This window comes from Phocoena phocoena, chromosome 3 (assembly GCF_963924675.1).
Source record: "Phocoena phocoena chromosome 3, mPhoPho1.1, whole genome shotgun sequence".
NCBI lineage: Eukaryota > Metazoa > Chordata > Mammalia > Artiodactyla > Phocoenidae > Phocoena > Phocoena phocoena.
In genome coordinates this window covers 135,343,237-135,487,415 of record NC_089221.1, presented here as the reverse complement: position 1 = coordinate 135,487,415, position 144,179 = coordinate 135,343,237, and the positions used below count along the sequence as shown (strand labels likewise).

At 42.4% G+C, this 144,179-nt stretch overlaps 1 pseudogene; it reads right to left on the bottom strand.

The window, feature by feature from the left end:
* Positions 1-47,035: 47,035 nt before the first annotated feature.
* LOC136120305 (AP-2 complex subunit beta-like) lies at positions 47,036-138,057 on the bottom strand (annotated as a pseudogene).
* Between the last annotated feature and the right edge of the window lie 6,122 nt (positions 138,058-144,179).

The following is a 144,179-nucleotide window of genomic DNA, read 5'->3' as shown; positions in this document are numbered from 1 at the left end:
CAATGTGGGCTATGTGCAAGGTTCCTGTGTGCCCAGCCCTGCCACGGTACCTGCAAGGGCAGCTCTGTATCCTGGGAGGGGCCTGACCACGAGAGCCCCATGGGCTGCCGGGTACCTGCCCAGGGCACCCCATACCCTGGGATTGGCCTGACCTCGGGAGTCCCATGGGCTTCTGGAGACATGGTAAAGGATGTCAGGACAGTCAGTGAAGCCACTGAGGATATACCTCCTGTAGTTCCTAGTTCCTACACCCTGCTGGTCATTCTACCAACCACCAGGACTTGGTATTCTGTATTAGTCTTCAATGATGCCTTCTTTTGTATTCCATTAGTCCCAGAGTCACAGGAAATTTTGGCTTGTGAGTGGCAGGACTCAACATACAACTAAAACAATACTTCCGGGCCGTCTTGCCCCAAGGGTTCAAAAATTCCCACACCATCTTTGGGGAAAGCTCAGCTAAAGACCTAAAAGTTCTGCCTCTGGAAAAGGAAACACGCCTTCAATATGCAGACGACATTCTGATCGCCAGCCCTACTAAGGAGGCCTCTGAACTACCAAGCCAATAAAGGATAGAAGTTGTCCAAGAAGAAGCTCAGATAGCACAGACTACAGTGACCTGCCTAGGCTCCATTCTCACAGAAGGTTGGAGAAGCCCATCCCAGGAAAGGGAAGAAACAATTTACAGCCTTACCCCTTTCTAAAACTAGAAGATAGCTTAGGGGTTCCTGGGGAGGCCAGGGTTTGCTGCTTCTGGATCCCTAATTACAGTCTACAAGCTGGGCCTCTATATGAAACACTGAAAGGAAAAGATGATGATCCTTTTGAATATAATCCAGAAATGGCCTTTCAAGAATGGAAAGAGCAGTCAATTCAGACCCTTGCCCTGGAACTCTCTAATTTAGCTAAACCCTTTGACCTTTACATACCTGGTGAAACGTGAATCGCCATTGGAGTGTTAGTGCAAAAACTGGGACCACTTGAAATGGAACAATGCAAGAATGCCATCCAGGTAGGATAAACTTCAGTCACCAAGGGGCTTGGCCCACCACCACATCTGGGCAAGATACTGGCGGTATCTAAACACCTGGAAATCAGCAGCCCAAAAGGCCACCTACCTCCTACAAGAAAAGGACCCCACGTGGTGATCCTAACCCCCAACCATGCCCTGAAGTTACACGGTTTGCTCTGTGGGCACACTGACATCGAGTGAGGAGGCTCTCCAACTCCAACCTCCAGAGAGATAACCAGGGGTTACGGGGCACCATGATGACTCGTGTGACCATTACTTGACCTGGAGTTTCTCCTATAAAACAGCAAGAGTGTGTCCCAAAACAGTAGACTACTGCTTGTAGGACTTACTGCACCCAGAAGGGAGCTAATAATCTTGGTGGGGAACCGTATATCACGCTGTCACCATAGAAAAGCCTACAGACACCGTGATGATGGTGGCCAATAAGACCGGCTGGACTCCTGTTTACTTCAAAAGGCTGTTGACTCAGTGGTCATCATGGTCCTTGATCACCACTGACCCTGGGCTGTCTGGGAGTAGAGCGGGCATGGTCCTGACACCTGGTGCTGTTTTTTCTTTAATTCAGGTGCCGAACTGAAGAAAGCGCAGACTACTGGTCAGAGCATCTAGGCTGGCAGAAACGGTCAGCGTAAGGTGGCCGAACAAATGTGGGGCAGGGTGAAACTGGACCCCACAGCATCACTGCACATTTCCTTCCTGGACCCTTAAAGGTCATTAGAATCTATAACACTTCCAATGCTGGTGCTCAGGCGGACGAGCAGGGAGGCAGGAGACCTGACAACAATCAATGTCACCTGGAGGCTGCTGTGGAGAGGTTCTGATCCTCGCCCCCGGTATGAGGGCTCCTAACTCAGCACTCAGCAGTTACAAAAGAAGGGTCTGCACCCTCAGCACTCCAAGAATTAGGAACCGAACAAAAGGCAGAAGAGGGCTTTGTCCCAGGCAAAGCCCCTTAAAAATCCCTGGGAGATAAAAATAGAATCTGGGCAATAAAATAAAGTCTAACCTTTTTTATCCTTTGTGCTTTGTCTAATTTCACGTGCTGCTAGTGTCCCGCATGCAGAGGTTCCATACCCGGCACTTCAGACCAGATATCCTAGTGCAGAATGGCTGGGTCGACACATCAGCTCCTGGGGCCCAGTGCAGACTCCGCGATATAGAGCCTGAGCTGCAGCCAACCGGGCCCTCGAGAGTTCCACCGCTTCCCTCCCACTGACTCTGAAAGGATCTCTACACAGCAGCCCAGTCCACAGCCCGCTGGGTAGCACATGCTCTCACCTCTCCATTCTCTGATCAAAATGTAAATTTTCCTTTGCTTCTGAACCAAACTCAGTCTCGATCTGTTGGCTCCAATGACACTGGGCAGGGGGACACTTGTTGGGTTCCACTCTGGAGTATCAGTAACAGAAATTGAGAACATTGTAACTTCAATGAACAGATGTGTGACCAAACCTGTAATTAACATAGAACAGTATATAAGGCTTGGGTAAAATAAGATGTTTCTAACATTTCCATTTGATATTTCCGTCACTTTATTATAAGCAAGTTCAGTGAAAAGGTTTGTCTTCTTTGTCAGGTCAATATTAGAGAAACGAAGTGATTTCTTTCCAAGGATGTACATCTAATAATCTTGGTTAAATCTTCAATCTTGTTTTAAATGCTTTGCCATTGAAAATGATACCTCTCTTTCAGCTCCCCCATTTCTGAGAAGTATAAAATCTTATAATTTATTATTACCAAAGGGGAAAGGTGGGAGGAGGGATAAATTAACAGTTTGGGATTAACACATACACACTGCTATGTATAAAATCGATCATCAACAAGGAACTACTGTATAGCACAGGGAACTACACTCAATATTTTGCAATAACCTATAAGGGGAAATAATCTGAGAAACCATAGGTGTTTTTATTGACATCATCTATCAATGACAGTTAAAATCGAACCTAAGGGAAGCTGGTGGTGAGTGCTTCTGACCCTGAAGACTTCAATCATCTAAAGTTTGGACTCTGCCTACTTCCCAAGACCCTTAATGAACATATGTGTAGCCGTAACTTAAAAAATCCCCCAGTTTGGGTTTCGGGGAGACACTGATTTTGAAAGAGCCCTGGTGTTCTCCTCAAATGAATGGGACCCTTCCTACAGCTAAAACATGCCTGTCACACCCAGAGGATGGTATACCGTCTGATTGGGAAGAGATCGGAAAAGGCATCTCATCTCCTCATCTCCTCATCTCCTCATCTCCTGATGCTCGGGTTCACCCCTCCAGTGTCTTTACTAACAGTCTCCCCACTTGGAGATGTCAGCACTGTCAACATCCTGTTGTGCACAGTTTGGAATTTGTCCAGAGGATGAAGTGGAAGGAGGAGGAACAATGAGAGACAAGTCCTAGGTTTTCAGACAGGCACATGTCACTCTAATTTCCAATCAGGAAGACGAATTGACCAAAGGCCAGGGTTGCCCATGGAAACAGAATAGGGATTGAGGAAATCCCGCTGCTTTGTGGCCAGTTCCCATAAACACAAGTGGAAAAATGGAACTCAGGGGCAATAAAATTCACGAAACTGCAGAGTTGAAAATATCTATCACTAAAAAGTGTCTTGAGGAAAGTCAGATAAAAGGAGTTGTAAGCAACGGAGAATGGCAGGAAAGGGATTGGAAGAGGTAGAAAGGACTCACCATTAAGCAGAAGAAAAGGGGCTGAACATTGCCAACATTGCAGTTGGCCAAAAAGGGTGTATGCATCTTTTTCTGTATATATTCAAGAAAACGGCATACACTTTTTTAGCCAACCAAACATGTGGGCACTGGAAATCAATACTACCAAAGATATCACTTCGCATCAGTCAGAAGAGCCGTCCTCATAAAGTGTAAACACCAGAAATGCAGGACAGGGCAAGGAGAAAAGGGAGCCCTGTGAGGCTTATAGTGGAAATGTATATTGCCAACGGTCACTCTGGAGAAGTGTACTGTGTTTACCAAAGCATCTAAAAAATGAGCTACAGAGCATAGGGCACTTACACTCATTGGCGTATATCTTAGGAAAAACAGAAATTGAGAGCACACAGGCACCCCAATGTATACTGCCTCTCTGTTTAAAAGATCCTCGACTAGGATATAACTTAAATGTCTCTGGAGGGAAAAAATGGATAGAGATGTGGTGCTTATGTAGAGTGGAATAATACTCAGCCTGGAAATCAATGAAATATGGCCACTTGTAACAACTCCAGAGGAGTTACGTATGATCATTCTAAGTCACATAATTCAAAAAGAAAAAGACATATATCATAAGATATCACTTAAAGGTGGAATCCAAAATGGCTACACATGAAGTAAATTACAAAACTAAAACATAGTCAAATATGTAGAAAACACACATAAGGCTGCTAAACGGGAAAGGTGGGGAGTGGTGAGGCATTATCCAGGATGTTGAAATTAGCAAAGAGACCATTCCAAATTGATAATCAACAAGTCCTACACGGTAGCTAAAAGAACTGCACTCAGCACACTCAAGTCACCGGAAAAGAATATATACGACTACTAAGAATCTGCAAAAGAATTTATTGATGTCTCTCTGTAGGTGAATCAAGTGGATATACAGCAGCAAGAAACAGAGCTTTGAAAATCAACTGTAACCAATATAATAATAAATTGAAAAAATTTAAACAAAGAGACAGAGTAAACCTCTTACAACTTTTCCTCAGGGACGGTGATGCAACATGGATTGAACACATCTAGACCCACAGCAGGATGAGACAAGGCTGGAAACTGTTCATGCTAAGAGAAATGTGAGGTTGGATGAGGAAATGCACACCCTTTAAAGTAATACTACCGGGTACCCATTCAATGGGTCCCAAATCTGCAGGTTCAAGGGATCTTCCTACAGCTAAAACATGCATGGAAAACCCAGAGGACTGTAAACCACGTGATCGGGAGATGTGTCTAAAATGCACCTCATTTATCCTCTCCTGGTGCTCCTGTTCACCATTCCAGCCACGTTACTTAGAATCTCCCCACTTGGAGAATCAGCACATTTAAACTTCTGTTTCGCACATTTTGCAAATTGTGAGGAGGATGAACGGGAAGAGGGGAAACCAATGAGAGAATAGTTGTTGGGGTTTGGACGGGCACATGTCACTCTAATTTCCCATTAAGAATAAGAATTTTAAAAAAGGCTCAGCCGCCCTCGCCAGAGCCAAAATAGGGCCTGAAGCAATCCTGTGGTTTTGAGGCCAGCTCACAAAAGAGCAACTTAAAAAATGAAGCTCAGGGTCACTGTAATTCACAAACCTGCAGAGTTATAAATGAAAACTAACGTCCAAAAATATGTTGAGGTGAGGCAAAGAAGAGAATCTGAATGCAAGACAGAATTGCAAGAAACAGGTTTCAAGAGATAGGACTCGTCTTTAAAGCACATGAAAAGTGGCAGAATTTCGACAATGATGCAGTTGGCTAAATAGGGTGTATGGGTTGTTTCCTGAATACATTCAGGAAACAATGCAAACGCACGTTATGGGCAACCAAGCAAGCAAGCAATGCAAATGCGCACAACAAAGAAGTCTCATTTTCCACCGGTCAAAAGGGCCATCCGAAACTATTGTGAAAACCAGAAATGCAGGACAGGCCATGGAGAACTGGGAGCTTTTATACGCTGATGGGCGGTGTGTGAACTGCCTAGAGCCACTCTGGAGAAGTGTATGGTGGTTCCTAAATCATCTAAAAAACAGAGCTACAAAGCATAGGGCACTTCCAATCACAGGAGTGTATCTAGGGAAGTCTAAAAATCAACAAGACACAAGCACACCACAGTTTAGGGCTGCTCTGTTTACAAGAACCTCGACTTCAGTACACCTTAAATATCCCAGGAAAGAGAACAATGGATAAAGAAGATGTGGCACTTATGTACAATGGAATATCTCTTCACCATGAATTCAATGTAATAAGGCTAGTAGAAGCATAAAGAGTGGATTTAGGTCCGATAATACTACTTGAAATAAGTCAAACAGAAAAAGAAACATATCACAAGACATCACTTATAGAGAGAATGTAAATATGGCTGCACAACAAATGAATTACAAAACAGAACAGTGTCTCACATTTAGAAAACACACTTATGTCAGCTTAAGGGGAAAGGAGAGGTGGGGTGATGCCTAAAACCAGAGTTTGAAATTAGCATAGATACCATTCAATAAACCAAATAAGCATTAGACAAGATCTACACCTTGCTCAATGAACAAGCCACAACACCCCCTATACACTGCAGAGGAATATATCTGAGTAATAAGAATCTTAAAACCTATGTATTGATATATCTCCATAAGGGAATCAAGTGTGTGCAGAGCGGCACACACACAGCAGTGAAAATGAGTTAAACCCCATTATAGAAATAAATTTTAAAAACAAAACACAGAAACAATGAAAGAGAGAAAAATTCTTACAAAATTCGTTCAGGGGCTGTGATGCAACCTGGATTGACCACATATAAACCCACAGCTGGATAAGACATAAGGCTGGACACTTGGGGCTGAAAGCATTGATGAGCTTTGGTGAGCAACTGCCGAACCTTTAATGCAATACTTCATGCTTCTAACTCCAAGGCTCCCAACACTCCAGGTTGAAGGAAATGTTCCTACAGCTAAATCATGCATGGATAACCCAGCGAATGTTATACCATGTGATTGGGAAAGGTTTCTAAAACGCACCTCATTTTTCCTCTCCTGGGGCTCCGGATTGACATTCCAGCTGCTTTACTAACAATATTCCCTCCTGCAGAGTCAAAGTATTTAAGTTCCTGTATCGCACAGTCTGCAGTTAGTGCGGAGGATGAATGGGAAGAGGGGGAACCAGCAAGAAACTAGCTGTAGGTGTTGTGATGGGCACATGTCACTCTAAATTCACATCTAGAAAAAGAATTCACCAAAGGCACAGCAAGGCGCCCCAGAACAAGAATAGGTCCTGAAGCAATCCTGTGGTTATGAGGCCAGATCACAAAAATAAGAGCTGAAAAATGGATCTCAGGGGCACTGTAATTCACAAACCTGCAGAGTTATAAAGGCCAACTATTTTCCAAAAGTATATTGAGGTAAGGCTATGAAGAGGCCTTCAAAGCAAGGCAGAATTGCAGGAAACTAATTTCAAGAGGTAGATGGCATTTGCCTTTAAAGCATAGGAAAAGAGGCAGAACGTCGACAAAGATGCGCTTGGCCAAAAAGGGCGTATGCGTTTTTTCCTGAATATATTCAGGAAAAAACGCATACGCCCTTTTTGGCCAAGTGCATCATTGTCGACGTTCTGCCTCTTTTCCTATGCTTTAAATGCAATTCCAGTCTACCTCCTGAAATCGATTTCCTGCAATTCTGCACTGCTTTCAAGTCCTCTTCACAGCTTAACTTCAATATATTTTCGGATGATAGCTGTCATTTATAACTCTGCAGGTTTGTGAATTATAGTGCCCCTGAGCTCCTTTCTTCAACTAGCTTTCTTGTGAGCTGCCCACAAAACTGCGGGATTGCTTCAGGCCCTAATCTGCATCTGACACGGCACACTGAGCCTTTCGTTAATTCCTCTTCCTGGTGGGAAATTAGAGTTAAATGTGCCCGTCCAGACATCTAAGCTAGTCTCTCATAGGTTCTCCCTATTCCTGTACATCTTCCATAGAAATTACAAACTGTGCCAAACAGGAGGTTAAAGGCACTGACTCTCCAAGTGGGGAGAGTTTTAGTAAAGCGTCTGGAATGGCGAACCCGAGTACCAGGGGACGAAAACTGAGATGCATTTAAAAACGTTTCCCAATCACATGGTGGACCATACTCTGGCTTCCCCATGCATACTTTAGCTGAAGGAAGAATCCCTAAAACCTAGAGAGTTGGGACCCATGGAATGGGTACCATGCAGTATGACTTCAAAGGGTCTGCATTTGCTCACCGAACCTCACCAATGCTATCAGCCCGAAGTGTCCAGCCTTATGTCTCACCCAGCTCTGGGTGTAGATGTGGTAAATCCAGGTTGCATCACAAGCCCTGAATGAATTATTTAAGAATTGCTCTCTATTTCACTGTCATTGTGTTTTGTTTTTGAAATATATTTTGATAATGGTATTTAGCTGGTTTTCACTGCTGCGTTTATGATGCTGTACACAAGCTTGATTCTCTTACGGAGACATATAAATCCATAGGTTTTAAGATTCTTACTATTCAGGTATATACCTAGGCATGAATATGGGGTGTTGAGTCCATTTCGTTGAGCAAGGAGTAGGTCTTGTCTATTACATATTCGGCTTACAGAAAGGTATCTGTGGTAATTTCAATCTCTGGTTTTATGCAGCACTCCAACTCACCTTTCCCCTAAAGCAAGCATAAGTTGGTTTTCTAAATTTGACACCCTGTTCTGTTTTGTAATTCAGTTCATGTGTAGCCAAGTTTACTTTCCGTGTATTAGTGATATCTTATGATGTTTCTTTTTCTGTGTGACTTATTTCACGTAGAATCATCGTACCTGAATCCATTCATTATTCTGCCATGTGCCTGATGACATAGATTTCATTGCTGAGTGATATTCCATAGTACATAAGTACCACAACTTCTTTATCCATTTTTCACTTTCTGGGATATTTAACTTGTATCGTACGTGTTAGGGTACTGGTTAGTGTTAGCGTACGGATTAGGATTAGGGGACGGGTTAGAGTAAGGCTTCGGGTAAGTGTTAGGGTTAGGGTAAGGCTTAGGGTTACAGGACAGGGACGGTTTAGGTACAGGTTAGGGTGCGCCAGCGGTTTAGTGTGGTCATACGTGTTAGGTTACAGGTTACTGTTAGCGTACGGTTTAGAATTAGGGGACGGTTTACGGTAAGCCTTCGGGTAAGGGTTAGCTTTAGGGTTTGGGGATGGGGACGATTTAGGGTAAGTTAGGGTATGACAACGGTTAAGGGTGAGCGTACGTGTTAGGGTATGGGTTAGTGTTAGGTTATGGTTTAGGATTACGGGATGGGTTAGTGTAAGTCTCCGGGTAAGGGTTAGGGTGACGGTTAGGGGACGGGGACGGTTTAGGGTACAGGTTAGTGTACCACAGTGGTTTACGGTGAGCATACATGTTAGGGTATGGGTTAGTGTTAGCGTACAGGTTAGGATTAGGGGACGGGTTAGGGTAAGGCTCTGGGTAAGGGTTAGGGATACGGTTAGGGTTAGGGTTAGGGGATGGTTTAGGGTACAGGTTAGGGTATGACAACAGTTTAGGGTGAGCATATGTGTTAGGGTACGTGTTAGTGTTAGCGTACGGGTTGGGATTAAGTGACGTGTTAGGGTAAGGCTTCGGTTAAGGGTTAGTTTTACCATTAGGTTTAGGGGACAGGGACGGTTTAGGGTACAGGTTAGTGTACGACAGCAGTTTACACTGAGCGTATGTGTTAGGGTATGGGTTAGTGCTAGCGTACGGGTTAGGATTAGGGGACGGATTAGGGTTAGGGGACGGGGACGTTTTAGGGTACAGGATAGAGTTACAACAACGGTATAGGGTGAGCGTACATGTTAGGGTATGGTTTCGTGTTAGCGTACGGGTTAGGATTAGGGGACGGCTTAGGGTAAGGCTTCGGGTAAGGGTTAGGTTTAGGGTTAGGGTTAGGGGACGGAGACGGTTTAGGGTACAAGTTAGGGTACGACAACGGTTTAGGTTGAGCATACGTGTTAGGGTACAGGTTAGTGTTAGTGTTCAGGTTAGGATTAGGGGAAGGGTTAGGTTTAGGTTTAGGGTTATGGTAAGGGAACGGGGACGGTTTAGGGAACAGATTAGGGTACGACAACGGTTTAGGGTTAGCGTGCGTGTTAGTGTATGGTTTAGGATTAGGGTACGGTTTATGATAAGGCTTCGGGTAAGGGTCAGGGTTAGTGTTAGAGAACGGGGACCGTTTAGCGTAGTTTAGGGTACGACAAAGTTTTAGTGTTAGCATACATGTTAGGGTACGAGTTATTGTTAGTGTAAGGGTTAGGATTAAGGTACGGGTTAGGGTAAGGCTTCAGGTAAGGGTTAGGGTTAGGGCTAGTGTTAGGGCATGGGGATGGTTTAGGGTACAGCTCAGGGAACGACAAGGTTTTAGGTTTAGCGTCCGTGTTAGGATATGGGTGAGTGTTAGTGTACGGGTTAGGATTAGGGTATGGTTTAGGGTTAGGGTTAGGATTAGGGTTAGTGTCAGGGTTAGTTTTAGAGAAGGGGGACGTTTTCAGATACAGGTTAGGGTACGATAACGTTTTAGGGTTAGCATACGTGTTAGGGTATGTGCTAGTGTTAGTGTATGGGTTAGGATTAGGGTACGGTTTAGTGTAAGACTTGGAGTAAGGGTTAGGGTTAGGGAATGGGGACGGTTTAGGGTAAAGTTAGGGTACGACAATGGTTTAGGTTTAGTGTACGTGTTAGGGTATGTGTTAGTGTTTGTGTACGGGTTAGGTTTAGGGTATGATTTAGGGTAAGGCTTCGGGTAAGGTTTAGGGTTAGGGTTAGGGTTAGGGAATGGGGACGGTTTAGGATACGACAACGGTTTAGGTTTAGCGTACGTGTTAGGGTATGGGTTAGTGTTAGTGTACGGTTTAGGACTATGGTACGGGTTAGGGTAAGGCTTCAGGTAAGTGTTAGGTTTGGGTTAGGGTTAGGGAACGGGGACAGTTTAGGGTAAAGTTTAGGGTACGACAACGGTTTAGGGTTAGTGTACGTGTAAGGTTAGCAGTTAGTATTAGTGTACGGGTTAGGATTAGGGTACGGATTTGTGTAAGGCTTCCACTTAGGGTTAGTGTTCGGGAACATGGACGGTTTAGGGTACAGGTTAGGGTATGACAACGGTTTACGGTTAGCACATGTGTTAGGGTACAGGTTAAGATTAGGATACGGGTTAGGGTAAGACTTCGGGTAAGGGTTAGGGTTAGTGTTAGGGAACGTGGACGGTTTAGGGTACAGGTTAGGGTATGGCAATGGTTTAGGGTTAGCGTGTGTGTTAGGGTACGAGTTAGTGTTAGTGTACTAGTTAGGATTAGGGTACGGGTTCGGGTAAGGCTTCAGGTAAGGTTTAGTGTTAGGGTTTGGGTTACAGTTAAGGTTAGGGAATGGGGACAGTTTAGGGTACAGGTAAGGGTACGACAACAGTTTAGGGTTAGCATACGTGTTAGGTTATGGGATAGTGTTAGTGTACGGGTTAGGATTGGGGTACAGTTAGGGTAAGGCTTCGGATAAGGTTTAGGGCTGGCTTAAGGTTAGGGTTAGTGTTAGAGAATGGGGACGATTTAGGGTACAGTTGAGGGTACGACAATGGTTTAGGGTTAACGTACGTGTTAGGATATATGTTACTGTTAGTGTATGGGTTAGGAGTAGGGTACGGGTTAGGAGAAGGCTTTTGGTAAAGGTTAGGTTTAGGGTTAGGGTTAGGTATCGGAGACGGTTTGGGGTACAGTTTAAGGTACAATATTTTAGGGTTATCGTACGTGTTAGGATACGGGTTAGTGTTAGTGTACAGGTTAGGATTATGGTACGGGTTAGGGTAAGGCTTCGGGTAAGGTTTAGGGTTAGGGTAAGGGTTAGGGTTAGGGTTAGGGAATGGTGACGACTTAGGGTACAGGTTAGGGTACGACAACGGTTTAGGGTTAGCGTACGTGTTAGCGTAGCGGTTAGTGTTGTTGTAAGCGTTAGGATTAGGGTACGGGTTAGTGTGAGGCTTCGGGTAAGTGTTAGGTTTAGGGTTAGGATTAGGGACCTGGGACTGTTTAGGGTACAGGTTAGGATATGACAAATGTTTAGCGTACCTGTTAGGGTACAGGTTAGTGTTAGTGTACGGGTTAGGATTAGGTTGCAGGTTAGGTTAAGGCTTCAGGTAAAGGTTAGGGTTAGGGTTAGGATTAGGGAATGGGGACAGTTTAGGGTACAGGTTAGGCTACGACAACATTTTAGGGTTAATGTACATGTTAGGGTATGGGAGAGTGTTAGTGTACAGGTTAGGATTAGGGTACGGTTTAGGGTAAGGCTTCGGGTAAGGGTTAGGATTAGGGTTAGGGTTAGGGAACGGGGAGGGTTTAGGGTACATGTTAGGGTATGACAACGTTTTAGGGTTAGCATACGTGTTAGGGTACGGGTTAGTGTTAGTGTATGGGTTAGGCTTAGGGGACAATTTAGGGTAAGTCTTCGGGTAAGGGTTAGGTTTAGGGTTAGGGTTAGGTTGAGTTTTAGTGAATGGGAATTGTTTAGGGTACAGGTTAGGCTACAACAGTTTAGGGTGAGCGTACGTGTTATGGTACGGGTTAGTGTTAGCGTACGGGTTAGAATTAGGGAACGGGTTAGGGTAAGGCTTCGGGTAAGGGTTAGGGTTAGGGTTAAGGGACTGGGATGGTTTAGGGTACAGGTTAGGGTAAGACAGCCATTTACGGTGAGTGTACGTGTTAGCGTACGGGTTAGTGTTAGTGTACGGGTTAGGAGTAGGGCATGGGTTAGGATAAGGCTTTGGGTTAGGGTTAGGGGACGGGGACGGAGATGGTTTAGGGTACAGATTAGGCTACGACAACTGTTTAGGGTGAGCGTACTTGTTATGGTACGGGTTAGTGTTAGCGTACAGGTTAGGATTAGGGGACGGGTTAGGGTAAGCTTCGGGTAAGGGTTAGGGTTAGGGTTAGGGTTAGGGGATGGGGACGGTTTAGGGTACAGGTTAGGGTACGACAAAAATTTAGGGTTAGCGTACGTGTTAGGGTACAGGTTAGTGTTAGCATACGGGTTAGGATTAGGGTACGGATTAGGGTAAGGCTTCAGGTAAGGGTTAGGGTTAGGGTTACGGTTAGGGGACAGGGACGGTTTAGGGTACAGTTCAGGGTACAAAAACGGTTTAGGGTGAGCGTACATGTTAGGGTACAGGTTAGTGTTAGCGTACGGTTTGGGATTAGGTTACGGGTTATGGTAAGGCTTCAGGTAAGTGTTAGGTTTAGTGTTAGGATTAGGGTTAGGGGGTGGGGACAGGGACAGTTTAGGGTACAGTTTAGGGTATGACAATGGTTTAGGGTGAGCATACGTGTTAGGGTACAGGTTAGTGTTAGTGTATGGGTTAGGATTAGGGGACGGTTTAGGGTAAGGCTTCGGGTAAGGGTTAGGGTTAGGATTAGGGAATGGGGACGGTTTAGGGTACAGGTTAGGCTACAACAACATTTTAGGGTTAGTGTACGTGTTAGGGTATGGGTGAGTGTTAGTGTACGGGTTAGGATTAGGGTACGGTTTAGGGTAAGGTTTTGGGTAAGGGTTAGGGTTAGGGAACAGGGACAGCTTAGGATACAGGTTAGGGTACGACAATGGTTTAGGGTTTGCGTACGTGTTAGGGTACGGGTTAGTGTTAGTGTATGGGTTAGGATTAGGGTACGGATTAGTGTAAGGCTTTGGGTAAGGGTAAGGGTTAGGGTTAGGGTTAGGGAACGGGGAGGGTTTCGGGTACACATTAGGGTACGACAATGGTTTAGGGTTAGCGTACGTGTTAGGGTACGGATTAGTGTTAGTGTATGGGTTAGGCTTACGGGACGGTTTAGGGTAAGCCTTCGGGTAAGGGTTATGTTTAGGGTTAGGGTTAGGGTTAGGGTTAGTTAATGGGAATTGTTTAGGGTACAGTTTAGGGTACAACAATGGTTTTGTTTTAGCGTATGCGTTAGGGTACCTGTTAGTGTTAGTGTACGGGTTACGATTATGGAACATGTTAGGGTAAGGCTTCAGGTAAGGGTTAGGGTTAGGGATAGAGTTAGTGAATGGGAATGGTTTAGGGTACCGGTTAGGGTACGAAAACGGTTTAGGGTTAGTATACGTGTGAGGGTGTCAGTGTTAGTGTATGGGTTAAGGTTAGGGTTAGGGTTAGGGGAGGGTTTAGGGTACACGTTAGTGTTCAACAACGGTTTAGAGTTAGCATACGTGTTAGGGTATGGGTTAGTGTTAGTGTACGGGTTACGATTAGGGGACGGGTTAGGGTAAGGCTTCGGGTAAGGGTTAGGTTTACAGTTAGGGTTACGAAACGGGGATGGTTTAGGGTACAGGTTAGCGTACGAAATTGGTTTAGGGTTAGTGTACGTTTTAGGGTACGGTTTAGTGTTAGTGTACGGGTTAGGATAAGGGTACGGGTTAGGGTAAGGTTTCGGGTAAAGGTTAGGTTTACTATTAGGATTAGGGTTAGGGAACGGAGACGGTTTAGTGTACAGGTTAGGGTACGACAACAGTTTAGTGTTAGCGTACGTGTTAGGGTATGGCTTAGTGTTAGTGTACGGGCTAGGATTAGGGTATGGGTTAGGGTAAGGCTTCGGGTAAGGGTTAGGGTTATGGTTATGGTTAGGGTACAGGTATGGTTTAGTGTACAGGTTAGGGTATGACCACGGTTTAGGTTTAGCGTACATGTTAGGGTATGGGTTAGTGTTAGTGTACGGGTTTGGATTGGGGTACGGGTTAGGGTAAGGCTTCGGGTAAGTGTTAGTGTTAGGGTTATGGAACGGGTTTGGTTTAGGGTACAAGGTACGACAACAGTTTAGAGTTAGCATATGTGTTAGGGTACAGGTTAGTGGTAGTGTACGGTTTAGGATTAAGGTACGTGTTAGGGTAAGCCTTCGGGGAATGGTTAGGGTTTGGTTTAGAGTTAGGTCCTGGGTTAGGTAACAGGTACAGTTTATGGTACATTTTATGGTATGACAAAGGTTTTGGGTTAGCATACGTGTTAGGGTACGGGTTAGTGTTAGTGTACGGGTTAGGATTAGTGTACAGGTTAGCGTAAGGTTTCAGCTAAGGGTTAGTGTTAGGGTTAGGGAGCAGGTACGGGTTAGGGTACAATGGTTTAGGTTTAGCTTATGTGTTAGGGTACGGTTTAGTGTTAGTGTATGGGTTAGGATTAAGGTATGGATTAGCGTAAGGCTTCAGGTAAGGGTTAGGGTTAGGGAATAGATACTTTTTAGGGTACCCATTAAGGTACGATAACGGTTTAGGTTAGCGTACGTGTTAGGGTATGGGTTAGTGTTAGTGTACGGGTTAGGATTAGGGTACAGTGTAGGGTAAGGTTTCGCGTAAGGGTTAGGGTTATGGTTAGGATTAGGGAATTGGTACGTTTTAGGGTACAGGTTAGGGTACAATGGTTTAGTGTTGGCATACGTGTTAGGGTATGGGTTAGTGTTAGTGTACGGACTAGTATTAGTGTATGGGTTAGGGTAAGGCTTTGGGTAAGCGTTTGGGTTAGGGTTAGGGAACGGTTACAGTTTAGGATTAGGGTTAGGGTTAGTGTAAGAGTAAGGGTTAGGGTTATGGTTAGGGAACAGGTACGATTTAGGTTACAGTTTAGTGTACGACAACATCAGCCTTTGGGCGTTTATCCGGGCACATTCAGCTCTAGTGTATAAACGAGGAACGCCAGTGGCAGGAAGGTCTGTTTCCCTAGTTACCAGAATGGGGAAAGCAGAAATGCTGCCATCCTATGGCCGTTACCTGCAACAGCAGCTTTAAAACCTGTGCTAATCATCACTTCATATGCACAAGTACTGGAGGGCTGTAAATGTAAAGTGTCCTCAAAATGTCTACAGGGAGGTAATGGCCAAAATATTTCAAAATGTGGCACATACTTCAAGAAAACCATTTGAAGAGGTAAGCTGTACTCACAGTTTGAAGAAAAAAAGGACATGCCTGAAAACTCAATTTCAAGGGTTTATGAGACGCATGCAAATCCAACCACAAAGAGCTATCAGCTCACAGCAGTCACAATAAAAATTAGCAGAAAAACTACAAACAATAAATGCTGAAGGGGTTATGGTGAAGTGCATACCCTCAACTTTAAATGGGACGTAACCTGGTAAAAGCCACTAATGGAACAGAATGGAGGTGCCTTTACAAGGGAAACATTTGGCTACCATATTATCCAGCAGGCCCACTCCTGGGCCTATAACCGAAGAAGACAGAATTGGAAAGACACAGGCAGGCAAATGTGCCTTGCAGCAGTATTACAGTAGCCAAGACATGGAAGCAACCAAAAGTCCATCAACAGATGAGTGGACAAAGAAGAACTTGTACATGTACAGATGGAATACTAGCCAAAGAAAATAATGACGCAATGCCATTTGCAACACCATAGATGAGTCTAGAAGTAATCACGCAACCGTAGTAAGTCAGAAAGTGAAATACACATATCCTATGATATCACTTATAGGTGTTACCTAAAAACAGACACCAGTGAAGATATTTTCACAGAGAAAGGCAATCACAGATTTAATAAACAAACTTATGGTTCACCAACGGAAAGGTGTGCGGATTGGATACATTAGGATATCGGGGTTCGCAGAGATATACAAACACAGGGGACGTCTATAATCACCAAAGACCTACAGAATACCAAGAGAAGACTACTCAACATTTTGTCATAACCTACGTGGGAAAAGCGCCCAAAGAACAATAGATATATGTATATGTGTAAAACAACCACATCCTGCAAACGTAGAACAATCAAAACATTGTAATCACACTTGCTGTGATAAAAAATTAAATTAAATTTAAAAAACGAACAAGAAGTAATGAGATATAAACTTAAGGGGCTTTTTCCTGGCACATTCCATTCTAATTTACAACCTAGAACACGACTTGCATTGAGCCTCTGTTGCCGATAACCAGATTTGGTAAAGGAGAACTGCTGCCGCCTTGTGGCTGTTTCACACAACAGCAGCTCTAAACCCAGCGCTAATGGTTACTTGATATTCAAAATAATTGCAGGCCTGTAAATGACACCTGCCCTCTAAACAAATCCTTGAGTCCTAAATCGAGCAAAAATCTCAAAAGACGTGCATATTTCAAAACGACAATTTCAAGAGGCATATTTTACGCACATTTTGTATTCTCTTTTTCTTTCTTTCTTTTTTTTATTAAAAAAAGGGCAAGGATAAATGCTCAACATCAGGAATTAATAAAGCCATGCAAATCCAGTCTACAAAAAGGTTCACCTCACAGCTGTCAGAATGATCATCAGCAAAAAATGTCTACAAAGTATAAATGCTGAAGGGGTTTTAGAGAACTGTGTACTCTCTAGCTGCTGGTGGGTTGTAACCTGGTAACAGCCAGTGTTGAGAACACAATGGAGGTGTGTTTAAAGGTCAAAATTGAGCTACCATGTGATCTGGTAGGCCCACTGATGGGCCTATCATCTGAGAAGACCAGAATAAAAAAGACACAGGCTGGCAATCCTGCACTGCAGCAACATGTACCACAGCCAAGACCTCGAAGAAACCAAAATGTCCATCCACAGAAAAATGCACAATTAATAACTGGTCCACGTACACATGGAATATTAGCCATGGAAAAGCATGGAACAGTGCTGTTGGCACCACCATAGAAGGATCTAGATATAATCACCCAAATTGAAGAAAGAAAACGAAAGACAGATATCCTATGACATCAATTATAGGTGTTACCTAAAAATTGATACCTATGAAATACTGTCCAAGAGAAGGACACGCATAGATTCAGAAAACAAAATTATGTTTAACCAAATGGAAAGGTGTAAGGAAGGTATGAATTAGGTTATGGGGATTAACAGACATGTAGTAATACATATGAGATATATAATCACAAAATACCTAGGGAATACCAAGAGAGGTCTACTCGACACTCTGTAATAACCTACATGGGAAAGGATCCAAAGATGAATAAATCTATACATACATATAATGAACCAGATTCTGTACACCTAGAACACACACAACATTTTTATCAAATTTATTCTGATACTAAATAAAAATTAAATTTAAAAAACAAACAAGGAGTAAGGAGATATAAGCTCTTAGGGGTTTACCCTGGCACATTCCACCCTAATTTGCAGCCTACTAACAGGATTTCCAGGAAGGCTCTGTTGCTGAAAAACCCCGAGTTGGAAATGGAGAAATGCTGCCGCCTTGTGGCCGTTTGCGGCAAGAGCGGCTTAAACCCACTACTAATGGTCACTTAACATTCACAAAGACTCAGGGCTTTAAAGGACACGTGCCCTCAAAAAATGTCCTGAGCTAGGGAATGACCAAAAAAATTCAAGACATGCAAATGTTTAAAGGAGATAGTATGAAGAGATAAGTTTACACACTCTTCTTCAAAAGAAAGGAAAATGGATAAAAGCTCAACATCAGGAATTATTAGACTCATGCAAATCTAATCTACAAAAAGGTTTCAACTCACACAAGTCAACTACCACCAGCAAAAAGACTACAAACAATACATGCTGAAAGAGTTTTAGATAACTGTGCTCCTTAACGGGAGAGGCCGCAACAGTGCGAGGCCCTCATATCACAAAAAAAAGAAAAACCGAGCCACCATTCCATCCAGCATGCCCAACGCTGAACCTCTCAACTGAGAAGACGAGAATAGAGAAGACAGAGGCTGCAACAGCCGTACTGCAGCCATTTTCACAATAGCCAAAATACAAAAAGCAACCAAAATGTCCATTAACAGATGAATGGATAAAGAAGAAGTGGTCCATGTACACAATGGAATATTAGCCTTGGAAAACAATGAAACACTGCTCTTTGAGGCGCCATAGATGAGCCTACAGATAGTCACAAAACATGAGGTAAGTCGGAAAGCAAAAGACGTATCCTATGATATCACTTATAGGTGTTATCTAACAACTGACCCAAATGAACATATTTCCACAGAGAAACACACTCACAGACTTAGAAAACAAATTATGCTCATCTAAAAGGAAAGGTGGAGCGAATGGATAAATTAAGATCAGGTTTATCATACGTGTACAAATGCGTGTTAAATACATATGTCAAAAAGACTGACCATATAGAAACGGAGGTCTACGGGACACTCTTCAATAATTTACATGGGAGGAGGATCTGTACATCTACATCTATATCTATATATCTATCTATATAGATAGATATATCTACATATATATAAATATAATGTACAAATGAACCAGATTGTGTACACCTAGGACAAACAATATTCTAATCATTACCCTGATTTAAAAAATTAAAACAATGAACAAGAAGTAATGTGACATAAACTTATGGGGGTTTTTCCTGGCACCTTCCATTCTAATTTACAACCTGGGAACATGACTTCCAGAAAGGCTCTGCTGCCCTAGTAACCGGATTTGGGGATGGAGAAATGCTGCCCCCTTGTGGCCGTTTCCCACAACAGCAGCTTTAAAACCAGTGCTAAGGGTCACTAAATATTCACACTCATTGCAGGCCTGTAGATGACACCTGCCTTCAAAAAAAATCCTGGCGTCGAACATCGACCAAAAAAATCAAAAGACGGCAACTTCCAAGAAGACAATTTCAAGAGGTTTATTGTACTTACAGTTTTTTTCTGTTTTTGTTTAACAGAATTTTAAAAGGCGTGGGAAAAAGCTGAACATTAGGAATTATTAAGGACATGCATATCCAAATTACAAAAACCTATCCGCTCACACCAGTCAGAATAGTCATCAGCAAAAGTTCTTCAAACAATAAATGCTGAAGGGATTGTGGAGAAATACGTACCCTCGGTTCTAAGTGGGACGTGGTAAGAGCCACTAATGAAAACACAATGGAGGTGCCTCGAAAGGGTAAACATTGAGCTACCATTCAGTCAAGCATACCCACTGCTGGGCCTATCGCCTGAGAGGATGAGAATAAAAAAGACACAGGCTGGGAATCCTGCACTCCAGCAATATTTACCATTGCCAACACTTGGAAGCAACGAAAATGTCCATCAACAGAGGAATGCACAAAGAAGAAGTGGTCCATATACACGATGGACTATTACTCCAATAAAAAATATAAATTCAATTTAAAAAACAAACATAAGTAAGCAGACATCAGCTTTTGGGGGTTTATCCAGGGACACTCCACTTTAAGTTATAACCAAGGAACACCACTGGCAGGAGGGACTGTTTCCCTAGTTACCAGACTGGGGAAAGCAGAAATGCTGCTGCCCTCTGGCCGTTACCTGCAACAGCAGCTTTAAAACCTGTACTAATGGTCATTTCATATGCACAAGTACTGGAGGGCTGTAAATGAAACCTGCCCTCGAAATGTCTTGAGGGGTGTAATGACCAAAATACTTCAAAATGTGGCACATACTTCAAGAAAACCATTTGAAGAGGTAAGCTGTACTCACAGTTTGAAGAGAAAAAGGACATGCCTGAAAGTTCAATTTCAGGGGATTATGAGATGCATCCAAGTCCAACCACAAAGAGGTATCAGCTCACACCAGTCAGAATAACCATCAGCAAAAAAACTACAAACAATAAATGTTGAAGTGGTTGTGGAGAAGTGCATACCCTCAACTTGAAGTGGGGCTTAACCTGGTAAGAGCCACTAATGAGAACAGAATGGAGGTGCCATTACAACGTAAACATTGAGCTACGATATGATCCAGGAGGCCCACTCCTAGGCCTATAAACTAAGAAGACAGAATTGGAAAGACACAGGTGGGCAAATACTGCATTGCAGCAGTATTACAGTAGCCAAGACATGGAAGCAACCAAAAAGTCCATCAACAGAAGAGTGGACAAAGAAGAACTGGTACATGTACAGATGGAATATTAGCCAAGGAAAAAAATAGCACAATGCCATTTGCAGCACCATACATGAGTCTAGAAGTAATTACGCAACTTGTAGTGAGTGAGAAAGGGAAAGACACATATCCTATCATATCACTTATAGGTGTTACCTAAAAATTGATACTAGTGAAGATATTTCCACAGAGAAAGGCAATCACAGATTCATTAAACAAACTTATGTTTCACCAATGTAAAAGTGTGAGAATTGGATACATTAGGATATTGGTGTTAACAGAGATATACAAACACAGGTGAAATATATAATCACCAAAGATCTATGGAATACCAAGAGAAGACTACTCAATATTGTATCACAACATACATGGGAAAAGGATCCAAGGAAGAATAGATATGTGTATGTGCAAAGGACCACATCTTGCACAGGCGGAACAAAGAAACCATTGTAATCAAACATGCTGTGATAAAAAATAAAAATTAAATTAATAAAACGAACAAGAAGTAGTGAGACATAAACTTAAAAGCCTTTTTCCTGGCACATTCCATTCTTTTTTACAACCTAGAACACGACTTCCCTTAAGGCTCTGTTGCCCTAATAAGCAAATTTTTTAAGGAGAAATGCTGCCGCCTTGTGGCCATTTCACACAACAGAAGCTTTAAATCCAGCACTAATGGTCACTTAATATTCAAAACAATTGCAGGCCTGTAAATGACACCTGCCCTCAAAACAAATCTGGGGTTGTAAATCGAACAAGAATTTCAAAAGACCTCCATATTTCAAGAACACAATTTCAAGAGGCACATTTTATGCACAGTTTGTCTTTTCCTTCTTTTTATTTTTTTAAAAAAAGAGGGTATGAAAAAATGCTGAGCATCAGGAATTAATAAAGCCACGCAAATCCAATCTACAGAAACGTTCAGCTCACAGCCGTCAGAATGATCAGCAGGAAAAAGTCTACAAAGAATAAATGCTGAAGGGGTTTTAGTGAACTGTGTACCCTCTAGCTTCTGGAGGGATGTAAACTGGTAACAGCCAGTAGTGAGAACATAATGAAGGTGCGTTTAAATAGTAAAAATTGAGCTACGATGTGATCTGGTAGGCCCTTTGATGCGCCTATGACCTGAGCAGACCAGAATCAAAAAGACACAGGCTGGTAATCCTGCTCTGCAGCAACATTTAACATAGCCAAGACTTGGAAGAAACCAAAATGTCCATCAACAGAAAAATGCACCACGAATAACTGGTCCATGTACACATGGAATATTAGCCATGGAAAAGAATGAAACAGTGCCGTGTGCACCACCATAGAAGGACCTAAAGATAAACACCCAATTTGAAGTAAGGAAGAAACCGAAAAACAGATATCCTATGATATCACTTATAGGTGTTACCTAAAAATTGATACCCATGAAATTATTTCCAAGAGAAGGACACGCATGGATTAAGAAAACAAAATTATGTTTAATCACATGGAAAAGTGTAAGGAATGGATGAATTAGGATATGGGGGTTAACAGACATGTACTAATACATATGAAATACATATCACAAAATACCTATGGAATACCAAGAGAGGTGTACTCAACACTGTAATAACCTACACGGGAAAGGATCCAAAGATAAATATTTAGATACATAGATATAATGAATCAGATTCTGTACACATAAAACAAACAACATTTTTATCAAATTTGCTGTGATAATAAATAAAAATTAAATTAAAAAAACAAACAAGTAAGGAGATATAAGCTCTTTGGTGTTTGTCCTGGCACGTTCCACTCTAACTTGCAGCCTACTAACACGATTTCCAGGAAGGCTCTTTGCCCAAAAACCCAGAGTTGGAAAGGTAGAAATGCTGCCACCTTGTGGCCATTTCCCGCAAGAGCAGCTTTAAACCCACAGGTAACGGTCACTTAACATTCACAGGGGCTGTAACGCACACCTGCCCTCAAAAAATGTCCTGAGGTAGGGAATGGCCCAAAAAATTCACAACTGGCAAATTTTTCAAAAAGATAGTATGAAGAGGTAAGTTTTACACCCCCTTTTTTTCAAAAAAGGAAAATGGGTAAAAGCTCAACATCAGGGATTATTAGACTCATGCAAATCTAATCTACGAAAAATTTTCAAGTCACATCCGTCGAATTACCATCAGCAAAATGTCTACAAACAATAAATTCTGAAAGGGTTTTAGAGAACTGTGTACCCTCTAGCTGCTGCTGAGATGTAAAGTGGTAAGAGTCAGTAATGAGAACAGAAAGGAGATGCATTTAAAAGTAAAAATTGAGATGCCATTTGATCCAGCACGCGCACCACTGGGCCTGTCACCTAAGAGCCGAATCAAGACACAGGCTGACAAAGCTGTCCTGCAGCAATATTCAAAATAGGCAAGACATGGAAGCAGCCAAAATGTCAATCAACGGATGAATGGACAAAGAATAAGTGGTACATGTACCTAATGGAAGATTAGCTTTTGAAAAAAATGAACAACGCCGTTTTCATGACTACAGTTGAGTCTAGAAATAATCATATTACGTTAAGTCAAAAGTGTATGATATATATCCTATAATATAATTTATAGATGTTATCTTAAGATTCGTACCAATGAACATATTTCCAAAGGAAAAGACACTCAGAGACATATAAGACAAACTAATGGTTAACCAAAATGAAAGGTGGGAGGGTGGATAAATTAGGATTATGGGGTTAACATACATACACTAATGTATGTTATATGTAGATAAACTTATAATATATATAAATTATATAATCACTAATACATAATCACCAAACACCTACCAAATACAAAGGGAGGTCTACTCAACACTCTGTAATAACCTACCTGGTAACAGGATCCAAAGATGAACAGATATATGTATGAAAAATTGATCAGAATTGGTACACCAAGAGAATCACAACACTCTAATAAAATTTACTCCGATAGGGGCTTCCCTGGTGGCCCAGTGGTTGAGAATCTGCCTGCCAATACAGGGGACACGGGTTCCAGCCCTGGTCTGGGAGGATCTCACATGCTGCAGAGCAACTAGGTCCGTGAGCCACAACTACTGAGCCTGCGCGTCTGGAGCCTGTACTCCACAGCAAGAGAGGCCGCGATAGTGAGAGGCCAGTGCGCTACAAGGAAGAGTGGCCCCTGCTTGCCGCAACTAGAGAAAGCCCTCGCACAGAAACGAAGACCCAACACAGCCATAAATAAATAAATAAGTGAATAAATAAATATTAAAGGCAAAGAAGAAAGGGGAAATTGTACATAGAGTAAGGATCTAGTTTAAAAAAACATTACTCCAATGAAAAACATAAAATAAATTTAAAAAACAAACTAAGTAGGCGACATAAGCTTTTGGGAGTTTGTCCTGGAACATTCCACTACAATTTGCAACCTAGGAACACAACTTCCAGGAAGGCTCTCCTGCCCTTGTAACCAAAGCTGGGAGTGTAGAAATCTGCTGCCTTGTGACCAATTCCCTCAACAGCAGCTTTAATCCCAGTGCTATTGATCACTTAATATTCACAAGGACTGCAGGGCTTTAAATGACACCTGCCCTCAAAAAATATCCTGCGGTCAGGAGTGGACATTAATATGCAAAACAGTAGAAAATCTGGAGAAGACAATTCAAGAGGTAAATTTCCTCACGGTGTTTTTTTTTTAAAGGACATGAAAAAATGTTCAACATCAAGAATTATTAGGGAAATGCAAATTTAAACTACAAAAAGGCATCACCTCACAATAGTCTGAATGACCATCAGAAAAAAATGTCTTCAAACAATAAATGCTGAATGGGTTTCCGAGAATGGATACACCCTATGCTGTTGCTAGGATGTAAACTGGTAACAGCCACTAATCAGAACAGAATGAAGGTGCCTTTAAAAGTTAACAATTGAGCTACTATGTGATCCTGCCAAACCACTAATGGGCCTGTAACCCGAGAACACCAGAATTCAGAAAGACACAGGTAACCAAAAGTGCTCTTCAGCGATACTTACAATAGCCAGATACGGATGCAAGCAAAATGTCCAAGTACAGATGAATGGACAAAGAAGTGGTACATGTACACAATCGAATATTAGCCATGGAAAAGATGAAACAATGCCTTTTACAGCACCACTGATGAACCTAGGGGTAATCATACTACGTAAAGTAAGTCACAAAAAGAAAGACAAATATCTGATGATATCATTTACTAGTGTTATCTAAAAATTGATACCCATGAACATATTTCCACTGAGAAAGACCCATACAGACTTTGAAAAAGATGAAAGGAATGGAAAAATTAGGATGTTGGGGTTAACATACATTTAATAATTCACATAAAATATATAATCAAGAAGAACCTACTGGATGCCAAGGGAGGTCTACTCAACTCTCTCTAATAACCAACATGGGAAATAATCTAAACCTGTCTAGATATATGTATACATATGAATGAACCAGATTCTGTACACCTAGAACAAATATAACATTGTAATCAAATTTACTCTGATAAGAAATAAAAAGTAAATTCAACAAGAAGTAATGTGACACAAGATTTTGGGTATTTGTCCTGGCACTTTACACTCCAATTTACAACCTAGGAAGAGGAATTCCACTAAGCCTCTCTTTTCCCTAGCAATCAAATTGAGTATGAATAAGTCCCACTACCTTGTTGCCCTTTACTGCAACTGCAACTTTAAAAACGATGCTTATGGGTACTTAATATTCACAAGGACTATTGGGCTTTAAATGACACACGCAATCAGGAAATGTCCAGGGATAGGTAAGCAAAATAAATTCCAAAGGAACAGACTTTCAAGATCCTATTTCAATAGGTAAATTTTACACTGTTTAAAAGAAAAGCACTTGAAAAGATGCTCTAATTCCTGTATTATTAGCATCATGGAAATCAAAACTACAATGAGGGATCACTTCACATGAGTAAGAATAGCCATCATCGAAAAGTCTACAAACAATAAATGCTTGAGAGGTTGTAGAAAAAAGGGAACCCTCCTATGCTGCTGTTGGGATCTAACGTGGTAACAGCCACTATAAATAACAGTATGAAAGTGCCTTTACAAGGTAAAATTAGAGGTATCCTATGATCCAGCAGTCCCACTCCCAGGCATATAACAGGAGAAAACCAGAATTGGAAAACACACATGCACCCATATGTGTACTGCAGCACAATTTACAATGTCTAAGACATGGAAGCAACCCAAATATCCATCAGCAGATGGATGGATAAAGAAGTGGTACATGTTCACAGTGAAATATTACTTAGAAATGAAAAAGAATGAAGGAATGCTATTTGCAGCATCATGGATAGAATTAGAGATAATCATACTAAGTGAAGTAAGTCAGAAAGAGAAAGTCAAATATCATATGATACTACTTATAGCTGAAATTTAAAAATTGATACCAATGAACTAATTCACAAGAGAGAAACAGGGACTTTCTAGGTTGTCCAATGGTTAAGAATCCGAGCTTCCACTTCAGGGGGCATGCGTTCGATCCCTGGTGTTGGGAAAACTAATATCACGCATGCCTCGCAGTACAGCCAAACAAATAAAATAAAAGAGAGAGAAACAGACTCACAGATGTAGAAAACAAACTTATGGTTACCCAGTGAGAAAGGTGGGCAGAAGGAATAAATCAGGAGGCTGGGAAAAATATTTACACACTAATACATATAAAATAGATTATCAACAAGGACCTACTGTATAACAAAGGGAAGTCTATTCAACACTCTCTAATAACCTATATGGAAAAAAATCTGAAGATGAATAGACATATGAATATACATAACTGAACAAGATTCTGTATGCCTACCACAAACAGAATATTTTAAATCAAATTTACTTCAATAAAAAAGAAAAATTAGGGCTTCCCTGGTGGCGCAGTGGTTGAGAACCTGCCTGCCAATGCAGGGAACACGGGTTCGAGCCCTGGTCTGGGAGGATCCCACATGCCGCAGAGCGACTGGGCCCGTGAGCCACAACTACTGAGCCTGCACGTCTGGAGCCTGTGCTCCACAACAAGAGAGGTTGAGACAGTGAAAGACCCGCGCACCGCGATGAAGAGTGGCCCCTGCTCGCCGCAACTAGAGAAGGCCCTTGTGCAGAAACGATGACCCAACACTGCCAAAAATAAATAAATAAATTTATTTTAAAAAAAGAAAAGAAAAATTAAAACAAAAACAAGAAGTAACAAAACAGAAGATGTTGGGTGTTTGTTCTGCCACAGCCCACACTAATTTACAATCCAGGAGCCCATCTTCCACAGTGGGTCTGGTTACCCAAGTAACCAGAGAGGGGCATGAAGGAAATCCTACCGCCTGTGCCCATTTCCTCAACAGCAACTTAAAAACATGTGCTTATGGGCACTTAATATTCACAAGGACTGCCAGGGTGTAAATGACACCTGCCCTTTAACAAATGTCCTGTGGTAGCTATTGAACAAAAATTCAAAATAGTCAGACTTTCAAAAAGCCATTGTCAACTGTAACTTTTTCCCACAATGTCTAAAAAAAACACATGCAAAGATGCTCAGCATCTCGAATTATTAGACACATGCAAATCAAAACCACAACGAGGTATCACCTTGCACAGTCAGAATGGCCATCATCAAAAGGTTTACAAACCATAAATGCTGGAGAGGACATGGAGAAAACGGAACCCTCCTGTGCTGTTGGTGAGATGTAAGCTGGTAACAGCCACTATAAAGCACAGTATGGAGATGCCTTTAAAATGTAAAAATAGAGCTACCATATCATCCAGCAGTCCTACTTCTGGGCATACATCTTCAGAAAGCCAGAATTCAAAATGACAAATGCACCCAAACCCAAACATGCACTGCAGCACTATTTACAATAGCCAAGACATGGAGGCAACCAAAATGTCCATCAACAGATGAATGGATAATGAAAAAGTGGTACATGTACACAATCAAATATTACTCAGAAATGAAAAAGCATGATCATCTCTAGGTCCATTCCAGTTGCTGCAAATGGCATTATTTCATTCTAAGTGAAGTAAGTCAGATAGAAAAAGACAAATATCATATGATAACACTTATAGTGGAGTCGAAAAAGTGATAGAAATGAACAAATTTATGAAACAGAAACAAACCAACAGACTTCAGATATCCTTCAGGGAGAAAAAATTTTAAATCTGTTACCAATCATTAAATGTCAACCTGAAAAATGTAAGCAATAAATAACATTGTAAAGGTATTAATTCTCCCCAAATTAACCTATACCAGGCATTGGCAAACTAAACCTGGAGATCACATGCAGCATATCACCTTCTTTTGTAAATTAAATTTAATGAATGACCCACAATAAAACCCATAATGAGAAGTCATGTCACAACTCTCAACGTGGCTATTATTCCAAAGTCTACAAATATGAAATGTTGTTCATGACATGGAAAAGGGAGCACTAGTACACTGTTGGTGGTATTGTAAATTGGTACACCCACTATGAAAAGAATATGGAGGTCCTGAGAAAAGCTAAAAGTAGAACTATCATATTAGCCAGCAATTCCACTGCTTGGTATATGTCCAAAGAAAATGAAGACACCAATTTGACAAGATACATGCATCCCAATGTTCATAGCAGCATTATTTACAATTGCCAACATATGGAAGCAAACTAAATGTCCATCAACAGATGAGTGGATAAAGAAGATGTGGTATGTATACACAATAGACTATTACTCAGCCATTAAAAATGATCAAATTCTGCCACTTGCAACCATGTGGATAGGCCTAGAATATTTATACTTACTTAAATAAGTTAGAGAAAGACAAATACTCTATGTTCTCACTTCTCTGTAGAATCTAACATGCAAGAAAGGAATGTATATAACAAAACAGAAATAGAGAACAAATTAGTGGTTACTGGTGAGGCGAGTGAAGGGTGGAGGGAAATACAGTAGTAGTTTGTTTCTCTAAATCCAATACCCCTATGTATGAAATAAACAAACAAGGATATATAGTACAACACAGGGAAATACAGCCATTATTTTATAATCACTTTAGTGGAGCATGATCTATAAAAATATTCAATCCATATGTTGTACCCCTGAGACCAATGTAATATTGTAAATCAACTATACTTCAATTTAAATAATCCATAGGGTGGCTGAATGGATTAAAGAAAGTTCAATTATATACTGTGTATAAGAGATTCATGTTAAATTTAAATCCATATATACCATAAAATTGAATGATTGGAAAAAAGATACTCCATGAAAATGATACTTGCCCGACTAGTCTATTGTCAGGCAAAAAAGACTTGAAGTTAAACCTCTCAATGGAAAGAAGGTTATCATATAATGATAAAGGGATTAATTCATCAGGAATTTATGACAATTATAAATATGTACATGTCCAGCATTGGAGCCTCTAAACATATAAAGAAAATATTAACACAAATGAAGGGGAAAATGTGCAGAAATAAAATAATGGTAAGAAATGTCAATACCCAAATTTCAACACTGTATAGATCATCTGGACAGAATATCAATCAGGAAACACTGAACTTGAACACACACTTGATATCAAATGAACCTACCAGACATATACAGTACATTCCACTCAACAGCAGCAAAATTTCCATTCTTCTTAAGTACACGTAGAACATTTCCTAGGGTAGATCCTATGTTAAGCCACAAAACAAGTCTTCAAAAATCCAAGAATATTGAAATCATATCAAGTATCATTTCCAACCACAATGGTATAAAACTGAAGTTCAACATTAAAAAGAATAATTGAAAATTCAAGAACATGTAGAAATTAAACAATAAGCTCCTGAATAGCCAATGCATACAGGAATAAATCAAAAGGGAAATTTTAAAAAATTCTTAAACAAAATTGGAAACACAAATTACCTAAATTTATGGAATACAGGAAAAACAATGCAATTCAAAGAGTTATGTTTACAGTAATAAATGGATGTATTTTTTAAAATTCTTGAGAGAGGATCAAGATTATAGAGTAGGAAGATACTGAGTTCCACTCCTGCCATGGACACAGCCAAATTACAACTTACACGGAAATTATCTCTGACAATGACCTGAAGACTAGCAGGGAAAGTTTTCTGCAACTAAAGATATAAGGAAGGAGAAACCACAAGGCAGGTAGGAGGACTGGAAACAATCTAGTTGGAATGCACACCTCGAGCACAGTGACCCACAGCTGGAAGATATCACAATTTCATAGGTCCTCCACATGGAAGGAAGGGTCCTAGCCCTACATCAGGCTGCTCAGCCCAGGGATCCTGCACTGGGAAGAAAAGAACACAGCAGGTCTGGCTCTGAAAACCTGCAGGGCTTACTTTCAGGAAAGCTGGAGGCTAAACAAAACAGAGACTTTGCTCTCATTGGGCACACACAAATCTCACACATTCTCAGTCCCTGTGCAGAGCCAGTAGTGTGAAAGACACCTGGGTCAGACCCACTTGCTAATCTTGGAGAGCTTCTTGGAAAGGCAAGAGGCAGCTGGGACTCCTGCTAGGAACTAAGACATTGGCAAGCAACATTTTAGAGTCTTCCCTGGAACTGATTAGAATCAGGGGCCTGCCCCATCTACCACCATGACCATAGCACTCCTGCACCACAAGGCCTCACAACCAGACAAACTGGGGGCCTACCCTGTCTACGTGTGCACCCAGAGCACCACACAGCCACCCATAATGGAGGGCTGCCTTAGCTACCAGCACCCCCATGGTAATCACATACTGCAGGGCCTCACAGCCATTCAGGCCAGAGTCCAACACTGCCTACCAGCTTGTCCACAGTAGGTGGTCCTGCCGTAAGAGAAAGATGTGTGCAGCCCACACAGGGGACATCCCTGGAGCATGTGGCTCTGCTGGCCAGAGGACAATGTGCTGCTGGGCCCTATCAGTCATCTCCTATATAAGGCCACTTCTCTGAGACCCGGGAATGTAACAACCTGAACCTAATGAATAGAAATGCACAGAGAATTAGGAAACAGAAGGAAATAGAGGAATATGTTACAAATGAAGTAACAAGACACAACATCAGAAAAAGAACTAAATAAAACAGGGATAAGCATTCTACCCGGAAAAAAAAAAAGTGTTCACACTAATGATTATAAAGATGCTCACCCAAGTCAGGAGAAGAATACATGGACATAGTGAGAATTTCAACAAAGAGTAATAAAATGTCAGAAAGAACCAAACAGCTGAAAAATACAATAAATGATATTAAAACACACACACACACACACACACACGAGGGGAGCAACATTCTATTATATGATACAGAAGAACAGATCAGTGAAATGGGAAAGAGAGTAGTGAAAATCACCCAAGCTGAATAGCACAAAGAAAAAAGAATTAAGACTATAGGTAAAGGGACCTCTGAGACAACATCAAGAATATTCACATGAGCATTACAGGGGTCCCAGAAAGAGGAGACGAGAGAAGGGGGCAGAGAACTTATTAGAGAATATAGTAACTGATAACTTTCCTAACCTGGGGAAGGAAACACACATCCAGGTCCAGGGAACACAGAGTCCCAAAAAAATGAAGATAAACAGGTCCACACCAAGACATATTATAAAGTGCCAAAAATTTAAGGTAAAGTGGGATCATAGAAGCAGTGAAATAAAAGCATCTAGTTATGTTCAAGGTATTCCCATAAGGCTGTCAGTTGACTTATCAGCAGACTTTGCAGACTAGGAAGGAATGACGGGATATATTCAAAGGGCTAAAAGGAAAAAGGCTACAACAAGAATACTCTACCAGCAAGATTATGATTCAGAATTGAAGGAGAGGGCTTCCCTGGTGGCACAGTTGTTGAGAATCCACCTGCCAATTCAGGGTACACAGGTTCGAGCCCTGGTCTGGGAAGATCCCACATGCTGCGAAGCAGCTACGCCTGTGAGCCACAACTACTGAGTCTGTGCTCTAGAGCTCATGAGCCACAGCTACTGAGCCCACGAGCCACAACTACTGAAGCCTGCGCACCTAGAGCCCATGCTCTGCAACAAGAGAAGCCACCACAATGAGAAGCCTGCATGCAGCAACGAAGACCCAATGCAGCCAAAAATAAATAAATAAATTTATGGAAAAAAAAGAATTGAAGGAGAGATCAAGAGTTTCCCAGACTAGCAAAAGCTAGAAGAGTTCATCACTAAGAAAACAGCCTTATAAGCAATGTTTCAAGAATTTACTTAAGCTTAAAAGAAGTCTCACTAATTATTGATAGTAATCAGAAAACAAACAAAAGTAAAAATCTCACTGCAAAAAGTATACATAGAGTAAGGGTAGTAGATCAAACACTTATTAAGCTTCTGTAAAGAATAAGAGACAATAGTAGTATGTTTTTTTAAAAAAGAGAGGGACCAAATAAATCAGAAATGAAAGAGATGAAGTTACAACAGACATCACAGAAATAGAAAGTATCCTAAGAGATCATGACAAACAATTATACACTAACAAATGGGACAACCTAGAAGAAGTGGATAAATTCCTAAAAACATAAATCTTCTAAGATTGAGTTAGCAATCAATAAAAAATCTAAACAGATCTATTACTGACAATGAAATCAATCAATAATCAAAAAAACCCATAAATAAATGTCCAGCACCAGGTGGCTTTACTAATAAATTCTACCAAACATTTAAAGGACAGCTAACATCTGTCCGTCTCAAGCTATTCCAAACAATTGATGAAGGAGTGTTTCCAAACTTATTTTCTGAGGCTACCATCACCCATATATGAAAACCAGATAAACATACTACCAAAAAAGGTAAATTACAGGCCAATATCCCTGGTGAACATAGATGCAAAAAACCTCAACAAAATACTGGTAAACTGAATTCAACAATACACTAAAAGAACCATACACCATGATCAAATGGATCATCTCAGCAATGCAGGAATGACTCAGTCTATGCATATCAATTAAGTGACACACCAGATTACCAGAACAAAGGATAAAATAATATGATCATCTTCATATCTCCAGCAAATGATTTGGCAAAATTCCACAAAATTCAACATCTGAATTATGATAAAAACTCTCAACAAGGTGGGTATAGAGGCAACATACCCACTTCCATGGCAGTCCAGTGGTTGGAAATTCACAATTCCACTGACGGCAGTGTGGGTTCAATCCCTGGTCAGGGAACTAGGGTCCCCCATGCTGTGCGGTGCAGCCTGAATGAATGAATTAATAAATAAATATAAAGGGCATATATGACAAAAGCAGACCTAACATCATACTTAATGGTGAAAAGCTGAAAGCATCTCCTCTAAGAATAGGAACAAGACAAGGATGCCCACTCTCACCACTTTTACTCAACACAGGATTAATAGCTCTAGCCACAGCCAAAGACAAAAATACAAAATAGGATCTAACTTGTAAAGGAAGTAAAACTGTCACTCTTTGCAGATGACATGATAGTATGTAGAGAAAACCCTAAAGATCTCACCAACAAATTATTAGCATAAATAAAGTCAGTAAATTTGAAGTATACACAATTTGTTCCTTTTTTTTTTAATTAACTTTTTTGGAGTATAGTTGCTTTTCAATGTTGTGTTAGTTTCTACTATACAGCAAAGTGAAGCACCTATACGTATACATATATCCCCTTTTTTTGGATTTCCTTCCCATTTAGGTCACCACAGAGCACTGAGCAGAGTTCCCTGTGTTATACAGTAGGTTCTCATTAGTTATCTATTTCATACATAGTATCAATAGTGTTTATCTGTCAATCCCAATCTCCCAGTTTCTCCCATCCCCCTTTTCCCCCCTTGGTGTCCATACGTTTCTTCTCTACATCTGTGTCTCTATTTCTGATTTGCAAATGAGATCATCTATACCATTTTTCCAGATTCCACATATATGTGTTAATACACGATATTTGTTTTTCTCTTTCTGACTTACCTCACTCTGTAGGACTCTCTCTATGTCCATCCGCATCTTTACAAATAACCCAATTTCGTTCCTTTTTACAGTTGAGTAATACTCCATTGTATATATGTACCACATCTTCTTTATCCATTACTCTGTTGATGGAAATTTAGGTTGCTTCCATGTCCTGGCTATTGTAAATAGTGTCACAGTGAATATTGGGGTGCACTTTTTTTTGCAATTATGGTTTTCTCTGGGTATATGCCCAGTAGTGGGATTGCTGTATCATAACGTAGCTCTACTCTTAGTTTTTTAAGGAACTTCCATACTGTTCTCCATAGCAGCTGTATCAATTTACATTCCCACCAACAGTGCAAAAGGGCTCTCTTTTCTCTACACCCTCTCCAGCATTTACTGTTTGTAGATTTTTTGATGATGGCCATTCTGACTGGTGTGAGGTGATACCTCATTGTAGTTTTGATTTGCATTTCCCTAATAATTAATGGTGTTGAGCATCTTTTCATGCACCTGTTGGCCATCTGTATGTCTTCTTTGGAAAAATGCCTATTTAGGTCTTCCACCCATTTTTTGATTGAGTTGTTTTTTTAATATTGAGCTACATGAGCTGTTTTTATATTTTCGAGATTAATCCTTTGTCAGTTACTTCATTTGCAAATATTTTCTCCCATTGTGAGTGTTGTCTTTTCATCTTGTTTATGGTTTCCTTTTCTGTGCAAAACTTTTAAGTTTAATTAGGTCCCATTTGTTAATTTTTGTTTTTATTTTCATTGAAATATATGCAATTAATATACAGAAATCTGTTATTTTTCTCGGCACTAATAACAAACTAGCAGAGAAATTAAGAAAAAAATTTACAATTGTACCAAAAATAATAAAATATCTGCGAATAAATTTAACCATGGAGGTGAAAGATTTATATATTAAAAATTATAAGACATTGATGAAGGAAATTGAAGATGATGCAAACAAATGAAAAGATATCCCATGCTCTTGGATCAGAAGAATTAATCTTTTTTAAAATAGTCCTATTACTCAAAGCGACCTACAGATTTAAAGCAATCCCTATCAAAATACCCATGACAATGTTCACACACAGAACAAATAATCCCCAAATAAATATAGAGCTACAAAACACCCACACTGCCAAAGCAATCCTAAGAAAAAAAGACCAAAGCTGGAGATAGCATGCTCCCTGACTACAAAGCTACAATAATAATCACAAAAACAGACACATATATCAAGGGAATAGAATAGAGAGCCCAGAAAGGATCTCACACACTTATGGTGAGTAAGTCTTCCACCAAGGTAGCAAGAATATACAATGGAGAAAGACAGTTTCTTCAATAAGTGGTGTTGGGAAAAGTGGAGGGCTACATGTAAAATAAGGAATTTAGAACAATTCCTCACACCAGACACAAAATTCAAAATGGATTAAGGACCTAAAGGTAATACACCAAACCATAAAACTCCTAGGAGAGGACATAGGCAGAACATTCTTTGACATAAATTGTAGCAATAGTTTTGGGGATCTGGCCTCTAAGTCAAAAGAAATAAAAGCAAAAATAAACAAGTGGAAGCTAAATAAAGTGTAAGAGCTTTTGCACAGCCATGAAAACCAGCAACAAAATCAAAATTCACAGTGCAAAGTGTAAGAAAATATTTGCAAATGATATGACTGACAAAAGGTTAATATCCAAAATATATAAATGGTTCATACAACTCAATAACACACACATATGAAATGAACAAACAACACAATCAATAACGGTCAGGAGACATGAATAGACATCTTTCCAAAGAAGATACAGATGGCTAAAAGGCAGATGAAAACATGCTCAACATCACTAATTATTAGAGAAGTTCAATTAAAAGCAACAATGAGATATCAACCCCCACCTGTCAAAATAGCTCTCATCAAAATGTCTACAAATACAAAATTTTCGAGAGGATATGGAGAAAAGTGAACCTTTGTACACTGTGGGTAGGATTGTAAATTGTTGCAGGCACTATGGAAAATAGGATGGAGGTTTCTCAAAAAAGTAAAAGTAGAACTACCATATGATCCATCAATAACTCTCCTGGGTACCTATCTAGGAAAAAAATGAAAACACTAATTCAAAAAGATACATAAACCCCAATATGCATAACAGCACTATTGACAATGGCCAAGATATGAAAGCAACCGAAATGCCCATGAACAGACAAATGGATAAAGAAGATATGGTATATATGTACGGTGGAATATTACACAGCCATAAAAAATGAAATTCTGCCATTTGCAGCATCGTGGATGGACCTCGAGAATATTATGCTTAATGAAGTAAGTCAGAGAAAGACAAATACTGTGTGATATCATTTATATGTGGAATCTAAAAATAATACAAATGAATGTATATGCAAAACAGAAACAGGCTCACAGATCTATAAACAAACTAGTGGTTACCATTGGGGACAGGTAAGGGGGGAGGGGCAAATTAGGGGTATGGGCTTAAGAGGTACAAACTACTTTGTATAAAACAGATAAGCAACAAAGATATATTGTATAAGACAGGGAATTATAGCCATTCTCTTGTAAAATCATTTAATCAAGTGTAATCTGTAAAAACTCCCAGATCACCTGAAACTCATATAATATTGTAAATAAATTATACTTTTAAAAAATAAATAAAGTAAAACCAATTGGGTAGAGGATCTGAGTACACATTTTGCCAAAAAAAAAAGATGCTAAAAATCACATGGAAACATGCTCAACATCCCTAATCATCGGGAGGGAAATGCAAATCAAAACCACTAAAAGAGATCACCTTACAGGTGTCAGAATGGCTATAATCAAAATGACAACAATTAATAAGTGTTGCTGAGGATGTGGAGAAAAGAGCACTCACCTGCACTGTTGCTAAGAATGTAAATCAGTGCAGCCAGCTATTGAAAACATTACGGAGGGTTCTTAAAACATAAAAAACAACTACCATATGAGTTAGCAATTCCACATTTGGTTATTTATCCAAAGAAAACAAAACAAAGCAAAAAACGAATTTAAAGATATACATGCACCCCTGTGTTAATTGCAACATAACTTACAATAGCCAATATATGGTAGAAACCTAAATGTTCAATGACAGACAAATGGATAAGTGATTTATATATATATACACACACACACATACTATATACACATACACACATATGAATATACACAATGCACATACACATATACACACATACATATACACATGTATACATATATACACGTATCTATACATATATGTAGATATATTCATATATATGTATATACAAATGTACATATACAGTTATATATTACTCAGCCATAAAAAGATAAAATCTTGACATTTTGACAACATGGATGGACCTAGAGAGTATTATGCTCAGTGAAGTAAGTCACATAGAGAAAGACAAATACCACATGATCTCGCTTACATGTGTAATCTAAAAAAAAAATAAACACAACAAAACAAATCTTACAGAAACAGTGAAAAAATTGGTGGTTGCAAAAGAGGAGGGGAGTGGGTCATGGACAAGACAAGTGAAAGGGTATAAGAAGTACAAAATTCCAGTTATATGATAAAAATTGAAAAGAATTTAATATACAGAATAAAGAATATGGTTCATGATATTGCAGTAACTGTGGATGGGGACAGATGTTTACTAGACTCATCAAGGTGATCATTTTGTAATATACTCAAATGCTGAATCATTATGTTGTACATCTGAAACTAATGTAATATTATAAGCCAACAATTCTTCAATTAAAAAAAACAAAAGAAACAAAGAAAAAGAATGTATACCCTGACAGCATTTCACCTGAGTCATTTCTTGGGAGTGTGTTTGTAATGAACAGCCTTGAGGAATAAGCTAATGTCTCTCCCTCAGACAAACAGGAACCTGCTAACCTCTCATTTTAAAAGCAGTGGAGGGGAATCTCGGAAGATGGTGGAAGAGTAAGATGCAGAGATCACCTTCCTCCTCACAGACACATCAGAAATACATCTACGCGTGGAACTGCTCCTACAGAACACCCACTAAATGTTGGCAGAAGACCTCAGACTTCCCAAAAGGCAAGAAACTCCCCACGTACATGGGTAGGGTAAAAGAAAGAAGAAAAACCAGAGACAAAAGAATAGGGATGGGACTTGCATCAGTAGGAGGGAGCCGTGAAGGAGGAAAGGTTTCCACACACTAGGAAGCCCCTTCGTGGGCAGAGACTGCGGGTAGCAGAGGGGGGAAGCTTCAGAGCCACGGAGGAGAGTGCAGCTACAGGGGTGCGGAGGGCAAAGAGGAGAGATTCCTGCACAGAGTATCGGTGCCGACCAGCATTCACCAGCCTGAGAGGCTTGTCTGCTTACCCACCGGGGCGGGCAGGGGCTGGGAGCTGAGGCTCAGGCTTTGGTCGGATCGCAGGGAGAGGACTGGTGTTGGTGGCGTGAACACAGCCTGAAGGAGGCTAGTGTGCCACGGCTAGCCAGGAGGGAGTCCGGGAAAAGGGCTGGAGCTGCCAAAGAGAAAAGAGACGTTTTCTTGCCTCTTTGTTACCTGGTGCGCGAGGAGAGGGGATTCAGAGTGCCGCTTAAAGAGCTCCAGAGACGGGCGAGCTGCGGCTATCAGCACAGACACCAGAGATGGGCATGAGACGCTAAGGCTGCTGCCGCAGCCACCAAGAAGCCTGTGTGCGAGCACAGGTTACTATCCACACCTCCCCTCTCAGGAGCCTGTGCAGCCCACCACTGCCAGGGTCCCGTGATCCAGGGACAACTTCCCCAGAAGAATGCACAGCGTGCATCAGGCTGGTGCAACGTCATGCTGGGCTCTGCTGCCACAGGCTCATGGCGCATTCGTACCCCTCCCTCCCCGTGGCATGAGTGAGTCAGAGCCACCAAATCAGCTGCTCGTTTAACCCCGTCCTGTCTGAGTGAAGAACAGACGCCCTCAGGCGAGCTACACGCAGAGGCGGGGCCAAATCCAAACCTGAAACCCTTGAGCTGTGCTAACAAAGAAGAGAAAGCGAAATTTCTCACAGCAGCCTGAGGAGCAGCAAATTAAATCTCCACAATCAACTTGATGTACCCTGCATCTGTGGAATACCTGAATAGATGACGAATCACCCCAAATTGAGGAGGTGGACCTTGGGGGCGAGATGTATTATGTTTTCCCCTTTTCCTCTTTTTGTGAGTGTGTATATGTATGCTTCTATGTGAGGTTTTGTCTGTATAGCTTTGCTTTCACCATTTGTCCTAGGGTTCTGTTTGTCCGGTTTTTTTTTCTATTTTTTCCTTTTACTGTTTAAAATATTTTTCTTAATTATTTTTTATGTTAATAACTTTACTTAATTTTACCTTACTTTATTTTATTTTATCTTCTTTCTCTTTCTTTCTCTCTCTCTCTCCCTCCCTCCCTCCCTCTCTCTCTCTTTCTTTCTTTCTTTCTTATTTTTTCTCCCTTTTATTCTGAGCTGTGTGGACGAAAGGCTCTTGGTGCTCCAGCCAGGCATCAGTGCTGTGTCTCTGAGGTGGGAAAGCCAACTTCAGGACACTGGTCCACAAGAGACCTCCCAGCTCCACGTAATATCAAACAGTGAAAATCTCCTAGAGATCTCCATCTCAACACCAAGACCCAGCTTCACTCAATAATCAGCAAGATACAGTGCTGGACACCCTATGCCAAACAAATAGCAAGACAGGAACACAGACCCATCCATTAGCAGAGAGACTGACTAAAATCATAATAAGGCCACAGACACCCCAAAACACACCACCAGACATACACCTGCCCACCAGAAAGACTAGATCCAGCCTCATCTACCAGAACACAGGCACGAGTCCCTTCCACCAGGAGGCCTACACAACCCACCGAACCAACCTTAGCCACTGGGGCCAGACAGCAAAAACAATGGGAACTACGAACCAGCAGCCTACGAAAAGAAGACCCCAAACACAGTAAGATAAGCTAAATGAGAAGACAGAGAAACACACAGCAGATGAAGGAGCAAGGTAAAAACCCACCAGACCTAACAAATGAAGAGGAAATAGGCAGTCTACCTGAAAAAGAATTCAGAATAATGATAGTAAAGATGGTCCTAAATCTTGGAAATAGAATAGAGAAAATGCAAGAAACATTTAACAAGGACCTAGAAGAACTAAAGAGGAAACAAGCAATGATTAACAACACAATAAATGAAATTAAAAATACTCTAGAAGGGATCAATAGCAGAATAACTGAGGCAGAAGAATGGAGAACTGACCTGGAAGATAAAATAGTGGAAATAACTACTGCAGAGCAGAATAAAGAAAAAAGAATGAAAAGAACTGAGGACAGTCTCAGAGAACTCTGGGAAAACATTAAATGCACCAACATTCGAATTATAGGGGTTCCAGAAGAAGAAGAGAAAAAGAAAGTGATTGAGAAAATATTTGAAGAGATTATAGTTGAAAACTTCCCTAATATGGGAAAGGAAATAGTTAATCAAGTCCAGGAAGCACAGAGAGGCCCATACAGGGTAAATCCAAGGAGGAAAATGCCAAGACACATATTAATTAAACTATCAAAAATTAAATACAAAGAAAACATATTAAAAGCAGTAAGGGAAAAACACACAAGGGAATCCCCATAAGGTTAACAGCTGATCTTTCAGCAGAAACTCTGCAAGCCAGAAGGAAAAGGCAGGATATATTTAAAGTGATAAAGGAGAAAAACCTACAACCAAGATTACTCTACCCAGCAAGGATCTCATTCAGATTTGATGGAGAAATTAAAACCTTTACAGACAAGCAAAAGCTGAGAGAGTTCAGCACCACCAAACCAGCTTTACAACAAATGCTAAAGGAACTTCTCTAGGCAAGAAACACAAGAGAAGGAAAAGACCTACAATAACAAACCCAAAACAATATAGAAAATGGGAATAGGAACATACATATTGATAATTACCTTAAATGTAAATTTTTTTAGTGCTCCCACCAAAAGACACAGGCTGGCTGAATGGATACAAAGACAAGACCCGTATATATGGTGTCTACAACAGACCCACTGCAGACCTAAGGACACATAAAGACTGAAAGTAAGGGGATGGAAAAAGATATTCCATGGAAATGGAAATCAAAAGAAAGCTGCAGTAGCAATTCTCATATCAGACAAAATAGACTTTAAATACTATTAAAGAGACAAAGAAGGACACTACATAATGATCAAGGGATTGATCCAAGAAGATATAACAATTGTAAATATTTATGCACCCAATATAGGAGCACCTCAATACATAAGGCAAATACTAACAGCCATAAAAGGGGAGATCAACAGTAACACATTCATAGTAGGGGACTTTAACACCCCACTTTCACCCATGGACAGATCATCCAAAATGAAAATAAATAAGGAAACACAAGCTTTAAATGATACATTAATCAAGATGGACTTAATTGATATTTATGGGACATTCCATCACAAACCAACAGAATACACATTTCTCTCAAGTGCTCATAGAACATTCTCCAGGATAGAACATATCTTGGGTCACAAATCAAGCCTTGATAAATTTAAGGAAATTGAAATTGTATCAAGTATCTTTTCCAATCACAACGCTTTGAGATTAGGTATCAATTACAGGAAATGATCTGTAAAAAATACAAACATATGGAGACTAAACAATACACTACTTAATAAGCAAGTGATCACTGAAGAAATCAAAGAGGAAATAAAAAAATACCTAGAAACAAATGACAATGGAGACATAATGACCCAAAACCTATGGGATGCAGCAAAAGCAGTTCTGGGAGGGAAGTTTATAGCAATACAATCCTACCTTAAGAAACAGGAAACATCTCAAATAAAGAACCTAACCTTGTACCTAAAGCAATTAGAGAAGGAAGAACAAAAAAACCCCTAAGTTAGCAGAAGGAAAGAAATCATAAAGATCAGATCAGAAATAAGTGAAAAAGAAATGTAGGAAATGATAGTAAAGATCAATAAAACTAAAAGCTGGTTCTTTGAGAAGATAAACAAAATAGATAAACCACTAGCCAGACTCATCAAGAAAAAAAGGGAGAAAACTCAAATCAATAGAATTAGGAATGAAAAAGGAGAAGTAACAACTGACACTGCAGAAATACAAAGGATCATGAGAGATTAGTACAAGCAACTTTATGCCAATAAAATGGACAACCTGGAAGAAATGGACACACTCTGAGAAATGCACAACCTTCCGAGACTGAACCAGGAAGAAAGAGAAAATATAAACAGACCAATCACAGGCACTGAAATTGAAACTGTGATTAAAATTCTTCCAACAAACAAAAGCCCAGGACCAGATGGCTTCACAGCAGAATTCTATCAAACATTTAGAGAAGAGCTAACACCCATCCTTCTTAAACTCTTCCAAAATATAGCAGAGGGAGGAACACTCCCAAATTCCTTCTACGAGGCCACCATCACCCTGATACCAAAACCAGAAAAATATATCACAAAGAAAACTACAGGCCAATATCACTGATGAACATAGATGCAAAAATATTCAATAAAATACTAGCAAACAGAATCCAACAGCACATTACAAGGATCATACACCATGATCAAGTGGGGTTTATCCCAGGAATGCAAGGATTCTTCAATATATGCAAATCAATCAACGTGATACACCATATTAACAAATTGAAGGAGAAAAACCATTTGATCATCTCAATAGATGCAGAGAAAGCTTTTGACAAAATTCAGCACCCATTTATGATAAAAGCCCTGCATAAAGTAGGCATAGAGGGAAATTTCCTCAACATGACAAAGGTCATATATGACAACACGACAGTCAACATCATCCTCGATGGTGAAAAACTGAAACCATTTCCACTAATATCAGGAACAAGACAAGGTTGCCCATTCTCACCACTATTTTTCAACATAGTTTTGGAAGTTTTAGCCACAGCAATCAGATAAAAAAAAGAAATAAAAAGAATCCAAATTGAAAAAGAAGTAAATGTGTCACTGTTTGCAGATGACATGATACAATACATAGAAAATCCTAAATATGCTACCAGAAAACTACTAGAGCTAATCAATGAATTTGGTAAAATATCAGGATACAAAATTAATGCACAGAAATCTCTGGCATTCCTATACACTAATGATGAAAAATCTGAAAGTGAAATTAAGAAAACACTCCCATTTACCATTGCAACAAAAAGAATAAAATATCTAGGAATAAACGTACCTAATGAGACAAAAGACCTGTATGCAGAAACTTATAAGACACTGATGAAAGAAATTAAAGATGATACAAATACATGGAGAGATATACCATGTTCGTGGGTTGGAAGAATCAACATTGTGAAAAATGACTCCAGTACCCAAAGCAATCTACAGACTCAATGCAATCTCTATCAAACTACCACTGGCATTTCTCACAGAACTAGAACAAAAAATTTCACAATTTGTATGGAAACACACAAGACCCCAAATAGCCAAAGCAATCTTGAGAATAAAAAATGGAGCTGGAGGAATCAGGCTCCCTGACTTCAGACTATACTACAAAGCTACAGTAATCAGGACAGTATGGTACTGGGGCAAAAAGAGATATAGATCAATGGAACAGGATAGAAAGCCAGAGGTAAACCCATGCACATATGGTCACCTTATCCTTGATGAAGGAGGCAAGAATATACAGTAGAGAAAAGACGTGCTCTTCAATAAGTGGTGCTGGGAAATCTGGACAGGTACATGTAAAAGTATGAAATTAGAACACTCCCTAACATCATACACAAAAATAAACTCAAAATGAATTAAAGACCTAAATGTAAGGCCAGAAGCTGTCAAACTCTTAGAGGAAAACATAGGCAGAACACTCTATGACATAAATCACAGCAAAATACTTTTTGACCCACCTCCTAGATAAATGGAAATAAAAACAAAAATAAACAAATGGGACCTAATGAAACTTACCAGCTTTTGCACAGTAAAGGAAACCATAAGCAAGACCAAAAGACATCCCTCAGAATGAGAGAAAATATTAGCAAATGAAGCAACTGACAAAGGATTAATCTCCAAAATTTACAAGCAGCTCACGCAGCTCAATAACAAAAAACAAGCAACCCAATCCAAAAATATGCAGAAGACCTAAATAGACATTTCTCCAAGGAAGATATACAGATTGCCAACAAACACATGAACGAATGCTCAACATCATTAATCATTAGAGAAATGCAAATCAAACCTACAATGAGATATCATCTCACACCAGTCAGAATGGCCATCATCAAAAAATCTAGAAACAGTAAACGCTGGAGAAGGTGTGGAGAAAATGGAACACTCTTGGTGTTGGCGGGAATATAAATTGATACAGCCAGTATGGAGAACAAACTACCATACATACGACCCAGCAACCCCACAACTGGGCATATACCCTGAGAAAACCATAATTCAAAAAGAATCATGTACGATAATATTCATTGCAGCTCTATTTAAAATAGCCAGGACATGGAAGCAACCTAAGTGTCCATCAACAGATGAATGCATAAAGAAGATGTGGCACATATATACAATGGAATATTATTCAACCATAAAAAGAAGCAAAATTGAATTATTTGTAGTGAGGTGGACGGACTTAGAGTCTGTCATACAGAGTGAAGTCAGAAAGAGAAAGACAAATACCACATGCTAACATATATATATGGAATCAAAGGGGGAAAAAAAGGTCATGAAGAACCTAGGGGTAAGACGGGAATAAAGACACAGACCTACTAGAGAATGGACTTGAGGATATGGGGAGGGGGAAGGGTTAGCTACAAAAACAGTAGAAGGATAAATAATATTGGAGGGTGTTTTTGAAAAGATAAAATTGACAAACTGTTAGCAAGAATAACTAAGAAAAAGAGAGACTGAATGAAAGATGAATGAATGAACAAATAAATAAACACACACACACATGCATATAAAGGCATTACAATGATGCCACAGAAATACAAATGACAAGCAGAGACTACTATTGACAATCATATGCAAACAACTTGGATTACTTAGAAAAAGATGGACAAACTCATAGAAATGTACATCCTACCAAGAAATAGAACACCTGAACAGACCAGTAATGAGTAAAGAGAATGAAACAGCATTGAGAAACCTCTCAATAAATAAAATTTCAGGACCAGATGGGTTTTTTCGTGAATTATGCCAAATAATTAAAGAGAAATTAAAACCAAGACTACTCAAATACTTCCAAAAATTTAAAGAGGAGGGAACGCTTTCAACCCATCTTATGAGGCATTACCCCAGACAAGGGTAATGCCAAATCCAGACAAGGGGGCCTTCCCTGGTGGTTCAGTGGTTAAGAATCCTCCTGCCAATGCAGGGGACACGGGTTCAATCCCTGGTCTGGGAACATCCCACATGCCGTGGTGCAACTAAGCCTGTGCACCACAACTACTAAGCCCTCGTGCCTAGAGCCTGTGCTCTGCAACAAGAGAAGCCACCACAATGAGTAACCTGCGCACCACAATGAAGAGCAGCCCCCACTCGCAGCAACTGGAGAAAAGCCTGCGTGCAGCAACGAAGACCCAACACAGCTAAAAATAAATAAATAAATAATAAATTAATTTTAAAAAAACAGAGAAGGGCACGATGAGAAAAGTACAGATCAACATTCCTGAATAACATAGCTGAAATACACTCAAAATACTGGCAAACTGAATTCAGCAGCACATTGAAGGGATTCATTCACCATGATTAAGTGGGATTTATGCCTGGATGCAAGGATGGCACAATGTATGCAAATCGATAAATGTGACACATTACATTATGAGAATAAAGGGAAAATATCATAATAGATAAATAAAATTTTTTGACAAAATACAACTTCCTTTCATGATAAAGATTGTCAAGAAATTAGTTATAGAAGGAATATACCTCAACACATTAAAAGTCATATGACAGGCCCAAAGCTAACAGTCCCAAAACTGTTTCTCCTAAGTTTCAACCAAGACAAGGTTACCAATTCTTGACCCTTCTATTCAACATAGTATGGGAATTCCTAACCAGAGCAAGTAGGCAAGAAAAATAAATAAAATAAATCCAAATCATAAAGGTAAACCTAAATTTTCTGTTTGCAGATGACATGATTTTATATATACAAAAACCTAAAAGTGCCACTTCCAATAAACTGTTCAAACTGATAAATAAATCCAGTAAGTGGCATGACACAAAATCAACATATAAAAATCACTTGTGGTTCTGTATACTAACAACAGAAACTATCAGAAAAGGTTAAAAAACGTCGCATTTACAATAGAATAAAAGAATAAAATATTTAGGAATAAAGTTAACTAAGAATGTAAAAGAGCCATACCCTGCAAACTATAAAATATTGATGAAAGAATTTCAAGAAGAAACAAATAAATGGAATGATCGCCTATATTACTAGATTGAATAAATGAACATTGTTTAAAATGCCCATACTATCCAAAGCAATCTATAGAGTCCATGCAACCCATGTCAAAATCTGAAGGCAGTTTCCACAGAAAATAGAAAAAGAAATATTAAAATTCATATGGAACCATAAAAGGCCCCAGTTGTCCAAAGCAATCTTTAGCACAAAGAGCAAAACTGAAGGCATCACTCTTCATAATTTCAAACTATACTACAAAGCATAGTAATCAAAGCAGTATGGTCACAGTACAAAAACAGACATACAGAACAATGCAACGAAATAAAGACCTCAGAAATAAATCCACATATTTACAATCAATTGATCTTTGACAAAAGTGCCAGGAATATACAATGAGAAAAGGATCTCTTCAGTAAATTCGTGGGAAACTGAATATTCACGAGCATAAGGAAGAAATTAGACCTGTATATCACACTGTATACAAAAATTAATTCAAACTGGTTTAGAGAATTAAATATAAGATCAGAAACTGTAAAGTTACTAGAAGAAGATATAGGGGGGAAAAAATTCTTGACAGTGCTATGGGCAATGTATTTTTAGATGTGACCACAAAAGCATAGGCAGCAAAACCAAACAAAAAAAGAAAGAAAAAGAAAAAAATTTGAAAACAGATTGCATTAAACTATAAAGCTTTGAACAGCAAAGGAAACAATTTACAGAGAGCAGAGTGTACCTACAAAATGTCAAAAATATTTGAAAAACCTCTCTAATATGTATAATATGCTCAAACAACTGAGTAGAAAACACACAACAAATAAACTTATTTTTCTTTCAGGGACACTTTTCCTTGTTTTAATATATTTTGTCTTTTGCTGCTTTTGAAGCGAACTCTCAATTACAAAATATCAAACTACACTAAAAAACGCCAGCCACTGGCACAGGATGGAGAAGCTCACAAGTAAGGATAGACAGAAGCAGGTGGCAAGAGGTGGGAAGTGATTGAAGCTGTGGTTACAAATGCTCAAGTGTCAGATAGCTAAAACTATCCAAAAGGTTTTGCCCTAATATTAGCACAGGTCAGACCTGTCACTACCTTGGCGGGTGGCCTCGGAGTGGTCTCGGTGTGTTTGGGTTCAGATTCCACACGGCAATACAATTCTTCCAGTTAAGAGTTCTTGGCTTGCACCAATCACAGGATGGCCTGAGGGCACCAGACCAGTCTATTAGTTTTTCAAAATGCTGTCGTAGACCTGATAGATGTACTGGGATGCTTCAGGAGCTAGCTCTACACTTTGGTAACAGTGTGTAATTGGGGTTTTCTGGCTGGCTGTGGAGCTGGGCCAAAACCCAAATGCCATTAGTGAGTCAGGGATTGGTACAGAATCTCCTGCCCTTCCACATTCCTCTTGGCAATAGTATAAACGTTGTTGTTTTGCAACTTTCTGGAAACAGTGTCAGCATTTAAATGACTTTCCTTAATCTGAAACTGAAGTTCATTTTCATTGGGAATATCCTTCCATGTTGCAAGGAAGACCAGGCACTTCATTTTGCCGTCTTCTACAAAAAGCACATTGAGTGGGATGAGGCAGCTGAAGTAGAAGGTATCACGATTGTTTCTCACAGCCACCTGCAGGTTGTTCAGAGGTTCTATCTTCATGACTGGGTCCGAGGTGTGGAGATGCATGGAGACATCAATGCTCTGGTTTGGCATCAGTGGTGTAGGGATGGCCAGAGGAATGCTGTGGATGACACCAAAGCTATTCTTGTTAAACTGAATTGCCAAGTCTGTCATGTGCTACAGAGCTTTCTTCATGAAGTTCATTTCCATATAGATGTGCCCTTGGAGGTGAGTAAATGTTCCTGAAATCTACAAGACTTTAGCCTTTACTCCAGTCAGCCAGACAGCTTTAGGAGCCCCATATCCACCAGGTGCCCTGACTATCCCCATAGAGATTTCAAGTTGGTTATTCAGACCACTGCTGACCACAGCAGGAGTAGGTGAAGGAGCAAAGGTTGCAGGCACTGATGATGGGGTGAAGGACTGTCCCACCAGACTATGTAGCCCTCCCTCCCCAAGAGGTCCACCTTTTTGGGTTATAATTTTGTCTGGATATAAGCCCAGGAGAGGGGTTGCTGGATCCTATGGCCACTCTATTTTTTTTTTTTTTTTTTGAGGAACCTCCATATTGTTTTCTATAACGGCTGCACCAATTTACATTCCCACCAACAGTGTAGAAGTGTTCCCTTTTCTCCACCCCCTTTCCAGCATTTATTTGTAGAATTTTAAATAATAGCCATTCTGACCAGTTTAAGGTGATACCTCACTGTAGTTTTGATTTTCATTTCTCTAATAATTAGCAATGGTGAGTATCTTTTCATGTGCTTATTGGCCATCTGTATGTCTTTTTTGGAGAAATGTCTATTTCAGTCTTCTGCCCATTTTTTTCATTGGGTTGTTTTTTTTGTGATTCAGTTGTATGAGCTGTTTGTATATTTTGGAAATTAAGCCCTTGTAGGTTGCATCATTTGAAAATAGTTGCTCCCATTCCACAGGTTTTCTTTCCATTTCCTTTATGGTTTCCTTTGCTGTGGCAAAGCTTGTAAGTTTGTATAGGTCCCATCTGTTTATTTTTCCTTTTATTTCCATTGCCTTGGGAGAATGATCTACAAAAACACTGGTACAGCTTATGTCAGAGAACATTTTGCCTATGTTCTCTTCTAAAAGTTTTATGGTGTCATGTGTTTATATTTAACTGTTTCAGCCATTTTGAGTTTATTTTTGTGCATGGTGTGAGGGTGTGTTCTAACTTCAATGGTTTACCTGTGGCTGTCCAACATTCCCAACACCAAGTGCTGAAGAGACTGTCTTTTTTCCCATTGTATATTCTTGCCTGCTTTGTCGAAGATTAATTGACCATTGGTGTGTGGGTTTTTTTCTGGGCTCTCTAGTCTCTTTCATTGACCCATATGTCTGTTTTTGTGCCAATATCATGCTGTTTTGATTACTGTCACTTTGTAGTATTCTCTGAAGTCCGGAAGCATTATGTCTCCTGCTTTGTTCTTTTTCCCCACAATTGCTTTGGCAATTCTGTGTTGTTTATGGTTCCATATAAATGTTAGGATTCTTTGTTCTAGTTCTGTGAAAAATATCATGGGTGATTTGATAGGGATGTCATTAAATCTGTAGATTGCTTTGGGTCCAATGGCCATTTTAATAATATTTCTTCCAATCCAAGGGCATAGGATATCTTTCCACTTCTTTGAATCCTCTTCACTTTCCTTTATTAATATTTTATAGTTCTCAGCTTATAAGTCTCTCACAACCTTGGTCAGGTTTATTCACAAGTATTTTATTTTTTTTGGATGCAATTTTAAAAGGGATTTTTTTCCATTCCCTGTCTACTATTTCATTGTTAATATAAAGACATGCAACCAATTTCTGTATTTTAATCTTGTATCCTGCTGTGTTGCTGAATCTGTTTATCAGTTCTAGTAGTTTGTGTGTGGAGTCTTTAGGTTCTATATATTGTATCATGTCATCTGCCTATAATGAAAATTTTACCTATTCCCTTCCAATTTGGATACATTTTCTTTCTTTTTCTTGTCTGATTGCCGTGGGTAGACTTCTAGTATTATGTTGAATAGAAGTGGTGAGACTGGGCATCCTTGTCTTGTTCCAGATTTTAGTGAGAAGGCTAAGTGCTTTTCACCATTAAGTATCATATTAGCTGTGGGTTTGTCATAAATAGCTTTTAGTATGTTGAGATATGTTCCCTCTATACCCACTTTCATAAGAGTTTTTATCATGAATTGGTGTTGAAATTTATCAAACGCTCTTTCTGAATCTATTGAGATGATCATGTCATTTCTGTCCTTTTTGTTGATGTGGTGTATCACACATGGATTGATGTGCGTATGTTGAAAGATCCCTATGACCCTAGGATAATTCAACACGTTCATGGCATATCATTTTTGTGTGTTGTTTGGTTCGGTTTGCCAACATTTTGTTGAGAATTTTAGGTTCTATATTCATCAAAGGTATTGGCCTGTCATTTTCTTTTTTGGTGGTGTCTTTGTCTGGTTTTGGTATCAGGGTGATAGTGGCTTCATAGAATGTCTCTGGGAGGCTCCCTTTTTCTTCAGTCTTTTTTGGAAGACTATCATAAGGAGTATGTGGTGACCAGAGCTTGCACTATATGTTGAATGGGGCCTCCTCGTTGCTCTGTGGTTGACACAGCCCTGTCGGGGGCAGGGTCTGCTCCCTAGTTGTTGGAATAGAATCCTCCAGGTCTGTTTCTATGCTGGATTAGACAGTGTAATGAGGTAGGCTGGATTGGAGCACTCCCAATGGGAAGGGAGTCACTGAGCATTCCTCTTCTGGAGCTGTCCACCAGGAAGCAGTGTTACCTGTCACCCATGGTGCAGGCTCACAAAGTACACTGTTGTTGGCACTGCTCTCAGCCCTGCCTCGACTGTGGGAATGCAGGCAATCAACCCTGGTGTCCCTTAGGCACAGTGTTCACAAAGTCACCAGCGCAGATCCGTAGGTGCTGATCCACTGATGTCAGGTGCCAGGACCACAGTGTCCCACACATGGATCCACTGTGGGAGCTATGGAAGCAGACTAAACTCCAGCCTGGCCCCGCCTCCACATACCCGTGCCCATGAGAGTGCCCATTGTCCACTCGGATGTCCCACAGGCACTGAGTTTATAAAGCCAGTGGCAGTGGCATAAATCTGCAAGTTGCACAGCCATGGGGAGAGGGCTCAGGTATCAGCCTTGCTTCCTAAGTCAGGCAGTACCTTGGGGTCCACTCTGATTTCAACTCCACCTCCACGTGTAGGCAACCTGCTGGTGCTTGTGTGCCCCCAGAGGTCGTCATAGAGTTGGCACCAAGAAAGAGGCTGCTATGGTAGCCCTGACCCTCCCTTCAGCTGCCCCTCAACAATGATATTTTGTTTCTATGGCCAGCCTGGTCTTCTGCATACACCCCAGGTTGGGCAAACACCACACTCCAGCCTCTTCGGGCTGTCTGTGTGCAGCCAAACCCAGTCCAATCCCCTGGTGTGTCCTCTGAAGCCCAAGTTTCAGCACCCAAAACCCACACCACACGTCTTGGGCTGAGGACTGCAGCAAGGTAGCACAGATCCTCTGTGCGTGTCTCTGTTTTGTCTGCTGCAAACTGACTGCTGCGCTCTCCTCAAAGCCTCTGCAGCTCAGTTTCTGTCCCAGCTCACATGCCCACTGGTGAGTGGGGTTCCCAGGGTGAGGGAAACTGTCTTTCACAGCTCCCTCCCAGGTGGGAGCTGATGATGCTTCTTTTTTCTTTCATTCTATCTCATCTCATTACGTGGAGATCTTTCTTGCATGTCTGGGTGTCTGAGATATTCTGCTGGCATTCAGTAGGTATTCTGTGAGGATTGTTCCACATGTATATATTTTTGATGTAATTGTTAAGAGGAGGTGAATTCCACATCCTTCTGTTCTGCCATCTTGACTCAACCTCTATATAATTTGTTTGCCTTTTTTCTTCTACTTCAGGAAATCAAATTATCAATGCCTGAAGGAGACTGACCAGAGGCCCAAGGACACAGGAAATATCAAGGTCATTACACAAACATCAGCCCCACAGAACCCCTAAATCCCAGATCCTGAAGAAGCAAAAGAGGAGATAAACTGCCTCAAAAGGGATAGTAGTCATGTATACTCCCTGCAAGCATACATCAAAGGGCTTGTTTCCACTGATGATGACAAGACATGCTACAATGATACTTTAAGTTTTCAATATAATGGAAAATAAACCAATTACATTGGCATTGTAATTTTTTTCCCTGACCATCATTGAGGTTGGGTGCCTCTTGGTATGTAAAATGATTGTTTTAATTTCTTTTCCAGTGAAATTTAATTTCATAGGTTCCAAATATTTTTATTTGGTTGCTTCTAGTTTTTTTCTTGACTGAGAGGTAATTTGAATATGCTGTATATTTGTGGTGTCTTCTCCCACAGCATTCTTCCAAACCAATTACTGTCCACACAGTCACTAAAAAATTTGTCAATAACTTGTTGTCACAGGTCATCCACCACTCAAGACAGTTGATATGAGGTCCATCTGTCATGCACAGCCTTACATCAAGAGCTCTGTACTGAGCTCTTTGCTCTCAACTTCTGGACCAGATAAAGAACAGGATGAGGATATCATTATCCCCTCACCTGCTGCACTCAAGCACGTTGGTCACTGCTCAAACGTCATTGCCAAGCTGACAGACAACAGGCCTGGGATCTTCTCGTATAATTTTCCCGAGTTTGCCACCAAGATATTTGATCTGGACCATGTCACCATCACCTTACCCTGAGGTTATTTTTTTCTAAAATGAACCTGAAATACTGTATTTTTCTCCTTTCATGCCCAGGGAGAAACAGCCCTAGTTTTCTAAGTCATAAAAAAAAGTTATAAATATGACGTTTGGGGCAAGAGATAGAAAATCAACATTTTGGGGCTTCTCTACACCACCACCCTGCAAGTCACGTGATCGGGCTTTAAATCAACCAGCTGACCCTTGTACCTCACTGAACAGCTTTAAATCAGCTCCATACCCTTTAATTTACCTGATCCTGTATGAACTCAGAATCTGCCCCTGAAACCTGCACCTTCAAAAGTCAGGAGCTTCACGTTGATCCCAGCACTGAATATAGCTCTGGGCATACAGGCTGTGATCACTGATGGTGCAACAGATAAGTAAGTGAGACCCTTCTGCTGAAGTCAGGGGTGTGTAGACAGAAAGGAAGAGGTTCGTATCTAAAGGGAAGAAAGAAGTTTGGGGAGAACTCTGGAGAGCTCGGGCACAGGGTGGAGTACAAACAGCCATCAAAAATATCACTGGTTTTATATGCTCCACATTCACAACCACCTGCCCTGTTTCCCAGGTTCAAACACTCATGCAGGCCTGTAGCGAGTAAACTGTCAGCCCAAGATTCAAACAAGGTATTTCTGAGTCCAGAATCCTACCTCTGGTGAAAACAAAGGCAATCATAGTTCAGAGAGCATTCGCAGTGTCTGCCCACTGTGCCACCCAATCAGGCTCTAAGTTCACAATTGGATATTGATGGCAGACTATGTCCCCTCTGTGAAGGGACACAGTTTGGGCCAGAGAGTCAGAGGTGTCAGGTGTATCTAATCCTGTATCCACCAAGTGCACAGCAGGTTGATGGAAAGGGGTGAAAAGCATATTTTCTCTCAATTCATGTTAGTTTATCAAAAGAATAGAGCTTTGTCTTAGTTAAGCAGAACACTTTTAAATAGCTTAGACAGCTCAAAACTGCTGTTTAGGGGACTGAAAACCACGTCAGCCATGAACAGTGCTTTAAAATCCTTGGAAATCAGTAAGAGGTGAGGATTTGGTTTGGCATAGTGTTGAGCACAGGAGTAAAGAAGAAGAGACATCACCTCCTCAAAGGCACTGAAATCCCATGGCATCAATGGATAAGCTGCAGGAGCAGGGATTTTGGGTGGAGGGTATTTCTCTCAAAATCTCCCAGGGTACTCACCCTGCTCTATGCCACCCCTCTACTCCATTCACTTTTCCTTTCTCAATTTCTGGAATCCCTGGGGCAGCACTTCTTAAGCTGGAGCCCACAGCGACCACCTCTGCAGTCCAGATTTTTCATGGATCTTTACAAGGTCTTGACTGGAAGCCAGGTGGCAAGGCCCGCACGTGTGTGGCTGGACCATGAGTGCAAGGGAGAACTGGAGCATTAAAGCACACTGAATGATGAGAAAGAAAAATGAAGGAAACAATCCTATTTACCATCACATCAAAAGAAATAAATACCTAGGAACAAACCTACCTGAGGAGACAAAAGAACCATACTCGGAACACTATAAGATGCTGATTAAAGAAATTAAAAATGACACAAACAGGTGGAATGATAACTATATTCTTGGACTGAAAGAATCAGTATTGTTAAAATGATTATATAACCGAAGACAATCCACATATTAAATGCAATCCCTATCAGATGACAATGGCATATTTCACACAACGAGAACAAAAAAAATTTTACATCTGTATGAAAACGCAAAGACCTCTAGTAGCCACACTAACCTTAAGAAAGAAAAATGGAGCTGGAGGTATCAGACTTCCTGACTTCTGGCCATACTACAACTTTACAGTCCTGAAAACAACAGGATACTGGCACAAAGCAGAAATATAGATCAATGGAGCAGGAAAGAAAGCCCAGAAGTAAACCCAATCACCTATGGTCAATTAATCTATGACAACAGAGGCAAGAATATACAATGGAGAAAAGACAGCCTCTTCAATAAGTGGTGCTGGGAAAACTGGACAGCTACATGTAAAAGAATGAAATTACAACATTCTTTAACATCATACACAAAAATAATATTAAAATGAATTAAAGGGGCTTCCCTGGTGGCGCAGTGGTTGAGAGTCCGCCTGGCGATGCAGGGGACGTGGGTTCGTGCCCCGGTCCGGGAAGATCCCACATGCTGTGGAGCAGCTGGGCCTGTGAGCCATGGCCGCTGGGCCTGCGTGTCCGGAGCCTGTGCTCTGCAACGGGAGAGGCCACGACAGCGAGAGGCCCGCATACCGCAAAAAAAAAAAAAATGAATTAAAGACCTAAAGGAAAGAATGGATACTATAAAACTCCTAGAGGAAAACATAGGCAGAAGACATTTTGACATAAATTGCAGCCAAATCTTTTGGGATCCACCTCCTAGGGTAATGAAGATAAAAACAAAAATAAACAAATGGAACCTAGTTAAACTGAAAATCTTTTGAACAGAAAGGAAACCATACACAAAATGAAAAGACAACTTGAGGAATGGGAGAAAATATTTGCAAACGATGTAACCCACAAGGGATTAAACTCCAAAATATACAAACAATTTATGAAGCTCAATATAAAAAAAAACTCAATGAAAAAAATTGCAGAGGCTCTAAATAGACATTTCTCCCAAGAAGACATACAGATAGCCAACAGGCATATGAAAAGATGCTCAAATTGCTAATTATTAGAGAAATGTAAATCAAAAGTACAAGGAAGGGAGAAAATAAAAGAAATGTTTAAAAAGGACCTAGAAAAACTAAAGAGAAAACAAACAATGATGAACAGCACAATAAATGAAATTAAAGATTCTCTAGAAGGAATCAATAACAGAATAACTGAGGCAGAAGAACAGCTAAGTGACCTGGAAGATAAAAGAGTGGAAATAACGACTGCAGAGCAGAATAAAGAAAAAAAGAATAAAAAGAATTGAGGACAGTCTCAGAGACCTCTGGGACAACATGAAATCCACCCACATTCGAATTATAGGGGTCCCAGAAGAAGAAGACAAAAAAGAAAGGGACTGAGAAAATATTTGAAGAGATTATAGTTGAAAACTTCCCTAATGTGGGAAAGGAAATAGTCACTCAAGTCCAGCAAGCACATAGAGTCCCATACAGGACAGATCCAAGGAGAAACATGATAAAAAATATTAATCAAACTATCAAAAAGTAAATACAAAGAAAAAATATTAAAAGCAGCAAGGGAAAAGCAACAAATAACATACAAGGGAATCGCCTTAAGTTTAACAGCTGATCTTTCAGCAGAAATTCTGCAAGCCAGAAGGGACAGGCAGCACATATTTAAAGTGATGAAAGGCAAAAACCTACCCAGCAAGGATCTCTTTCAGATTCGATGGAGAAATTAAAAACTTTACAGACAAGCAAAAGCTAAGAGAATTCAGCACCACCAAACCAGCTCTACAACAAATGCTAAAGAAACTTCTCTAGGCAGGAAACACAAGAGAAGGAAAAGACCTACAAAAACAAACCCAAAACAATTAAGAAAATGGTAATAGGAATATACATATTGATAATTACCTTAAATGTAAATGGATTAAATGCTCCCACCAAAATACATAGACTGGCTGAATGGATAGAAAAACAAGACCTGTATATATGCTATCTACAAGACTCCCACTTCAGACCTAGGGACACATACAGACTGAAAGTGAGGAGATGGAAAAAGATATTCCATGAAAATGGAAATCAAAAGAATCTGGGGGAGCTTGAAGATGGTGGAAGAGTAAGACGCGGAGATCACCTTCCTCCCCACAGATACAGCAGAAATACATCTACATGTGGAACAACTCCTACAGAACACCTACTGAAGGCTGGCAGAAGACCTCAGACCTCCCAAAAGGCAAGAAACTCCCCACGTACCTGGGTAGGGCAAAAGAAAAAAAGAAAAAACAGAGACAAAAGAATAAGGACGGCACCTGCACCAGTGGGAGGGAGCTGTGAAGGAGGAAAAGTTTCCACACACTAGGAAGCCCCTCCGCGGGCGGAGACTGCGGGAGGCGGAGGGGGGAGCTTCGGGACCACGGAGTAGTGCACAGCGATGGGTGCGGAGGACAAAGCGGGGAGATTCCTGCACAGACGATCGGTGCCGACCGGCACTCACCAACCGAAGAGGCTTGTCTGCTAACCCGCCGGGGCGGGCGGGGCTTCGAGCTGAGGCTCGGGTTTCGGTTTTGGACGGAGCGCAGGGAGAGGACTGGGATTGGCGGCTTGAACATAGCCTGAAGGGGTTAGTGCACCATGGCTAGCCAGGAGGGAGTCCGGGGAAAAGTCTGCACCTGCCGAAGAGGCAAGAGACTTTTTCTTCCTTCTTTGTTTCCTGGTGCGCGAGGAGAGGGATTTAAGAGCGCTGCTTAAAGGAACTCCAGAGATGGGCGCGAGCCGCGACTAACAGCGCGGACCCCGGAGACAGGCGGGAGATGCTAAGGCTGCTGCTGCCACCACCAAGGGGCCTGTGTGCGAGCACAGGTCACTCTCCACACCCCTCTTCCACGGAGCCTGTGCAGCCCGCCACTGCCAGGTTCCTGGGATCCAGGGACAACTTTCCTGGGAGAATGCACGGCGGGCCTCAGGCTGCTGCAACATCACACCGGCCTCTGCCGCCGCAGACCCGCCCCGCACGCAGTGCCCCTCCCTCCCCCACCCCCCCGGCCTGAGTGCACCAGAGCCCCTGAATCAGCGGCTCCTTTAACCCCATCCTGTCTGAGCAAAAAACAGATGCCCTCCAGCGACCTACACACAGAGGCAGGGCCAAATCCAAAGCTGAGCCCCTGTGAGCTGTGAGAACAGAGAAGAGAAAGGGAAATCTCTCCCAGTAGCCTCAGAAGCAGTGGATTAAAGCTCCACAATCAACTTGATGTACCCTGAATCTGTGGAATACATGAATAGACAAGGAATGATCCCAAATTGTGGAGGTGGACTTCAGGAGCAAGATCTATGATTTGTTCCCCTTTTCCTCTTTTTGGGAATGCATATGTGTATGCTTCTGTGTGAGATATTGTCTGTGTAGTTTTGCTTCCACCATTTGTCCTAGGGTTCTATCCGTCCATGGTTTTTTTAAAATTTTTTTTAATAATTAATTTTCATTTTAATAACTTTATTATACTTTACCTTCTTTCTTTCTTTCTTTCTTTCCTTCCTTCCTTCCTTCCTTCCCTCCTTTAGACAACGAATCATCCCAAATTGAGGAGGTGGTCTCTGAGAGCAAGATTTATGATTTTTTCCCCTTTACCTCTTTTTGTGAGGGTGTATGTGTATGCTTCTGTGTAAGATTTTGTTGGTATAGCTTTGCTTCCAACATTTGTCCTAAAGCTCTATCCGTCCCTTTTTTTTTCTAAATAAGTATTTTTTAATTCAATAACTTTATTATACTTCATTTTATTTTACTGTATCTTCTTTCTTTCTGTCTTTTTTCCTTCTTTCCCTCCTTCCTTCCTTCCTCCCTTCCTCCCTCCTTTCTTTCCTTCTTTCCTTCTTTGCTTCTTTGTTTCTTTCTTCCTTCCTTCCTTCCTTCCTTCCTTCCTTCCTTCCCTCCTTTCCTTCTTTCTTTCTTCATACTTCTACTAATTCTCTATACTTTTTCTCCCTTTTATTCTGAGCCGTGAGGATGAAAGGCTCTTGGTGCTGCAGCCAGGAGTCAGGGCTCTGCCTCTGAGGTAGGAGAGCCAACTTCAGGACACTGGTCAACAAGAGACCACCCAGCTCCACATAATATCAAATGGCAAAAATCTCCCAGAGACCTCTATCTTAACACCAGCACCCAGCTTCAGTCAATGACCAGCAAGTTACAGTGCTGGACAACCTATGCCAAACAAATAGCAAAACAGGAACACAACCCCACCCATTAGCAGAGAGGCTGCCTAAAATCATAATAAGGCCACAGACACCCCAAAACACACCACCAGACGTGAACCTGCCCACTAGAGAGACAGGATCCAGCCTCATCTGCCACAACACAGGCACTAGTCCCCTCCACTAGGAAGCCTACACAACCCACTGAACCAACCTTGGCCACTGGAGACAGACAACAAAAACAGCAGGAACTACGAACCTGCAGCCTGCAAAAAGGAGACCCCAAACACAGTAAGAGAAGCAAAATGAGAAGACAGAAAACACACAGCAGATAAAGGAGCAAGATAAAAATGCACCAGACCTAACAAATGAAGAGGAAATAGGCAGTCTACCAGAAAAAGAATTCAGAATAATGATAGTAAGGATGATCCGAAATCTTGGAAACAGAATGGACAAAATGCAAGAAACAGTTAACAAGGACCTACAAGAAACAAAGATGAAACAAGCAACAATGATCAATACAATAAATGAAATTAAAAGTACTCTAGATGAGATCACTAGCAGAATAACTGAGGCAGAAGAACGGATAAGTGACCTGGAAGATAAAATAGTGGAAATAACTACTGCAGAGAAGAATAAAGAAAAAAGAATGAAAAGAACTGAGGACAGTCTCAGAGACCTCTGGGAAAACATTAAATGCACCAACATTCGAATTATAGGGGTTCCAGAAGAAGAAGAGAAAAAGAAAGGGACTGAGAAAATATTTGAAGAAATTATACTTGAAAACTTCCCTAATATGGGAAAGGAAATAGTTAATCAAGTCCAGGAAGCACAGAGAGTCCCATACAGGATAAAACCAAGGAGAAATATGCCAAGACACATATTAATCAAACTGTCAAAAATTAAATACAAAGAAAGCATATTAAAAGCAGCAAGGGAAAAACAACAAAAAACACACAAGGGAATCCCCATAAGGTTAATAGCTGATCTCTCATCAGAAACCCTACAAGCCAGAAGGGAGTGGCAGGACATACTGAAAGTGATGAAGGAGAAAAACCTGCAACCAAGACTACTCTACACAGCAAGGATCTCATTCAGATTTGATGGAGAAATTAAAACCTTTACAGACAAGCAAAAGCTGAGAGAGTTCAGCACCACCAAACCAGCTTTACAACAAATGCTAAAGGAACTTCTCTAGGCAAGAAACACAAGAGAAGGAAAAGACCTACAATAACGAACCCAAAACAATTTAGAAAATGGGAATAGGAATATACATATCGATAATTACCTTAAATGTAAATGGACTAAATGCTCCCACCAAAAGACACAGATTGGCTGAACAGATACAAATACAAGACCCTTATATATGCTGTCTACAAGAGACCCACTTCAGACCTAGAGACACATACAGACTGAAAGTAAGGGGATGGAAAAAGATATTCCATGCAAATGGAAACCAAAAGAAAGCTGGAATAGCAATTCTCATATCAGATAAAATAGACTTTAAAATAAGGACTATTAGAACAGACAAAGAAGTATACTACATAATGATCAAGGGATCGATCCAAGAAGAAGATATAACAATTGTAAATATTTATGCACCCAATATAGGAGCACTTCAATACATAAGGCAAATACTAACAGCCATAAAAGGGGAAATCGACAGTAACACATTCATATTAGGGGACTGTAACACCCCACTTTCACCAATGGACAGATCATCCAAAATGAAAATAAATAAGGAAACACAAGCTTTAAATGATACATTAAACAAGATGGACTTAATTGATATTTTAGGACACTCCATCCAAAAACAACAGAATACACATTTTTCTCAAGTGCTCATAGAACATTCTCCAGGATAGATCATATCTTTGGTCACAAATCAAGCCTTGGTAAATTTAAGAAAACTGAAATTGTATCAAGTATCTTTTCCGACAACAACGCCATGAGACTAGATATCAATTACAGAAAAAGATCTGTAAAAAGTACAAAGACAAGGAGGCTAAACAATACACTACTTAATAATGAAGTGATCATTGAAGAAATCAAAGAGGAAATAAAAAAATACCTAGAAACAAATGACAATGGAGACACAACGACCCAAAACCTATGGGATGCAGCAAAAGCAGTTCTAAGGGGGAAGTTTATAGCAATGCAAGCCTACCTTAAGAAGCAGGAAACAGCTCGAATAAACAACCTAACCTTGCACCTCAAGCAATTAGAGAAAGAAGAACAAAAAACCCCCAAAGCTAGCAGAAGGAAAGAAATCATAAAAGTCAGATCAGAAATAAATGAAAAAGAAATGAAGGAAACAATAGCAAAGATCAATAAAACTAAAAGCTGGTTCTTTGAGAAGATAAACAAAATAGATAAACCACTAGCCAGACTCATCAAGAAAAAAAGGGAGAAGACTCAAATCAATAGAATTAGAAATGAGAAAGGATGTGGGAAGCCGGTGTTCTGCCATGCCGCAGATAACGTGGAAGCCGTTGTTCTGCTGGTCGCAGATAACGCTTATCAGGGAGTAGCCCAAAGGCTATGTGCCACACATGCGCCACGATGAGCCAATATGCTAATAAAGGCTCAGAATTGCAACCAATAAATTGTGAACAGCACATATCTTGTTGAGTTAACCAGCCAACCACAGATTGAGTTAACCAGCCAACCACAGGTTGAGTTAACCAGCCAACCACAGGGTGCCACAGGTTCTAGTGCATTATAAAAAGCCAGTGTGAACAAAGCTCGGGGTCTTCCTTCCATCTGTCTATAACCAAGCTGTACTCCAATAAAGTGTGATACGAGAAGAATCTAGCGTGTGGTGACTTGTCTTTCTGCTGGTCAGAAGAGGCTCGCCGCAAGTGGTGCCGAAACCCGGGAACTTCGCACCCCGCGTGGGGGACCGATTCAGAACTCGACACACGGAGTGGACCGTCGGTGAGTAGTCCAGGTATGCTATTGTTGCTTTCGTCCTTTTGTGGTTCTCGCATTTTTGTCTGCGTGTAGCTGCGGGTCCATCAGCTTGACCGAGTGTGTCTCCCACTTTAGTAAGTTGTTTGTTTAGGAGAGTGAACTATGGGGAACAGTTTATCTACGGAACCGTCTGCTGGATTTCATGAACCCATTCAAGCTCTTTTGAACAGCCAAGGACTTAAGCTTTCGCACAAAACGATTAGTAAGTTATTGCAGGATATTGATGGTGCCGCTCCATGGTTTGCAGTGTCCGGAAGCCTGACTGTTCCATCTTGGGAAAAATTGGGGAAGGACTTAGCTGATCGTCATGAAATGGGGGAGCTCTCTCGAGGCACGTTTCCGTTATGGAGAATGATACATTCGTGCTTAAGAGAAGGGAAATGCGAGGATATTGTACAGATGGGCCGTAAAGCTCTTAGCATATATCAAGATAGTGCGTCAGAAAGTGACAATATAGGGACTACAGTAGATAGGCCTAAGACTCCTAGGAAAAGGAGAGAAAAACAAACAGAAAAATCGGATCCAAGAGAAAAACAAATAGAAAAATCGGATGCAACGCCAGGATTGTATCCACTTTTAGATGAATTTAAAGCGCTTTATTTGTCTCAGGATGAATTGAATCCCAAGGAGGAGGCGGATCTGGAAGCTATGCTGGATTTAATTATAGAAGGAAAGGTATTTTCCGGTCTGGTTGATACCGGAGCTGATCGCAGTATTATTACTGCCACCTACTGGCCAAAATCCTGGCCTTTACAGACCTCCTCTCAGACCTTACAGGGTTTAGGATATGCCAAAGCACCCCAAATTAGCTCTAAAACACTGACCTGGATTTTTGAAGATCAGAAAGGGAAGTTTCAACCCTTTGTGGTTGAAGGATTGCCACTTAATCTGTGGGGAAGGGATGTGCAAAGCCAGATGAAATTAAAACTTACTAATGATTATTCCGAGGCTGCACAGCAAATGATGCTCAGGTCTGGTTTTATACCAGGCAGAGGGATAGGGAAAAAATTACAAGGTACTGCTGCTCCTATAGAAGCTCAGGGAAACCCCAATCGCAGGGGGTTGGGTTTTTCTCAGGGGTCACTGAGTTAATGATTCCTATTACATGGAAGACCACGATGCCCGTGTGGATTCCTCAGTGACCATTGTCTAAGGAGAAATTGGAAGCAGCGTCACAACTTGTGGAAGAACAATTGCAATTAGGACACTTGGAACCCTCTCAATCACCCTGGAATACTCCTATTTTTGTTATTAAAAAGAAGTCGGGGAAGTGGCGCTTGCTCCATGATTTGAGAGCAATAAATCAACAAATGCAAGTTATGGGACCCATACAGCGCGGTCTACCGGCCTTGACAGCCATCCCGCAAGGGTGGCCTGTTATAGCTGTTGATATAAAAGATTGTTTTTTCTCTATCCCATTGAATAAGAAAGACAAAGAGAGGTTTGCCTTTACATTACCCTCAATTAATCATGAAAGACCTGATAAAAGGTATCAATGGGTCGTGCTTCCTCAGGGTATGGCCAATAGCCCCACCATGTGCCAGCTTTATGTTGACACTGCCTTACAGCCAGTACGGGAGAAGTTCCCGGGTGTTAAAATTATTCATTACATGGATGATGTTTTGCTGTCAGCCCCTAGCATGACACTGCTTGAGCAGGTTTTAGGAGATTTATCAATGACTTTGGAGACTAGAGGTTTATATTTGGCCCCTGAAAAAATTCAAAAGGGAGATTCTATTAGTTTTTTGGGAGCCGTTATAAATAAGACCACAATAATACCTCAGAAACTTGAAATTAGAACTAATCATTTAACAACTTTGAATGATTTTCAGAAATTGCTTGGGGATATTAATTGGCTTCGACCGTATTTGAGTCTGACTCGCTTTGAACTACAGCCTTTGTTTGCTGTATTAGAAGGTAATCCTGATCTTAATTCCCCGCGTCAGATGACCCCCGAGGCCCAAACAGCTCTTCAGAAGGTGGAACAGGCTCTTATGAAAGCACAATTACAGCGTTATAACAATGCCTTGCCTATTTGGATGTGTGTTCTTCCAACCTTAGGATTTCCAACAGGTGTTCTTTGGCAAGATGGGCCTTTGCTTTGGATTCATACCAAGTCTCTGGGGATGAAGACGCTGTCTCACTATCCATCTATGGTTACTGAGGTTGCCTTTTTGGGTATTAAACAATGTGTCTCCGCCTTTGCAATGTTTCCGGAAAAACTTGTAGTTCCCTATACTAAAGATCAAATAGAAACATTAACTGCCACTACCTCTGAGTGGTCTATACTTATGTATACCTTTTCTGGAATTATTGATAACCATTTGCCCAAGAGTGAAATTTTGAAATTCGTTATCCAACAACCTGTCATTTTTCCAAGGGTCACTGTAGAGCGACCACTAAATGATGCCCTGACCATTTATACGGACGGATCAAAATCCGGAAAAGGAGCTTATATGGTTCAGGGTCAGCATCCTGTCGTTATAGACTATCGACCTGATGCTCCTCAAGTGGTGGAATGTCATGTGGTTTTGGAAGTTTTTCAACGCTTTCAAGAACCTTTTAATTTGATCTCTGATTCATTGTACGTGGTTAATGCAGTGAAACATCTTGAAGTGACCCCCCATATTCGATCATCCAGCACAGTGGCATCCTTGTTGGCCGGGATAAGGTTTCAGATATTGCGCCGCCAACACCCCTTTTATGTTACCCATATACGGGCTCATTCCCTGTTGCCTGGTCCAATGGCGAAAGCCAATGCACAAGTTGATATGGCAACGCGTGTTTTCTTATCCTTGGATCAAAAGCAGCAAGCACAAGAATTTCATGAGCTATATCATGTATCATCTGCAGTGTTGAGAAAGAAGTTCTTCATTACTAGAGCCGAGGCCAGACATATTGTTAAGTCTTGTTCCACCTGTGCCCAATTTTTGCCGGCCCAAAAGACTGGTGTGAATCCCAGAGGTTTGTCCCCAAACGAGCTGTGGCAGATGGATGTCACTCATGTTCCCTCCTTTGGGAAGCTCCAGTATGTTCATGTGTCTGTGGATACCTATTCCGGGGTGGTACATGCTACCCCTCTCTCTGGAGAATGGGTTCAACATGTTATTACTCATTGCCTTGAAGCCTGGGCAGCCTGGGGCAAGCCTGCTAAACTAAAGACAGATAACGGCCCAACTTATAGTTCCAAGAGCTTTGCTCTCTTTTGTCAAAAAATGCACATAGAACATGTTACGGGCCTGCCTTACAATCCACAAGGCCAAGGTATAATAGAGCGAACTAATCGCACACTTAAAGAATTGCTTTTAAAACAAAAAGGGGGAATAGCGGAGAATTGCACCCCGAAGCAGAAATTGTCGCTTGCCTTATTTACTCTTAATTTTTTGAATTTACATGATGAGAAAGAAACTTCTGCTGAACGCCATACTATACATGAACAAAAGGAACATGGTATAGTGATGTGGAAAGATGTGTTATCTAATCAATGGAAGGGCCCGGATCGCGTTGTCATGCGATCCAGGGGATCTCTTTGTGTTTTTCCGCAGGATCAAGATCCAATTTGGGTCCCAACAAGATTAACAAGAGTCGTGGAAGAGGATCCCAAGGGCGATGCAGGGCGCTCAAGGGATGATGCTGAGCTGGATGGTGTTGACGGGCCTTTCCCTACTCAAGGCGGAGGACAAGATGCCCTGAACCGGAGCAGGGAGATTGGCACTTTCCTGGGAGGAAATTGGTCCCGAGAGGCTGAATTGATGCTGTTAAACCAGAAGATACAGATTAAGACTTTAAATGCTACTAGGCTATACCCCGTTACGCTTGGGGACTTTACTACCTGGCTGTCTTCTGCCTTTACTTTCTTTAAGGAGTGGGTCGGTGTAGGGATGTTTGCAGTGTGTTGCATGGCGGGACTTGTGGTGTGCCTGTGGTTGATATGTCGTTTACGAACTCGGACAAAGCGAGATAAGATGCTGTTCACGCAGGCATTGGTGGCCATTAGTAAAGGCGACTCCCCTGGCGCCTGGCTCTCCATCTTGAACGACCCGTAGTGATTGCCCTTGCACAAAAAGGTTTTATGACCATTGCACTTTTGATGGGAATCACGAGGCAACATCAGCCCCTGCACTCCGCGGTCTGTATGGACATTGCACGACGGGGAGGGTGATGAGCCAGCTTCTCGAACTAACTCTTGCTCAGCGAGCATCCCATGGGGTGAGCGTTTGTGCGGGCATTGTTCGAGTTCAGCTCCTGGGTCTAAGAAAACAAAAAGGGGGAGATGTGGGAAGCCGGTGTTCTGCCATGCCGCAGATAACGTGGAAGCCGTTGTTCTGCTGGTCGCAGATAACGCTTATCAGGGAGTAGCCCAAAGGCTATGTGCCACACATGCGCCACGATGAGCCAATATGCTAATAAAGGCTCAGAATTGCAACCAATAAATTGTGAACAGCACATATCTTGTTGAGTTAACCAGCCAACCACAGATTGAGTTAACCAGCCAACCACAGGTTGAGTTAACCAGCCAACCACAGGTTGAGTTAACCAGCCAAACACAGGGTGCCACAGGTTCTAGTGCATTATAAAAAGCCAGTGTGAACAAAGCTCGGGGTCTTCCTTCCATCTGTCTATAACCAAGCTGTACTCCAATAAAGTGTGATACGAGAAGAATCTAGCGTGTGGTGACTTGTCTTTCTGCTGGTCAGAAGAGGCTCGCCGCAAAAGGAGAAGTAACAACTGACACTGCAGAAATAAAAAAAATCATGAGAGATTACTACAAGCAACTCTATGCCAATAAAATGGACAATCTGGAAGAAATGGACAAATTCTTAGAAATGCACAACCTGCCAAGACTGAATCAGGAAGAAATAGAAAATATGAACAGACCAATCACAAGCACTGAAATTGAAACTGTGATTAAAAATCTTCCAACAAACAAAAGCCCAGGACCAGATGGCTTCACAGGTGAATTCTATCAAACGTTTAGAGAAGAGCTAACACCCATCCTTCTCGAACTCTTCCAAAATAAAGCAGAGGGAGGAACACTCCCAAATTCCTTCTACGAGGCCACCATCACCTTGATACCAAAACCAGACAAGAATGTCACAAAGAAAGAAAACTACAGGCCAATATCACTGATGAACATAGATGCAAAAATCCTCAACAAAATACTAGCAAACAGAATCCAACAGCACATTAAAAGGATCATACACCATGATCAAGTGGGGTTTATTCCAGGAATGCAAGGATTCTTCAATATACGCAAATCTATCAATGTGATAAACCATATTAACAAATTGAAGGAGAAAAACCATATGATCATCTCAATAGATGCAGAGAAAGCTTTCGACAAAATTCAACACCCATTTATGATAAAAACCCTCCAGAAAGTAGGCATAGAGGGAACATTCCTCAACATAATAAAGGCCATATATGACAAGCCCACAGCAAACATCATCCTCAATGGTGAAAAACTGAAAGCATTTCCACTAAGATCAGGAACAAGACAAGGTTGCCCACTCTCACCACTCTTATTCAACATAGTTTTGGAAGTTTTAGCCACAGCAATCAGATAAGAAAAGGAAATAAAAGGAATCCAAATCGGAAAAGAAGAAGTAAAGCTGTCACTGTTTGCAGATGACATGATACAATACATACAGAATCCTAAAGATGCTACCAGAAAACTACTAGAGCTAATCAATGAATTTGGTAAAGTAGCAGGATGCAAAATTAATGCACAGAAATCTCTGGCATTCCTATATACTAATGATGAAAAATCTGAAAGTGAAATCAAGAAAGCACTCCCATTTACCATTGCAACAAAAAGAATACAATATCTAGGAATAAACCTACCTAAGGAGACGAAAGACCTGTATGCAGAAAATTATAAGACACTGATGAAAGAAATTAAAGATGATACAAATAGATGGAGAGATATACCATGTTCTTGGATGGGAAGAATCAACATTGTGAAAATGACTCTACTACCCAAATCAATCTACAGATTCAATGCAATCCCTATCAAACTACCACTGGCATTTTTCACAGAACTAGAACAAAAAATTTCGCAATTTGTATGGAAACACAAAAGACCCCGAATAGCCAAAGCAATCTTGAGAACGAAAAAAGGAGCTGGAGGAATCAGGCTCCCTGACTTCAGACTATATTACAAAGCAACAGTAATCAAGACAGTATGGTACTGGCACAAAAACAGAAAGATAGATCAGTGGAACAGGATAGAAAGCCCAGAGATAAACCCACGGACATATGGACACCTTATCTTTGATAAAGGAGGCAGGAATGTACAGTGCAGAAAGGACAGCCTCTTCAATAAATGGTGCTGGGAAAACTGGACAGGTACATGTAAAAGTATGAGATTAGATCACTCCCTAACACCATACACAAAAATAAGCTCAAAGTGGATTAAAGACCTAAATGTAAGGCCAGAAACTATCAAACTCTTAGAGGAAAACATAGGCAGAACACTCTATGACATAAATCACAGCAAGATCCTTTCTGACCCACCTCCTAGAGTAATGGAAATAAAAACAAAAATAAACAAATGGGACCTAATGAAACTTCAAAGCTTTTACAGCAAAGTAAACCATAATCAAGACCAAAAGACAACCTTCAGAATGGTAGAAAACATTTGCAAATGAAGCAACTGACAAAGGATTAATCTCCAAAATTTACAAGCAGCTCATGCAGCTCAATAACAAAAAAACAAACAACCCCATCCAAAAATGGGCAGAAGACCTAAACAGACATTTCTCCAAAGAAGATATACAGAATGCCAACAAACACATGAAAGAATGCTCAACATCATTAATCATTAGAGAAATGCAAATCAAAACTACAATGAGATATCATCTCACACCAGTCAGAATGGCCATCATCAAAAAATCTAGAAACAATAAATGCTGGAGAGGGTGTGGAGAAAAGGGGACACTCTTGCACTGCTGGTGGGAATGTGAATTGGTTCAGCCACTATGGAGAACAGTATGGAGGTTCCTTAAAAAACTACAAATAGAATTACCATATGACCCAGCAATCCCACTACTGGGCATATACCCTAGGAAACCAAAATTCAAAAAGAGTCATGTACCAAAATGTTCATTGCAGCTCTATTTACTATAGCCAGGAAATGGAAAGAACCTAAGCGCCCATCATCGGATGAATGGATAAAGAAGATGTGGCACATATACACAATGGAATATTACTCAGCCTTAAAAAGAAATGAAATTGAGCTATTTGTAATGAGATGGATAGACCTAGAGTCTGTCATACAGAGTGAAGTAAGTCAGAAAGAAAAAGACAAATACCGTATGCTAACACATATATATGGAATATAAGGGGAAAAAATGTCATGAAGAACCTAGGGGTAAGACAGGAATAAAGACACAGACCTACTGGAGAACGGACTTGAGGATATGGGGAGGGGGAAGGGTGAGTTTTGACAGGGCGAGAGAGAGTCATGGACATATACACACTAACAAACGTAGTAAGGTAGATAGCTAGGGGGAAGCAGCCGCAAGGCACAGGGATATTAGCTCGGGGCTTTGTGACAGCCTGGAGGGGTGGGATGGGGAAAGTGGGAGGGAGGGAGACGCAAGAGGGAAGACATATGGGAACATATGTATATGTATAGCTGATTCACTTTGTTATAAAGCAGAAACTAACACACAATTGTAAAGCAATTATACCCCAATAAAGATGTTTAAAAAAAAAAAGAATTAGAAATGAAAAAGGAGAAGTAACAACCGACACTGCAGAAATAAAAAAGATCATGAGGGATTACTACAAGCAACTCTATGCCAATAAAATGGACAATCTGGAAGAAATGGACAAATTCTTAGAAATGCACAGCCTGCCAAGACTGAATCAGGAAGAAATAGAAAATATGAACAGACCAATCACAAGCACTGAAATTGAAACTGTGATTAAAAATCTTCCAACAAACGAAAGCCCAGGACCAGATGGCTTCACAGGTGAATTCTATCAAACATTTAGAGAAGAGCTAACACTTATCCTTCTCAAACTCTTCCAAAATATAGCAGAGGGAGGAACACTCCCAAATTCCTTCTACGAGGCCACCATCACCTTGATACCAAAACCAGACAAGAATGTCACAAAGAAAGAAAACTACAGGCCAATATCACTGATGAACATAGATGCAAAAATCCTCAACAAAATACTAGCAAACAGAATCCAACAGCACATTAAAAGGATCATACACCATGATCAAGTGGGGTTTATTCCAGGAATGCAAGGATTCTTCAATATACGCAAATCTATCAATGTGATAAACCATATTAACAAATTGAAGGAGAAAAACCATATGATCATCTCAATAGATGCAGAGAAAGCTTTCGACAAAATTCAACACCCATTTATGATAAAAACCCTGCAGAAAGTAGGCATAGAGGGAACTTTCCTCAACATAATAAAGGCCATATATGACAAACCCACAGCAAACATCATCCTCAATGGTGAAAAACTGAAAGAATTTCCACTAAGATCAGGAAAAAGACAAGGTTGCCCACTCTCACCACTATTACTCAACATAGTTTTGGAAGCTTTAGCCACAGTAGTCAGAGACGAAAAAGAAATAAAAGGAATCCAAATCAGAAAAGATGAAGTAAAACTGTCACTGTTTGCAGATGACATGACACTATACGTAGAAAATCCTAAACATGCTACCAGAAAACTATTAGAGCAAATCAATGAATTTGGTAAAGTAGCAGGATACAGAATTAATGCACAGAAATCTCTTGCATTCCTAAACATGAATGAAGAAAAATCTGAAGGAGAAATTAAGGAAACATTCCCATATATCATTTCAACAGAAAGAATAAAATACCTTGGAATAAAGCTACATAAGGAGACAAAAGACCTGTATGCAGAAAACTGTAAGACACTGATGGAAGAAACTAAAAATGATACAAACAGATGGAGAGATATGCCATGTTCTTGGATTAGAAGAATCAACATTGTGAAAATGACTGTACTACCCAAAGCAATCTACAGATCCAATGTAATCCCTACCAAACTACCAATGACATTTTTCACAGAAGTAAAACAAAAAATTTCACAATTTGTATGGAAACACAAATGAACCAGAATAGCCACAGCAACCTTGGGAAAGAAAAACGGAGCTGGAGGAATCAGAATCACTGACTTCAGACTATATTACAAAGTAGCAGTAAAAAAAAAAAAAAAAAAAAAAAAAAAAGTAGCAGTAATCAAGACAATATGGTACAGGGACAAAAAAAATATATAGATCAATGGAACAGGATGGAAAGCCGAAAGATATACCCATGCACATATGTTCATCTTATATTTGATAAAGGAGGCAAGAATATACAATGGAGAAAACACAGACTTTTTAATAAGTGGTGCTGGAAAAAATGGAGAGTTACAAGTAAAAGAATGAAATTAGAACACTCCCTAACACCATACACAAAAATAAACTCAAAATGGATTAAAGACCTAAACTTAAGGTCAGACACTATAAAACTCTTAGAGGAAAACATAGGCAGAACACTCTATGACATAAATCACAGCAAGATCCTTTTTGACCCACCTCCTACATAAATGGAAATAAAAACAAAAATAAACAAATTGAACCTAATGAAACTTAAAAGCTTTGGCATGGCAAAGGAAACCATAAACAAGATGAATAAACAAACCTCGAATGGGAGAATATATTTGCAAATGAAGCAACTGACAAAGGATTAATTTCCAAAATATACAAGCAGCTCATGCAGCTCAACATCACAAAGACAAACAACCCAGTCCAAAAATGGGCAGAAGACCTGAATAGACTCCAAAGAAGATATACAGACTGCCAACAAACACATGAAAGGATGCTCAACATCACTAATCATCAGAGAAATGCAAATCAAAACTACAATGAGGTATCACCTTACACCGGTCAGAATGGCCATCATGAAAAATCTACGAACAATATAAATGCTGGAAAGGGTGTGGAGAAAAGGGAACCCTTTTGCACTGTGGGTTGGAATGTAAATTGATACAGCCTCTATGGAGAACAGTAAGAAGGTTCCTTAAAAAATAAAAGTAGAACTACCATAGGACCCAGCAATCCCACTACTGGGCATATACCCTGAGAAAACCATAATTCAAAAAGAGTCAGGTACCACAATGTTGATTGCAGCACTATTTACAATAGCAAGCTCATGGAAGCAACCTAGGTTTCCACTGACAGATGAATGGATAAAGAAGATGTGGCACATATATACAATGGAATATTACTCAGCCATAGAATGAAGCGAAATTGTTATTTGTAGTGAGGTGGATGGACCTAGAGTCTGTCCTACAGAGTGAAGTAGGTCAGAAGGAGAAAAACCAATACTGTATGCTAACACATATATATGGAACCTAAAAAAAAAAAAAAAAAAAAAAACTTTCTGATGAACCTAGGGGCAAGACAGGAATAAAGACACAGACATAGAGAATGGACCTGAGCACACAGGGCAGGGGAAGTGTAAACTGAGATGTAGTGAGAGAGTAGCACTGACGTATATACACTACCAAATGTAAAATAGTTAGCTAGTGGGAAGCAGCCACATAGCACAGGAGATCAGCTTGGTGCTTTGTGACCACCTAGATGTGTGGGATAGGGAGGGTGGGAGGGAGATGCAAGAGGGAGGTGATATGGGGATATATGTATAAGTATAGCTGATTCACCTTGTTATACAGCAGAAACTAACACAACATTGTAAAGTAATTATAGTCGAATAAAGATGTTTTAAATTAATTATTTTTTAAAGGAAACAAAGGATACATGCACCCCAATGTTCACTGCAGCACTGTTTACAGTAACCAAGACATCGAAGCAACGTGAATATCCATTGACAGAAGAATGGACAAAGAAGATGTCGTCACTACTCAGACATAAAAAAATGAAATAATGCCATTTGCAGCAACATGGATGGACCTAGAGATAAACATACTAAGGTAAGTAAGTCAGACTGAGAAAGACAAATACCATATGATATCACTGGTATGTTGAACCTAAAAAAATTGATACACATGAACTTATTTACAAAATAGAAACCAACTCACAGATAAAGAAAACAAACTTATGGTTACCATAGGGGAAATGTAGGGAGGAGGAATACAGTATATTAACTATACTTCAATAAAAATATAAAATTAAATTGCATTAAAAAAGTTATATGAGTGCAAGGATAGTTTGGAAAAGGAGTAATTTTTCACTGCAGAAGATTTGCTTTAACATACTTTAACTGGTGATCTCTGTTGTAATGAACCATATGTTTCAGAATGTTATTGATAATTTGTTGATTAAATCTAAAATTGTATGGAAACACAAAAGACCCCAAATAGCCAAAGCAATCTTGAGAACGAAAAACGGAGCTGGAGGAATCAGACTCCCTGACTTCAGACTATACTACAAAGCTACAGTAATCAAGACAGTATGGTACTGGCACAAAAACAGAAAGATAGATCAGTGGAACAGGACAGAAAGCCCAGAGATAAACCCACGCACATATGGTCACCTTATATTTGATAAAGGAGGCAGGAATGTACAGTGGAGAAAGGACAGCCTCTTCAATAAGTGGTGCTGGGAAAACTGGACAGGTACATGTAAAAGTATGAGAGTAGATCACTCCCTAACACCATACACAAAAATAAGCTCAAAATGGATTAAAGACCTAAATGTAGGGCCAGAAACTATCAAACTCTTAGAGGAAAACATAGGCAGAACACTCTATGACATAAATCACAGCAAGATCCTTTTTGACCCATCTCCTAGAGAAATAGGAAAAAAATAAACAAATAGGACCTAATGAAACTTCAAAGCATTTGCACAGCAAAGGAAACCATAAACAAAATGAATAGACAACCCTCAGAATGGGAGAAAATATTTGCAAACAAAGCAACTGACAAAGGATTAATCTCCAAAATTTATAAGCAGCTCAGTAACAAAAAACAAACAACTCAATCCAAAAATGGGCAGAGACCTAAATAGACATTTCTCCAAAGAAGATATACAGACTGCCACCAAACACATGAAAGAATGCTCAACATCATTAATCATTAGAGAAATGCAAATCAAAACTACAATGAGATATCATCTCATACCGGTCAGAATGGCCATCATCAAAAAATCTAGAAACAGTAAATGCTGGAGAAGGTGTGGAGAAAAGGGAACCCTCTTGCACTGTTGGTGGGAATGTAAATTGATACAGCCACTGTGGAGAACAGTATGGAAGTTCCTTAAAAAACTACAAATAGAACTACCATATGACCCAGCAATCCCACTACTGGGCATATACCCTGAGAAAACCATAAGTCAAAAAGAGTCATGTACCAAAATGTTCATTGCAGCTCTATTTACAATAGCCTGGAGATGGAAACAACCTAAGTGTCCATCATTGGATGAATGGATAAAGAAGATGTGGCCCATATATACAATGGAATATTACTCAGCCATAAAAAGAAATGAAATTGAGCTATTTATAATGAGGAGGATGGACCTGGAGTCTGTCATACAGAGTGAGGTGGGTCAGAAAGAGAAAGACAAATACCGTATGCTAACACATATATATGGAATTTAAGAAAAAAAAAAATGTCATGAAGAACCTAGGGGTAAGACAGGAATAAAGACACAGACCTACTAGAGAATGGACTTGAGGATATTGGGAGGGGGAAGGGTAAGCTGGGACAAAGTGAGAGAGTGGCATAGACATATATACCCTACAAAATGTAAAATAGATAGCTGTGGGAAGCAGCCACATAGCACAGGGAGATCAGCTCAGTGCTTTGTGACCACCTGGAGGGGTGGGATAGGAAGGATGGGAGGGAGGGAGATGCAACAGGGAAGAGATATAGGAACACATGTATATGTATAACTGATTCACTTTGTTATAAAGCAGAAACTAACACATCATTGTAAAGCAAGTATACTCCAATAGAGATGTAAAAAAAGAAGTATAATACACTCCATAATTGACTGTTTCACCAGGCTGTACTCAGTGCTCGAGAATTCATTCATCTTTCAAAACCGAATTTTTATACCATTTGAACAGCATCCCCCATATCCCCCACTTCAATTTCCTGACAATCAAGATTCTCGTCTATACATTACACCAAGTGGACTTAACAGGCATATATAGAACATTTCATCCAAAAACCTGTTCTCATGGAACATATTCCAGGATAGGTCATATCATAAAACACAAATACGTCTTAGTAAATTTAAGAAGATCAAAATCATATCAATTTTCTGGACACAATGATATAGAACTAGAAATAAACAAGAGTCTATCTGGAAAATCTACAAAAATGTGGAAACTAAACAGTACACTTCCTAAAAATCAATGGGTCCAAAAAGAAATCCAAAGTGAATTAAAAGGACTTCCGTGGTGGCACAGTGCTTAAGAATCCGCCTGCCATGCAGCGGACACAGGTTGGAGCCCTGATCCGGGAAGATCCCACATGCCACGAAGCAGCTAAGCCCATGTGCCACAACTACTGAAGCCCACGCACCTAGAACACGTGCTCCACAAGAGAAGCCACCGCAACGAGAAGCCTGTGCACTGCAATGAAGAGTAGTGCCTGCGCACCACAGCGAAGAATAGCCCCTGCTTGCCACAACTAGAGAAAGCCCACACGCAGCAACGAAGACCAAACACTGCCAAAATTAAATAAATAAAATCAATAAAATTTTTTTAAAGTGAATTAAAAAAAAAACCTCTCAAAACAAATGAAAATGCAAACACAACCTACTGAAACCTATGGGATGCTGCAAAAGCAGTTCAGAGAGGCAAGTTTACAGCTATAAATGCATATGACAAGAAATTAGAAAGCGCCTAAATAATCTTACTCTACATTTCAAGGAACTAGAAACAGAAGAAATGTATCCCAACGTTAGCAGAGGGAAGGATACAATAAAGACTAGAGTGGAAATAAATAAAATAGATAAAAGAAAATCAATAGAAAGGATCAACGAAATAAAAGCTGGATTTTCAAAACCATAAAATTCACAAACTTTCAGCTAGGTTAGGAAAAAAGAGAGAAGACAAAATCAGAAATGAAAGAGGAGACATTACCACTGATATGACAGAAATACAGGATAATAGACTACTTTGAACAAATATATGCCAACAAATTAGATATCTTAGAAGAAACTGGTAAGTCCTAGAAACACACTACTTACCAAGACTGAATCAGGAAGAAATAGAAAATCTAAACAGACCAATAACAAGGGATTGAATCAGTAATAAAAAAAAACTCCCAACACAGAAAACTGAAGGACCAGATGACATTATTGATAAATTGTACCAAGCCTATGGAGAAAAATTAGCACGAGTAATAACTTTTCCACAAAATTGAAGAGAAACGAATACTTCTAAACTTGTTTTATGAGTCCAGTATTTACAAAACACCAAAGTCAAATAAAGACTCTGTAAGAAAAGAAAACTACAGGTCAATAAAATTGATTAACATACGTGCAAAAATTCTGAACAAAATATTAGCAAATCAACTTCAACAATATATTAAAAGGATCATACACTATGACCAAGTGGGATTTATCACTGGGATGTAAGAATGTTTCAACATAACAAATGAATATGTGAGATACATCACATTAAAAGGGTAAAAATAAAAAACACATAATCGTTTCAATACATGCAGAAAAAGCAATGGACAAAATGCTATCCTTTTATGATTAAAAACTCTGAACAGATTGAGTATGGGGGGAATGTACCTCAACATAATTAAGGTCATATGTAACAATCCCACAGCTAACATCACACTCGTTGGTAAAAAGGTAAATGCTATTTTTCTAAGGTCAAGAACAAGACAGTGATGCCCACTTAATCACTCTTATTCAATATAGTACTGGCAGTGTTAGCTGGAGCTATTAGGCTAGACAAAGAAAGGTGCCCAAATAGGAAAGGGAGAACTAAAATTATCATTATTTGAAGATGGTATGATTTTGTACATAAAAAATCCCAAGGGGCTTCCCTGGTGGCGCAGTGGTTGAGAGTCCGCCTGCCGATGCAGGGGACACGTGCCCCGGTCCGGGAGGATCCCACAGGCCGCGGAGCGGCTGGGCCCGTGAGCCAAGGCCACTGAGTCTGGGCGTCCGGAGCCTGTGCTCCGCAACAGGAGAGGCCACAACAGTGAGAGGCCCGCGTACCACAAAAAAAAAAAAAAAATCCCAAGGAATTCACCAAAAAGTTGTAACTGATCAACAAAGTATGTAAAATTGCAGTATATAAAATCAACATACATTATCAGTTGTATTTCTATACACAGATAGTAAAACATCTGAAAAAATAAAGAAAACAATCTAATTGACAATAGAATCCAAAATAATAAAATATTTAGAAATAAATTTGACAAAGTTGTTGAAAAGTCTCTACATTGAACATTGTAAGACATTAATAAAATACATTGAAGTCACTGAAAAATGGAAAAGTATCCAATATTCAAAGATTGGAGGGATTTCTAAGATCAAAAGTCCTTAACACCATCTAGATTCTAACAATCTCTCTCAAAAATCCAATGACATTCTCCACAGAAATAAAAAATCAATTCTAAACTTTTCATGGAACCAGAGAAAATCTGAATAGCCTATACAGTCTTGAGAAAGAAGAACAAAACCTGAGGCATCACAGTTCCTAATTTCAAACTATACTACAATCTATATTAATTAAAACAGTACAGTGCTGGCATCAAAATAGACACCCAGACCAGTGCAATGGAACAGAGAGCCCAGAATTAAACCCCTATATATGAGGTTAACTAATTTTTGACAAGGTAAGCAAAAACAACCATAGAGAAATCACAGTGTCTTCAATAAATGCTGTTAGAAAACCTGAATAAGCACAAGCAAAACAGAAATTTGAACCCCTATCTTATGTCAGTCACAAGAATTAACTCAAGATGGATCAAAGACTTGAACCTAAAACTGATACCATAAAAGTCTTAAAAGAAAGAATAAAAAACTCTTCCACACTGGTATTGATGGTTATTCTTTTAATATGATGACAAAAGCACAAACAACAAAAGTAGAAATCCACAACCAAGAAGAAATCAAACTTAAAAGCTCTAGGGCCTTCCCTGGTGGTCCAGTGGTAAAGAATCTGCCTTACAATGCAGGTCATGTGGGTTTGCCCCTGGTCAGGGAACTAAGATCCCACATGCCACAGTGAAATTAATCCCATGCGTCACAACTAGTGAGCTCGCCTGCCTCAATTAGAGAGCCTGTGTGCCACAAATTACAGAGCCCACGCACCATGGATCCAGCGCACCACAACTACAAAGAGAGAAAAAATGAAAAACCCACATGCCATAGCTAGAGAGAAGCCTGCGCACCATAACGAAGGGCCCGCATGCTGCAACTAAGACCCAACACAGCCCAAAAAAATAATAAATTAATTAAATAAAATAAAATACATGAATAAATAAAGCTTAAAAAAAGCCATTGTACAACAATGTAGACAATCAACAAAATGAAAAGTAAACCTACCAAATGGGAAAAAAACGCAAACCATAGGTTGGATAAGGGGCCTGTAATCAAAATACAGTTTTAAAATAACTCATAAAATGCAACAAGAAATCAAACAATCCAATGTATGAATGGGCAAAGGAAACAGATTATTTTTCCAAAAAGACATATAGATGGCCAATAAGTATACAAAAATGTACTCAACATGACTAATCATCAGTACAATGCACATAAAAACCACAATGAGATATTATCTCACACCTGTTAGAATGGCTATCAGCAGAAAGATGAGAAAATAAGTGTTGGTGATGATGTCGACAAAAGAGAACACATGTGAACTGTTAGTGGGGATACAATTTCACAGCAACTATGGAACACAATATGAAGGTTGCTCAGAAAAGTTAAAAATAGATCTGTTACATGATCCAGCAATTCCATTTCTGGGTATTTATCCAAAAAAAATAAAAGCACTTACTTGAAAAGAAATATGCACCCCCATATTTCTTGCAGCATTATCCACAGTAGCCAATATGTAATCAACCTAAGTTCCTATCAAAAGATGAATGGATAAGAAAGATATGATATCTATATCTATATACTTATTTATATTTACATACACACAATGGATATAATTTAGCCATTAGAAAGAAGGAAATTCTATGATTTTTCACATTGATGTACCTTGGTTAAATTATGCTGATATAAGTCAAAAAGAGAAAGACAAATACTATGTGATATCCTTTATATATGGAAATAAAAAGAAGCCACACTTATAAAAATAAAGAGTAGAATGTTGGCCATGAGAGGCTGGGGTGTGGGGAATAGGAGAGATGTTGTTTAAGGATACAAACTTTTAGCTAATAGTAAATAATTCCTAAAGATCTGATGCACACGATAGTCAATACAGACCATGGTATTGTATTATAATCATCATACTTGCTAAGAGACTAGGTCTTAATTTTTCTAACCATAATAAAGAAATAATAATTATGTGACATGACAAGTGTGATAGCTACTGCTACAATGGCAAAGAATAACACTTAAATGTAGCAAAGCACCATTAAATTCAAGTAATATTTTATGTTAAATATAAGAAAAAAGAAATGCAATAAGCATAATCAATATACAAACAGATCAAGCAGAATAAATTTTCTGTAAGTTAGAAGACAGTAAGTTGAATATATCCACTCAGAGGAGAACAAAGAAAAAAAGAGTGAAGAAGGATTTTGTGATCTATAGGATACCATCAAAAGAAACCTTCTGTGAATTATGGAGTCTTAAAAGGAAAAGATATAAAGAGAAGGCTTATTTAAAGAAATAGTTGCTGAGAACTTTCATAATCAGGGGAGAGATTTGCATATCCAAGTTCATGAAGTCATAGGACACCAAACTAAAAACAAAAAAAAAGAAAGAAAAAAAAGAAAAACATTCCCCAAAGCACATTATAGTAAAACTGTCAAAAACAAAGAATCTGAAAAGCAGCAAGAGGAGAGAAGCTTATAACTTACAGGTGAAACCTCATAAGGTTATCAGTTGATTTCTCAGGAGAAACCTCACAGGCCAGGAGACAGTGGGATAATACATTCAAATTACTCAATGAAAAAAAAAACTGCCAACAAAGAATATCCTCTCTGTCATAATTGTCCTTCTTAAATGAAGAGATTTAAAACTCTCCCAAAAAGCTGAGAGAGTTAATAATCACTATATCTGTGTTAAAACAATTCTAAAAGAGTTCCTGAGCTACAATAAAAGTAAACTAAATAGTACCATGAAAACATACGAGAATACATAAGACTTGTAAACATAAGTATATAGTTAAGGTAAGAATACTTTTAATAATGTGATATGGTGGTGTGTTACCCGGTTAACTTTAGTATAAAGGTTAAAGTATGTGATTATTAAAATAACTGCAGCTATAATTATTTGAATATATAAACAATATACAAAGAGGTAAGTTGTAACACCATATACAAAAATTCATGGAGGGGAGTAAAAGTGTAGTTTTGTGTTTGTGTCATGGAATTATATTATTATCAACATAAAATCACCTGTTAACTCTGTAAGATGTTTTCTGTACACCTCATGGAACCACAGAGCAAAAATCTTATAGTAGATTCAGAAAACATAAAGAGAAGGGAATCATAACATACCACTACAGAATATCACTAATTCACAAAGAAAGGCAGCAACAGTGGAAGGAACAAGAAACAACAAAAAAATCCAGGAAACAATAAGATGGCATTGGTAAGTCCTTAACTGTCAGTAATTACTGTAAACATAAATGTATTAAATTCTTTAGTTAAAAGTCATAGAGTGGCTAGACAGATAAAAGTACAAGATTGAACTATATGCTGGCTATCAGAGACTCACTTCAGAGTTAAAAACACAAATAAGCTCAAATTGAAACTCTGGTACAAGATATTCCATACAAGTGGAAACCAAAAGAAAGCAGCGGTAGCTAGAGTTATACCAGACAAAATAGACTTTAAGCCTAAAGCAGCAACAAGGAAAAATAAATAAGGTCATTATATAATGATAATGCTTTCAATTTATCAAGACAAAAAACAAAAATAAATATGCACCCAACAGTGGAGGATCTTAATATATTAAGCAAACACTAACAGATTTGAAGGGACAAATAGACAATACTAAAAAAAAAAGTGAAGGGATCTTTAATACCCAACTTTCAACAATGAATAGGTCATCCAAAAAGAAAATCAATAAGGAAGTACTGAACCTGAGCTGTATATTAGACCAAATGGACTGAACAGAGAAAAACAGAACAGTCCATCCAACAGCAGCAGAATACATATTCTTCTCAAGTGCACATTGAACATTCTCCAGGACAGATCATGTGATGGGTCACTGAACAAGTCTTCGCAAATTTAATAAGACTGGCGTTGTACTAAGTATTTTTTCAACCATAATGGTAAGAAACCAGAAACAAACAGGACAGAATCTGGAAAATTTACAAATATGTGGAAATTAAACAACATGATCCTAAATAATCAATTGGCCAAAGAAAAAAAATTAAAAGACCAGGGGCTTCCCTGATGATGCAGTAGTTAAGAATCTGCCTACCAATGCAAGGGACACGGGTTTGAGCCCTGGCCCGGGAAGATCCCACATGCTGCAGAGCAACTAACCCCATGCGCCAAACTATTGAGCCTGCGCTCAAGAGCCCGCAAGCCACAACTACTGAGCCCGCAGCCACAACTACTGAGCCCACACGCCACAACTTCTGAAGCCCATGAGCCTAGAGCCCATGCTCTGCAACAAGAGAAGCCACCACAATGAGAAGCCCACACACTGCAACAAAGAGTAGTCCCCACTCACCACAACTAGAGAAAGCCCGCACACAGTGAAGATGACCCAACATAGCCAAAAATAAAAACAAATAAATAAATTTATTTAAAAAATAAATAAAAAGACTGAATCATGAAGAAATGAAACAATCTGAACAGACCAAATTACTGTTAAGGAGACTGCATCAGTTCTTAAAAACCTCCCAATAAAAAAATACCAAGACTAGATGGATTCACAGGTGAATTCTAACAAACCTTTAAAGAAGAATTAATATGAACCATTTTTAATTGGGTAAATCATATAAATCTACTTGTGGGTGATACACTTTGTATATTATAAATACACTAAGGGAGACATACTCACAATGATATAAAATTAGTTAGAGCTATTCGTTCTTAATCTCTGATTTCTTTGAAAAATTATTTGAGTTGAGCTTTATTTCATAAATTAAACACAGTTGAGCATACATTAATAATGAGATTCTTGTAAACTTTTTTGAAAATACAAAGAAGTGATAAAGAAGAGTATGTCTGTTACCTGAGTATGGAGTACAACGGAAACTTACAAGAACAAGGCTTGGCCAATTACAACCTCCAGTTGAAAAGCCAATATCTTTAATAAACAAAGGTGAAAATGTTCATTTTCCAAAGAAAACTACAAGCAAAAAAAACCAAAAAAAACAAACTAAGAAGAAATGGAGTTTTCCAGATTTACCTTGATGGTTTATGCACAGTTTCTCAGAGAATCACACCAGACATTTACTAAAGATAAAATATATGAACTTCATAGTGGAGGAATCTTGCAGAAAGCACCTGAACCAGTGAACATCAGGGGTAATGGGACAAATGATTATCAGGTGACTGAAGCTCACAAGAAACATTTTCACTACTGTGGTATTCTGGGTGAAAATACATAAGAAAATCATAATCTGAAACTATCATGAAAAAAATGTCACTTTCACTCCACATATACCTCCCATGTTCCCTGACTGTTACACTGTATTTAAGTAGTCTTTCTTATCAATATACAGAGCAAATCTCTCCTAATTACTTTTTCTCCCAGAACCTTGAGTTATCTGGGCCACTAATGCCATCGCACTTAAAAGAGTATTTTCTTAATCCTGCTGTGATAAGCTGACGTTTCTGTTGTATTCAGATGTACATTAATCATTCCACTTTCCCTTCTTCACTAATATCCAGCATCTGAAATTATGCCATAGGGCATTTTAGATATTACTGCCTTCCCATGTTGATCTTTCACAAAGAGAATCATTTCAATAGTTGAACGTCATTTATTCATAGTGAGAATTCTCCATGCTCTTTAGGGAGCCTGGATGCACACAATGGAGAAAAGGCTCTGGATCACAGGGGAGAGGTATTCTAAAGAGTGGACTTTGACTATCATAAGAAGGAAAAAAATAAGTAGTTGAAAAACAACTTTGCAAGGCAGCAACATCAGGAGTAGAATATTAAAAGTTTGTACGTTCGTAATCCATGAAATTTCAGGAGGAAAAGCAGACACAGCCTCTGACCCAGGACAGGACAGTCACCTGCGAAGCTGCCATTCCCTCCTCAACTTCTTCCTGCTCTGGTCGTTTTGTCATGGACATTATGTTGAGGAACCACATCAGCATGTTGAGAATATGCCTTCAGCACCATCAGCACAGCTCCTTCACCTGTTCCCACCACAGCCACAGACAAAAGGACCTTGAAACGCTGAAATGCCAACCTCTTGAAAAAGAGAGATTCAGGAATGATGAGCCCCTGAATGGAGACCAAACTGTGAGCTTTTTCTTTCCTGTCTACACATACTCTCCCCTCAAGCAGATGCTCAGAAACTCTGCTACAGCACAGAGTAAGTGGACTATAATGCTCTGCCCCTTCCAGTCCCATGTAGAGCAGACACCGATGCCTCCCCAAAGGAAGAAGGACAAAAGACTGGAAGCAACTCTCACCCATTACCCAGCAGCCCTCGGGCTTAAACCTGGCCTCATATTAGAATCACCTAGAGTTAAAACAACACGGATGCTCCCACCCAGATCAATAGACAGACTCTGTGGGAAGGGCACAGATGATGTTATTTCTAAATACTCATCATGTAGTACTAATGGGAAACTGCACGGGAACCACGTAGCAAACATTTCTTCTGCAGCTTCAAACTGCATACAAATTTGGGAGGAATCAGGGTCCCACTCTAAGTTATGATCCTCCTGTGGGGCTGATGAAATGGCATCTTTAACAAGTTTTTTGTTGGAGCAGATGTTACTCCCTCAGACCCATATTCAACAGCACTGAGCTAGAGATATCAGGCATAGCACACCTGAGACCACTGCGTAGCATAGAGGTTTGGGTTAAGAACTTCCAGAAGTGCAGGTTCCCTGGGCCTTATTCCTAGGGGATGAGCTCCTCCAGGAATGGGTGTGGCCTTGCTGTTGCCTAAGGTAGATGCTGCTGTGTTGGTGGAAATCACGTGGTGGGTTTAGGGATGAGTGAGGGGTCACTCTTAGAAATCTACCCAAAGTTACCCTTAGTCCTCAGGTCTTCTAGCCCCCTCTCCTCTCAGGGCCCACTTGACCCACAAGACTTCCCAGGGGCAGAGCATGACCACCAGTCCTCAGGTGAGCTGAGACTCCATACCCCAAAAGATGCAGGGCACAAAGTTGTTTACATCACAAATTTGTTTGAAAATAAACCGAAGGCAGCAATGGAGGGTGGATTAACATTTTGGGTTGGGGATGGACAGAAACTTTTGAAAATAATGCCATGAATGCACATCTGATGATTTAAAAAAAAAGTCGTAATCTATATTAAGTAATAAAGCACATTATAAATGAATCAACAGATCAGAATAATTTGTTTACTGTGTGTGTTATAAACTGTAGTGTCACAGTTTGTTCTCCCAATCCCCACTTTATACTTTCTCACATCTTTAAAGTAAACTAATTAAATAAAAATTAGGGAAAAGCATATCTACTTTTTCAAATATTCTTTGATAATATTGAATCATTTAAAAATTTTATTTTATTCTTTTCTAAAAATTAAATTTTTATACAATTTAAAAAGTTTAGCCAGGTCATGGAAGCAACCTTAATGCCCATCGACAGACGAATGGATAAAGAAGATGTGGTACATATATACAATGGAATATTACTCAGCCATAAAAAGGAATGAAATTGGGTCTTTTGTAGACACGTGGATGGATTTAGAGACTGTCATACAGAGTGAAGTAAGTCAGAAAGAGAAAAAACAAATATCGTATATTAACGCATATATGTGGAAGCTAGAAAGTGGTACAGATGAACCAGTTTGCAGAGCAGAAATTGAGACACAGAAGTAGAGAATAAACGTATGGACACCAAGCGGGGAAAGTGGCGGGGGTGGTGGTGGTGGTGGTGGTGGTGGTATGAATTGGGAGATTGGGATTGACATGTATACACTATTGTGTATAAAATGGATGACTAATAAGAAAAATAAATAAATAAACATTTAAAAAAATAGAATTCGGAGGGGGGAGGGATAGTTAGGGAGTTTGGGTTTGACATGTACACACTGCTATATTTAAACTGGGTAACAACAAGGACCTACTGTATAGCACAGGGAACTCTGCTCAACAAAATAAATAAATAAATTTTTATATAATTTAAAAAGTTTACTTTTCATTTACAGTTATTATAAAATATTGGCTATTTTCTCTGTTTTGTAAAATACACCCCCACCCACAGCCAATATTTGTACCTCCCACTTCCTAACCCTTATATTGCTCCTTCACACTCCCCAGTGGTAACCACTAGTTTGTTCTATATATCTGTGAGTTTTCTTTTTTGTTATATTTACGGATTTGTTGTACTTATTAGATTCCACATATATGTGATATCACACAGTATTTGTCTTTCTCTGTCTGACTTATTTCACTTAGTATAATGTCCTCCAACTCCACCCATGTTGCTGAAAATGGAAACCTTTTATGCTTTTTATGGCTGAGTAGGATGGCATTGTGTGTATATATATCACATCTTCTTTATCCATTCATCTGTTGATGAACACTTAGCTTGCTTCCATATCTTGGTATTTGTAAAAACTGCTGCTATGAACATTGAGGTGAATGTATCTTTTTGAATTAGTGTTTTGGGGTTGTTTTTGTTATCCACCCAGGAGTGGAATCTCTGGGTAATATGGTAGTTCTATTTTTAGTTTTGGAATCTTTTAATATATGCCAATAAGCGTTTCATGCTCCACATACCAATGTAAATATTTAAATTTTAAGTGATTGTTTAAAAAGCCATTTAGGTTCATAGCAAAAGTGAAAACATGACAGAGATTTCCCATATGCTTCCTGTTCCCACACAGGTATAGGCCCCTGATGCTCAACACCCTACAAAAGAGTGGTACATTTGTATCATCAATGGATCTACATTGATACATCATACTTGTTCAAAGACCATAGTTTACCTTATGGTTCTTCCTTAGTGATGTACATTCTGTGGGATTGGACAAATGCATAATGACAAGAATCCATCATTATATCAATAGTATTATACAGATTATTTTAATTATCCTGAGAATTCTCTAGACTTAAGCTATTCATTGCCCCATCTCTGCCACCCTGGGCAACCCTGAACTTTTAACTGTCTTATACATATGTCTTTAACATAATATCATATCTTTGGAATCATATATCTTGCACCATTTTCATACTGGTTTCTTTCACCTTGTAATATGCATTTAAGAATTCCAGGGCCTCCCTGGTGGCGCAGTGATTGAGAGTCCGCCTGCCGATGCAGGGGACACGGGTTTGTGCCCCAGTCCAGGAAGATCCCACGTGCCACGAAGCGACTGGGCCCATGAGCCATGGCCGCTGAGCCTGCGCCTAGGGAGCCTGTGCTCCACAATGGAAGAGGCCACAACAGTGAGAGACCTGTGTACCACAAAAAAAAAAAAAAAAAAGAATTCCAGCCACTATGGAAAAAAGTTTGGAAATTCCTTAAAAAACTAAAAGCTACCATATGATCCAGTAATTTCACTACTTGGTATAAATCTGAAAAAAACAAAAACACTAATCTGAAAGGATACTTACACCCCTATATTGATAGCAACACTATTTACAGTAGCCAAGACACTGAAAAAATCCAGGTTACCATCAACAGACTATTAACTTAAGAAGATGTGGTAGGGGGCTTCCCTGGTGGCGCAGCAGTTGAGAGTCCACCTGCCGATGCAGGGGACACGGGTTCATGCTCTGGTCCAGGAAGATCCCACATGCCGCGGCACAGCTGGGCCCGTAAGCCATGGCCGCTGAGCCTGCACGTCTGGAGCCTGTGCTCTGCAATGGGAGAGGCCACAACAGTTAGAGGCCCACATAATGAAAAAAAAAAAAGAAGAAGATGTGGTAGGGACTTGGCTGCTGGCACAGTGGTAGAGAATCCAACTGCCAATGCAGGGGACACAGGTTTGAGCCCTGGTCTGAGAAGTTCCCACATGCAGTGGAGCAACTGGGCCTGTGAGCCACAACCGCTGAGCCTGCGTGCCATGACTGCTGAGGCCCATGTGCCTAGAGCCCCTGCTCCACAACAAGAGAAGCCACTGCAAGGAGAAGACCACACACCATGACAAAGAGAGGCCCCCGCTTGCCGCAACTAGGGAAAGCCCGCACGCAGCCACAAAGACACAATGCAGCCAGAAATTAATTAATTATTTTTTTAAAGATGTGCTTTATGTACCTGTATAATGGAATATTACCCAGCCATAAAAAAGAATAAAACAATGCTACTTAAAGCAACATGGATGGACCTAGAGAGCATTACACTTAATGAAATAAGACAGAGGAAGACAAATGCTATATGATCACTTATAGGTGGAATCCAAAAAGAAATACATAAATTTATATACAAAAGAGAAACACACTCACAGACATAGAAAAAAACTTATGGTTACCAAAGGGGAAAGGGAGGGGAAGAGGCAAATTAGGGTATGGAATTAACATATACAAACTATTATACATAACATAGATAAGCAACAGGGATTTACTGTATAGCACAGGGAATTTTATTCAATATCTTGTAATAACCTATAATGGAATGGAATCTGCAAAAAAAATTCAGTATGCTGTACAACAGAAACTAACATTATTTTAAATCATTTATACTTCAAAAGAGAAAAAAAAGAATTTCCCATATATTTTTATGGTTTGATATTTTACTTTTTTAGTGCTGAATATTATTCCATTCCCAGAATATACTAGAGTATGTTTTTCCATTCATCTACTGAAGGACACCTTGGTTTCATTCACATTTTGGCAATATTGAATAAATGTGCTAAAAATATCCATATGCAGATTTTGTATGAACAAATGTTTTTAACTCCTTTCAGTATACATCCATGAGAACACTTTCTGGATTGTATAGTAAGAGTATGTTCAATGTTGTAGAAAGTGCCAATCTGTTTTCCAAAGTAGCTCTATTATTTTTCATTTCCACCAGCAATGAAAGATAGTTCCTATTGCTCCACATCCTCTACAGCATTTGTTGCTGTCATTGTTCCACATTTTGGCCAGTCTAAGAGTTATGTAGTGGTATATCATTGTATTTTTAATTTGCATTTTAATGACAGCATGTAATCTGGATTATTCTTCCATATACTTACATGCAAAGTGTCTGTATTCTCTGGTGAGGTGGCTGTAAATTGTGTTGGTCCACTTTTTAACTGAGTTGCTTTTCTTATTATTTTTCTACACAATCTGTATTTTATTTCTTTTCTTGCCTTATTGCATGAGCAAGGGACATCCTTGATTTTTAACTGAATTTAGTGGGAAAGTTTCATGTTTCTTACCACTAAGCACAATGTGAGGTGAAAGTTTTTGTAGATTTTTGTTATCAACTTGAGAAAACTCCTATTTATTTCTATTTTACTGAGAGTTTTCATGAAGAGTGAGTGTTGGATTTTTTTAAAAAGTCTTCTGCATCTCTTGATATGATAATATAGTTTTCTTCTTTAGGTTGTTAATATGATGGCTGTAATTTGATTTTAGAATGTGTAACAAGCCTTGCATACCTGGGGTAAATCCTTCTCATTCATGGTATACAAGTCTGTCAAAACATTGTTGGATTCAATTTGTTAATATTTTTTGAGGATTTTTTCACCTATGTTCTGGAGAGATATTGGTCAGTAGTTTTCTTTACTATTCATGTTTTTGTCTCAGTTCCCACGTTGTGTTTTGGTGTCAGGCATTCATTTGAGGAAATTCTCAGTCATTTAAAAATATTTTCTGTTTTCTATCTTTATTCTTCTCTTGCTATACCCATTATGTATGTGTCATAGCATTTTTAGTTGTTCCACAATTATTGATTATTAGGTTCTGTTGGTTTCTTTCCAGCCCATTTTCTCTTTTCTTTTGAGATTTGAAGGTTTCTTTTGATAGGCATTCAAGCTAAGGGATATTTATCCTCAGCCAGCTCTTTGGTTGCTAAAATGGAATACCAGAGACTTGATAGTTTATAAACAACAGAATATTTTATTCTCATAATGGCTGAGGCACTGTTTGTAACTAAGGCCCTGATGCTGATCCTAACTAGATGCTGATGCTGTCCCTAACGTAGGCCCTGATGCTGTCAATAACTAAGGTCCTGACACTATCCTTAGCTAATGTCCTGACGCTGATCCTAACTAAGACCATGACGCTGTCTCTAATTCCCTAAGTCTGTCTTTAACTCATGGCCTAACTTTTTCCCTAATTATGCTATGACACTGGTGCTAACAAAGGCCCTGACACTTTCCCTAAGGCTCTGACATGTCCCTAAATCAATGCTGACACTGTCCCTAATGTAGGCCCTGATACTATCAATAACTAAGGCCCTGATGCTATCACTAAGTCCCTGACACTGTCTCTAACTAAGGCCCTGACAATGTCCCTAACTAACACCTGTACTGTCTCTTACTAAGCATCTTAAGTTTTCTCTAACAGAGGCCCTGATACTGTCCCTAACTAAGGCCCTGAAGCTGCCCCTAACTAATGACCTGACAATGGCCCTACCTAACACTCTGAGGCTGGTCCTATTAATGACCAGACAGTGTCCCTAACTGAGGCCCTTGATGCTCTTCCTAAGTAAGGACTTGATGTGATGTCTACCTAAGGCACTAACATTATCTGTAACTGATAATTACCTGACTCTTTCCCTAACTAACAACCTAAATTTGTCCCTAACTAACGCCCTGACACTAGTCCTAACTAAGGCCCTGATAATGTCCCTAAGTAACAGCCTGAACTGTGTCTAATTACGTCCCTCAAGTTATCTCTAACTGAAGAATTGACATCCTCCCTAGCCAAGCCCCTGATGCTATCTCAAGATAATGGCCTGAGCTATAACTTATGAAGACCCAAACCCTGTCCCTAAGACCTTGACACTCTCCCTAACTTGGGCCCTGATGCTTTCCCTCATAGACTAGTCTGTCACTAAATAACACCCTGATCCTGTCCATTAGTAAAGCCCTGAATATGTCCCTAAGAAAGTCTCTGAAGTGTCCCTAACTAACGACCTGAACTGTCTCTTACTAAGGCCCTCAAGTTATTTCTGAGGTTTCGACAACACTGTCCCTAACTAAGGCCCTGTTGCTGGCCCTAACTAACGTCCTGATGCTGAACCTAATTGAGGCCCTGATGCTCTTCCTAACTAAGGCCTTGATGCTGATTCTACCTGAGGCCTTAAAACTGCCTGTAACTAATGACCTGATTCGTTCCCTAACTAACACCCTAATTTTGTCCCTCATTAATGCCCTGACACTGGTCGACACAACAACCCTGATGCTGACCCAGTCTAAGGCCTTGACGATGTCCCTAATAGCCTTAGATGCCCTCACTGTTGGCCTGACCCTGTCTCTAGCCAAGGCCCTGACCCTCTTCCTAACTAAGGTTATGATGATGTCTCTACCTAAGGCACTAACACTGTCTGTAATAATGCCCCAACTCTTTCCCTAACACCATGATGCTGTCCCCAATAGCCTCATATATCTCTCAATAATGCCCTGATGCTGTATAACTAAGGCCCTGAATGCTGTATAACTAATACAGCATTAGTTAACTAATGCTGTATAACTAATACAGCATTAGGCCCTGAATGCTGTATAACTAATGCTGTATAACTAATAATGCCCTGATGCTGTATAACTAAGGCCCTGAATATGTCCCTAAGTAAGTCTCTGACCCTGTCCCTAAGGCCCTGATGCATGTTCTACCTGAGTCACTGACACCGTCTATAGTAATGGCCCAACTCCTTCTCTACCACCCTGATGCTGTCCCTAACTGAGGCTCTGAAGATGTCCCTAAGTAACAGCCTGAATTGTGTCTAATGAAGGCCTGCAAATTATCTCTAACTGAAGCCTTGACATTCTCCCTAAGAAAGCCCCTGATGCTGTCTCAAGCTAATGGTCTGAACTATAACTTACATAGTCCCTAACCCTGTCCCTAAGACCCTGATGGTCTCCCTAACTTAGGTCCTGATGCTGTCCCTCAGAGCCTAAGTGGTCACTAAATAATGTCCTGATCCTGTCCATTACTAAGGTCCTAAATATGTCCCTAAAAAAGTCTGTGAGGTGTCTCTAACTAACAGCCTGAACTTTCTCTTAGTAAGGCCCTCAAGTTTTCCCTGAGGTCCTGACACTGTCCCTAACTAAGGCCCTGATGCTCTTTCTAACTAAGGCCTTGATGCTGTCTCTACCTGAGACCCTGACACTGTCTACAATAATGGCCTGCCTCTTTCCCTAACTAATACCCTGACGATGTCCCTAATAGCTGCAGACATCCCACAATAACACCCTGACACTGGCCCTACCTACAGCTCTGATTCTGGCATTATTTAAGTCCATGAGAATATACCTAAGGAACAGCCTGAACTACTTCTAACTAAGTCCCTGACAGTGACCCTAATAGACTGAGATATCTGACACTATCACCCTGATCATGTTCATAACTAAGGTCCTGAAAATGTCCCTAAGAAAGTCTCTTATGATGTCCCTAACTAACGGCCTGAATTCTCTCTTACTAAGGCCCTAAGTTATCTCTAACTGAGGCCCTGACACTGTCCCTAACTATGGCCCTGAAGCTGTCCCTCATAGCATTTACTGTCACTAAATAACACCCCGATCCTGACCATTACTAAGGCCCTGAATATGTCCCTAAGAAAGTCTCTGATGTGTCCCTAACTAACGGCCTAAACTGTCTTATATTAAGGCCCTCAAGTTTTCTCTGAGGTCCTGACACTATCCCTAACTAAGGCCTGGTGGCTGGCCCTAACTAACATCCTCATGCTGTCCCTTACATTGGTGAAGCGCCGATGCTCTTCTTAACTAAGGCCTTGATGAAGGCTCTACCTGAGGCCCTGCCACTGTCTGTAACTAATGACCTGACTCTTTACCTAGCTAACACCCTAATTATATCCCTCACTAATGCCCTGACAATGGTCTTAACTTTGGCCCTGATGCTGCTGGCCCTAACTAATGACATGACACTGGCCCTTACTAAGGCCTCACCCTGGGGTTGTCCCAGACTGATGGGCAGTTTTCTCTTGACCACACCTCTAGCCAGCTGCCTGCCATTGGCCACTCTAAATAAGATTCTGCAATGCAGTGGTCCCACATGGGATATGCCTGAGTAGGCTGACCTGCGGGAGGAGGGTCAGGGCCACTCCACCCTCCAGGGGACTGCAGCTCAGGGTAGCAATCGCTCAGCCAGTGTCTGGACACAGGGTTCAGTGTCCTTGTTTGTTGTAAAGCCATTGGAGTTACCTCTAACATTTTTTAGATGGATCTCCCCATTGGCAGATTTATAATATAAATTATTTGCCACATTAAAATTCTAATGAAAACACTCATTCTCTTCACCCTCTTGGGCATCAGCACAAGGCAGAAATCATCTGCATTCTTTATTTATCCCTCTGATTTTTCCAGAACCTTTCTTTCGAGGAGAAAACTCTGCATTATGAGGGAACTGTGAGTGGTGACCACCAGGTAAACCAGATTCTGAAAAGCAAGAGGAAAAGAGACAGGGCAGGAGATGAGAATTCGTGATGGGGAGAAGCAAGGGTGTCCAAGTTTAATCTCAGGCTGAGAGACTGGGTTAATCTCCAATGAAGCTAAGGACCACCAGAAGCTGGTCCCACTGGCCTTGTCACCTGGTGTGGGGATTGGGGACAGCCAAACCACCATGTCCACTTTCAGAGAAATAAAGAAGGTGAGTGGGCACCCCTGGGAGCCAGATTGAAAATGTTCATCTTGTGAAATAATAAGATGCCCTTTTCAGAAAAGTGAAGACTCTTCTCTTGGTTCTCAAAGATTTGCAAATACTCTGTGTCCTTCTGGAGGCATGCTGAAGCCTTCAGCCTTTGAGGGCAGTAATGGGAGGGAATGTGGGCTCAAAACAATCCATCACTCACTCCTTTAGGGTGCTGAGGATGACCAGTGTCCGGCCCTTGGGTGCTGTGGGGTCTGAAATCTGATCACCTAGGACGGGAGGGGCCACACAGACACTCCACTGGACCACCGGGGGCTTGGCTGGTGGGCTACAGTCCTTTATCAGACACATGGTTTGCAAACATCTTGTGCCATTTTGGATGGTGGATTATCTTATTCCTTGTTCCTTTTATACACAATAGTTTTTCATTTTGAGGAAGCCCAATTCATCTATTTTATCTTTTGTTGCTTGTGCTTTTGGTAGAAGATCTAAGAAATCATAGCCAAATCCAAGGTCATGAAGATTTACTCTCATGTTTTATGAGTTTTATAATTTTGGTTCTTACATCTAGGCCTTTGATCCATTTTGTGTTGATTTTGTATATGGGATGGGGGGGCAGGTAAGGGTCCAACTTTATTCTTCTGCGTGTGGGTATACAGCTGTCCCAGCACCTGTGCTAATTGTTTGGGAGAAAATATTTGCAGATGATGTGACAAACAAGGGCCTGATTTCTAAAATATAGAAACAGCTCATACAACTCAAAAAAAAAATCAAAAAGTAGGCAGAAGGTCTAAATAGACATTTCTCCAAAGAAGACATACAGATGGCCAATAGGCACGTGAAAAATGCTCCACGTCGTTAATTATCAGAACAATGCAAATCAAAACTACAGTGAGGTATCACCTCATAGTGGTCAAAATGGCCATCAATAAAAAGTCTACAAATAAATGCTGGAGGGGGTGTGGAGAAAAGGAAACCCTCCTATGCTGTTGGTCAGAATGTAATTTGCTGCAGCCACTATGAGAAACAGTATGGAGGTTCCTCAAAAAACTAAACATAGAGTTGCCGGGGCTTCCCTGGTGGCGCAGTGGTTAAGGATCCACCTGTTAATGCAAGGGACACGGGTTGGAGCCCTGGCTCAGGAAGTTCCCACATGCCGTGGAGTAACTAAGCCCATGCACCACAACAACTGAGCCTGCGCTCTAGAGCCCAGAAGCCACAACTACTGAGCCCATGTGCCACGACTACTGAAGCCCGCGTGCCTAGAGCCCATGCTCCCATCAAGAAAAGCCACCACAATGAGAAGCCCGCACACTGCAACAAAGAGTAGCTCCTGCTCACCGTAACCAGAGAAAGCCTGTGCACAGCAACGAAGACCCAATGCAGCCAAAAATAAAAATAAAATAAATAAATTTATAAAAATATAAATAAAATAAAAATAGAATTGCCATATGAACCAGCAATCCCACTCCTGGGCACATATCCATACAAAACTATAATTCGAAAAGACACATGCACCACTATGTTCATAGCACCACTATTCACAATAGCCAAGACATGAAAGCAACCTGAATGTCCATCAACAGATGAATGGATAAAGAAGATGTGATAAATATATACAATGGGATATTACTCAGCCATAAAACAGAGTGAAATAATGCCATTTGCATCTACATGGATGGATCTAGCGATTGTCATACTAAGTGAAGTCAGGCAGAGAATGACAAATACCATATGATATCACTTATATGTGAAATCTAAAATGAGACACAAATGAATCTACAAAACAGAAACAGACTAACAGATACAGAAAGGAGACTTGTAGTTGCCAAGGGGAAGACGGGGGAGGGAAGGATTGGGAGTTTAGGATTAGCAGATGCAAACTATTATATATAGGATGGATAAACAACAAGGTCTTACTGTACAGCACTATATTCAATACCCTGTAGTAAACCATATGAATATATGTAATAAACAGTATATGTGTATATGTATGTGTATATATATATATATATATATATATATATGAATCACTGTTGTACAGCAGAAATTAACACAACATTGTAAGTCAACTATACTTCAATGAAATAAATTTTAAAAGAATTAGGTGGAGATTATACCATCAATTAGTTTGAAGACACTTTTATAAAGTAGGCCTTGTTTTTCTTGCCCTTTCATCCTGGGACAAATGTATAACAGAGAGAAACTAACCAGAATTACTCCAGGCTGAACTCATATCACACAGAACTTTAATTGTTGAACAAACCATTAACACCAATTATACCATGGGATATCCTGATCCAATATCGTTTGTAAAACTTGTATCAAGCCTGCAGAATCCACCAAATTTGGAAATTCAAACTGAAGTGAAGCCAACTATCCCATGACTTCTCCAAAACTAGTTATAGGACAATCAGTTGGAAACCATATGCAATCGAATGTAGACAGAAACAACCATACCCTTCCTTTTTTTTCTTTGAGATGAAGATGGTATTTAAGGTGATGTCGTAGGCCATTTCTGGGTGGTACTCAATTTCCTCGGTATCTCCCATGCACACAGGAGCTACACATGTTAGTTAACTTGTTTGTGCAACTATATGAAGGCAGTCGATACCACAAGTGTATACGTAAAATGAATTAAATGGTAAATGTCATGTTTTGTATTTTTAATGACAATAAAAAAAAAGTGTAGTGCTGCTATTTCTTACAACATAAATATACATGAAAAACATCCTTAGTGAAACAAGCCATACAGGAAAGGCCACCCAGATCCCATACTCATCTTGTCTGCTTTAAATCCATCAAGGTTGTCCAAATGAGGGGAAAACTCAGTAATGGTTCCAGAAAAAGAAAACTGTATCAGGATGGGAAAAGACATTTTTATACAGTTGGGACAACAGGTGAAAGTTGATGTGGGCCTGTCTACTAAATTATAATGTAGGCATCATGATTTCCTCATTTAAGGGTTATGTGTTGATTCCTCAGGAGGGTAACACTGTTTTGGGTAAAACACACTGAGCATTTTGTGTGAAGTGGCACATGTGAGTACTTTTGCCATCACTGAAACTTTTCTTTACATTTTTTTTAAACATCTTTATTGGAGTAAATTGCTTTAAAATGGTGTGTTAGTTTCTGCTGTATAACAAAGAGAATCAGCTATACGTATACCTATATCCCCATATCTCCTCCCTCTCGAATCTCTCTCCCACCCTCCCTATCCCACCCCTCTAGGTGGTCACAAAGCACCGAGCTGATCTCCCTGTGCTATGCAGCTGCTTCCCACTAGCTATCTATTTTACATTTGGTAGTGTATACATGTCCATGTCACTCTCTCACTTCGTCCCAGCTTACCCTTTCCCCTCCCCGTGCCCTCAAGTCCATTTTCTTTTTTTTTTTTTTTTAAACATCTTTATTGGGGTATAATTGCTTTACAATTGTGTGTTAGTTTCTGCTTTATAACAAAGTGAATCAGCTATACATATACATATGTTCCCATATGTCTTCCCTCTTGCGTCTCCCTCCCTCCCACTCTCCCCATCCCACCCCTCCAGGCTGTCACAAAGCCCCGAGCTAATATCCCTGTGCCTTGCGGCTGCTTCCCCCTAGCTATCTACCTTACTACGTTTGTTAGTGTGTATACGTCCATGACTCTCTCTCGCCCTGTCAAAACTCACCCTTCCCCCTCCCCATATCCTCAAGTCCGTTCTCCAGTAGGTCTGCGTCTTTATTCCTGTCTTACCCCTAGGTTCTTCATGACATTTTTTCCCCTTATATTCCATATATATGTGTTAGCATACGGTATTTGTCTTTTTCTTTCTGACTTACTTCACTCTGTATGACAGACTCTAGGTCTATCCATCTCATTACAAATAGCTCAATTTCATTTCTTTTTAAGGCTGAGTAATATTCCATTGTGTATATATGCCACATCTTCTTTATCCATTCATCCGATGATGGGCGCTTAGGTTGCTTCCATGTCCTGGCTATTGTAAATAGAGCTGCAATGAACATTTTGGTACATGACTCTTTTTGAATTTTGGTTTTCTCAGGGTATATGCCCAGTAGTGGGATTGCTGGGTCATATGGTAATTCTATTTGTAGTTTTTTAAGGAACCTCCATACTGTTCTCCATAGTGGCTGAACCAATTCACATTCCCACCAGCAGTGCAAGAGTGTCCCCTTTTCTCCACACCCTCTCCAGCATTTATTGTTTCTAGATTTTTTGATGATGGCCATTCTGACTGGTGTGAGATGATATCTCATTGTAGTTTTGATTTGCATTTCTCTAATGATTAATGATGTTGAGCATTCTTTCATGTGTTTGTTGGCATTCTGTATATCTTCTTTGGTGAAATGTCTATTTAGGTCTTCTGCCCATTTTTGGATGGGGTTGTTTGTTTTTTTGTTATTAAGCTGCATGAGCTGCTTGTAAATTTTGGAGATTAATCCTTTGTCGGTTGCTTCATTTACAAATGTTTTCTCCCATTCTGAGGGTTGTCTTTTGGTCTTGGTTATGGTTTCCTTTGCTGTGCAAAAGCTTTGAAGTTTCATTAGGTCCCATTGGTTTATTTTTGTTTTTATTTCCATTACTCTAGGAGGTGGGTCAGAAAGGATCTTGCTGTGATTTATGTCATAGAGTGTTCTGCCTATGTTTTCCTCTAAGAGTTTGATAGTTTCTGGCCTTACATTTAGGTCTTTAATCCACTTTGAGCTTATTTTTGTGTATGGTGTTAGGGAGTGATCTAATCTCATACTTTTACATGTACCCGTCCAGTTTTCCCAGCACCATTTATTGAAGAGGCTGTCCTTTCTCCACTGTACATTCCTGCCTCCTTTATCAAAGATTAGGTGTCCATATGTGCGTGGGTTTATCTCTGGGCTTTCTATCCTGTTCCACTGATCTATCTTTCTGTTTTTGTGCCAGTGCCATACTGTCTTGATTACTGTTGCTTTGTAGTATAGTCTGAAGTCAGGGAGCCTGATTCCTCCAGCTCCTTTTTTCGTTCTCAAGATTGCTTTGGCTATTCGGGGTCTTTTGTGTTTCCATACAAATTGCGAAATTTTTTGTTCTAGTTCTGTGAAAAATGCCAGTGGTAGTTTGATAGGGATTGCATTGAATCTGTAGATTGCTTTGGGTAGTAGAGTCATTTTCACAATGTTGATTCTTCCCATCCAAGAACATGGTATATCTCTCCATCTATTTGTATCATCTTTAATTTCTTTCATCAGTGTCTTATAATTTTCTGCATACAGGTCTTTCGTCTCCTTAGGTAGGTTTATTCCTAGATATTGTATTCTTTTTGTTGCAATGGTAAATGGGAGTGCTTTCTTGATTTCACTTTCAGATTTTTCATCATTAGTATATAGGAATGCCAGAGATTTCTGTGCATTAATTTTGCATCCTGCTACTTAACCAAATTCATTGATTAGCTCTAGTAGTTTTCTGGTAGCATCTTTCGGATTCTCTATGTATAGTATCATGTCATCTGCAAACAGTGACAGCTTTACTTCTTCTTTTCCGATTTGGATTCCTTTTATTTCCTTTTCTTATCTGATTGCTGTGGCTAAAACTTCCAAAACTATGTTGAATAAGAGTGGTGAGAGTGGGCAACCTTGTCTTGTTCCTGATCTTAGTGGAAATGCTTTCAGTTTTTCACCATTGAGGATGATGTTTGCTGTGGGCTTGTCATATATGGCCTTTATTATGTTGAGGAATGTTCCCTCTATGCCTACTTTCTGGAGGGTTTTTATCATAAATGGGTGTTGAATTTTGTCGAAAGCTTTCTCTGCATCTATTGAGATGATCATATGGTTTTTCTCCTTCAATTTGTTAATATGGTTTATCACATTGATAGATTTGCGTATATTGAAGAATCCTTGCATTCCTGGAATAAACCCCACTTGATCATGGTGTATGATCCTTTTAATGTGCTGTTGGATTCTGTTTGCTAGTATTTTGTTGAGGATTTTTGCATCTATGTTCATCAGTGATATTGGCCTGTAGTTTTCTTTCTTTGTGACATCCTTGTCTGGTTTTGGTATCAAGGTGATGGTGGCCTCGTAGAAGGAATTTGGGAGTGTTCCTCCCTCTGCTATATTTTGGAAGAGTTTGAGAAGGATAGGTGTTAGCTCTTCTCTAAACGTTTGATAGAATTCACCTGTGAAGCCTTCTGGTCCTGGGCTTTTGTTTGTTGGAAGATTTTTAATCACAGTTTCAATTTCAGTGCTTGTGATTGGTCTGTTCATATTTTCTATTTCTTCCTGATTCAGTCTTGGCAGGTTGTGCATTTCTAAGAATTTGTCCATTTCTTCCAGATTGTCCATTTTATTGGCATAGAGTTGCTTGTAGTAATCTCTCATGATTTTTTTTATTTCTGCAGTGTCAGTTGTTACTTCTCCGTTTTCATTTCTAATTCTATTGATTTGAGTCTTCTCCCTTTTTTTCTTGATGAGTCTGGCTAGTGGTTTATCTATTTTGTTTATCTTCTCAAAGAACCAGCTTTTAGTTTTATTGATCTTTGCTATCGTTTCCTTCATTTCTTTTTCATTTATTTCTGATCTGATTTTTATGATTTCTTTCCTTCTGCTAGCTTTGGGGTTTTTTTTTTTTCTTCTTTCTCTAATTGCTTGAGGTGCAAGGTTAGGTTGTTTATTCGAGATGGTTCCTGCTTCTTAAGGTGGGCTTGTATTGCTATAAACTTCCCCCTTAGAACTGCTTTTGCTGCATCCCATAGGTTTTGGGTCGTTGTGTCTCCATTGTCATTTGTTTCTAGGTATTTTTTTATTTCCTCTTTGATTTCTTCAGTGATCACTTCATTATTAAGTAGTGTATTGTTTAGCCTCCATGTGTTTGTATTTTTTACAGATCTTTTCCTGTAATTGATATCTAGTCTCATGGCGTTTTGGTCAGAAAAGATACTTGATACAATTTCAGTTTTCTTAAATTTACCAAGGCTTGATTTGTGACCCAAGATATGATCTATCCTGGAGAATGTTCCATGAGCACTTGAGAAAAATGTGTATTCTGTTGTTTTTGGATGGAGTGTCCTATAAATATCAATTAAGTCCATCTTGTTTAATGTATCATTTAAAGCTTGTGTTTCCTTATTTATTTTCATTTTGGATGATCTGTCCATGGGTGAAAGTGGGGTGTTAAAGTCCCCTACTATGAATGTGTTACTGTCGATCTCCCCTTTTATGGCTGTTAGTATTTGCCTTATGTATTGAGGTGCTCCTATGTTGGGTGCATAAATATTTACAATTGTTATATCTTCTTCTTGGATCGATCCCTTGATCATTATGTAGTGTCCTTCTTTGTCCCTTTCAATAGTCCTTATTTTAAAGTCTATTTTGTCTGATATGAGAATTGCTACTCCAGCTTTCTTTTGGTTTCCATTTGCATGGAATATCATTTTCCATCCCCTTACTTTCAGTCTGTATGTGTCTCTAGGGCTGAAGTGGGTCTCTTGTAGACAGCATATATAAGGGTCTTGTTTTTGTATCCATTCAGCCAATCTGTGTCTTTTGGTGGGAGCATTTAGTCCATTTACATGTAAGGTAATTATCGATATGTATGTTCCTATTCCCATTTTCTACATTATTTTGGGTTCGTTACTATAGGTTGTTTCCTTCTCTTGTGTTTCCTATCTAGAGAAGTTCCTTTAGCATTTGTTGCAAAGCTGGTTTTGTGGTGCTGAACTCTCTCAGCTTTTGCTTGTCTGTAAAGGTTTTAATTTCTCCATCAAATCTGAATGAGATCCTTGCTGTGTAGAGTAGTCTTGGTTGCAGGCTTTTCTCCTTCAACACTTTCAGTATGTCCTGCCACTCCCTTCTGGCTTGTAGGGTTTCTGCTGAGAGATCAGCTGTTAACCTTATGGGGATTCCCTTGTGTGTTATTTGTTGTTTTTCCCTTGCTGCTTTTAATATGCTTTCTTTGTATTTAATTTTTGACAGTTTGATTAATATGTGTCTTGGCGTATTTCTCCTTGTATTTATCCTGTATGGGACTCTCTGTGCTTCCTGGACTTGATTAACTATTTCCTTTCCCATATTAGGGAAGTTTTCAACTATAATCTCTTCAAATATTTTCTCAGTCCCTTTCTTTCTTTCTTCTTCTTCTGGAACCCCTATAATTCGAATGTTGGTGCGCTTAGTGTTGTCCCAGAGGTCTCTGAGACTGTCCTCAGTTCTTTTCATTCTTTTTTCCTTATTTTGCTCTGCAGTAGTTATTTCCACTACTTTATCTTCCAGGTCACTTATCCGTTCTTCTGCCTCAGTTATTCTGCTATTGATCCTATCTAGAGTACTTTTAATTTCATTTATTGCGTTGTTCATCGTTGCTTGTTTCATCTTTATTTCTTGTAGGTCCTTGTTAACTGTTTCTTGCATTTTGTCCATTCTACTTCCAAGATTTCGGATCATCCTTACTATCATTATTCTGAATTCTTTTTCAGGTAGATTGCCTATTTCCTCTTCATTTGTTAGGTCTGGTGGGTTTTTATCTTGCTCCTTCATCTGCTGTGTGTTTTTCTGTCTTCTCATTTTGCTTATCTTACTGTGTTTGGGGTCTCCTTTTTGCAGGCTGCACGTTCGTAGTTCCCGTTGTTTTTGATGTCTGTCTCCAGTGGCTAAGGTTGTTTCAGTGGGTTGTGTAGGCTTCCTGGTGGAGGGGACTAGTGCCTGTGTTGTGCTGGATGAGGCTGGATCTTGTCTCTCTAGTGGGCAGGTTCACGTCTGGTGGTGTGTTTTGGGGTGTCTGTGGCCTTATTATGATTTTAGGCAGCCTCTCTGCTAATGGGTGGGGTTGTGTTCCTGTTTTGCTAGTTGCTTGGCATAGGTTGTCCAGCACTGTGGCTTGCTGGTCGTTGAGTGAAGGTGGGTGCTGGTGTTAAGATGGAGGTCTCTGGGAGATTTCCACCGTTTAATATTATGTGGGGCTGGGAGGTCTCTTGTTGACCAGTGTCCTGAAGTTGGCTCTCCTACCTCAGAGGCAGAGCCCTCCTCCTGGGCTGGAGCACCAAGAGCCTTTCATCCTCACGGCTCAGAATAAAAGGGAGAAAAAGTAGAGAGAATTATTAGAAGTATGAGGAAAGAAAGAAGGAAAGGAGGAAAGGAAGGAAGGAAGAAAGAAGGAAAGAAAGGAGCGAGGGAGAGAGGGAGGAAGGAAGGAAGGAAGGAGGGAAAGAAGGAAAAAAGACAGAAAGAAAGAAGATTCAGTAAAAGTAAAATAAAGTATAATATAGTTATTGAATTAAAAAATATTTTTAAAAAAAGGGACGGATAGAACCTTAGGACAAATGTTGGAAGCAAAGCTATACAGAGAAAATCTTACACAGAAGCATACACATACACCTTCACAAAAAGAAGTAAAGGGGGAAAAATCATAAATCTTGCTCTCAGAGACCACCTCCTCAATTTAGGGTGATTCGTTGTCTAAAGGAGGGAAGGAAGGAAGGAAGGAAAGAAAGAACGAAGGTAAAGTATAATAAAGTTATTACAATTAAAATTAATTATTAAGAAAAAAAAAATTTTTTTTAATACCATGGACGGATAGAGCCCTAGGACAAATGGTGGAAGCAAGAGTATACAGACAAGATCTCACACAGAAGCATACACGTACACATTCACAAAAAGAGGAAAAGGGAAAAAAATCATAGATCTCGCTCCTAAAGTCCACCTCTTCAATTTGGGATCATTCCTTGTCTATTCAGGTATTCCACAGATGCAGGGTTCATCAAGTTGATTGTGGAGCTTTAATCCGCTGCTTCTGTGGCTGCTGGGAGAGATTTCCCTTTCTCTTCTTTGTTCTCACAGCTCACAGGAGCTCAGCTTTGGATTTGGCCCTGCCTCTGCGTGTAGGTCGCTGGAGGGCGTCTGTTTTTTGCTCAGACAGGGCGGGGTTAAAGGAGCCGCTGATTCGGGGGCTCCGGCTCACTCAGGCCGGGGGTTGGGGGATGGGGGAAGGAGGGGCACTGCGTGCGGGGCGGGCCTGCGGCGGCAGAGGCGGCGTGACGTTGCACCAGCCTGAGGCCCGCCGTGCGCTGTCCCGGGGAAGTTGTCCCTGGATCCCGGGAACCTGGCAGTGGCGGGCTGCACAGGCTCCGCGGAAGAGGGGTGTGGAGAGTGACCTGTGCTCGCACACAGGCCCCTTGGTGGCGGCAGCAGCAGCCTTAGCGTCTCCCGCCCGTCTCTGGGGTCCGCGGTTTTAGCCGCGGCTCGCGCCCGTCTCTGGGGTTTGCGCTTTCAGCCGTGGCTCGCGCCAGTCTCTGGGGTTCACGCTTTTAGCCGCGGCTCGCGCCCGTCTCTGGGGTTCGCGCTTTTAGCCGCGGCTCGCGCCCGTCTCTGGAGATCCTTTAAGCAGCGCTCTCAAACCCCTCTCCTCGCGCACCAGGAAACAAAGAAGGAAGAAAAAGTCTCTTGCCTCTTCGGCAGGTGCAGGCTTTTCCCCGAACTCCCTCCCGGCTAGTCGTGGTGCACTAACCCCTTCAGGCTATGTTCAAGCCGCCAACCCCAGTCCTCTCCCTGAGCTCCGTCCAAAACCAAAACCCGAGCCTCAGCTCGCAGCTCCGCCCGCCCCGGCGGGTGAGCAGACAAGCCTCTCGGGTTGGTGAGTGCCGGTCGGCACCGATCGTCTGTGCAGGAATCTCCCCGCTTTGCCCTCCACACCCGTCGCTGTGCACTACTCCGCGGTCCCGAAACGCCCCCCTCCGCCTCCCGCAGTCTCCGCCCGCGGAGGGGCTTCCTAGTGTGTGGAAACTTTTCCTCCTTCACAGCTCCCTCCCACTGGTGCAGGTGCCGTCCTTATTCTTTTGTCTCTGTTTTTTCTTTTGCCCTACCCAGGTACGTGGGGAGTTTCTTGCCTTTTGGGAGGTCTGAGGTCTTCTGCCAGCCTTCAGTAGGTGTTCTGTAGGAGTTGTTCCACGTGTGGATGTATTTCTGGTGTATCCGTGGGGAGGAAGGCGATCTCCGCGTCTTACTCTTCCGCCATCTTCAAGGTCCAAGTCTCTTTACATTTTAAATTACTGGAAAGTAAGTTATTTTTCAAAACAACCATGTCAGTACCATGCCAGAAAATCAGATAAGACAGCCATCAAACTTTGTTATAGAGGCCAAGACTTACCCAGACAAAGTTCAACCACGGTTGTGATTGTTATTTCCTTTGTAGGAGTCCACATGGTATTAACAGGCACAGTGGGAGGGACTTCCCTGGTGACACAGTGGTTAAGAATCCGTCTGCCAATGCAGGGAACACGGGTTCAACTCCTGGTCCGGGAAGATCCCACATGCAGTGGAGCACTAAGCTCCTGTGCCACAACTACTGAGCCTGCACTCTAGAGCCCATGCACCACAACTACTGATTCCTCGTGCCTAGAGTCTGTGCTCCACAACAAGAGAAGCCACTGCAATGAGAAGCCCGTGTACTGCAACGAAGAGTAGCCCCCACTCACCACAACTAGGAAAAGCCCATGCAAAGCAACAAAGACCCAACACAGCCAAAAATAAATGAAATAAATAAGTTTTTTTTAAAAAGTCACCGTGAGAGGAGTATATCAGTAGGCACCATGTCTTGGGTCCTGCAGATTACAGGGGATGCAGTAGAAACAGTGAGATTTTAACATTACAATTTTTCACATTACTTTAAAAAAATGTTAAAAAATAAATTCGGTAAAGTTGCAAAATATGGAATCAATATGCACAAATCAGTTTTGTTTCTATACACTTAAAACGAATCATCAGAAAGAAAAATTAAGAAAACAATCTCATTTACAACTCCATCATAAGAACAAACTATTTAGGAATAAATTTAACCAAGGACATGAAAGACCTATACTCAGAAAACTATAAAGCATTGATAAAGAAATTGAAGACACAATAGAAAACAATATTCCATGCTCATCCATCAGAAAAATGACTATTAATAAAATGTTTATTCTACCCAAAGCCATCAACAAACAGTGCCAGGAAAACTAGACACCAGGCTCCAAAGAACGACACTGGTCACTATCTACACTGCACATAAAACTAACTAAAACCGCACAGTATTCCACATTAAACCCTTTCTCTCCTAAGTCTCTGAAGATGCACCTTACCCACCCAGCAGTCAGCTGCACAGGAAGATTCTCCACACTTTCTCATTTTTTCCTCTCATGGCATCTTCTCACCAGTGGGTCCTAAGAAAAGCCAGCTCCAGTCAGTGTAGACACTGGCCCATGATCCAGAAACCTAAGCCCTGACAGGAGACAAACTCCTGTCTGCTTGTCACAGAGCAAAGTCTGTGTGCCGGATGCACCTGTGTCCCCAGGGTCAGACAGGTGGGTTCGTCGCCCCCTGTGGGATGTCAGAGAAGTGCCGGGAGCACCACACTCACAAACTCAGAGGCCTCACCCAGAATGCTGTTTTGCTGTATATACTAAGTTTGGAAATCCAAACTGAAATGGAGCCAAGTATCTCACTGTATCTTCTCAAAACATGGTTAAGGAACAATTAATTAGAAACCATATGTAATGAAATGAATGTAGACACAAACTTTACAACGTAAACCAAAATTCACTCAAAAGTGCCCATAGACAAGTTTAAATTACCAAAGTGTAAAAATTCTAGAAGAAAAAAGAAAATCTAGGACTTCCCTGGTGGTGCACTGGTTAAGAATCTGCCTGCCAATGCAGGGGACACAGGTTCGAGCCCTGGTTCGGGAAGATCCCACAAGCCTCAGAACAACTAAACCTGTGCTCCACAACTACAGAGCCTGCACTCTAGAGCCCACGCACCACAACTACTGAGCCCACATGCCACAACTACTGAAGCCCGCGCACCTAGAGCCCATGCTCCACAACTAGAGAAGCCACTGCAATGAGAAGCCTGCGCATGGCAATGACGAGTAGCCCCCGCTCACCACAACTAGAGAAAACGCACATGCAGCAATGAAGACCCAATGCAGCCATAAATAAATAAATTTATTTTTTTTTAAAAAAAGAAAATCTACATGACCTTGGGTCTGGTGATGCGTTTTAAACACACAACATCAAAAGTCTATCAACAAAAGATAAATAATTGATAATGTGGACTTTATAAAATTAAAAATTTCGACTCTATGAAAGAACTTATTCAGAAAACCAAAAGACAAACCACAAACTGGAAGAAAGTATTTCTAAAACACATATCTAATAAAGGGTGTGTACTCAAATTATACCAAACAATGTCATTAAAATTTGATAAAGAATGAAACACACACCTGTCCAAAGAAGATAAACAGATACTAAATAAGCATACAAGAATATACTCAAGATGCTGGTAGAATGCATGTACAACCAACTTTGGAAGATGGTTTGGCAGTTTTTTCCAAATCTAAATAGTCTCACCTTAGGATCCAGGAAGAGTACCTCTTGTATTTAGACAACCACTTTGAAAACCTGTGTTCAAACAAAAACTACCATCAGGTAATGCACAGCAGCTCTATTCATAATGGCTAAAAGCTTAAAGATATCAGGATGTCCTTCTGTAGATGAATTCGTAAGCAAATTAGGGCATGTACATGTCAAGGGGAGCAGAATACACCACCCCAAAATATGCCCATTTGACAAAAGGATTATTTTGGACTGATTAATTTCAAAAACAGCAGACCCAGGAGAATCTTTGAAAACCAAGTAGAAAATGCCCTTTTATGAGGTAAATTTACATTTATTAAGGATATTTCCATTCATAAGGGTATGTCCCTCTCTGGACCAGGAATTGAATGATGACTAAATAGCAAGAAAAACTTGTTGGGACTTCCCTGGTGGTCCAGTGGTTAAGACTCCACACTCCCAATGCAGGGGCCTGGGTTCGATCTCTGGTCAGGGAACTAGATCCCACATGCTGCAACTAACACCTGGCACAGCCAAATAAAAAATATTTTTTAAAAAAAGCTTGTCAGTGAAATAGGTCTGGATGTAAATCTGCGTAACAACCATATCCGTGTTTACTGTGCTTTGCCTAATAACCTCCCTTAAATGGCTTCCTCCATTCCCTAACATCTTTCTTCTGTTCTTAGCTGAAGGTAGCCTTTAAGGCAATGGCTTGGGCCAGACTAAGTTTTCCTGGATATCTTTCAAGTATACAGGAGGTATGCATGGTATATATGAAACTTCTGATTGTTTTTCTCTAGTTCATCTCCCTTTCATTACAACAGGAATCTCAATAAAGAACATAGAAGGGTAGAGGGAAAATTATTTTTCCTCTCATATACATGCAATGCAATAGTATTCAGAGATACAAAGGAATGAAACATCAACCCACGCAAAAAAAAAAAAAAGATGAATCTAACACTTATATTGCTAAGTGAAAGAATCCAATCTGAAGAGCTACACACTGTATGACCTCATTTATATGACATTCTAGAAAAGGCAAAGCAGACATGGTAAAGAGTTTATGGAATTTGTGGTTGAAAAGGTCCGTATGATACTTTAGTGGTGAATACCTGTCGTTATGCATTTGTCTACACCCACAGATTTTTACAACCCAACAAGTAAATTATAATCTATTCAAATTTAGTTACTTCGGATATGGGAGTGTCAAAGACTGGCATACAGAATGTAACAAACAATCTAACTGATTTAGAAAGGTATGAAAAAAACTCACTGTTGGTGGTGGGACAAAATGCGCTGACCTAAGTTAACTCTGGAAATGAGCAGACTCTGTAGGCCAAAGGCAAAATATGCCGTACGCACACAGTGGACTCTGTAAGTTCTTTCCCATTGAGAGTGGTAACTAATAACACTGAAACTACTATATCAGTAATCGAATGGAACAAGCACTGAATTTAATGACAAATGGTGGAAGCCAGTTTTCTTACCACTGGAGTGGGAAGTCACAGACAAACAAAGGGAGAAGGTTACAATATCCGTGTCATAACAGATCAGGTAGGAGACATCAATATAAACTATCTTTAGCCTAATAGAGATACACATAGTGCCACATGGAAATCTTTATAATTATGTGTATATGTATAGGCTGGGATACATGCATATATTTCCATGCACTGTCAGCTGAGCATATTTAGCTCCCACATGTAATTTTTTAATACCATTCTCTAATAAAAGGAACAAGGGCTCTTTGAAGAAAGGGATGATGCTAGGACTGAGACAGTAAATATATGAAGCAGGATAATCTTAAAATATCAGGAAGTAAAGAAGTACCAAAAATTTTAAAAACTCACAAAAGAAAAATTATGTAAAATGAAAACAGGAGCAAGTGGAGAAAGCACTCAACAGCCAAAGCAAAAATGAACTAAGCAGTCTAATAATGTAGTGCTGGATTATACCCAAAAATTCACAATAATTATTCATGTGTCCAAACTGGTAAAAATAAGTTACATAGTTTATGATGAATGATGTTAAATAGAAATCTCCTATGCAGAAAGCTTCTAATGATTCATGTAAACACTCAGCCGTCCATCAGGGATGTGAAGCTAACCACTCTGTCCTCAAGTGTGGCTTCTGCATTATGACTTCCTCCTAAATAAGACACACGGGATGAACATGGGAAAAAATTAACTTCACTGTGTGAAAACTTCACAAACACTACCTCAGCCTGGTGAACAAAGTTAAGAATATAAGTGAGAAGTTCCCTTAAGATCCTGTTCTCTTGATATATAGTGAAGAGAAAGCACTTTACCTCTGTGATCTGCTTTTACAAAGCCAAGTCTAATTACAACAAAAACACCAAGCAAATCCCAGTGCAGGGCAGTTTACACAATACCTGACCAATGCTCCTCCACACTGTCAAGGTCATAGAAACAAGGAGAGTCTGAGCAACTGTCAACGCCCAGAAGAGACTAAACAGACATGATGACCCCATGTCCTTTGGGACCCTGCAACAAGGAAAGATATAAAAAAGGGAACATGAATAGGGACTTCAGTTAATAAGAAAGTATCAATATTTGTTCATAAGTTGTGATGATTCTGTAGAAAATTAGACTGGAAAAATTAAAAGTCAAATAAGAGAAACCTATTGTAACAAACTGGAAATCTAGAGGAAATGGGTGATTTCCTTGTAAAAACACATTACCAAAATGGACGCTAAATTAAGGAAAATACAAAAAGAATAATTAACCTCTGAGGAACCTCTTCCCCTACTGGTTATCCTGTCACTGTTCCAGGGTTTCCGTCTCCCAGGACAGGGAAAGAACAGTGACAGAGTTGTTTGGCAGCTCCCCTAGTATATGACCCCAGCCAGTGTCTTCATCTCTCCCAGCCATGCCTACCCAGTGAGGACACCTGAGGATGCATCAGGGATTATTGATTAGGATGTGTCAACTAGGGCTTTTTTCATTCCCAGCAGCTGGACACACTTACTGAAGTAAAATAAATTACTATGTATTGTAAGGGTAGAAATAAATTAATACTTGCAAGTGGCAAGTTTAAGAATGGATTTGGACCTGGCAGGTCCAATGTCTCACACTCTCTCAGTGTGATCTTGTTTCTCTCCAAACCTTTGTCCTGCTCAGTGTCTGTGGGGGACCCCATTCACAGGCACAGTCTCTCTCACTGCCCTTGGGCCAACAGCAATTCTAGGCTGACAACCACTCACCATCCTTTTTCCAAGAAAAAGTTTCTCCTCTTCTTGGGTTGTAAGAAAAGTCATGGTTTTGAATATCTTTGGCCTGGCTTGGGTTTCATTCTCATCCTTGACCCATCACCAGAAGATGGAAAATGGGACTGGCTAGATTTGGGTGGTAAACCCATCTTTGAGCTGTGTGGAACATGGGTTCATCCTTCTGGAACTATTTGGACTGGAAGCAGGTGAGATGTAATTCCCAAAGGAAAACCGAGGTACTAGACTTGGGCATGAGAACAGATGCTGGCTGGGAGAAAGCAGCAGATTCTATGTCAATGAGAGCTCACTGCACAGCACAGAATCTGACACAAAAGGAAGGAAGGGGTTCACTTAGGGTCAGGGGCTTCAGCTACTCAACCAGTACTCTTACTGTCCTCCCAAGACTGCAAAGAGTTCTTTCACTTGCTGAAAAGGCAGGATAATTGTTGTTGGTAAACTCAAGTCTCCTGCCTTGGAGCATCAGGTCCTCACATCTCAGAGGCTGGCCCAGAACAGACCATGTGCCCTGAGAAGACACAAAGACCTCATTCCTGCCCTAAGAGGTGGGAGCCCTTGAGTTATGGCATCTCCCTGGTCATATTAATTATCCATCCCTGAAAAACAATACTGCTCCTTTTCCAGTTTCTTCTATCTCCTTTACTAAGGGAAGAAACCAAGTGCTAGGGTGGTAAGGAAACTCTTGTGCAATGAAGTAATGGGAGGCTCAAGAATTATTCCATGCCATGGAACCCATAATTGGCAGGATTTCCAGGGGCCACATGGATGCATATGGCTCTCCAAGACAATGCAGTCTCAGTGTGAACCTCCCATTGGGAGGCCCAGTTACTCCCATAACTTTGATTCTTAATGAATATGAATGTCAAAATTTCTAAAAACTAAAAGGACAAAGGATTGCAGGGCCATGGTCTGCTGTATGGTTGTTGTGTAATGGACACACTCAAATATTTAGAAGGTTATTACCTCTCTTGGCAGGCTATGAGGCTGTGAAGGCTGTGAAGGGGAGGCCCTTTTCTCAACCACATGGATGTTGGTAGTTGAAACATCTCAGAGGAATATCTACAGTGCCCAGGTAGCTGTTCCATCGCTCAGCAGCATGGTCAGCTCACTAATTGCCCATGGGGTCTTGACAGGGCCCAGGCCGAACTGAGCTAGAGGACCACAGATGCCTGCCTGAATGGTCAGAGGTCAGGGACTGTCCTGCCTGAGGCTTGATGGTCTATTGACACCCACTCAGATGGGACAAAGGATGCCTGCAGTCCCAGGAGGGCCCCACCAGCCCTCGAGTAGGCAGGGGGCTGGCAGGTTGCTATACCCAGTCCTGCATTAATCCACACATGTCCACTGAGTGCCCTCCTGTCTGGGCACTCTGCTGGAACTGGGACTTCCCAGGCAGAGTAGGGCCAGCACCACCTTTCCCAGATGGGAGGGCAGGAAGAAACCATGCATGACTTCTGACACCCTCCACAACCCCTGACTGACATCGAGTTCAATCTGAAACACTCAGAGACAGTACAGACATTTCATTCTTCTCTCAGAGCCCAGGACTGGGGGGTAGAAAAACAGTGGTCCAGCTCAACTCCCTGACTCATGTGTGACCCTGGGCAAATCCTATCCATCCTAGAGACCTCAGAGAGGAGAAAGGAAGGGCAATGGGGGCCAGTTATGCTTAAACCTAACCCTAAACCTAAGGAGCCCTAATCTCTAACCCTAATACCCTAACCCCAGACCCCTAGACCCTCTACTCTGACTCTCAAACCCTGACCCATAACCCTGACCCCTGACCCTTAAACCCTGACCTGACTCAAATGCCAGACCTAAACCCTAGCCCAGTGGATACTGAGGTATGACAGTACTCTGGAATAAACCAAGGGATTCATGACCTTGCATTTAGCAATAGTTTCTTAGATCTGACACTAAAGCACAAGCAATGAAAGAAAAACACAAATAATCTAGAGTTCCTAAAAATTACAAACCTCTGTACATCAAAAGAGGCTATCCAGAAAGTAAAAAGACAGCCCACAGAATGGAAGAACATTTAGGCACATTATATATTTGATAAGAGTCTTTATCCAGAATATATCAAGAACTTTTACCACTCAGTAAAAGAGCAACACAGTATTTGAAATGCACAAAGGACTTGCATGGACTGTTCTCCAGACAAGGCATACAAATGGTCAACAAGCACATGAAAAGATGTCAAACATCAGTAGTCATGATGGAAATGCAAATTAAAACCACAATGTGATACCCCTTCCCAACACTATAATGGTTATATTAAAAATAAATAAAAGTAACAAATGTTGGCAACAATGTATGGAAATGGGGACCCTTAAACTTTACTTATGGAAATGTAAAATGGTGCAATCTATGTGTACAAAACTTTGGCATTTTCTCAAAAATATAAAGATGTAATTATCATATGTTTCAACAACTCCACTCCTAGATATATACCCAAAGAACTGATAACGGGTGTTCAAATAAAAACTTGTACACAAATATTCATAGCAGCACTGTTCACAATAGGCCAAGGTACAAACAATTAAAATGTCCACCAATGGGTGAATGGATAAGCAAAATAAGGTAGATCCATAAGCTGCATTATTCTGTCATATAAAGGAATAAAGTAAAATTGGGCAACTGCTGTGGAAAACAGTATGGCGGCTCCTCAAAAACTTAAACATGGAATTAACATATGATCTCTCAATTCCGCTCCATGGTATACACCCAAAATATTAGAAAGCAAGGACTGGAACAGATATCTGTACCCCCATATTCATAGCAACATTATTAACAATAGCCAAAATGTGGAAGCAACACAAGTGTCCTTCAACAGATGAATGAATAAGTACAGTGTAGTATATACACAATGGACTATGATTCAACCTTTAAAACTAAGGTAATTCTCACACAGGTTGCAATGTGGATGAACCTTGAAATCATTATGCTAAGTGAAACAAGCCAGACACAAAAGGACAAACATTCTATGATTCCACTAGTATGAGGTATCCAGATAAGTCAATTCAAAGGCAAAAAGTAGACTGTTTGCCAGGGGTTGCGGGGAATAAGTATTTAATGGTTACAGTTTCACTTGGGGAGGATGAAAAAGTTCAGGAGATGGATGGTAAGGACGTTTTTACAACAATGCAAATGTATTTAATGCTATACACGTGTATACTTAAAATGACTTCAATGATAAGTGTTATGTGTTTTCAATCACAATGAAAAAAATGATACATGTTACAAGATGGATAAACACTGAAAACATCCTAAGTGAAAGAAGCCATACAGGAAAAGCCACCCAGATCATTCTCATCTGGTACACTTTAAATCCATGAAGGTTTTTTAAATGAGGGAAAGCCCCAGGGATGCTTCCAGAAAATGAAAACTGGATTAGAATGGAAAAAGACATTTCCACAAAGTTGGGGCAGCTGGTGAAAGCTGAAGTGGTCCTGTGGATAGGATTATATTGTGGAAACCATAATTATCCCTCATTTTGAGGTTATGTCCTGGTTCCCTGGGAGACTGGCCCTGTTTTGGCTAAAACACACTGCAGTATTTGGTGTGAACGTAGAAAACTTTGTACTGCTATTTAAAGTTTAAACATTTGAAATTTACTAGAAAATACTTTTCAATACAGCCATGTCAGTAACATGGCAGCAAATCAGAGATGACATCAAACATTGCTAAATAGGCCAAGACTCACCCAGACCAAATTCAAACAAAGCGGTGATGCTAATCACTTTGTCCACATGGTATTAAGAGGCACTGTGGGAAGATAATATTAGGATTCACTAGGTCTTGGGCGCTGTGGATGACCTGGATGTAGTGGAAAACAGTGGGATTTGTGAATTCTAGGTTTCCACATAAAACCACCAAAAAAATGGTCAGAACTAAAAAAATGAATTCAGTAAACTGCAGGATCATTTGTGATTCTATACCCTAATGACAAACTATCAGAAAGAGGAATTAAGAAAACAATTCCATTTATAATTTCATCCCCCAGAAAACTAGGAAAAAATTTAATCAAGAACTTGAAAGACCTGCACACTGAAAACGAAGACATTGATGAAAGAAACTGAACAGACACAAATCAATAGAAAGATATCCCATGCGCATGGGTGAAGATGTCCATGCTACCCAAAGCAATGTACACATACACGAAACCACTACCAAAATTTCAATGACATTTCATAGAAACAAAACAATCTTAACATTTGTGTGGAGCCACAAAGGACCCAGAAGAGCCAAAGCAACCCTGAAGAAGGAGAAGGGGCTGGAGGCATCTCGCTCCCTGACTTCACACTCCACTACAAAGCTACAGTCCCAAAAAAGTGGAATTGGCACAAAAACAGGCACACAGACCATAGGAACAGAGCAGAGAGCCCAGGAATAAACCTGAAGGCATGTGGTCAGTTAATTCACAAGAAAGGAGCCAAGAACATACACCAGGGAAAGGACAGTCCCCCCAATAAACAGTGCTGGGAAAACCAGATGCCACACGCCAAAGAACAACACTGAACTCTGTCTATATCACAACAAAAGTGGCCCAAAACCCAGTTTTCCACATCAAGTCCTTCCCCTCCTGGGTCCTCTGAAGACAGACACCCTCAGCGGTCAGCTACACACAGGAACCTTCTCCCCACTTTTCCTCACCTTTTCCCTCAGTGCCATCACCTCCCGGCAGGTCCTGAGGAGACCAGGCTCCTGTCAGAGAGAAACGGACTCCACGATGTCCCAAAGCTGAAGGGCCAGCGGGTCCTGAGGAGACACGACTTCCGTTAGTGTGGACTCGACCCCGGGTTGTCCCAAAGCCCAGCCGTCAGCATGGACTCAGCCCCACGTGTTCCAGAAGCCAAAAGCCCAGCAGGTCCTGAGGAGACGGGGCTACCATCAGCTGCGCGCGGAGCCAAGTCCGAAGACTGAACGCACATTCCAGGGGAGAGTCAGGGAAGCAGGCTCACGTTCCCTGCCAGCTAATGGGAACGTGCAGACCAAGCCGCCTCCCAATTCAGTGGAGGCCCCGCCCCCTGAGGACACTTCTGAGGCATCCACTAAACTGTGGAAATTCAAACTGAAATACAATGAAGTATCCCATGACTTCTCCAAAATAGTTAAGGAACAATTAACTGGAAACTGTATGAAATGACTGTAGACACAAACTTTAAAACTTACGCCAAACTCACTCAAATTTACTAACAGACATTTAAAATGTGAAACTGTAAAAATTACAGAGATAATCTTAGAAAATCTACATGACCTTGGGTTTGGTCTGGAGATCATGAGCTTTGAGTTTTAACACACAACACAAAAAGTTAATCCACACACAAAAAAGTAATCATATGGACTTTATGAAATTAAAACTTTCTACTCTCAAAGACCTTCTTCAGAAAATCAAAAGACAAGCCACAACCTGGGAGAAAAATATTTGCAAAACTTGTATCTGATAAAGGATTTGGATTCAGAATAGACAAAGACCTCTAAAACAACCCCATAAAAAATGGGTTAGGATCTGAACAGACATCCAGACAAAAAAGATATACAGATAGTAAAAGTCATAATAAACATGGTCAACATCATACACCATTAGGGAATTACAAATTAAAATCATGAGATATTCACAGCACACCTATTAGGACTGAGGCAGGAGGTAGATGGGCTACAGGTTAGACATTTACAACTGGTCTCCTGTTCACACTTCCTGGAGTGAGAAGAAGATGGGGTCCAGGCTGGACATTCATTACCAGCTCCCTGTTTACATTTCCTGAAGCAAGAGACAAATGGGCTCTAGGACTACATGTTTATGACTGGACTCCTGTCTATATTTCAAGATCTGCACCTCGATATAAAATCCAGCAACAGAAACAGGGTAAATAACTGGACAATGGATATTTTTATGGCAAGGACAGAGTGGGACTAAACCCTGTTAAAAGATCAAGAGGGCATACATTTTCCATCCTTGGGGCAAGGGAAACATTGCACATGTGCAGAAAGGCTCCTTGGGGGTCAAAAAGGAAGGGGCACCACCCCGTAATAGATGATGCTAAGGCCACCCCATAGGTCTCTGGGCTGTAATCCATCTTGGAAAAATGTTGCACACATATGTTGGGCAGGGTCCTAGGGCAGGGCAGGTGTGGAAAAAGAAACCAGGTAATTGGCCAGAGGTAAACAGAGACCCTGAAGAAGTGCCCTATATAAGTGACTTAACCGCCTTTTTACTGCGCTCCTCCTCATTGGGGGGATGCCCACACCCTTTCCCTCTGGGTGTGCATCTCTGCCTTGCTTCTGTCTTAACTAAACAAACTGTTCCTCTGTGTGCTCTCCCACCTGTTGTTGTGTTATGTCTCTAATAATAAACTTTGTACCTGTTTTTCAGTTTTGCCTCTGTAAGAAATGCATTTTTCACTGGGGGCAAGAGCCAGACGGTGTAATGGCTAGCATTCCTATTTTTCATCCAGGCTAGCCAGGTTCAATTCCTGGACAGGGAATTAAGATCTCACTTCACGCCACCACTCACTGGTGCCTCTCCAAGATCAGGACAGCCAAACTCAAAATAATGACAAGACCAATTGCTAGAGGGTGAGGAACAACAGGAACTCTCCCTGCTTATTGGTGGGATGCATGTACAGCCACTTTGTAAGACAGTTTGTCACTTCTTTCCAAAGCTAAACAAGTCTCACCTTTGGATCCAACAATCGTGCTTCCAGTATTTAGGCAACTGCTTTGAAAATCTATGTCCAAATGCAAACAAAGATGCAATTATGCACAGCAGCTCTACTCATAATGGCTAAAAACTTGAGGAAATCAGAATGTCCTTCAATAGATGAATGCATAAGCAAACTGGAGTACATCCATGTCAAGGCAAGTAGAATATGCCACCCTAAAATATACCTGTCTGGCATAAGGATTATTTCAGTCTGCTTTAAAAAAAAAAAAGGAATCTCAGAAAACTGAGTAGAGATTACCCTTTTCTGAAGGACATTTACAATAGAGAAGTCTCCATTTATAAGGGTATGTCCCTCTTTGCACCAGAAATAGAAGGATAATGAAATCTCAAGTAACTGTTATCAGTGAAGAAGTCCTGACTTAAATGTGCAAACAATCATACCCTTGTTTACTGTGCTACACATGATAACCTGCCATAACTGGCTTCCCCCTTCCCAACATCTTTCTTCTGTTTTTAGCTGAAGATGGTATTTAAGGTGATGGCTTTGGTCATTTCAGGGAGTGACTCATTTTTCCTTGGTATCTCTCCTGTATAAAGGGGGTATACATGTTATTAAACTTCTGTTTTCCTCCTGGTAACCTGTCTTTTATTATTGGGGGGCGGGAGGATCTCAACCAAGAGCCTAGAAAAGTAGAGGGAAAATTGTTTTTCCTCCCATACATGTGCAGTGGAATACTACTCAGCAGTAGAAAGGAATGCACCATCAACCTATGGAAAGACATGGATAAATCTTCAGTATATACTGCTAAGTGAAAGAACCCAGTCTGAGGAGGCTGCATACAGTATGATCCCACTGATGACATTCTAGGAAAGGCAAAGGTACATACATGATAAGCAGATCATGAGGTGGGGGGTTTGAAGTATTCCACATGATACTCTAGGATGGATACCCGTCACTATGCATTTGTCTAAGCCCATAGATGTGTATAGGGGTCAATCACATAATCTATTCAAATTTAGTTATTTAGAATGTAGGAGTGTTGCAGGATAGAATACATAATGTGACAGAATCTAACTGTATTAGAAATATATGGAAAAAAACTCACTGTAGGTAATGGGGTAAAAGGTGCTGACCTAAGTTACCTTTGGAAATGAATGGAATCTGTAGACTAAAGGCAAAATGGACTGTACATAAACAGAGGGCTTTATTTTATGAAATTCTTTCCAGGGTGTAGTAGCTAACAATTCTGAAACCTCTGCACATGTAACCTGGAAAGGAGCAATGCATAGTTAAATGGCAGATGCTGGGAGCCAGGCTCCTTGCTGTGGGAGTGGGAAGTTACAAGTTATCAAGGGGAGATACTCTGCCCTGGTAATCCTGGATCTTCCTGGGCTTCCTGGGAGGATGCTGACTGGCCAGGAGAATTTCACACCCCATCTTTCCACCCATACCTTCTGGAAACACTCAGTCCTTCATAATCAGTCAGTTGCAGATTTTAAGACATTATCACCTGTAGACAGATAAAGGAGCATAAGGGTCCTGCTTACCCCTAAGCTGTCCCAGAATCCAGGCCCTGGGAATGGAGCCAGGTTGGGGATTCCTGGGCCTCTGACCAACAGGTGAGAGGAAGGAGGAGGACCAGTCCTGAGGGCAGAGGTTCCCTGAAGTCTGTGAGCCACGGTGCCCCGATGGGATACATTCCCAGTGCAGACATGGGCGGGGCCTGCAGTGGTTCTGTGTTCCCCCTGGGCCCTTTGATGAAGCCATGGCAGCACTGGCCCAAGAAGTCTCCTGGTGCTGTCTCAAACTCTGACACAGTGGTTTTACAAAAGAACAGGAGAATGAAGCTGAGCCCCTGACGGTCACTCCTTTCTGGCTCTGAGTTGCTTCCAACAGGACCGCAGTCACCTGCACGTAGTCTGCTGTGACTTACCTGCCCCCACTGGCCTTTCCTCTCCCTCCCTGTGATGATTCCAGTGACATTTCCAGCCTGGACCCCTCTCCCAGGCCAGACACCTCTGTCCAGCCACTGCATCCCCATCTCACCTTGGGGGCTAACAGGGCCCTCAGAGGACTGTGATCCTGCAGCTCTCCACACCCAGGAGCAGCCCCACCTTCCCAGGTTGCTGAGCCCAGGCACCAGGTATAACCGAGCAGAACCCTATGGGGCCTTCCCAGGACAGACCCCTCCCCCACACCCACTGCTGTAGCTCCTGTCTGAAGTACCTGGATAATAGTATCTAATGAACGCTTCCTGAGTTGTTTTACAGATGTTAAAACCACCACCAAGTGGAAGAAATTAACTACTTGATGATCATGAACAGGTAGCCCCAGAGCTTCTGGTGCCTAAGAATTTACAGTGTTAACTGCCTGTTACCTCACCATCAACCAGAGAATTGTGCACCAGCTGATCACATACCCTGTGACACCCCCCTCCTTAAACTGGCCTTAAAAATGCTTTGCTGAAATCCCGCAGGGAGTTCGGGCTTTTAGAGCACAAGCCACCTGTCCTCCTTGTATTGACACGTTTACACTTAAAGCTCTACTTTCCTTCACCACAACCGGTGTCTGTTGATTGGCTTTACTGCACTCGGGCAAGCGGACCCAAGTTTGGTTCGGTAACACTGGGGCCTCCCAGGCTCTCACTGTCCTTGTGCCCCAGTGACTGTCAGCTCCTCCTCCAGAGTCTGTGGCCAGTCCCCACACTATTTCACCTCTACACCCACAGCCCTGGCCCAAGCCCGATCCCTCCATTAGGCCCTGACAATGCTCCTTGCCCCCAGGTGCCACTCACATCCCACCCCAAAGAGTGGTCTTTCTGAAGCATAAACGAGACTTTGACTCTCTCCCACCTGTACACTCCAGCAAAGTTTTTCTCACTTTTTCTGATGTGTCTGGTGAGAGAGGCGTCCATCATGGCCCTGAGAGTCCCCGGCATCCCCACTAGGCTGTTGGCTCCTGGGTTCCCTGACAATGAACATCTCAGCAGGCCAGGCGACACGGCACAAAACCCCAGAACTGTTCACCTCAGGAAGGGACTAGCAACACACTGTCACTGCCTGATCAAAGAGAGCAGAGAAGTGTTCCCCAGCTGGGACACAAACTCTCCCTGAGCCATCGCATGATCCCCGTGAGACTTGAGGGAAGGAGAGACTGAGGCACATATTGGTTCCCAAGCAGAATGGTGTAGGCTTGGCCGTGTCCCCCACAAATTCACCCCCAGGACCCCAGGATGTGGCTGTATTTGGAGATGGCGTTTTCAAAGAGGCAATCAAGATAAAAATGTGGTCACTAGGGTGGATCCTAATCCAATAGAACTGATGTCCTACACGAGGAGATTAGGACAAAGGCACAGAGGGAGACCATGTGAGGACATGGGGAGAAGATGGCTGTCGACATGCCAAGGAGAGAACCCTCAGAAGAAACACCTTGATCTCAGACAGCATCCAGGACTGGGAGATGTCTGTCGTTTTAAGCTGTCCTGTCTGTGGTATTTGTTACGGCAGCCCCGAGCAGACTCACACACAGGGTAACTCAGGGCTCAGACTGGACAGGGCCCACTCTCCATTCCCCTGTCCATGAGTTACCGGAGCCTCAGGAACTGAGGAGGGGGTCCCCGAGGGGAGGCACAAGATAGAAGATGTTAGGCATTAACATGATTGCACTCATGTTAAACGTGCCTGAACTACATTCACACGAGATGGTTTTGTCCTGTATGTACATCGGCACCTTCAGTCTGAACTGCGGATATTTGGCTTCACCACCTCCACTGACAGCATTAGCTTTACCTGCTGTGGACCATCTCCTATAAGATTCCCAGAACCACAAAGCATCAAAACTTCACAGGACCCAGAGTCTGTGCGCTAGCCTCTGGGCAACCCTCAGAGGAGAGCTACCCAGCTGCCCATCAGAACCCATTTCCCTTTTTCCTGTTCACGGCTACCCTGCACCCCCAGCCTTCCTACCCCTTACAGCTGAGACCCAGTGTCTCGTGTTACCAAAGGGAAAGGGTGGAGGTGGTGAGGGGCTTGGCCAGCCTGCATGCTAGGATGGAGGGCATGATGTCCCCATGGTCACCCCACCCTGCTGGTTAGAGCCCTCACCTGGAAGCAGGGAGGAGAAACAAGGGGGACAGGGCCTGGCCTCTGACACCCACCTGCCCTGGACTCTAACAAGAAGGGGACAGAGACATCTTCAGCTTCGGCCCATTTTTGGGAGACTCTTTGTTCCAGCAACAAACCTTTGCTCTAAAAGCCAAGGTGCTTTACAAACCCCTCCCCAGCAGTCACAGAAAATCAGGCTTGATCTCATCACACTTTTTGCAAATTCCAGCTCATGATGAGACCACCACTCAGGTGATGGTGCTTCAGAGAATCCCATTTAAAGGATCCCTGGAGTTCAGCCCTCCCAGCCCTACCTTCAGTTTAGAAGAGAAGTTTCTTTGACAACCTTGAAAACCTGCTCAGTTTCCTTGACAACCAAGCTTCACAATCTCTCAAACTCTTCTCCTTGAAACATTCCTAATCTAGACTTGCTGTGCCTAAACTGACAATGCTCTCATCACGTACCAGAAAGCAATTCCTCCAAGCCCGTAGTTATTGGTTACATGATGCTATTGATTGTGAAATCCCAGAAGAGCCAGCTTTGCAAGGTAACCACTTCAGGACTTGGCACTGGGTCCCTTTCCATGGACAGAGTGGAATGGCTGTTTCCACAGGCCCCATGGTGGAAGAGCTCACTTTCTGATGAAGCCAGGCTTTGATCCTTTCCAGGTGACTCTAGGGTCCTCATCATCACCAGACCCCACCCACCCACATGACTGTTGTCTGTACCAACCTATATGAGACCTTGGTAATCTCCTAAAATGAGGGTTATTTTATACACAGATAATGGATTGAATGGTGGCCCTGAAAGGTGTGTCCCCCCAGAACACATGAACAGGACCATATCTGGGTAAAGGGTCTTCTCACATGTAGTTAATGATCTCGAGGGAGTTCATCTTGAGTTAGAGTGGGCCCCAATCCAATGACAGCATCCTTGTAAGAGACAAAAGAGGAGAGACCCAGATACAGGAGATGCCACGTGAAGACAAAGGCAGAGATGGGAGGGATACCACCACAAGCCTGGGGATGCCTGGAGCCCCCAGTAGCTGGAAAAGGCAGGGAGAACCCTATCCTGGAGCCTCTGGAGGGACATCAGTCCTACAACACCTTGATCTCAGATGTCTGAACTCCTGGACTGGGGGAGGATGAATTCCTGTTGTTTTAAACCACCCAGCTTGTGGTCATTTGTTAGAGAAGACACAGAATAATCACACAGACCCTGCTCTGTAGGATCCTGGAAATGTGGGTCTCACTAAAGGAAGACAGAGGCTGGATTACAGAACACTTAGAGTCAGCATTGGGCCCCCAGAAATCCTAAAGCAGTGGTTGGACACCAGAATGTGGAGGGGTCAAGTCGGAAGCCCTAAGGGTGCTGTGTGCACATGGCCTCCCCAGGTTCTTACACCTGTACATGTGGGGGGTAAGTATTTCAATCCTGATTCAGGACTTTTAACATTACCATTCACATTGTTAATTAAGAACCCACCAGTAGAGACTGGTTCAAAATGGTGGAGTAGAAGGATGTGCGCTCACTCCCTCTTGCGAGAACACTGGAATCACAACTAAATGCTGAACAATCATTGACAAGAAGACACTGGAACTCACCAAAAAAGATACTCCACATACAAAAACAAAGGAGAAGCCGCAATGAGACAGTAGGAGGGGCGCAATCACAATCAAATCAAATCCCATAACTGCTGGGTGGTTGACTCACAAACTGGAGAACACTCATACCACAGAAGTCCAACCAATGGAGTGAAGGTTCTGAGACCCATGTCAGGCTTCCTAACCTGGGGGTCCAGCAACGGGAGGAGGAATTCCTAGAGAATAAGACTTGGAAGACTAGCGGGATTTGATTGCAGGACTTTGACAGGACTGGGGCAAAAAAGACTTCACTCTTGGAGGGCACACACAAAGCAGTGTGCACATTGGGACCCAGGAGAAGGAGCAGAGACCCCATAGGAGACTGAACCAGACCAACCTGCTAGGTTAGAGGGTCTTCTACAGAGGCGGGGGATGGCTGTGGCTCACCATGGGGACAAGGACACTGGCAGCAGTTCTGGGAAATACTGCTTGGAATGAGCCTTCCCAGAATCTGTCATTAGCCCCACCAAAGAGCCAGGTAGGCTCCAGTGCTGGGTTGCCTCAGGCCAAACAACCAACAGGGAGGGAAACCAGCCCCACACATCATCAGACAAGCAGATTAAAGTTTTAATGAGCTCTGCCCACTGGTGCAACACCCAGCTCTACCCACCACCAGTCCCTCCCATGAGGAAGCTTGCATAAGCCTCTTATATAGCCTCATCCACCAGAGGGCAGACAGCAGAAGCAAGAAGAACTACAATTATGGAGCCTGTGGAAGGGAAACCACATTCACAGAAAGATAGACAACATGAAGAGGCAGAGGATTTTGTACCAGATGAAGGAACAAGATAACCCCAGAAAAACAACTAAATGAGGTGAAGATAGGCAACTTTTCAGAAAGAGAATTCAGAATAATGATAGTGAAGATGATCCAGGACCTTGGGAAAAGAATGAGAGCAAAGATGGAGAAGATGCAAGAAATGTTTAACAAAGACCTAGAATAATTAAAGAACAAACACCTAGAAGATTTAAAGAACAAACAAACAAAGATGAACAATACAATAACTGAAATGAAAAATACACTAGAAGGAATCAATAGCAGAATAACTGAGGTAGAAGAACAGATAAGTGACCTGGAAGACAGAATGGTGGAATTCACTGCCACAGAACAGAATAAAGAAAAAAGAATGAAAAGAAATGAAGATAGCCTAAGAGACCTCTGGGACAATATTAAATGCAACAACATTCGCATTACAGGGGTCCCAGAAGGAGAAGTGAGAGAGAAAGGACCCAAGAAAATATTTGAAGAGATTATAGTCGAAAACTTCCCTAACATGGGAAAGGAAATAGCCACCCAAGTCCAGGAAGAACAGAGAGTCCCAGTCAGGATAAACCCAGGGAGAAACATGCTGAGACACATAGTAATCAAATTGACAATAATTAAGGACTAAGAAAAATTACTGAAAGCAACAAGGGAAAAATGACAAATAACATAGAAGGGAACAGCTGATTTCTCAGCAGAGACTCTACAAGCCAGAAGGGAGTGGCACAATTATACTTAAAGTGATGAAAGAGAAAAACCTGCAACTAAGAGCACTCTATCGGGCAAGGATCTCATTCAGATTCAACAGAGAAATCAAAAACTTTACAGACAAGCAAAAGCTAAGAGACTTCAGGACCACCAAACCAGCTCTACAACAAATGCTAAAGGAACTTCTCTAAGTGGGAAAAACAAGAGAAGAAAAGGAACTACAAAAACAAATGCATAACAATTAAGAAAATGGTAATAGGAACATACATATCAATAATTACCTTAAACATGAATGGATTAAATGCTCCAACCAAAAGACACAAGCTTGAAGAACCATATATATGCTGTCTACAAGAGACCCAAATCAGACAGAGGAAAACATACAGACTGAAAGTGAGGGGATAGAAAAAGATATTCCATGCAAATGGAAATCAAAAGAAAGCTGGAGTAGCAATACTCATATCAGATAAAATAGACGTTAAAATAAAGAATGCTACAAGAGACAAGGAAGGACACTACATAATGATCAAGGGATCAATCCAAGAAGAAGATATAACAATTATAAATATATGTGCACCCAACATAGGAGCACATCAATACATAAGGCAACTGCTAACAGCTATAAAAGAGGAAATCGACAGTAACACAGTAATAGTGGGGGACTTCAACACCTCACTTATACCAATGGAGATCATCCAGACAGAAAATTAATAAGGAAACACAAGCTTTAAATGACACAACAGACCAGATAGATTTCATTGATATTTATAGCACATTCCATCCAAAAACAGCAGATTACACTTTCTTCTCAAGTGCACATGGAACATTCTCCAGGATAGATCACATCTTGGGTCACAAATCAAGTCTCAGTAAATTTAAGAAAATTGAAATCATATCAAGCAACTTTTAGACCACAATGCTATAAGAACAATAATCAATTACAAGGGAAAAATATGTAAAAAACACAAACACGTGGAGGCTAAACAATACGTTACTAAATAACCAAGAGATCACTGAAGAAATCGAAGAGGAACTCAAAAAATACCTAGAGACAAATGACAGCAAAAACACGGTGATCCAAAATGTATGGGATGCAGCAAAAGGAGTTCTAAGAAGGAAGTTTATAACAATACAAGCTTACCTGAAGAAACAAGAAAAAATCTCAAATAAACATTCTAAACTTACACCTAAAGGAACTAGCAAAAGAAGAACAAACAAAACCCAAAGTTAGTAGAAGGAAGGAAATCATAAAGATAGAGCAGAAATAAATGAAATAGAAAGAAATAAAGAAAACAATAGCAAAGACCAATAAAACTAAAAGCTGCTTCTCTGAGAAGATAAACAAAAATGATCAACTTTTAGCCAGACTTATCAAGAAAAAGAGGGAGAGGACTCAAATCAATAAAATTAGAAATGAAAAAGGAGAAGTTACAATGGACACCACAGAAATACAAAGCATCCTAAGAGACTACTACAAGCCATTGTAGTAGTCTCTATGCCATTAAAATGGACAACCTGAAAGAAATGGACAAATTCTTAGAAATGCACAGCCTGCCAAGACTGAATCAGGAAGAAATAGAAAATATGAACATACCAATCACAAGTAATGAAAATGAAACAGTGATTTAAAATCTTACAACAAACAAAAGTCCAGGACCAGATGGCTTCACAGGTGAATTCTATCAAACATTTAGAGAAGAGCTAACACCCATCCTTCTCAAACTTTTCCAAAAAATTGCAGGGGAAGGAACACCCCCAAACTTCTTCTATGAGGCCCCCATCACTCCGATACCAAAACCAGAAAAAGATACTACAAAAAAAGAAAATAACAGACCAATATCACTGGCGAATATAGATGTAAAAATCCTCAACAAAATACTAGCAAACAGAATCCAACAACACATTAAAAGGATCATACACCATGATCAAGAAGGGTTTATCCCGGGCATGCAAGGATTCTTCAATATACACAAATCAATCAATGTGATACACCATATTAACAAATCATAGAATAGAAAACATATGATCATCTCAATAGATGCAGGAAAAGCTTTTGACAAAATTCAACACCCATTTATGATAAAAACTCTCCAGAAAGTGGACATAGAAGGAACCTACCTCAATATAATAAAGGCCATATAGGGCAAACCCACAGCAAACATCATTCTCAATGGTGAAAAACTGAAAGCATCTCATCTAAGATCAGAAATAAGACAAGGGTGTCCACTCTCACCACTATTATTCAACATAGTTTTGGAAGTCCTAGCCACAGCAACCAGAGAAGAAATAAAAAGAATACAAATTTGAAAAGAAGAAGTAAAACTGTCACTGTTTGCAGATGACATGATACCATAGATAGAGAATCCTAAAGATGCCAGCAGAAAACTACTAGAGCTAGTCAATGAATTCGGTAAGGTTGCAGGATACAAAATTAATGCACAGAAATATCTTGCATTCCTATACACTAACAATGAAAGATCAGAAAGAGAAATTAAGGAAACATTTACCATTGCAACAAAAAGAATAAAATACCTAGGAATAAACCTACCTAAGGAGGTAAAAGACCTGTACTCAGAAAACTATAAGACACTTATGGAAGAAATCAAAGATGATATAAACAGATGGAGAGATATACCATGTTCTTGGATTAGAAGAATCAATATTGTGAAAATGACTACACTACCCAAAGCAATCTACAGATTCAATGCAATCCCTATCAAATTATCAGTGGCATTTTTTACAGAACTAGAACAAAAAATCTTAAAATGTGTATGGAGACACAAAAGACCCTGAATAGCCAAAGCAGTCTTGAGGGAAAAAACTGGGGCTGGAGGAATCAGACTCCCAGACTTCAGACTACACTACAAAGTTACAGTAATCAAGACAATCTGGAACTGGCACAAAAACAGAAATATAGATCAATGGAAGAGGATAGAAAGCCCAAAGATAAGCCCACCTACCTATGGTCAACTAATCTATGACAAAGGTTGCAAGGATATACAAAGGAGAAAAGACAGTCTCTTCAGTAAGTGGTGCTGGGAAAACTGGACACCTACGGGTAAAATAATGAAATTAGAACACTCCCTAACATCATACACAAAAATAAACACAAAATGGATTAGAGACCTAAATATAAGACCAGACACTATAAAACTCTAAGAGGAAAACAGGCAGAACACTCTGTGACATCAATCACAGCAAAATCCTTTTTGACCCACCTCCTAGAGAAATGGAAATAAAAACAAAAATAAACAAATGGGACCTAATGAAACTTAAAAGCTTTTGCACAGCAAAGGGAAACATACACAAGATGAAAAGACAACCCTCAAAATGGGAGAAAATATTTTCAAATGAAGCAACTGACAAAGGATTAATCTCCAAATTTTACAAGCAGCTCATGTAGCTCAATATCAAAAAAACAAACAACCCAATCCAAAAATGGGCAGAAGACCTACATACACATTTCTGCAAAGAAGACATACAGATTGCCAACAAACAAATGAAAGGATGCTGAACATCACTAATCATCAGAGAAATGTAAATCAAAACTACAATGAGGTGTCACCTCACACTGGTTGGAATGGGCATCATCAGAAAATCTACAAACAACAAATGCTGGAGAGGGTGTGGAGAAAAGGGAACCCTCTTGGAATGTTGGTGGGAATGTAAATTGGTACAGCCACTATGGAGAACAGTATGGAGGTTACTTAAAAACTAAAAATAGAATTACCATATGACCCAGCAATCCCACTACTGGGCATATACCCAGATAAAACCATATTTCAAAAAGACACATGCACCCCAATGTTCATTGAAGTACTGTTTACAATAGCCAGGTCATGGAAGCAATCTAAATGCCCACAGACAGACGAATGGATAAAGAAGATGTGGTACATATATACAATGGAATATTACTCAGCCATAAAAAGAAATGAAATTGGGTCACTTTTACAGATGTGGATGGATCCAGAGACTGCCATACAGAGTGAAGTAAGTCAGAAAGGGAAAAACAAATATCGTATATTAATGTATATATGTGGAACCTAGAAAAATAGTACAGGTGAACCGGCTTGCAAGGCAGAAATAGAGACACAGATGTAGAGAACAAACATATGGACACCAAGGGGTGAAAGTGGTGGGGGTGGGGGGGTGGGATGAACTGGGAGACTGGGATTGACATATATACACTAATATGTATACAACAGATAACTAAGAAGAACCTGCTGTATAAAAATATAAAGTTAAATTCAAAAATTAAAAAAATAAATCAGATTAAAAAAATAAAACAGGAAAGACAAGTCCTTCCCTTCCCATAGACTTATTTATATGAATGAATTATTTCCATGCTTATATCTATAAATACAAAAACGAGGAATAACACCTACCTTGAACCAAAAAAAAAAAAGAAAGAAAGAAAGAAAAGAAAAAATAAACCAGAACCCACCATAGTTGAAAACGCTATCGGGACACTTGCTCCAGAGGTAAACAATTCTGAAGTTGGTCAGAGGTGGGGAATCGTCTCCCATGCAGCCAGCAGCCTCCCTGCAAGGAGCGTCCTCATTGCAAAGCTGGGGGACCGTGACGAGGCGTCTGTGAGTAAACGTGAGCTGAGCCCCAGGCCAGTTGCTGCTGAACTTTTTCCACCCTTCCCAGGTAAATCACTTGAATATGTACAAAGACTTTGAAACCTAGAGGAAGGGGCTTGGGGCCACACCAGCAACAGCACACAGGCCGACTTGGTGCCTGAAGGCCAGGCAGGATGGTCCTGGCCCCGGGCGCTCTTCTGGAAGTTTTCCCTTCCCCTACCTGAGTTACCCCTCCTGTCCTGGCCCCCAGTGCTTTTTTCCTTCCTCACCTCTGCCCGGGGAGAAATTCCAACGGCAGGTATGGGTGACACATCATCTTCCTTAGCAGGTGGCAGCCTGGCAACTCCTGCAGAACATCCAGCAGAGCCCCCCTCACACCAGCCCACCCATAAACCCGTGGGCCCTACTGCTGACGGGGCAGAGAATATGGCATCAGGCACAGCTGCAGGGGATCTTGCTGCCTGGAGTGGTGTTTATGTTGACCTCAACCCAGGCACACCTGGGGAGGACTGGCTGGCTGAGTCAGGCTGCACAGGTCAGCCAATCCTTGCCCATCAGAGGCTCACAGTTGCAGAAAATGGGCCCTGCTGCACCGACCAGGTCCAAGGAACAGGTGTGGCGTCCTGAGGGTCAGGATAGACAAGTGGCTGCAGCTCTGGCTTGTTTTCTAATTATTTTATCTGGCCCATGAGTGTGAGACAACTTCACGAAGACCCTCTCCTAATGAGAGGAACCCAGGAGTCAGGGAGAGGAGGGGTGGTAGGTGGAGACAGAGGTCTGGTGCCCCGGCTACAGTGGAAGTGTCTTGAAGATCAGGAGGAGGGAGGCCTCACAGAGTGAAGCCCAGGGTCACAGACCTGTCCAGGAGCTGCTGTTTGTTAGTTCAGGTCCTGCTCTGAGGTGCTCAGGGTCAGCTCTGACCAACAGGTGAGCTGGGGGTGCTCTGTAATGAGGGCTATGTGCACGGTTCCTGTGTGCCCAGTCCTGCTGGGTGCCTGCCCAGGGGAGCTCAATATCCTGGGAGGGACCTGACCACGAGAACCTCGTGGGCTGGGAAGGGGACGATGGGCGTCCTTTCTGTGCATCATGCACAGAGTTGCTTAGCGACTTCTCTGTTGGCAGCGCTGGGATGAGATGAGAACCAGGAGATGCCGCAGGCCGCATGAACCCCTGTCCATCCAGAGCGATGAAGTCAGTAGGTGGGTGCTGGCCACTGTGCTGCTTGAGGTAGGCCCCATGGGTCCCTCTTGTTTCTTCTACCTGACACCACGGAGGCCTTCCCCGGACAGAGCAGACAGCCTTCCTGGAACAGATGGGAGCTCCTGGTGACCCTGCAGGGGACACAAGAGGGATGGACCAGGCAGGAGGGGGTGGAAGCCCAGGCAGAGCCATGGGGCTCGAGCCAAGGGGGTCTTTGTGGGTCTGAGCTGGGAGTGGACGAGCAGGTGGTGAGTGTGATCCAGGAAAGCTGCCCTGGTGACGTGAGGCTGAACCTGCTTCAGAGTGACAAGCTTCTGGATTATCCCAAAACAGGATAGTGAGACGGATCCTGTTAGAAGAAGGTAAGTGAATCCCCCCAAGAGGAGGATCTGTGAGCTGGCCCCGGGAGGGGGGCGAAGGGAAGAGGTGTGGAACCTGCTGGGAGCGGGCAGTCCCCCTGGGCGGGCGGTGGGTGCAGACCGTACTCTGTGGCCACACATCTGTGCTTCTGCCTGGATTACTTGGCTTCTCAGAGCCTCAGCTTCCTGGTCTGTTTGTGAGGTGATGGTAGCATGGATTGGCTAGTAATTTCCTCAGAACAGGGTAGAAAGGGGTCTAGCGGAAATTTCACGGAACACCGTCAGTATGGGAGTCGCAGGCCCTGTTTCCCGCAGTTCTGTCTTCAGGATCAGGATGGCAAATCCAAGCAGACTTGCAGCAGAGCCTGGGGATGGGCTCGGTTTGGTGGGTCCCCCTGTTTGTGGAATCTCAGAAGGAGCAGGCTCCAGTGGGCTGTGGCAGGTTCGCCCCACCTGGAAGCATCCAGACCTCAAGGCCCAGCAGTCCCCAAGCCCTGTGTCTGGGCCCCCAGGAAGCAGACGAGACAGGCCGCCGTCCTCCTCGGCCCTCTTCCTGCCCAGTACAGGTGAGGTCCAGTCCGTCATTAGGGAGAAGCAGGGATGGGGGTGTCCCATGTGGGAAGAGGACACAGAGGAGCTTGTGTACGTGGACGTCCACACCAGGAATGTGGGTCGGTGGGACGCGGGCACTGGGAGGGGCAGATGGTGGGCCTGAGTAAGCAGGGCAGGGCCAGGGGTCCTGAGGAGGGGCTGCGACAAGCTTTGCCTGTGCCAGGCCTCAGACTCCCCTGGGCTTCCCTGTCCTGTTCACTGGGGAGGAGCAGCTGAGCAGCATTGGTGGAGGGACCACTCTCATCCCCAGGGCCTGGCAGCATCAGACCTTCAGGCTCTGGGTTGGGGAGCCTGAGGGGCGCAGGTCCAGCTGTGCCCACCAGGGAGGCCTGGAGGGGCTGGGAAGGAAGCACTGGTGTGGTCATCACCTGTACAGAAGCTTCCAAGCCAGTGTCCAGCAGAAGCTCTCACCTGGCATGTGGGTTTCAAATCCACAGCTCAGATCACCTTCTAGCTGCTTGGTTTGCTTTCTAGACACAAAGTCCTAATAACTCCTATGTCCCCTGCCCGTGAAAGGGCATGTGTGATCTGGCACCAGGTGCTGCCTCTTGTCCCCTATGACTGGACGCCAAGCAGCCAGTGTCACCGCATCATGACTGTCAGGGGGTGTCAGGCGTGGGGGGGATGAGAGCACACTGTCCAGGCCCACGAGGGACCGTGCCGTCCACGGAGCCGGTGCTGCGGTTGTACGTGTTCCCTCCCCCCACCCCATGGGCAGAGAGCACCGTTCCCTTACAGACTGTTACCAAGTTAAGTCATATGGACCCTGCTCAGGCCCTAGCCTGGCGAGGCTCTCTGCCTCAGAGGGGAAGGTTTCTTTTTTCCGTTTGGGTTCAAGTAGGCAAATAACAAAACCAAAGCTGAGACCACCACAGCACAGGCTCCATTCAGTGGCCAAAGAATGGAGAAGCGGGAACTAAGTTCACAGATCAACTTCTTCCCTCCTCGAGAGAGTGGTGGTTTAATTTGAAAGAGGGAGGAGGAGTGAGGCTAATGATGGGGACGAAGAGGCCTTTTGGGGAAGGGGCAGGGCTTTTTCCAAGGGAGTGGGGTACCACCTCTTTTCACCCGTTTTTGGTCCTTCATGTCCAGTCATGGCCACCGGTAGGTATGTCACTTAATATGCTGATATAGTGAATTCAACCTGTGATGAGACGCAGGGTCTGTTGGAGGTCAGATTCGTTGCCATCTTGGTCCCAGCTGGTTCCATCTGTTTTTTTGTTTGTAGCTTCCTTTCTTATCCCTGGACCCTTTAACTTAAATACATAGGTGAACTCCTGCTGAGGGTGGGGTGGAGGACAGCCCTGTTCAAGGTGGGTCCACGGGTTTTGAGCAAGGACCTGGAGCAGCTCTGACAACAGGAGGGGGAGGCTGAGACGGGCGGTCAGTCTGACGCCCGCACTGGGGCCTGTGGTCGGCATGCGGAGGTGGTCAGTAGGGGGCATGTGTCAGGGAAGGTTGTCGGTGTTTACACAGAAGATGTGAATGTGGGTCCAGATGCAGAGCTGCCTGCAGACGCTGCTACAGAAACTGCTAATTCTTTCCTGAGAAAACTGGTGGGGGGGCATTCAGGCAACAGGGCAATCTGCTTGCTCTGGATGTTCTTGTGGGGAAGTGGGGGCACAGCAACAGGGGCTCAGCCCACAAAACCCCAGAACCGCTTCTGGAATGGCAAGGAGAAGGGGGTCTTCCACCTACTAGATGTATAGGAAAGGGGTGGGGTCTTCAGGGCCACCCTCACCTTCAGGTACTGGCTGGGAGGCTCACAGGACCCAGCACATACTTGTGACTTGTGTGCTCACAGCTGAGATGGGTCACAGCATGCAGTAGGGATGCATGGGAGGGAGGGTCCCTGTTCCAGTCAGCTCATGATCCTTCATGCCCCCTCCTTCCCTCGAGGGTCTCTAGGGTGTCTCTTCCCCCAGCGACGAAGGGCAGAACCATGACAGTTACCCCCACCCCTGTCCCCCCAGGGAAGCTCACTAGAGACTTGGCACCTGGCTGGAGGCTGGTCATTTGATGTTCTCTGCCCTCACCCTCCAAAATGCCAGTGCCCAGAAGGGGAGCCGGGGTTCAGCATGAACCACATAGTTTGTGCAAACAGCACAGGTGCAGGGGGCTGCCCCTAACGGGAGGCAGGAGGGTTTAGATCAGGGCAGGGAGCTGCTCACCAGCTGAATTAGCTTCCCAGGACAGCTGTGGCAAACAACCACAAACGGAGGCTCAGAACAACAGAAACGTGTCCTCTCTCAGTCCCGGAGACAAGACGTCTGAGGTCAAGGTGTCCCAGGGCTGCGCTCCCTCTGGAGGCTCCAGGGCAGGGTGCTGCCTGCCCCTTCCAGCTTCTGGGGGCTCCAGGTATCCCTGGGCTTGTGACCACATCTCTCCCGTCTCTGCCTCCGTCTTCACATGGTGTCTCCTGTGTGTCTGTGTCTCTCCTCTGGTCTCTTAGAAGGACACTGTCACTGATTTACGGCCAGCCTGATCCCGGATGACCTCATCTCCAGATCCGTAACTAATTATGCCTGCAAAGACCCTACCGCCAAAAAATGTTCCATTCTCAGATTCTGGGGGGTATGACGTGGACGTAAACTTTGGGGGGACCCCCCATTCAACCCACTATAGCACCCAGTTCCCAGATGCCAGCCGACCTTCTTCAGCATCAGGCTGGTGATGTTCTGTCTATCTGCACGGAGTTGTCTTTTGTTTCTTGTGGTAACAGTGAGGTTGGGTTGGGGGCATTGCTGGCCGACCTCCTGGTCATTCCAGGGACCATGCTGAAGTGTCCTCCCCAGGAGTGTGGGACCATGGCCAGGGCTCCCTGTGAATACCCCACACTGACTGCTTGGTGGTCAGACACCTGCATGGGCTGGACTGGTCCCCGGTACCTTCTACCACATCCACAGCCTGGTGGACTCTGTGCAGGCCTATGACCAGGAGATGTGGACCATTAAGATTGGTGGGAGCCCTCCTGCCTGCCGCATGGCCTCCAGCCCACCACAGACCCTCCAGTCCTGCCATGGACATCCCCATCTCATAAACTCCAAAGAGGTCTTCTGGGAGGGGTTAGAACTTGGCCATGAAGAAGACAGGGCAGGCCCTAACTGCAGCAGGTGAAGGCAAGTACTAGGGGTGCTTGGCTATTTGTCCCCCAAAGACCCAGAATGTGGGCTCTGACTTGAGGGGTCCACCTCCACCTGGGCCCACCTGGGGGGTCGCTGCAGACAGAGCACATCCTTGGGTGATTTTCCAACTCTCCACACCCCCAGCTTCACCCCCTGGACCCCCCTGGCCCCATTAATAGTCTTTAAATTGTGTCTCTCACCCAACAGTCTTGCGTGGGAGATTTTAATATTGTGTGGGAGTCCAGTGGCCAGCGCCCATGTGTCCTGTGTGTCTTGGGAGGGGAAGGAGCCTCACTCTCACGTTCCTGCCCCAGTGCACCTGGGGGCGGGGGCAGCAGGCCAAAGCTTTGTTCTGGCAGAAGCTCCCTTTCTGTGCACAAGTTTTCCCTCACTCCCGTTATCTTCACTGGAGGCTCAGGAAGCCACAGCATCAGGGCACCTCCAGCACCAGGACCCCACCCTAGGGAATTTCTCAAGAGCAGGGACCAGGCCTGGGGGCTGAGGGGAGGAGGGAGCTGGCCTCTTTGGGATCCACGGGGGCTAGGATGCTTCCTACCCAGGAGGGCCTTGAACTCAGCTTAACTACCACCCAGGGTCTCCTACCCCTCGCCTGGTAGGGGGGCCCTTCAGATTCCAGGGCCCCAAGATCCTCCCCACCGTCTTCTAACCCTGACTGCAGAGTCGGGGACCCAGAGACCCCCTCCCTGGCTTCTTTTTCCTTGGAGGCTCCCAGAATTCCATGAAGCTGTGATACTCAGGGTATATTATGGTGAAGGATGCAAGTTAAAATCAGCGAGGACAGAGGGGATGAGCAGGGTCCAGCATCCTCGACTGTGGCAGCCCAGGGAAGCCCACCTGAGTCCTGAGATTCAAGGTTTATTGGGGTCTGTCACGTCAATGTGGGGACCACCTGTGCCTGACCTTGACCTCCAGCCCCTGGGGCGACTCAGGAAGCCCCACCATGCATAACGCCATCAGCACACAGCAGCCTGGATCGAGGTCCATGGAACATGGACATTCCCATCAGACTCAAGGTGACCTCTGGGGCCAGGAGCAGTGGCCCGGCCTATCTGTGGGCAGGTGAACCCACACCGCACGGGTCCTGATGCAGTGCCCATTCCGTGTGGTCAGCATGGGTGCACGCAGGTCAGCCAGTGTCTGTGTGTCTCAGCCCGTGACCGCTGACCATGCTGTCCTGCTCTGCTCACAAGAGCGAGGCCAATGGAGGGACAACGGGGGTGGGAACGAAGCTGGGTCATGGTCAGGCTGGGTGAGAAAGGGTCCACGGAGCAAGAATACTGCTGCCCTTGCCTGGTGAGCTGAGAGCTAACATCCGCCCTGTGGTCAGTCCATCTCCCCACATCAATAGGTAGAGCTGCCTTTCCTGCATCCTGGGGGAGGGTCATGTCTGTGTATACAGAAGGATGCACAGCAGAGCACGCAGCAGGCTTGATGCCTGTCCTTGGCATGTACTTGGGGGCTTGGTGAGGGTGGAACACACTGACAGGTCATGGAGCCGACCCCGGGGAGGATGTTGGGGTGAAGCCTTTGGGAGCATCTGGAGGGCATCCTCACCCATCTGCACAGGTGGCTTGAGGACACCGACCAAGGCTGGACAGGTGGGGGGGGGCCCAGGAAGGGTCCTGGGTCATCCCTGAGGCTGGACGAGGGGTGTGGAGCTGGGGGTGATGGCGGTGGCGAGGAGGGGCTGATCGCCGGACGGTGTGGAGAAAGACCATCATCCAAGGCAGCAGGGAAAGTGAAGACTGTGCCTGACGGGAGGACGGAGAGACCAGCAGGCGGCGCTGTAGGCAGGGTATCAGGGTTGATCCCTGCAGGGTGGCACCCAAGCCCCACAGGGCTGGAAACCACCCAGTGTCCAGCAGGCAGCGCTGTAGGCGCGGGGATCAGGGCTGCTCCCTGCAGGGCGGCGCCTAGCCCCGCACTGCTGGAAGCCACCTGGTGTCCAGCCAAACCCCCGCCAGGAAGAGAAAGGAAGCCCCGTGTACACTGCTGAAAACACCAGTGCGGGACGTTTGCTCTCCTCTTCACCCGGCGGGGAAACAGGCAAATTGAAGTGGAGAGTGATGGGGTTGAGGTGGGAAATGTGGGTGCTGGGAGCCTGGAGAGGAGGGTTTCTGTAGGGGGTGAGACCACAGGGCACAGGAGAAGGACAGGGGGTGGGCAGGGGGACGGGCAGTGAGTGTCCGGTGCTGGAGCACGTGCATCCTCCCTCAGGCCGGCCCCGCCTCCCCCGAAGGCTGGGTCTATTAACACAGGGGATGCTGGAAGAGGGTTTTCTGTCTGGCTGGTTCACTGAAGCTGGGTGTTTGTGGGGACAGGGGCCAGTCTGGAAGCCCCGGTGAAGACATTGTTCCCTCTGAGGGAATGAGGCGGACACTCAGTCCCCGGTCTGTGGGTGGTCTAGTCCTCTGGTTGTCATGTCTCTTCTTGGGGGTCACTGGGGCTTTATCCTCACTCCGTGGGGTACAGGCAGGGAGGGACGGATTTGGCCTGGGCCAGCTGTGCCTGGGCTCCTGGGGAGGATCTCTCTGGCCCACATGTTCACAGGCCTCAGTCACTCCTGCTCGACAAGCCCCTCCCGGAACTTGGCACAAGGACCTGCCCTGTGAAATGGGGCGGCTGGGTCGGGGGCTGGTGGGTCCCTTCTCAGATGGCCACACTCAGGTCTCGGGGTGGGTGCGGTGGCCTGCGGCCACTCACCGTGGTCACCACACCGCTACAGCTCCTTTCTGGGGTCTGAGATGCCTCAGGGGTTGCTGGGTGAGGGGAGGAGGTCGCCGTGACAGGGACGTGTGGGACAGGGGTCCTGGGTCCCTCCCCGAGGAGGAGTGGGCGTCATGCCCAGAGGGGAGGCGGCTGGTGACGGTCCTGGGTGTCAGTAAGCACAGTGCCGCCCCCCGCAGGCCGGGTGTGGGATTCCTGCGGCCCCGGCACAGAACACCAGATGGGGTGTGGGGTTGGGACAGGGGCCGCCTACTTTCAGGCCTGGAGCCCGAGGTCAAGGTATTGGGGGCCCGCTCCTCTCGCGGGTTCTGGGGTCAATAGGTCCCATGCCATTCCCAGCCCCAGCTGTGTCTCTGCTGTCACATCGCCTTCTCCCCCATGTGTCTGTGTCCAAATTCCCCCCATGAGAAACCCCCCAATTACAGGTCAGGGATGTCATCTCAACCCCGGCACCTCTGCGGTGGCCCATCTGCACACAAAGTCCCATTCTGAGGTTCCGGGGAGTCCATCTTCCGGGACCTCTTGAGGTGGCCAATCCTGGTGGTCGACACAGCTCGTGGGGGCGTGTGGGGGGCGGGGCCCCAGGCCGGAATCCAGGAGCCTCACGGAGGAAGTGGTGTCATGACTCAGGGAAGATGGACGGACAGGCGGAGGTGAGAGGGAGGCCGAGGGGCGGTCAGCCCTTCCCTCCGGGGAGTGAGGAGTCTCTAGAGGGCCGGGCCGGAGCTGGCAGGGGGACGTGGTGGTCAAAGGCGGATGGCCTGGTCTGCGAAGTGCGGGGTCACTTAGGGGCAGAGGCACAGGGGCCTCAGGGATGCCCTCTGTCTGCTCCTACGAAGGCGGCCGTCCGTTGGGCTCCCAGCCAGGTTGAGCCAAACGTGGAGAGGTTTGAAGACACATCCCAGGGCCGCCTTCGAGAAGTGCCTAGTGCCTGGGGACACGGAGCCTCCAGCCTGTCAGTGAGTGTGTGGGGTTGGTGGCACGTGAGGCTGCATCAGGGCCCTGAGGAGCTCGAGGTGCCTGCTCCAGGCCTCACCTGGCGGCTGCCCAGGGCCTCCTGCTTCAGGCACCGACCCTAGTCTGGGAGGGGCCAGCAGGTCCCCTGACCTGTCATTGCAGCCAAGCTGAGGCTGCTGAGCGGCCACGGCCGGAGCACGGCCTGTGAGTGGGATGTGCGTGGGGACGTCGCAGGACAGCGGTGGGGCGCCTGCATCAACAGAGGCTGGTCATCCACTGGACATACGACAAGAGTGAGCTGGACTGCAAGGCCAGCATGAGGCACAGCTCAGGTGGGGAGGCAGCTGCATGTCCTCCATCTTCAGCACCCAGACGTGTGTGTAGAGATGCTCATCCAGATACCGAGGGGCTCTTTCCTCAGATGCCTCGTGTCTCATCATCTGGCAGGTGTGGGGGTCCTAGAGCGACCGTGACAACATGCCACAAGCTGGGGGGTTCACAAGAGCAGAGATTTCCCTCTCGCAGTTCTGGACGCTGGAAATACAAAATGAAGGTGTGGTTGGTTCCTGCTGGAACTTCAGGGAATCTGCCCTGGCCTCTCCCGGCTTCTCTGGTTTCCAGAAATCCTTGGCGCCCCTGGACTTGGGGCTGCATCACCCACACCTCTGCCTCCATCGTCACGTGGCTTCTCCTCTGTGCCTGTGTCCAGATTTCCCTCTTCTTATAAGGACCAGCTGTTGGATTTAGGGCTCTCCCTAATCCAGCATGACCTCATGTTAACCACATCTGCAGACACCCTGTTTCAGAGATAAGGCCTGATTCTGGGGTAGGAATGGATATAAATTTGGGGGGGGGATACTATTGAACCCACAGTAGTAGGTGAGGTGTTAGAGGATGGAGGGAAAGAGAAGTGCCCACCGAACTGACAGGGCATTGTGAGACCGAAAACCGAGGCAGGCAGCTCCAGGTAATTAACGGATCCGTTTATTATTGGGTAGTTTACTCACAGGGTGGGATTGGACAACAATTGGAAGGAAGCATGTGCAGCTGCGCTCTGTATGGCCAAAGGGTCACTGGGACAATTTATGGTTAACATGGGGGGGGGGGTGCTTGGAAACAGGACGTACATTCCTAAGTCAAGGTTCATGAATGGGTAACTGGCCTCATGGGCACCGGGAACACGTCAGCGAAGGTCTTCCTTGTTTGGGGACTAACAAAGCATAAGGCCACCTGGTCCTGATAATTACTAAACAGCCTCTATTAACTAGAAAAGCCTTGAGGACAGAGAAGTGTTTGACCACACAGTACAGTCCTGGGTAAGGTCAGCGGAAGGACGAGCCCAGGATGGCATCAGTTATGCTGACAGCCTTACATGGTGGGGAGGCAGGGCTGGGCAAGGTGCGGGCTTGAGTCCCGCAGGTGCCCCAGAGAAAGGGACACGGGCTGGGCAGTGGGGTGGGCCTTGCACCTCGAGCGGGACAGGGGCATGGCCCAAAGAAGTAACCTGACACTTGTTTTTAGGGACCCAGTCTGTGCAGTGTGGATATGCCTGTGTCCAGGGTCACATCCTGCTGCTTCAGGGCCCGACCTCTGTGTGACCTCTGCAGGCCGGCCTGAGTGGGAGTATATTGTGCCGGGAGCCTCAGGCAGGACACATCCTCAGGGTTTGGGGAGGATCCCCAGGAGGCCTTGGAGGTCAATTCTGGTGGGGGAGGGGTAAGTGCTCAACTCTGCCGCCGTAAGGGCGGCGTCCACACATGAAGGGGGTGGTATTACCAGTTTACCTGAGAAAACACACTTTCAGGTCTCCTGTGCGTTACGGAAAAATCATGTTTCTAATATGCGCGTTTGCAGGTAGCTGTAAGTGCTCCGGCCTTACTCTGTGGCTGGGCCCGTGCTCCAGCAGCTCCCAAGCACTGACTGCAGTACCGTTTGCTTCACCTGGAAGGTCCCAGTCTTGGGGTGAGGGGGATCGGGCCACGGCCCCAGTGTCCAGGGCTGCAGTCAGGCAGTACACGGCCAGCAGCCTCATGGGGCTGTTCACAGTGCAATGATAAATCCAAACGGATTCTGTCCTGTGCTACTGGGGACGAGCCCTGGGTCTGCCTCTGGATCGTCCCTGTGAGGGGTTGTTCATGCCCTCATTTACACTCCACGGCCCACACGAGGTCACCCGGGGCCCCAGAAATCACATGGGCAAGCAGACAGGATCTCTTGGCAGAAATGGAAATTCCTTGAGGTGTCAAGATGTTGATGTGATGAATAATTATTTTTTTAGTTGTGATTAAAATATATGTAACATAAAATTCACCATTAAATTGAACAACTCAGTGGTATTTATCACATTCACAGTGTTGTGCCAGCACCACCTCCCTCTGGTTCTAAAACATTCTCACCCCCCAAAAGGAGACCCCCCTTCCCCCTCCCTTAGCCCTTGGCCCTAACCCACTTCCTGTCTCTGTGGATTTGCCTGTTCTGGACATTTGATATAAATGGAATCAGTTTGTGGTTGTTCTTGGCTGAATGTTTGTGTCCCTCCAAAATTCACATGTTGAAATCCTTACCCCCAAGGAGATGGTATTAGGAGGTGGTGCCTTTGGGAAGTGATTAGGTCATGAGCATGGAGCCCCTATTATGGGATTAGTGTCCTTATAAAAGAGATGTCAGAGAGCTCCCTCACATCTTCTCCATGTGAGGACACAGGGAGAAGATGCCACATACAACCAAGAAGAGCCTCACCAGAACCTGACTGTAGTGGCACCCTGATCTCAGACTTCTGTCCTCCAGAACTGTAGGAAATACATTTCTGTTATTGAAGCCCCCAGCCTGGTAGTTTGCTATGGCAGCCCAAGCAGACTAAGACAGTGTCCTTCTGTGTCTGGCTTCTCTCACTGAGCATTGTGTTCTCGAGTTTTGTCAGCACTGTAGCGAGTGTCAGTGCTTCACTCCTTTTCGTGGCTGAGTAATATTCTATTGTTTGGATGGAGCACATTGCGTTTATCTGTTCTCTGTTCACCTGTTGATGGTCATTTGGGTGGTTTCCACATTTTGGCTGTTGTGAATCATGCTGCTATAAACATGCATGTACAAGTGTTTGTGTGGATGTGTGTTTTCCTTTCTCTTGGGTTTATACGTAGGAGTGGAATTGCTGGGTCTTGTAGTGACTCCATGTTTGACATTTTGAGGAACTGCCAGACTGTCTTCCAAAATGGTGGCACCATTTCACATTCCCACTAGCGCTGTTTGAAGGTTCCAAGTTCTCTCCTTTTTATTGTCTGTCTTTTGGATTCTAGTACCTTAGAGGGAATGAAATGCTATGTCATGGGTGTTCTGTCAGCCCATCAGACACTCACCCCTTTTATATCAAGTACTTTGTAACGCTCTGCTCACTTTCTGAAATCAGAGGCAGAGATAAGATAATCTCTCTACACATACAATTTAAGTATGATTATGTATATGTGTGTATGCAGCTACAGTTACAATAGAGAGGAGAATTAATGACAAATACATTTTAATGAAATAATACATAATTTAATAGGTGAATGCTTGGCTTCAACTACACTAAGTAATCAGATGTTTGCTTAAATTTTTCTTCAATTTAGATTTAAGAAAAGGCAGGTAACATTCAACTGGCTTCAAACTTTATATTTAATGTTTTTAAATGAGGACAAATAGGCATTGTTGTATAGAATTCGAATTACTGTGGTGACAGCAATCCTGGTGCATTAACTGGCGATTCAGAAACTCTGAGCCACTTTACCAGGAGATTTGACTTTCCAAACTGTCAGAGAATTCTTGGTAAAGTTCTGAATCACTGTGCGAACAAGCTTTCCTAGAATCACGTTGTTGTTCTATTCCTGCAAAATTCAGCCTATCTTAAAGCCATATAGAAATAACTTGTGTGTAAAGTAGAACAGAGTCAGATTCTCAGCTCAGAAAATCACGAGCAGGTCCTTCCCAGGAAGGGCGGGCAGGCACAGGACAGTGTCTAAAACAATTGTCAAATGCATAGTTCTATAAGATTGGTGATTTTAATAGTATAACTCTAGATACGGGAAGACGCTACAAGAGGGAACCATTTCCTGGACCATAACAGACTAATAGAACAGGTGACCCAGTGGCTTTGGGCTACTGTTAACAGGGCTTAGTCCAGTAACAGCACATTGAGTGGCCTATCAATGAAATCCTCACCTGAACTGGGAATGAGTATTCCAGGTGCCGTGGGATAAATTGGTCATGAAATGCCTCCTAAACCTTGGTCAAAATTACGACCAAAGAAAAAAAAAAAAAAAATTACGACCAAAAGGGGGGGGATTGTAACATAAAGAAAGTTGCCCACGATTCAGTTCTACAAGAATTAAGTCCTCAACCACCACAATCGCTGACTTACAGGACACCCTGAAAGGAATTCAGGGCAAAGATCAGGATGAGGCATTTTGTACTCTGGGCCAGAACTGGCCCTCAGAGAGTTCCATATTTTCAGGAGAAAATTTGTATGAACCTGGATTCTTACCTCTTACCACATTTAGAAAAACGCTAAAACCATTAAGGTATCTGTCCCTCCTGAATAGCAGTAACCTCCTACCAAGCTGTGTGCTTGGTTGCACGTACCCCTTCGTCAAATTCACACAAATGTGTCACTTTTTAAATACAAGCAGTTCTTTTCAGCTTTCACGTAGAGAAAAGCCGGTCATGAGCAGCATTTCACAGGAGTGCAAACTGAATTGGCCAAGCGACAGCGGTGAGATGGTCCTCGACACGCGCCTTGTCCTACGTGGTCTGAGGTCCCACATGGCTCTCTTCACCCACCGTATTGGGGGAAGATGAACTAGAATGTCCAGCCCTGTGTGTCTGACATGCCCCCACTGGCCCCCCTGGATATGGGGCTCCTGGTGGGAGAAAGCGCAGCCCCTCAAGTCCTTCTCTTTGGTCTCAGGTGCAGGGACCAGCCCTCTGTGGCCCGGATGCCTTGGTGCAAACTGCCACTGTCAGGGGCAGCCCCCGCTGAAGCAGCAGAAGAGGAAGGTCGCCGTCACCACGGAGGTGACCCTTTTCAAGAACTACTTGCCCAGGGGAAGTACTCTGCGCAGGTGCAGCCACTGCGCAGTTGCGGACGTGGGAGCTGCTGGGGCACGTGGTGGGGGAGGGATGCTCCACACCAGGCAGGGTCAGTGGCTCGAGCCCGTGGCAGCACTGCAGCCCTGTGGTGCCCTGCCCGCTAAGATGCCACATGAACCTGATCACATGAGTGTGTACCTCACCTGATCTCAGACATGTGTGCTCACTGCTGACCCATCACGTGTGCCTGATGTCACACACACAGATGTGCTCACCTGCTCACTGCAGGCCCGTCACATACACTTCATCACACACCCACTCACTGCTGCCTGTCGCCCCCAGTCCACGTGGGTCAAGTCCTCTAAGGAGCTCGGGGTTGCGCTGCTGGACCTCATCAGCGGGTCCACCACTGCCGCTGCGAAGGGGAGCCTCACACGGGTGCTTCCTGGTGTCCTTCACACTCGGGTCTTGAGCCGCACTCTCCTGCCCAGTCAGTTTCCAAGAGACCAGGTAGGCTCAGACCTCTTCGAGGGGCTGGCTTAGGTAAGGGGCTGGCTTGTTTCCCGGGCAACATTACTGTTATCTCAGACTGAAGGGGGATTGTGTACCCCCCAGGGAAAGAGATGTCCATACCCTGACCCCAGGGGCTCAGGCCAGGACCTCATTTGGAAGTAGGGCCTGGTTGTGTATGTAGGTAAGACAAGGGCCTTAGGGTGGTCCCAATCCTGTGTAACTGTGTGCTTATATGATGAGTGGAGACACAAACACAGAAGGGAAACCACATGAAGATGAAGGCAGAGATGGGAGGGATGAAGCTAGAAGCCCAGGGATGCCTGGGTCCCCAAGAGGCTGGAAGAAGCAGGAAGGACCCTCCCCTGGAGCCTCAGCACTTTCCACCTAGACAGTTAGTATGAGTGGGCCTGAACTGAAGGCAGCACCGTGGTCCCTGACCAGTCTGTCTTGCCCCCTTGACACCGTGGGGAGCACCTCCCACGGAACGCTGACCAGCGAGTTGGTTTCCCATGAGACTGTAGGACGCTGGTCCCGTAAACAGGCAGGCCCATCACACCCTTCCTCCTGGGCTCTGGTCACACACGGCGACTGTGCACCCTGTGGGGCTGGGCTTTCAGCCTCTTCACAGGACCCCTTGGTGTTGGTTCAAAGTTCAGCTTACAGCCCAAGAATGACGGAAGGTGAAATCCTCATCAGCCCTGTGTGGTGCAGGCAGGGAGACACAATTAATTGTAGAGTTAAAAGCAGAGAGGCTAAGGGTGACTCAGCCATGGAAAAGGAGTGAAGCACTGACACAGGCTATGGTGTATATGAACCTCGAAAACATGACGCTCAGTGAGAGAGGCCAGACACAAAAAGACAATTAGTGGATTCCACTTACGTGAGACATCCAGAACAGGCAAGCCCACAGAGACAGAAAGTGGATTGGTGATGCTGGGGCTGTGGGAAATGAGGGGTGGCCTCTAAAGAGTGGGCTTCTGGGGAGATGATGGAAATGTTGTCAAATGGATTATGCTGGTGGGTGCACAACCCTGTGAATATGCAAAACACCACTGAGCTTAATACTTAAAGTGGGTTAACTAACCGTGTGGTAAAGAATTCAGTCTCAATAAAGCTGTTACCAAAAGCGAAAACCTGGAGGCTTCCAGGCCCACCTCCAGAATCTGACAGCCGAGGTGCGGGGTCGCACAGGACCTCCATGTTTGAAAGCCCCATTGTGTCCAACCAGGTGGTCTGAGGGCACCTTGCGAAATTCTCCCTGTGGCATCAGAAGCGTGGGGTGCTAGTGTGGCCAGGCCTCAGGCAGAGAGGCTGGATTCTGTGGCCTTGCTGTCCTCTCTTAAGGAGTGTGGCATCATCTCCGTAGAAGGAGGTGGGTCAGCTTGAAGCCCGGTTCCCTCTTCTGCACGTTTCTTCTTTCTTTCCCAGCGATGGTGCCGGCCGAGCTGTGCCAGAGCGACCAAGGCAAAAGCGTCATGCACAGAATGACTGAGAACTTTGACCAGGTACCATGGACTCCTCAGAGGCAGTGACCCAGGACTGAGGCCCCAGAGCCTCCTTCTGAGTCTCGTGGCCCCGGTGCCCCTCTCATGGGAGTTGTTGTCAGGCTTAATGGTTGAAGCAGCCATGGTATCGAGATTTCACTGGTAGAAACTATTTCTTTTCTTCCTTGGGAGAAGCAGGTCTCCTTCTACTTTGCTGGGATACCCGCTTTTTAATAAACAAAAATGATAAGCTGTAAGTACATATTAAGGATTAGGTTATACATATGTAAAGAATAATCATAAAGATCAAGAAACAGAACCTGATGAGTGGACACGCAGGAGTGCCCTTCCCTCGTCACAGCCTCCTCCCCACCGTGAGGTCGCTGTTCTCCTGATTTTGTGTCAGTGACTTGTCCTCATAATTTACGCCCAGGCACGCATCCCTAAATAACGCAGCCCAGCTTTGCCTAGTTCCAAAGTCTGTAAGTGGGTGTACCGTGCTTGCTGCTTTGTTGCTCTTGATGGCTCAGCATCGTGTCCATGAAATTCTTTCATCTTGTGAATATAGGGTTATTTAAAAAATAATTTTTATAGTTTTACTACCTTTAAACAAAATGTACTCTGTTGCTGTGGAATATTCCTTCATAGGAGCGTGCAGGGTTCATTTCTGTGATGGCCTTCAGGTTCTTTCAGGTTTGGCTCCTGTGGCTGCAGAGTCCATGTCCGTGTGTCCTGGTGCAGGGCTGGGGGGGTTGTGTTCAGCTGGGAGGAACACTGTGGGTCTGTGTGCACGGACTTCGCTCTTTGAGGCCCGATTGTTTCAGAAGTGTTTGCACCGCCCGCTGCGCACCAGGCTTTCCATTGCTCCACATCCTGCTGATATTTGATACTGTGTCTTCATGTCTGCCATTCTGGTAGGTGTGTGCGCCGTAGTTTTCTTATGGTTTTAATCCCTCGGTTGTTAGTGAAGTTGTGAATCTGGTGGTATTCATGGATTACTTCCTGTTGTTTTTTTAAAAGTTTTAAAAATTGTGGTCAGATACACATATCATAAAATTTACTGTCTTAACCATGTTTAAGTGCACATTTCAGGGTCATG